Genomic DNA, 144,179 nt, shown 5'->3' on the forward strand with positions numbered 1-144,179 from the left:
CTAATTTTAAAAAAACATATGAGTTATATATGAGGTGTGGGTAGGATAGGGTAGGGTACACTCTAAATCCGTACACTATCCTACCCGCAGGAATACCTGGACCGTACCCTACCCTACCCGCAACAGATCGGATAGCCTACCCTACCAAACGAGTTGGACCAGGTTAGGTACCCGCGAGTAGGGTATGAATTGTCAGCCCTAAATTACAGGTACATTTTCCTATCAACTTAATTATTTAAAAAAATTGTTATATTATTATATGATATCAAAATTTATATAATAAAAAATTTTAATATAAATCTAAAAAAAATTATTATGTAAAATAATGTGTTATAACTATAATTATTTATGTATTTTTTTATTAAGTTAAATTTTGTAGAGAAATAAATTTATGGTAATTATTATCCAATTTATATTGTTATGTTGAATAAAACTAGGAAAGGATGAAGAAATGATAATTAATTGGCCCTAAATCTTAAGGAAGATTGGTTTCCATGAAGAAGATAAAGTAGCCACGTGTTGAGTAGTGAATTTCAAGGGTGGAACAAGAAAATGGAAAAATGTGAGAAATGAGTGAGGTGTAGGAGACATGGCAAACATTTTGTAACTTTGATATTGAAAGTTCGAACCTATACGTATTACATGCAACAAAAATCAACTTAAATGGAGGAACCAAAACGATGCATGTACGGCTAAGTACTAAGGCCTATATATCATGCTAATATCCAATATAAAATTTCCGCTAAAATAAACTCCTCTAGAGTATATTCTCTGTGATAACAAATTTATTTAAAAGTTAGTAGAGGTAGAAATGTAGAATAATTTTGGTATAAAAATAATAGCTAAAATATGTATATATAAAAATGATAGCTAAAATATGTATATATAATATTAAATAATTCGGTCATTTTTTTTTAAATTATTTAATAACATTCCAGATGCCAAAAAAATGATTTAATAACATGCAACTAGTATTTTTATACGAAAGTAATTATAATTATCACGATATGAGTAACCACTATTTTATAATTAAAAAGTGTTAGACTAATTATTTATTAAACCTATTCAATAACTATTGTTCATACTTGGTCCAAATTGATAAAGATCAGATTCAATAAAGATTAAAAAAAAATTCAATTTAAAGAGGAGGTCTCTAATTTATAGTTGATTTTTTTGAAGAGGTCGGACACTGCGAAAAAAATCAGCTCTGGACAAGTAATTATCTTCGCGAATCTCTTCCACTATTTTCATCTTTTCTAAAAGATGAATTTCAACAGACCCTCAAAATAAAGGAAAAGGTTATCCATCAATAAAGATGGCAATATTCCAACAAAGGTAGTTATCAATTCTATTATAAATATACTTACATCTTTCAGATATAATTTACGTTCTTATCTACTAAAAATCTGTGTAAAGTCCTTGTTAACTTAAGTATCAGAATCTCTTGCAGATACCACCTCGCATCTCCTCACGAGGAACGCGGACGGCGACACTTGGTACGAGAACAAGTCGGACGTCTCATAATAAGGAGTCTAAACCTCACACTTAAGCCTAAATCAACGTTCAGATAACTCTTAGAACAATTATCTTTGGATTCAACTAGTTAAAAATGTAGATAAGATTAAACTGCATCATTATACATTAAATCTATATTTTTAATTAATTCAACTTAAAATTGCAGCTGAACAACTTTTAATTGTCTAATAATATATCTCTTCATTATTTTTATTAAGACTACACATAAAAAACTTCAAAATAGCAAGATTTAAAAACTCAACTAGTCAACGACAAAAAAAAAAAAAAACAGATTTTTCTGTTTCTAACGGGTCTTTCTATTTTACTAAGAGGCAATTTTAGGGCTACAGTAAGAAGTATGTTGTATATAAAATCGATTATATTACATGTACATTAAAATTAACTATTAAAATTAATTATCAGTATAAAATATATGTTAAAATACAAATATATATTAGAAATAAATTAAATCACACATATATTTATACACAAATAAATTAGTGACTAATTTTAATAACTGATTTTAGTATATAAATAGTATTTTTGATATAAGGTGATCACCTTTAGTTGGTTATCTAGCTCTCTTAGTTGAACAATAAAATTTATTTCCAACTTATCATTTCAGTACAATGCACTTAATTCTCACCACAAATTTTCTGTCTTTCATATTGCTCTAGCAATCAATTCTAATTTGTATTAATTTTAGCTTATTTAATTTATTAACTCAATAATAAATTTAGGTCACCATGTATATATGTTCCACAATAAAATTCATTATTATTAGTATTGGGGTAACATGACAGCTTTTGCATAAACTAGTGAAAAGAAAAGAGGAAAGGATTGGGTGCTTTAAAATAAGTTATGGAAAGGGTAGAGTCGTACAGAGAGTGGTATCATTCTTCACTTTCATCTTTATTGCAAAAAAGGGACTCAGCTAAGAAGAATAATGCTATGCCACACTACTTAAAAGCAAAGCTACTTCTTATTGTAATAACAACAAAAATATATATCATCACTTCCGGCGGCTAAAAAATTTGGATATGAAAATAGAATGAGTGTTATACCTTAATGCGATAATTTTTTGTGTTTCTTAAAATTATGGGAAGTACACAAATCGGACCCACTAATTTGTGTTTAAAAAATTAAAAAAATTTGGAGTACACAAATCAGACGGTCCGATTTCTGTACCTCTTAAAAATCGGACGGTCCAATTTTTACTCCGTAAATTAAATCATTCCACATTTTAGAAAAATACAACAGTAGATCACAATTTAAAAAAACATCATTGTTAACCTAATATTAAAAATAAAAATGTGTGCTACAGCCCCATGCTTCATTCAGGGGAAGGGGGAAAAAATAAATAGAAAAAATTCATATAGTATTTAATTTCTTCAAGATATAGGCGTATTAAAATCCTGATAAAATTGAACCTTTTTTTCATTTGAAAAAAAAAATGCATATAATTTTAGAATAATTTACGAAATAATGTTCAAACTCTACACTTTTTTTATATTTGAAAAATAATAAAAGAAAGAAAATTATTTTTAAGTTTTGTTACGGAAACTCACATGTGAGAGAAAAACAAGGACGAAAGAATTACAAGGGAAAGTACAGCTTGTGAAATAATGTTTTGAGAACCAAAGCGAATTATCCGGTTCGACCTAGTTAATTGAAAATTGGTTCTTATGGAAGGTAAAATCCTTTTGCAATAAATCGATCAACAAATTTATACGTTGGTTGAATCAATGTGATTTTTTAGTAGTTAACTGATTTAACATAATAAAATAAAAAATTTATTTTTATTTAAAAAATTGTATATTTTATATATAAATATATTATTTTATTATATATCCAATTCAATTCCAATTATATTTTGGTTGAATTTTTAAACTTTTAATTTTATCGATTCAATTTTCAAAATTTTGATATAGACAAAAATAAAAAATAAAAAAGAAAAAAGAAAATAAAATGTTTAGTATTCATTTTACTTTTTTATTTTTGTTCAAACAACTAAATCTCAATATGAATTAGACTCTTTATTGATCTTTTAATACTATACATATTGCTCTACTTAAGGTTTCAAGTATTTGAAGACATATCTAACTCTTACATTACTTTCTAAATTAAGAGTTGACTATTTTGTTATGTTTTGAGATCAAATGATATTTCATATAATTTCTTTAATTTTAATTTGTTAAAAAATAGAATACATCTTCTTCTAGAGTTGAGATGATCTAAAATTATACATAGATATATTTGCTTAAGAAATATAACACTTATTTCTACCTTGATCAATGCTAAGGCCCATGTCCAAATAAACCAAAAGGTCCAATCCAAAGATTGGCCTTTGCTATCCACGACCTCCTCAGAAAAAGTCGTATTCGACAATAGACTCCTTCCCAAAGAAGTCGGATTCGATGGATGACTGACAGATAACACTTATTCAAATAAATAAATGTCTCTAAAATCTCTCAACCAACTTCCAGGAGTCATATATCAATTATTCTAAGATAAAGAGACGGTTATCCACCTTGAAAAGTAGAACTACTCCAACAGTGGTTATTGGATCACCACTATATATGTCCTGACACCCCTCAAATATCTCTAAATTCCAATACTCTAAAAAATCTGCTTAACTCCTTACTAACTTAGACATCGGAATGTCTTTGTAGGTACCACTTCCCATTCTCAAAACACACAACTCGGACGGCAGCTCCGAGACATGTAACAAATCGGAGATCACCTTTCTTTAACACTTGAGCCAATTCTTCAAACCCAATCCACTTGTCTCAGATTACCTACCTAACAACACTAATCTTCCTATAGATAAAATATTTATCTCTCCTCCCAAAGAAGATCCATAAATATAAGTATGATAAACAAAAAGATTCTATATATAATATATGTTCTTACCTTAGAGGAGGTGAATAAAATCTACCCATAAAATAAAACAAAGAAATAAATAGTAGTAAATTGGAGAAGAGGGACCTAGTTGTCGAAAGGAAGGGCAGCAAGGGCTATAAGAGCCAAACAGTTGAAGCTCCCTACATGGTCTTGAGAATTGCACTACCCCCCCAAAACAACCCTATGCATTTGTCCTTTGTCCCCACAACCCCACATGACTCTCCTTATCTCTCTCTCACTTCTTAAATAACTCTATCTCACCACCCTTCACCACCAATAATAAATACCCCCCTCTTCCATTTAACATTCTAACAATATATGCATACCCTCTTCTTCTATCTAGTCTTCTTCATTTCACACTTTTTTGCCACTTTCTCTATTCAATTCTCCTTCACATTTCACCACTACTACAATATAATAATAATAATAATGGCTTTGAGAAAATCTACTAGGCTTCATCAAGCACCACTTCTCAAGCAAATTCTCAAGAGATGCTCAAGTTTAGGGAAGAAGCAAGGCTTTGATAATGATGTTCCAAAGGGTCACTTTGTTGTGTATGTTGGAGAGAATAGAAGCAGGTACATTGTCCCAATTTCAATTCTAAGGTGCCCTAGCTTCCAAACTTTGCTCCATCAAGCTGAAGAAGAGTTTGGTTTTGATCATGAAGGAGGTCTCACTATCCCTTGTCATGAGGATGTTTTTGAGTCTCTTGTTACATCATCCATTTAGGTCATAGATTGTTGTTTTTGTTCTTATTTTGGAAAAAAAAAAACAACAAAGCATGTTAGAGATCTATTCCCTACTTATTTTATATTTTCTCCTCTATTACAAAAATATATGTCATTTTAAAAATTTAATATTTTTATAACTCAATGTATCTTGATATATTTTATATCAAGATATATTGAGTTTTCGTATAATTAAAGTGACAGATATTTTATAATAGAAGAGAAAAATAAAATTCTCTTTTTTTATTTCTTATATTTATATATGTATTAATATATAGGAAGATTTTCAAGTGTACCGTCGTATCGGTATATCAGTGATTTTTAACAGTTGATCTTAATTATATATATTATATATATTTTTTATAATTAAGATCAACGGTTAAAAATCACTGAAATACTGATACGACGACACACTTGAAAATTTTCCTAGAAGAGATCCTTATTTTAGAGTGACTCTAACCTCAAGATGGGAAAAGTTAGGCCCTCAAGGAGTTCTTGTGGGTTTAATTTAGATTGTATATGTACTTAGAAAGGCAACATTTTTTCAGCAGGGGTGATGAAAAGTTTGTCATAATGTACCCTGTTGGATAACTAATTTTAAAGAGTTATTGATTGTGGTCTTTCCCCTAATATATATAAATAATATATGTATTCTTGCAAATTGCAACTCTTCTTTCTCACTTTGCACTTTTGGGTCAACTTTTTTTATTTTACATGGCAAAATACTTATTTTAAAAATTTAAATTTAGGTTTAATTACTCTATTGGTCTTTATAGTTTCGCAAAATTTTCAATTAGGTTCCTATATTTTTTTTTTCTTTTAATTGAGTCCTTGCACCAAAATTTTTTTTAATTGGGTCCCTACACTTTTTTTTTTCCTTTTATTTAGGTCCCTGTACTAATTCTTTTTTTTAGTTAGATCCCTATAAAATTAAACCAATTACTACTAAGAGGGATTTAATTGAAAAAAAATTTGGTGCAGGGACCCAATTAAAAAGAAAAAACTATAGGGACCTAATTAAAAATTTCGCGAAAATATAGGGACCAATAGAGTAATTAAACCTTAAATTTATAATAAAAATATATAAATAATTATATTTCTAACACATTTTTTTATCCAAGAGCTATTTTTAAAATTTTTTGTGAATTTTTTATAGTATTTTTATTTGCTTTAATTTATTGAAATTCCTTTTTTTTTGTTAATAATAATTGAAAAATATTTTATTATAAAAATTTTGATATCATATCACAAAATAATTTGTGCCAAAAATTTAAATGATAAATAGAAACACATAAATAAATACAAATATGGTCTAGATTATGCTTATAGTTAGAGATAACGACATATTTATTATTGATCTCTTCTGTAGTTATGCAGTTATGTTCTAATTTTTTATTCAAAGTCTAAATTAAATGTTATTATACTCAATAATTTTATGCCACTATTATTAGATACATGGTTATTTATGTTATTTTATTTAATTTAATAATTAGAGAAACAAAAATATACTTATGCATTATTTATATTTTCAATTCAAAAAACTAACTTTCGGGGAAAAAAAAAGTGTATGTGTTAAAATATATAACTATTTATTTATTTTTACTTAATTGTTTAAATTTTTAGAATAATTTTTTTTATAACAGGTATGATATTAATAAGCAATATAATTTATTCAATAACATTAGTAACAGATCTAGCTGGACATGCTAAAAAAAAATTAAATTTTTTGGGAAATCAAATAAAAACTAGAAAAAATGACAAATAGGTCCCTAACTTTTTATTCCGCAGACATTTTTGTCTTTGACCATTGAAAAATACTTTTAAATCCCTGACATTCACAAAATTTGGACGGATCAGTCCCTCTGTCCAAATGCTTCCGTTAGGGACTGATCCGTCCAAATGCCTCCATCAGGGACTGATCCGTCCAAATTTTGTGAAGGTCAGGGACTTAAAAGTATTTTTTAATGGTCAGAGACAAAAATGTCTGCGGAACAAAAGGTCAGAGACCTATTTATCCTTTTGTGTCATGATGTGATTTAAGAACATATACAAAAAATAATTTACTTGTGTTAATGTATTATTATATAATTTATTTATCTTAATAATTTCCTTGTATTATATAATTTCTAAGGTGTTCCGTATCTTGTAACTGAACTGAACTAGTTTTGTAGATACATGTGAGGGACAAGTTTCTAAGATTATCTTTATCCATTGAGAACGTGCCACGTAGTCCAAAAAATCCAAATAGCTATGAGGTTTAGTTTACAACATAGACACCCTTATTGCGCTTGTTTTCAGAGTTTTGTCTCTCTTCGAATATTGTGTACCAAGATTGCCCCTTGATTTATGTAACCCTGTTGCAGCGGTTGAAAAACTGTTAAGAGAAATCCACAGAAACGGACATAGAATGTTTGGTCACGGGTGAAGATAATAATCTATACATTATTCTAAACAAGATAGTTATTCAATTACTCATCAAAAAAATTCTTTATCGCTTTATTATTTTATTTCTCCACCGTAGCATGCACCTAATAATAATGCATCAAATGTATAACTTTACCGAATTTTGATTTTGATGAGTTATTTATAGGGTAAAGTATTAAATTAGTCATCTATATTTGGGCGTAATTATATTTTAGTCTTTAAGATTTAAATTGTTCTATTTGAATCTAAAAAAAAATTATTTAGCATCAATTTAGTCCCACAGTGAAGTCAAAGTTAAATAATTAACGGAATATCCTATATAACAACAGTACAAGAACAAAATAATAATCTGGAGAATAAGTATAAATTTCAGATGCACAAAATCAACCGTAAATATATTAATATATTCATTTATTATTTTTTATTTTGGACCATTAATGATTGATTACTAGAATTTGGGATTTTATACAAGAAGGCCGGAAAACGAGAAGAAAAAGTATTATAAAAAGATTTTGATTATATTTTTCTAATACATGAAAATAAAAAAATATGATTTAACTAATAATATTGTTAATGTATGTCCGCGTTATTTATTTCGTTAACTATTTATGTCAAATTAATGATAAAATAATATTAAATACGTGTAAAATTTTTTAAACAAAACAAAATATTAAAGATTAAATTAAAATTATAAAACAATATTTTACCCTTTATTTACTATTGATTTTAGAAAACTAAGAAGAAAGAACGCCTCGTAGAAAATCAATTTATTATATGTTATTGGAGGATTATTAATTGTGGAACATTGGATACAAATTAAAGGACTTATTATGAGGGGTACATTTTCGTCAATTCACGTGTCTCTTTATTTTCACACCTACAATATATAGTTAGATTTAAGCACGGATTTAGTGGACCCTGGATTTCTGCTTCAAAACACACACAAAAAATAAAATATCCATAAAAATGATACAAGCATGAAGAACTTAATTAATGTATATGTTTAATATATATTGCAACCTAGTATATGTTATCTTTGAGGTATACATGTTTATTACCACAACTTAACTATGTTATTTCTTAACCAAAATTGCTCGGAAGAATATATATATATATTTGTTTTGTGTTAAATAAATTCTCATCGTCCTCCAAGATCGATGTGACGTGTGGATGTGGTTCTTGTTCAGGGAGACACATGGGTGTGTTTCAATAATTGGTGAAAATGCACATTTTGAAATATAAATATATGTGTTTCAATAATAAATAATCAAGTTGTTGAATCGGTGGGGTTTTTGGTTGGGGGGGATACATTCGTACATATATATGATATTGCATAGTTTAACAATTATTTGATTTACAAATCAAACTATCCAAATATATAAAGAAGTGAATAAAAAAAGTACCAACTAATTAATCATAATTATTTGCTTCAAACTTGTAATTTTATTTTTCTATTTTCAAATTTTCATATGAAATTTTGTTAAAGCTCAAAATATGTTGTTTTGATTCAGTCATTTTGGGCTTCAATATTCTTTGATCCTTCGGCCCAAGCCCAAATTAAGTTGTGACTATTTGTAAAAATTGAGACTTCTCTCTACAAGTTAGAAATGACTTACCTATACTGTAAGGCTTCCTCTAGTGACAACTATATTAGGGAACAAAAATATTTTTCATATACTAAAATCAGTTACTAAAATAAAATCAGTTATTAATATATTTATGTATAAATATATATGTAATTTTATTTATTTTTAATATGTATTTTATATTAGTGATTGATTTTAATTACTATTTTTAATATATACGTAACATAGTCGATTTAAAAATATATCGAATTTAAATTCACTGTCGTCTCAGTCTTGATTGCGGTAGCCCTCTTCTTTCCTCTCTCTTTTAATCTCTTTCTTTTCTCTATTCTTTTTCTTTTTTTCTTTTTTTGACTATCTATCATCTTTTTTGTTTTATAGTTTGGTCTTATTCTTCGCTAGTTATATTTTGTTATCACGATCATTTTCCGGCCGTCTATATCCTTCTACAATTTTACCGCCTTTTTCCTTCTTTTACTCATCTTTTTCCTCCCTTCCTTTTTCTTTTTCTCAAGTTGATGTTCTTATTTTTTCTGTTTTTTTTTCAGATATTTAAATCTGATCAAAATTTAAATTTAAAATAACTCATTTATAATTGTTCTTTTTTATTTGTAGTTTATTGATAATTGATCCTCTTTTATGGTGTTTTTTATATATTATTACAGATTTAAAATAAAGATATAACGAAAAAAAATTTATATTTATGAAAATATTTTTAGATTTAGAAAGCTTTTAAATTTATTCAAAAAAAAAAAAAAGGTATTTCTTTGTGTTGCAGTATTTTCTGTGTAGGTTTAGAAATTAAAGAGACTATTTTTTGTCTCTATTTCTGTCTTATAAAATTTTCTATAATCAAATATTGTGCCTCATTTTAAACTATAATTCAACATAAAAGTTATCTATTTTATTTTTTAGTTTTAGATCTAACATTTTTTTTCCATTTATAAGTGTTGTTAGGATATTTCCTTAAATGAAAGCCTTTTTTCTATATATATATATAAAAGAGTACGTGAATGTGTTGATATGACAAAACAAAAATGATTTACCTCATCTTCTTGTTTTTAAAAAATTACGTTTTTAAAATATAATGCACATTATTAAAATAATCTCATTACACATACTAAGTAAATAATATTTTAATATTAGTATTTTTAACAATTAATATATATATATATATATTATTTGATTAATTAAAAATAATTTAAAAATATAATTAATTAATAATAATTATATTTTTATATAAGTGTCAGAAATATTTGATGTACGAATATTGTTATTCTTATTCAATTAAAATTATTACATCTATGCAAAGTAATAACCTCTCACTGCCTTATTGCAACTTGCAAGTAGTATTTCATGGATTTTTTTTTTCTTTGTTCCATTTTTTCACACATATAATTCTTATCAAGATGTTCATATAAATATATAGCACGTCTCTTAGCAATAATATGTGTGACTGTGTAATATATTGTCCTTAATGAATACAAGGTAGCGATTACTTTGCTGTTTGTAGCCTCCAAAGGGTGACTTTGTGAGGTGATTGCCAAAACTTGTATTTAAATTTAATATCTCATTTTAGATTCAAGTTGTTGGTTTTATTATTTGACTAAATTTGTAGGCTTAATATATATCTCATTACATTATATATAGTTTTTCAGTACTTATAACGAGTATAATCTGTATTTGCTATAATTCTAAATAAACTTAAAAAAAAAAAAAAAAGTTGCATGATTATCACTTTTGGCTTTTTGATAAATATCAAAGTAATATAATAATAAGTATAGTATCAAAGTAACATAATTAAGTGTTCAAATCTTTTATTTGAATTTAATTAATTAAGGGGATATATGTTGTTGGTTTTAATTAGCTTTAATTTGATGTTGTTCTGAAAAAACTTAAATATAATTAAGATTACATGTTTATTATCAACCACATAATTTTTAGGTTCAGTTTGAATAAACAGTTTAATTAAACTCTTTTTGAAAAGATAACTTAAATAATAAATAACTATATTAAAAGTAACTTATAAATAAATTATTTTGTATTTGAATTTTTAGTTCTAAAAGTGCTTATTTTATAAAAATATGATAAAAAAATAGTAGTATTATAGGAGAAGTCATTTTTTTAACTTCTCTATAAATTCCTAAATAGTTTCTTAAAAGTCGCAATTTAATTTTAAAAATTGTATCAGATATTAATACTATTACTTTTTATAAGTCAAAAATTCAAAAATTCAAAAAAAAAACTTTTAAACCTTTCCAAATATACCATTAATCTAATAGCCAAGTAGCTTCAACTATTGGTAATAGTAGAATTGTAAATTAAACATCTATAATTTTACATAATTACTTGATATATTTATATAAACATCAATGACCCTCTTCACTCCCTATCTTAGAATATATAAATATTATATACTACATAAAAATATACTTTAATTTATTATATATGATCATTCTAATACATTGAATCAGCTGATCATTCATCAGCTAAACCAATGACTAAGATGGCCTAATCAAAATTAATTAAAGGTTAATCCTAAGAAATCTATATAATGACAAACAATATCATGAAATTAAATAGCATTCTTTTTAATTTATTTATTTTTATTGTTTATCTTAGAGACATGATTTCAGGGTTTGTGTTAGATGTTTCCCCAACCCATTCCCATTCAAGAGTAAGACAACCCACAAGAAAAGTAAAATAAAAACTATGTAGGAATGCACTTTTCCTTGTCTTTGTCTTCTCTTAAGGAAATTTAATAGTTTAATTTAGCTTGACACAAATAACAAAAATTAATTAATTGAATATTGAATTATTAAAAAAATAAAATAAAACATAGGGTGACAAGTGTTAGGGGCCACTCTCAACCTGGTTGACATATGTAGAGGCAACCTCACATGCATGAACAATACATCATAACTACTTTAATAACATCATGATGATTAATTATACAAGACCTTACATTCTATTATATTTCTTGATTAGATTAACTAAATAAATAATGATTAACTTATAGGTTCTTCTTCTTTCTCCTTTGGATGATCCATGTCCCTTTAAATTGTTGTGGTTTGTGTTAGACTAATTCTCTAATTTAGTTAGATCTTTCCTTACCTGTCCTTGTCTTTCACAAGTTTTAATTAAAAGATCATATAGTATGATGCCAACTACTCTATGATAGCGTTTGTTTTGAGGTATTGAAACAGAGACTGAGAGATTGAGATTCAATATCATGTTTATTGGTTCAGAGATTGGTACTAAAATTTTTGCCTCTGTTATCAAAATTTCAGTATTTCAGTACTTCTAAAAAGTGAGGACACAGAAGACTAAAATTTTTAGAGATAGAGACTGAAACTTTAATAACATTTTATACCTAAAATACATTTTTTTAAAAAATTAATTCCAATTTTATCTTTTGTACAAATTAAATTAGAATTTTATTCTTGTTTCAATTTTTGTCTCCCACTTTGCACTAAATAGAATACTAAGATTTATTTCAATCTCTATTTCTTAATCTCTGTCTCTCAGTCTTAGTCTTTCCGTCTCTGTCCACCAATCGCTACCTATTAGTTTTATTTACTTTATATAGTGCTTTTAGCTTTAACAAATAGTACACCTGTCAAGAATATATAATCTCTTTCTCACAAATTTAACTATTTTGATTTAAAAATATTATGTATATAGTAAAAATTAACCACTAAATTAATTATTATATATTTGTGTATAAATATATATATATATATATAATTTAATTTATTTTTTATATATTTTTTTATTTAATATATAATCTATACTATTGGCTAATTTTGGCATAATCAACGTTAGGGGTGTTTATGGATCGGATCCGATCCGTATATCCGCGATATTTATCCGAATTCGATCCGAAAATTGCGGATATGGATCCGATCAGCAAGGCTATTGGATCGGATTGATCATATCTGTACACTAATAAGATTGGATTGTGGATTTTGTGTAGGTATCCACATATCCGTGTATCTACAAAAATAAAGAAATAAATAAGTAAATATTCTTTTTATGTTTTATTTTAACTAATAATTATCATATATGTTGTATTATTTTAATTTATTATTTAAGAAAAATATGTTTAATATTATTTTAAGAGTAAACATATTTAAAAAATAGAAAAAATAAATTTTATTGATATTTTTTAATAAAAATAAACTTTTAAAAATATTTTTTATGTTTTGCCGATATATACGATATCCGATCTGATCCGATGATTTTAGTATGGATCGGATCGAAATTTTGGCCATATCAAATCCGATCTGATCCGCGTTCAACCCTAACCAACGTGGTTCTTTGATTTATGATATATCTCTCCATTCATGGAGTTTGTTGAGCTTAAAATGTATAAGAACCAAAAAGCATACATAACCCCACTTTACATTATGATGAAATTTAGCATTAGTTATATAAAATTTAATTTCAAGCAACAAATATTGGACTCCAGATCACTTTGTCAAGGTGATCATTGGAAATCGTTGAACTAATTTTTAGGTTGATTTAGTCTCACTAAATTTAAATGCGGTATTGAATTATGTTTTGTGTTTATTAGTTGTATTATAGGTAATATTGTGAAATTCAGACCCCACTAGTTTTTATTTATATATAGAACTATACTCTTTTACTATTTTTTTAACAGTGATTATGAAACCGAAAGAAAAAATCTATTTAACTATTTAAAATATTTCATAAAAAAGGTTTATATATATTTTTTCACATCACGTGGATTATTTAAATCTAGTTATTAAAAATATTATCCATTAGAACATAGCATCAAATCAGGTTGCTACAATGTCACACTATGCTTATACAAATTATTGTGCTTTATTAATTGCTCCAGTCTTTATCAAGATGTCTAATGATGATTTAGATTTCTTTAGAATTTGGCCTTTCATTTTTTAATGAAAATAAAATAAAATTTATTGTGTATATTCCTTACCAAGTATGTGTTCATTTTTTTAATCTTTAATCTCTTTTTAAGAAAAAGATTTAATTCGAAATGAGTTTAATTTTAATATAGTAAAAATATAAAACATTTTATATATTTGTCTAATTATATCTGTTATTTTAGATGATCAACAACAAAAAATTATTTTTACTGATGCATGATTGAATGTATGTATATTTCATACTGTTACCAAATATATCTTAAATTTTTTTTAACACAGTTAGCTCAACACAAAAAGTGGAGCAGAATGAAGGATAACAAAAAAACAAAACATAAATATAAATAACAAGTTGTAATCCGTAGTCATTTCCGGCATTGCCATCAACAACCAAACGGATCAACTCCACACCATTCCTTGTAACTCAAGAAGGACGGAATCTTTACTCCTTCAACACTTGTCTCAACTCTCTGAAGACTCTGCTATTCCGCTCCAAATATATCTTAAAAGTTACCAAATATATCTTAGAAGTTAAGCAATGTTACAAAAATGCATGCTTGATTTTTCTTCAACAGGGATGCTGCAACCGATCACTACCTTTTGTATTGCAATTGCTATGCATATGTACAAGTCTTCTTGATATTGCTAACTGATAATGATTGTGATTTTAAAATGTGAAAAAATGCTAGGGGATTAAACAATTTGGAGAAATAAAGAGATACAAGTTTAGGCTATAAATCTTAGAACAAGTGTTTTATAACACTAATGTGACTAAAGCTTTCCATGGGAATAAAATGTGTCATTTATGACTTAAAAAGAATTAAGGTATGCATAAATCTGTGAAATATTCAACATATTAAACATCATATCCTGTAATATTCAGAGACTATGTCAATGTTTTGCTAATTCAATTACATAACAGAAAAAAAGGGGGAAATGAACAATGAAAAGAAGAAAAACATATGGTTACCATGTACAACACCACCATTACATACAAGAATCACCCTCACATTCATGACCATCCTCCTCCTCCTCCTCCTTCTTTGTAACTACACAAATCACCAAAAAGACTGCTAAATCATGAAGGAGCAATGCCACACCATGTTTTCCTTCATATATTCTCCCTCGGTCCATCGTTAACCGTCAACCGTCGCTGACGGTTATTAGGGACGGAGGTAGTATATGATGAAACATCATAAGTACTGCAGAATCTTCAAGAGGCTCAATGACCATTTTTTCCTTTTGATGAGAAGAATCTACTAAAACCCCTTGCATGTTTCTCTGGTGTAGTAGTTGAGGAGGCTGAAGAAGAAGATGCTGATTTTGTAGGCCTGTGGTTTGATTGCATAGATTGGAAGTTTGACTCATTATCTGAGGGGCTATATAAAGTATTGGTGTAATGCAAAGGGGACTCAGCACCTTGTCTTTGCACAAAGCCAGAATTAGCAGTGTCCATTTCAGCATGATCTTGAAGATTTGGGCTATGAGGAGCATGACCATTATGCTCTGTGTAGCCTTCAACCTTTTGACTTCTCTCATTGTATGGAGACACCATTGGTGGCTCCATTTGAGGGTGCAAAGACTTCAATTGTTTGCCAAGAAGAAATATGGTTTCTTGACACTCAGCTAGCTTTTCAGCAGCAGCAGCCAACTCTCTCTCCTGGGATAACAGAGAATTTAATCCAAGATTAACATATTGAAAGGAAACCGGATTTCAGTTATCGAGTGATTTTGTCGATAAAACAGATTAGGTTAATTTTGAAGGAGAAGTTAACATGTCTTTTTTGCACTATTTGGCAACATCAAAGTGTCAAATTACACATTTTGAAAGTTTCAGGCGTATAGGCGCATGAAGCAAAAGTTTCTAACTTCTTTGATTAATACTAAAAGTTTCCCAAATTTATGCATTTTTCATAGAATAGGCAAGAAGATGCTAAATAAAGCATGGAAACTTCTTTTGATTGGAATTATAGCCGTACCTGCTTGTTCTTAAGTTCATTATCAGCGGCTGCGCTTTCACTCCTAACAAAGAGAGTAACACAGGAATTAGAAATTAGAAACAACTTGAGAGATTCAATGACAACGAATTCTTGAAAAACATGTGTAGTAATTTAGTGTTGCCAAGCAAAACAATACACCATGTTACTTAGATCAGCTTAAACACAAATGCAATAAGCAGGATGTGCACATGTTCATGATATACTATATGAAAAGGGATGAGTGTCTAACCTTTGTAATTGCTCCTCTAGCTCCTTGGACTTGGCCAAAGCTGCTTCATGACCCTTCTTTTCCTCTCTCAGTTCATTTTCCAGAGTTTCCATCTTTGCACGCAGATGATTTAGTTCGGTTTCAAATTCCTGGGCGCGTGCTTCAAGTGACCTGTATGACTCTGCCATACATTTCAGTTGTGTCTCCGCCAAGCTGTTTGATCTTTGAGCAGAAGTCAGTTGTGACTTAACTTCAGCTAGAAGTTGCTCTGTCTCTTGCAATTGAGATTTTGTGGTTTCAAGACTTTCAACACATTTTGACAGATCTGCTACAGCCTTCTCTTTCTCGGACTTCAGTTCTTCAAATTCCTCAATCGTGATCTTTTGTGCTGCAACATTCGATTCATAACCTGAAATCGGATTTCCGTCATCAGGGACCTCAGGATCAGAACAGGGATTAAGAATATCGGAATGACCATTCTGATATCTCTCTCCTTTCGAATCATTCTGAACTAACTTATTTTCCGGCAAAGCAATCTTATCTATACAATCAGGACTGTTAGTTTCAGCTTCTGTACCCTTGTAACCAAGGATATTGATTCTGAATTCACTTGCTTTAGCTAAAACATAAGACAGATCAAGAACAAACTGTGGCAAGGTTGCTTTATTGCTTGTAACTTTATTAAAGGTGGCGGAGAACTCCTCCAGCTTTCTGCTTATTCCATCTTCATCGGAAGATATCTCATGAACCGTCGTAGCTTCTCTGCCTAGAAGCAAGACAAAATCATGAATCTGAGAGAAGGCAGCCTCTAAATCTGAGCTTATCTGCTCATACTCTGTAGGTTGCTCAGACGAAATGAGTTCTTTTTGGGTACTTGAGCCAGCATCTTCATGATTATCCTGCTTCTCACATGGAGTCTCAGAAGGCTTAACATCCTTAGAGATAACAGCTTCAGGGTCCCGAACTGAAGTGTTGGGTGCATCTTCAAGAACACGTTTAACTTCTTCCAGGATCTTCGCTATATCAGCATCATTTGACATGGACTCAAAAATAGAAAATATTTTTGATTGGACCTCTGCAAACAACAAACCATCAACATTAGACTTTGGATCAGGTTCTGGCAACACTGCATCAGAAGATACTTCATTTGGTGATGGAGTCGAGCCACTCTTATTTTCCGAGGTATCATCTTTACCGGTACTGACTTCTGACACATCATTAGTCATAACTTCAGTCGTCTTATCAATTGAAGGAACTGAAACTGTGGCATCTACGTTAGAGTCATTTGATAACCGAGCCAGCTTCTCCACCTCCAAAAAGTCATCCATTAGCTCCAATTTCTTACAGGCTTCAGATTTGCTAAACTCATCAGTGCTCTTCTCTTTTGGGAATTGTTGGGATAGCTCGGATATTACCGCTGTAGACCAAGATTCAGCACAACTTGCAGCATCATCAATTCCATCTTCAGACATGGAGATCAAACTCGGTGCATAGCTTGCATTGCGCCCGTAAATGTTTTCAGGGGTTATATGGATGGTAGATTTTGGAGATCCTTTTTGTTGATTACTTTGCGCTTCCAATAATTGAAGTTTGCTTAGTGTTTTAGCACACATACTCCTTGAGGCCTGCAATTCACTGTTACGTTTTGCCAAAGCTTCTTTGAGCATCTTTGTCTCTTCTTCCATTGTCAATAAGCGCTCTGTAAGGAATTCGTTATCCTTCTGGAATTTCTGTACATTCTCAAGGGAGAATTCGGGCACAGGAGACATATGAAGACTAGCAGGTTTGACGGGAGACTTCCTTAATCGACTTTCTCCATAATCTCTACCAAGATTCTCAACCTCTAGTTTCATTTGTGCAAGAGCAGCTGGTCCAGGTAACTTCTTCCGCACAAGACCACGTAGTCTTTGGCATTCTGCCTCCAATTTAGTAATTTTTTTAACACCCTCCAGGTGCTGCTTATTAGCAACTTCTGCTGATCTCATACTCATGTTCTTTTCTTCATTGCGAATCTCGAGCTCTTTGGAAATGACATGGATTTCATACTTAAGAGAACTGATTTCTCTTTCGCATGATTCTATGTTGCCCTTAAGATGCTCAATTTCAGCCTCAGCATTAGCTTTTTCTTCACTCAATTGGATTATCATGTTAGAACGCTCCTGCAGGGTTCTTGACAAAGCCGCATTTTCAGCAGCGGACCTCAGGAGTTCTTGTTCAAAGCTGGCTATCTTTGCCTCAAGCTCACCCTTAATCTTGTCAAGTTGCTTGGTTTTTGTGAGAGCGACTTCCTGTATTTTCTGTTCATGTTCTTCCTTCAGGTTTCTTATCTGCCGCATGCACTCCTTAAGAGCACCATCCAATTGTGATGCATGGTCCTCAGCAGTGAGTTTTGAGAGAGTGACAGTTTCCAGATGGTTCTTCAATGCCAAAGCTTCGGCTTCAGCCTTTTCCCAGCCTGCAAAAATTCAATATGGCTTCAATTGCAAGATCCAAAAACTACTTCATATTATGGCATACTTTTTTGAGTTTATCATTTATTCTATGTAATAGAATCATCAAAGGCTCAAAGCCGCATACCTGAAACAGCTTCTTCGGCTACTTTAGCATGCTGTTTTACCAAGCTCTCCTTGGTATTTATCTCCGAGTTCGCCGCCGACAGCTTTTCATTCAAGTCTTTGATCTCATCCTCCAATGTCTGAATTTTTTCTTCACATGTCTTCACTTGATCTTCTAAACCAGTCAGATGCGTGTACGACTCTACCGAGATTTGGACATAGTTTGGCTTCTTGTAACTCTCCTATTAGCACAAGCGAAGGCAACAAAACCAAATGAATGACTTTAATGGCATTGCTAAATCCACAAAAACCAATTTATCAAAGTAAAGGTCCTAGAGAAACACATACAGGATGCTAAGGGATAGAAAAAAATTACAATGATATGAATGAATGCTGAGAATCCAATTACCAAAAACTAAGCAGCCAAATCAATTAAACTCAAAAAAATTCCTCAAGCACAAAATAAACATTCCATTTTTCTGAAGTGCCAATGAATATTATATATATACCTGATTAGCCTCAGATGATGCACTAGCAGAATCCAATGCTGCTGCTGCTTTCTCAAGCACAGCCTTGTCAGATGATTTCTTCTTCCATGGCCACCGCCGGTCCATTGAAAACTACAGACACCCTTTTAGAAACTGAAACACAAAATTCAATTAGAATCAAAATGAGGCCATTCTGTTTCACCTTCACTGCATCACACTACCAAATTCAAATAAAACATGCTATTCACACAAAATTCATCAGTTAGAACAAAAAACAAAGCCATCTTTACTAATCACACAAACAACATTGTAATCCAGAATCAACAACAACAAAACCAACAACCCCACCCTTTGACAAAATGGTAATCACTCACTCTCACAAAGAACATCCAGGTTCCGTTTTCCAACACACAAGTATACAGTAAAATTGTTTTGCACAGTGTTGGATAGTGTCGGTAGTGAAGGCTCACACATACACACACACACACACACGAAATTGATTAGGGAAAAAAAAAAGTGTCAACATAGCACATCAAAATGAAGCCCTTTTTTTTTTTTTAAATGGGTCCCCTGATTGACACAATTTTACTATTTTTGAGAAGATTTGGCATTTCAGAAAAACAGTAAATAGTAAGAAACATAAGCCAAACAACAATTTAACTAGAGTATCTATCAAACCACGATCTCCAAGATCTAACCGCTGCAACTTCCTCCATTGATAAAAATTTCATAACATCATCAATAGAAGAATTGAATTAATAGAAAAAAAAAATCATTTATTTCTTTATTTACATATCACAAGTGATTGGTTGCAATGGAAGTGGACTGTTATTCAGCTTAACTTTACCAATTTAAGAAAGAGTTTAATTTTAATTAATCTTACTGTGAGAGCAATGTTGAAAATTAAAATAATTAATGAAAGTAATGATTTTGCTTTTGTAGACAAGCTTCTGTAGTGGCTCAAATTAGATCCAAATTAATATAATTGAAGGAAAAAATTGTCCCTTTTCATTTTTCAAAAAAGTTCGAGGCTGCATGGAACAAATCCGAGGAAGTTTGCTGGGGAAGTGAATGGTGGTGAAATTGAACAAAATACGGTGTCGTTTTGAGTAATTAAGCACAAAAAAAGCAACATTGGAAGCACTGGTTGAACACGGAGTCACCGACACACAGAAATTAAGTTAGAAAGCAAAAAAATAACAAATAAATGACGGTGAATGGAAACGAATAAGTTAGGGAAGTGGGAACAGAAATGAACACCACAAAAAGTGAGTGACTTTGCAAATGAAACGAAATAAATTAGAAAACTTGAATGAATAATCAGTTAATAAGGGAGAAAAATCTTAAGGGGAGAGAGAGTTGAGAAGAGCATCAATGGAAGAAGAAGAAGAAGAAGAAGAAGAAGAAGACGACGAAGAAGAAGAAGGGTGTTGGAGTGAGAATGCAGGTAATTACCAGAGGAGAATGTTGGTGGTTATGTTGTGAAACAGAGAAGAGTGACAATGGGGTTTGTTATTGCTGTTATTGTAGAGAGAGAGAGAGACAGAGAGAGAAGGAAGAAGAAGAGGAGGAAGAAGAAGAGAGAGAGAGAGAGAGAGGTGGGTAGGCTAAGATATTGGGAATTAGGTGGCCATCTTAGAAAGCTAAAATGGCCTTTTAACCCAAACACCATATCATAATTTTTTTTTTTTTTTTGCTAAAATTTTGGTACTACATTACCAACTGTAAAAGATTTTTCTTGGTCGAGTGATCAGCTCACTTGTCCGCTTAAATAAGTGTCGGAGTTTCAAATTTCGCTTTGTGCATGTAGCAACCGATTAGCCAATGACAGACTCTCAAATGGAGCTCAGATCCGCGACGGACTAGTCCTTGACCTGTTAGGTTGGGGGTATCGTGGGCAACAAAAAAAAAGAGATTTTTCTTTGTTTTTTTTTATTATTTTGTCAATACCAAATTACTTGAGTAGTTTCATATTTGAAAATAAAAAAAAAATGGATGGTTAAACAGCTATAATTTTTAAAATTTAAAGTCTATTTAGTTAACGTTTTTATTTTTAGTATTTTTTAAACTAAAATAACATTTTATTATTTTTATTATTCTTTCTTTTCTATGAATACAAAATTAATAATAAAATACAAACTAAATATACAGAAATTATTTTTAATATAGAAATAAAAATAATACTTTAGTTAAATATTAATATTTGAAGTATATTATAACATTGTGGAAGTACAATAAAGGTGCTCGATACACATTTTGTGTTGACTCTTCACCTGCAAAATTCATTCACATATAATTACACCAAATAATTTTATTTTCAACAAAAATACCAATATTTTTTTCATATAAAAAAATTAGCTCCAAATATGTTGTAAATTTTTGAGAGAATCCTATCCAAAAATCAAATAGTATAAATAGTATAGTCTAAAATATTATGAAGTTTGTACTCTAATTCTCTAAGATGACTAATGAAACTCACTACACACTCATTTTATTGATAGATTTTACAAACTTTTATGCAAAGTAATGTCGAAGACATAAAAATTGTGCTGTAATCACATGTTAGTAGAATTGTTTGATTTTATAATAATAGTTATCTGAAAGACATATATAATTAATTGATATAGTAGCATAAAAAATAAAAAATAAGATATTGTGGATTGAGAAATGGTGCGCAAAGAAAGAAGGAAAGAAAGGAAGCTTGAGTTAGAAGGAGGGCATATCGCGTTTTAGTGAGCTGTATCCGATAATGGAGAAGCAAAGAATAAAAGCCATTATTTTAGTCACTCTTTACTTTAATTTACTTTACACCAATCATAACAACATAAATTATTATTCATTATAATTATAATGGTTTCTTTATCTTATAATATAGTATAATGGGAAGATTAAGCTATGTAAAGTCCTAATTCAGTTACCAATATTATTGATTTTAATATATAATAATGTGAGTGTATGTGAAATGAGATATTAATTAAGGGGATTGTTACCTTATTTTATAAAATTAGAGAATATCAATAACTTTTTATAGTGTTTGTGGTTAAAAAATATATATTATATGTCTTACTAATTAAAATTATTTCTAATTTAAGAATAAATTTTAACTGTTATTGACTAAATTAAAAATATGATATTTGTTATAAATAATAATGTACCATAACAAAATTATTAATTAATTAGGAGGGAGCAGTGACTAGTGTATACAGCTAAATAGAATTTGGTATATTGCTCAAATGAGTTGGCTGCTTCCTAAAGTGCATTACTACTGTTACCACTTAATTGATATGACATCAACGTCATAATAATATTGGAAGATTTTCAAGTGTATCGTCGTATCGATGTATCAATGATTTTTAACCGTTGATCTTAATTATATATATTATATATATATTTTTATAATTAAAATTAACGGTTAAAATTACTGAATCACCGATATTCTTGAGTAGACCTAATAACTTTCCAATAATATTACCCTTTTTAATATCTTTTCAGCCTCCTTTTTGACTTTTTTTTTGGTTAAAATATTGCCTAAAATAAGATTTTTTTTTTATCATTATACATAGTGATTATATTAAAAAATAAAATTCGGAAAAATATTATGCAAATTTTAGATAATTTTTGCTAATTTCAATTAAGTTTCATTATTTGTTATATATTTTTATTTAAATGAACAAAGCTAATAAGTTTCACAATAATTAGACAATTAGACTAGTAATATGAATATCACAGGTTGTTAATCAGATTCAAGAATATACGACAAATGTGATTAGTGATTACTATTCCTATCTTATTGATCATCCATTAGTTTGTTTGCAAAGTAATTATGATATATAGTTGAAAAGTGAGGAAATTAAATTGTTTTGTTAGAAAAGGTGCCTAAATTAATCACATATTTTTAGTTAGAAAATGAGTTCCAACTTCCATGTAAAACAGTGTAACACTTATTGACAATATCTTGTAATTAAAGTTAAGCTTATGCACAAAGAATTTAATTAATCTTGCAGTCAAGTACAATTACCAAAATACCTAGTAGTACACATAATAAATATGAAACACATCAATTAAAAAAATATTTATTACTCTCATAAATGATTTGACCATGTCACCTACCATACTAGTACTAAGTAAATGATCAGTGCATTATTGTTACTTATTCAACTCTTTCATTCAATCTATGTAGTATTAAAAAAATTACGAAATTAACCAATTTGGGTTGGTCGAGTGGTTAGCTCACTCGTCTACTTAAATAATTGTCGGGGGTTCGAATCCCGCATGCGATATTCTCTTAAATGGAATTTAGATCTGCGACGAATTAGTCCTTAACCTGTCAGATTGAAAGATACCGTTAAAAACAAAAAGAAAATTATGAAATTCAAAATAAGTTCTTATTTTTACTGAAAATATTTATTGTATATTGTGATGAAATATATATGCTTATTAGTTTAAAATTTTGTATTAATAATAATAATCTTAATTTGTACCTTTTAAAGCACATGCTAGCTAACTTTATTAGTAATAATTGGAAAACCCTAAATATATATGTATATATGTGTAGTATTAAATCCCTCGTGCTATACATGTGGGCTTGAATTTTTTCCACTCATTACAACTAGGTGGTATTATTTTGAAAGAAATATTTTATTTTCACAATTTAAATTAATAATTATGTATAATATTATGCTATTAAAATTACTTATTTTAAAATTTAAAATAGTATATAAATAATTATATATGTTACAAATTCATTACACAACTCATTGTATAACTTCATGTATGATTTTATAATAGTGTGATAATATTTTTATTTGATTCTTACTTTACAAACTTTCTATGTTATTATTTTAGTGAAATTAATTACTAAAGTATAATATATATTAAAATATAAAATATATATTAAAAAATTATAATTATTAATGAACTAACTGAGTCCATTATCTTATTAGTAATTATAATAAATTGACCTTAATCTTATGATAACGTATATAAGAACAACTGGGTCACAAGTACAAAGTTCAATTAAGCTTCCAGCTATTTTAATTAACTTGGTGTTAGGTAGTATGAACCAATATAATTAATGAATAATGTTATATATACAAAAGTTTTATCTTTGTATCTTTCCTCCATCCAATTTTTTTCTACCCTTTTCCTTGTCTATGTTGTAATATTGAAAATGAGATTATACCAAAACATAGAACTTTTTTGATCCACTGAAATAATGTTGTAACGGTTTTATGTGTGTGTGACAACAAATTTACAAATATTTGCGGCATTTCAAAATAAATAACTTAATCCGTTGTCCAATATATATGGTTACAAATATATAATTTTCCTTTATTGAACTATAGTCTTGTATTATTCATATAGTCTAGCCAAAACTAAATAATTAGAAAGATTTTGTACCATATTTTTTATTTAAAAAAAAAAACAATGTTAAGATTTCAAAATATTGTAATATGAATTTAATTTTAATATACTAATAATGTAAAAAAAAAGAAAAACTTACAATTATCTCATCAAATTTATGTATTTGGATTAAGACACATAAATCTAATTCGCACCTATTTATACAAGAATAGATGTATCATGCACAAATTTATTTTTACTTGATGTTAAAATGATTTTTATTTAAATGAATCGGAATACTTAATCACTCTTTAAATATTTTGGTCATAGAAGATGCTATAATAAACTTTTTAGAATGACTCATTACAAGATCCAATTCGCCAATTTAAAAAAAAAAATCCAATTTTAAATAATAAAAAAATAAGTAATAAAAAAATGCGGACTTAGTGTTTGAGATTAAATCTAATACCATGTTATGACATGATAATGTTTTTTAATTTTCCTAATTAAGAGATGGATTACACAGAGGTTTAGGTTTAGGATTAGGTATAACAAATAAAAACCATACATATAGAAACATATATATAGGAAGACAGAAAATGATGAGTTGTGTATATATAAAATTTATTGTCCCATGCCATTTGTTTTCTACTTAAGCAACATCTTGACTAATATTATTCATCCATTTCAAAATTCCAATCAATATAAATATTATTATTTTAATAAAAACTAATATCGCTTTCTTGAATAAACTATTGGACAAAGACGACATAAGAATGATATTAAAAATAGATCATAGATGGCCCCATATATAACAATAACATATATGGTGAATAGGTTGGAGCAAGAGTAGCTACATGAATGAATGTGAAAGCGATTTGGATGTTTGTGTACACATTTTTTCACCAAAATCTCATACGCATGCTTTATTGCTTCTGCTTTCGTTTCCAATAAAATGCTATTCCCCGTACAAAATCTGCCTCTATATTTACATATTTATTATTATTATCGGTAAAAATTCAGGTGAAGTCGACTTCACATAAAGTTGATACTGAGAGTCATTGAATGAAAATTTAGTCAAATCAGTCAAATCATCTAATAGCTCTCAGGTATTAACTTCACGTGAAGTCGACTTCACTTGAGTTTCCACCTTATTATTATTAGACTTATAATACATATTTCATTTTGTCTTGCTACTATTATTTGGTAAAGGTTTAATTATTCTATTGGTCCCTATAGTTTCATGAAATTTTTAATTAGGTTTCTATATATATATTTTTTAATTGGGTCCTTGTACCAATTTTTTTTTTCAATTAAGTCTCTCTTAGTAGTAATTGGCTTAATTTTATAGGGACCAAACTAAAAAAAAAAATTTATTGGTGCAGAGACCTAAATAAAAGGAAAAAAAAGTGTAGGGACTCAATTAAAAAAAATGGTGCAAGGACTCAATTAAAAGAAAAAAAGTATAGGGACTTAATTGAAAATTTTGCGAAACTATAAGATCAGCAGAGTAATTAAACCTTTGGTAAAATATATAATTGCATGCTCCTATTAATTTTTTACAGAAAATAATAATGACCATGTAGTTTGTTTATTTTTTTTTTTTAGGTTTATATCTTGTGTCCTAAAAATACATGTTAAAATTCTAAATTAAAAAAATTTAAAAATATAAAAATTTTTAATTTTTAATAAATTATATTTATTAGCTATACCTTTTTTTTTTTTTAACTTAAATTCTACTACTAGTTAAGGTGCATGGTAATGGTACGAGACTTTCCATGAATAGGCAGACAATTCACACAGAAAAACTTGCTCTCTTTCTTTGGATTCTAAGTTTGTATGACTTTTTGAATTTTGGACACACTACTTTTGTGACCGTATATTGGGAACTGAAAAGTACGTAACTACGTATAAATTAAAGATGACCTCAAAATATTCATTGCATTTAAGAAAAAGTATTATTTAGTTTGGGTTGTTTCATTTTATTAAAGAATTCATTTCTAATAAATAATCATCTGAATTTGGGCTCATATGTAATAACTAATAATATGGATCTTAAATTTTTAAAATATGTATTTTGATATTTTAAGATTATGAAGCAATGCACTGTTTTTTTGGGGCAAATTTTTCTTTTAAATTATTACGTTTTACTTATAAATCATGCTTCATTTTGATATAATTTACAAATATAAAATATTTTATACTTACTAAATATTTACTTATAATAATAATATATTAAATAGTTTTAATAACATTATACTCTATACATAATAATGATGTTCATACGAAGTATTAAACATAGGGAGCCACTTAGATAAAGATATCAAAAACATCTTTTTTTAAAGATGTTTTTTAAAAATTAAAATTTAACACATATAATGAATTAAATTGCATTATTTTTATTAAAATTAGACTGGACAAATCAGTTTAGCAAAAAAATTAATAAATTAAATTTTAAGCCGGTATAAATTAATATTTTTTATAAAAAATTACTACAATATCTCTATTATAAAATACAACTAAAATATTCATATATATATATATATATATATATTGAAAACTTTAAATTCTAACCCCTATAACGATAGAGAAGAAAATGGCTAGAATTTAGAATTTTTAAAAATAATATATATAATGAGATTATTTTAGTAATTTTATATAATAGGGATATTGTAATCATTTTTTATAAAAAATAATATTAATTTAGACAGATTCAAAATTTGATTCACTATTTTTTGGTCAAGTTAATTTGTCTGACCTAATTTTAACAACAATAACATAATTTAAGTGATTATATGTGTTAAATTTTTAATTATTAAAAAATATCCTTAAAAAAAGACGTTTTCTACGTCTTTATGAGAGCATCCCCTTAAACATATTATCAAAGCTAATAAGTGATACTTAGCTTGGATGTTGATTATTATTTTCCAAATTTAATGGCTCCTAATTACTAGGACTAAGCGTGGAAAATTTTCTCAAATAATAAGTGTCCATTTTTTTTATTTTATATTAATTTGTTTTACAAATTAAATTAACGTCATATTATATTTTTCAGATATACTCTTACATCAATGGATGATAAGAAAGAAATTAATAAATTTAAATAGTTAAAGCAAACCATCATTATTATTGTTAGAGATATATCCATATTTTTTTTTATCAATTTATACTTTTTGGAGAAATAATTTTATGACAAGATATAAAATTCTGTGTCTTAAAGATTTAGAATTCGATTTTTGGTAAATCTCAAAAGAAAAAAAATATAGGATAAAATAAATAAAAAAAGAAAAAAATCTATACAAAAAATTAAGCAAGCTCCAAAAAAAAATTTATTTGAAAGAACGTGTTAAAAATATAATCATGTTATTTCTTTTTACAGCTTAAATTTTTGGGAGGAGTGATTTTATGATGATTATAAAAAAAATATTAGCTGATTATTAGAATTTATTATTTTTTGTCATTAATTAGCCATCAATATTTAAAAATATATATTAGATTAAAATATGTTATTAAATTAATAAACTAAAAAGATTAAATTGATGACTAAAAGTGATGGTAAAAAATAATAAATTTTAATTATTCTCTAGTATTTTTCATAAAAAAATTTATAATTCTAACACATCTTTATTATTTTCTTATTTTTAATAAAAAAATAAAAATAGACACTTATATATAAAAGGTGACGGAGTAATATAAGTAGAGACGTGTGAATTTCAAAAGTGGAAAGAATAGTTTCAAAAGATTCTTCTGCTGCTTGCGATGGCAATGGCTCTGCAAGTCAGCTTCCATAAATGAATTCTTACTTATATTACATGCATTTACTGCAAAATATGCACATGCATGCTCCTATAATTTTAAAATCTTAATATTAATCTAGTAGGGGGAAAAAAAAAAAGAAGAAACAAATACACATAAATATTAATTGTAACTTAAAAACTTAAGTGTGTTCAAAAGTTTCATGAAAATCATCAATATTCAATACAAGTCGTTTAATTAGTTGAAGTAATAACAATTTATCTTAATTAATGGATTTGTGTACAAGCAAGTTTAATTTTATTTATAGAACAACTGATATTTAATTTGGGGTAAAAACTCAGGTGCAGTCGACTTCATGTGAAGTTGATACCTGAGAACTGTTAAATGATTTGACTTATTTGACTAAATTTTCATCAAACGGCTCTTAGGTATTAACTTCATCTAAGTCCTATAATAATTTTTTTTTTATTTTCTGCTTTTAATTAGTATTTTATGCATTCACATAGAAAATATTTTTTTCACTATACCATCATCTGAATTTTGTTGTAGTTAAATTGATATTTATTTGGATTTCGTTTGGTGGAGGATATTTAATATTTATATATTTAGGTTTATTTACATTATATTGATTATGTTTATTTACATTAAAGTGATTATAGCTTTATTAATCATATAAAGTTAATTTCAGAGGAAAACACACTTTTTCATAACAAACAACTAAAGTCAACATACACCTAAGCTCTATTTTTTTTTCCCATGTTTTCTGTTGTGTTTTTTGGGGTCAATTCATCTGAGCTTTCGGATATGACATTTAACAAATAAAAGAAATAAAAAAGATAAAAAAAATTATGAATTAAATAAATTGCTTTAAACATGAAACCCGACCCACCACCCTCCTTTTTTCTGGCCGTTGATTGCCCTAATAACTCTCATTTAACTGTTTCCTCATCCCTCCAGAATTTTGTCACAACATTTTCCATTTTATTTATTTAATTTTAGATTACAATACTATATATATGATATAAAATGATATATGATTACAATACTATATATGTTTGTCGGTGCATATTTAAATGGTAACGTTAGAAAAATAAAAATAAAAAGTCAAAATTTATTTTATTTAATATTTATTAATTGTTATAATATTTAATAAATATTAAATAAAATAAATTTTAATTATTTTTAGTTAATTTTTTTATTAAATATTTTCGATATTTAAATGAAGATTGGAACACGTTATAATATGATTTAATACGGCTATAAATTAGGTTCAGTCAGTTTTATATTTGCATAGAGTTAAATTAAGGAGGTTTTTATTTAATTTTAAATTTTAAAATATAAAAAAGAGAATTTAAAAATGATTTTACAATAAAAGTTGGCTAATTAATATTAGTTAATTGAAAATTAATTTCCTATACTTATTCGTTTCAAAAACATAAAAAATTAAATATTATATCCATAATAAAGTAAATAAAGTAAGAATGCTTCCAAAAAAAAATTTTATTAAAATAAGAAACCAAATTTGAAAGATCGATATTCACAATAGTATATATTTTAAAGTTAGTGTAGAATTCATTTCTAATTATTTGAACATTTTCTTTAAAAAAAAATACGTGGTACCGGTTGTAAAAAAACATAAAAATAAGAAGAGACTCTACAATTTAATTAAATAAACTTCAATTCAATTTTTTCATATGTTTTTTTTTTTTTTTAAACAAAGAAAGCTCAACACACTAAAATAGAGTAGCAAAAAACAGAAAAAACAAAAAGGATCAATCTCTTGTCATCTCTGATGTTGCCATCAACAACCAAAAGAATTAAAATTAGTCCATTCTTTGTAACTCAAAAATGTCCGTCCTTGAATGTCCTCAATACCTACTTTTCTGTTGTTAAAAATTCTGGCATTTTATTCCAACCAAATATTCTAGATCACTGTAAAGAATCCAGTCAGCAACATCTTCTGTTCCTCTCTACTATTATGCATGTCAGTCCAACTCTCGAACTGCCCTCTCATGATTCCTGGGACAGCCCACAATTTATCTAAATATCTTAACCAAGCGCACCATACCTGCCACGTAAAGTCACACGATAGAAACAAATGGTGTACAACTTGCATCTCCTTTTTACACAAGACACAAAGATTGTCATGCTGATGAATAACGCCTAATCTGCTCAACCGTTCTTTAGTATTCACCCTACCAATTAGAACAAACCAACCAAAAAGCTCAATCCTGGGAGGTACAAATCCTCCCCAAATTGAACTAGTGAAACTGTAGCTCGTAATCTCTTTTGAAAGAGTCTCTGATTGCAACACCTACATAAAAGAGTTAGTAGAAAAAATACTTTTATTATCAAATTTTCATACAATATTATCCTCTCTACCAGCTGATAGTTTCACCAGCCTTAATCTCTCATGAAGCTGATGAACCAATTCCAACTCCCATTGGAACAACTCTCTCCTCCACTGAAAATTCCAAGTCCATTCTATTCCATCCCAGAACCCACAGTCCCCTATCGCAGATCCTTGTTGGTTTGAAATAGAGAAGAGCTTTGGAAAAATCAATTTCAGATGGCCACCTTGCAACCAGTTGTCTGCCCAAAATAGAGTTCATTTTCCATTTCCTACTTCCATCGCCAGGCCATTAAACAGTTTTTCTTTCACCTGTTGGTCTGTTATATTCAACTGATAGATGTCTTTCCACGGACCTCCCTTCACTGGTAAAGTCTGACTAGATAGCATAATATTTAGGTTCAGATTATTACAAGAGCAAACCACCTTCTTCCACAACGGGCAATCCTCCTTTAAAAATCGCCACCACCACTTAAACAACAGCGCTGTGTTCTTGAGTACTACATCTTAGACTCCCAAGCCTCTAGCCTTTTTTGGAGCCTGAACCATTACCCACTTTACTAGAGGCATCCCATAGCTACCATCCTCCTTACACCACATAAATCTCCTTTGCAGTGCAATCAACTTGTTAGCGACCACTTTTGGCATCTTGTATAAACTAAGGTAATAGATCGGTAAGCTATTCAACACAGATTTGATGAGAACTAGCTTACCTGTTTTGTTTAGAACTTTTGCTTTCCATAAGCTGAGCTTCTCTTCCACCTTGTCTATGATCGGCTTCCAAGTCTTCACTAACCGCGGATTTGCTCCTAGCGAAATCCCAAGGTATCTAACATGTAAACCAGCTTGCTTACACCCCAGTAGGCCACACACATGCTCCACCCATTCCTGTTCACAATTTACCGGGATCATACTCGACTTATCAAAATTGATGCTCAACCCAGACATCAACTCAAAACAATGCAGCATCCTCTTTTGTTCATGTCTTTGGAGGGTAAAACAAGATAGTATCATCTGCAAATTGGAGATGCGACAATTCAACATGATCCCTCCTTACCCGTAGCGGAGAAATGCGCTCATTCCTTACGACCTCGCCCAACATCTTATGCAATACATCGACCACAAGTACAAACAGAAGAGGAGAGAATAGATCTCCTTATCTTAGTCCCCTCTCCAAATTGTGATAAGAGTGACCAAATTGGGATACAATCACCATTAAATTAATCAATTTATTATTATTTTTCTATTAATTCTACTCTTAGTATTGAGAGAAGTAACTTTTTTTCTATTATTTAAATGTACTTATTCCGTTATTAATAAATAAATAAATGAAATTTAAAACCCGGAGCTGAACCTTGGGGTTGGAACATGATCAGAATGGATCTTAAAATATCAACAACATTATATTGAGAAATTCACCAATTACATCAGAAAAAGTATAAGAAGACAATGAAAATATTAAACAACGTAAATAATGGATATATCAGATGTTTAATTTAATAGGTATTTCGATGATTATGTTGATTATTTTTAATTGGATGGTTATTTTTTTTATTCGATTTACTCATGCATAATTAATAATGGTTAGATGTTCAATTCACTAGGTATGTAGATAATTATCTTAATATTAAAGTTCAGGAAATAATTTGAGAGTGGAGTATTTTTTATTTTATTGGATCAATTCTAAAATCTATTATTCACATTATTTAAAAAAATTATTATCTACCTAACAAAACTGCATACATAATTACATATCATCACTAACTACTTTCGGTTAATATAAATATAAGACCCATATCCTATATCTCATCAACAATAAGGAGGCTTATTGTCACTGATGAATAAATAATAAAGCCAAAAACATACAAAAATTGCTGAAAAGTTGGTTGCTACTCCTTATTTAATTTTATCTAATGCATGTGAATATGTTACTACTACTATATATTAACAAAATAATAATATTTCACTATAAATAAATAATATAAAAATAATTGGTGGTTTAAATAATAAGAGGGAATGAAGGACCAAGATTTGTAGTTATTTGCCGTAGTCATAACTATATGCAGCATTATAAATAAATATATAAGAGACAATGGGTCGATATTTTCGGTTGGTTTGTGACCCAAAATGTGGCATATGAGTCACTTTATGGGACCCCTACCCTACAAAAATTTCATGAAATCCGTAACATAGATAGGTCAAATTTGCACTGCTCCTTAGAATCGGTAATTTCCAATTGAAGCAACACTTAATAGACTTTGTGATGTTACTTGCTACAAAAATAAAAGGGTAAATTTGATGTGATGATCAATTATGAGGCACGGGTGATGCAATGCTTGCAACTTTATATATACAATAATCAATTTCAAAACCTTAGTTACAATTTCGGATTATTACTTTTTTTTTAGAGTTGAGTTTGATTGTTTTAACATTGATATTAGGGGTGGCAAAAATTTTTAGAGGAGGCGGGGATCCCCGCGGAGACTGCCTCGAATGGGGCTCTAATGGTGGAGAATTTTTTCTGTGAGGATGAAGATGGGGAGCGAAATTCTCCCGAGATAGGTGCGGGGATCCCCACTCCATTCCCGATAATTTTTCGAATTTTTGAACTTACTTAATAACCTTTACTTTATTTCTAATATAGGGGTTTTCTTAGTAATTTCACTCATTGAAAAATCTTAAGCATATTATTGTCCAATATTTTATTTTATGGACTATGATTTGTTATGTTATATTTCTGGACTTATAATATTGGATAAGATATGTTTGTGTGTTTGTAATAATATTTTGTAGTTTATTTTTTATTTTTTGATATTTTTTATTATAATTTCCATATAAATGTTAAACATAAGGAGATGGGGAATGAGACTCCACAGAAAACGTGGGAAACGCAAAAAATAGGGATGGAGACAATTATTCCCCCATAGCAGAGAACGGGACGAAGACGAAAATTAATTATAAAATAAATTTGTTTTCGTTACACTTGAAACTCTTACGTTAGTATTAGTAAGAGTTTCAAGTATATCAAGAACACCGGTGTTCCAGTTATTTTAATCGTTGATCTGAATTATAAAAAATATATATAATATATATTAATTGAAATCAACGGTTAAAACAATTGAAACACCAGTGTTTTCCGATGACTTAAAATTTTTCCTATATTATATTATCATCCCATAATGTTTGTCCTTATGAGACTTTTAAGATAATAGAAAATTAAATTAAATGCTTTTTTCTCTCATAATATAATAATGTATAGAAACTAAATAATATAATAATATATAATTTAGATAAGCAGAATAATATTGTTCAAATTAAATAATAATGTGCGCCAATGAGTAATAGCTCAAATAGCATAGTCTCCCCATATTCAATTAAGAGGTTGTGGGTTCGAGTCTCATATCTTTGGTAAAAAAAAAAAAAACAATAATGTGCTGAATTATAAAAGATTAGGAAACATTAGCTGTCAGAAAGGACTTTTGTTAGTCGCATAAGAAGGAACAAAAATGGTGTGATAGTTACACAATTCTATAATAAATAAATAAAACATACTACTCTTTTAGTCTTTTCAATTCACACAATAATATTTTAGATTAATCTATTTCAATTATGCACAAAATAAACTAATAAAGAAGGATATCATGATAACCCAAAAACAATATTCATCAATGAGTCATGAGAATTCTTCTCAGACCATTAAGAAGCATGAAGTATACACACACAAAAAATATAATAATTAAGAAGAGTTTCAAGTGTACCAAGAATATCGGTATTTCAGTTGTTTTAACCATTGATCTAAATTATAAAAAATATATATAATATATATTAATTAAAATCAACAATTAAAATAACTGAAATATTGGTGTTTTCATTACACTTGAAATTTTTCCTAATAATTATTGAACTACATAAAGAAAGTGAAGAAAGAGTGGGGGGGAAATAATGAAAGAGGATCCAATGAGAATAATAAGAAGGACACACACACATTCAGTGGTATTGGATAGCGCTCTTCTATTTTTGGGACCATTCACTAATCACTTCACATCAGAGATTATGGGACACGTGTCCTTTGAAAGCGACGTCGTTTCCTTCTAACCCGTGCTTAATTTATGCCTCAAAACTCAAAATCACACTTCTACTTCATTTCGTCGGCAGAGAGATAATGATTATTAAATAATAAAGTTTTAATTTAGGGCATAGGAACATCACAAATAATGGTCTACTTCTTTTTTTACGGTTATATATAATTGCTGTAAAAACGTTCTCCATATATATATATATATATATATATATATATATATATGAGGAATGCTAGGGCCAGTAATTTTGGTGTTTTGTAACCATCAATTGGTCATCAATAGTGTTTTTAATGGTGTGAGATTATATCTAATAGTAGAAAATCACTCACTTTTGTTTTGATGGTTAAGTACTGACCAGAAAACACAAAAGTTGCTGGCTCTCTAGACTTTTCCTATATATATTGGACTCTTTTTTTTTGTATATAAAAATAAAAGTGGTGATATATTTTAATATTATAATTTTTTGGGTTTTTAAAAAGTGTGAAGATACAAATTGGAGGATTCGATTTCTATAATTCAAATTTTTAAATTTTTTTAACAAAAATCTCTCGGTCCGATTTCTGTTTTCTCACAAATCTTTCAGTCCGATTTTTATATCCTCACAAATCGGACGGTCCGATTTTTGTTTATCTAATTAAACGGTTCCACATTTGAGAATAACATTCCATCAACCCACATTTTAAAAAAACACCGTTGCTACTCCAATATCAAAAACAAAATCTGTATATATTAAGTTTTAAAAATGTTATAAATACACTAAAATTAATCACAAATATATTTATTTATAAATACACGTATAATTTAATTTACTTTTAATATATATTTATATTCCTACATATATTTTATACTAGTGATTATTAATTTTAGTAATTAATTTTAGTATACATATTGTATAGTGGATTAAGTTTATGGTGAGATTGGTGAAATATAAAATAGATGTGTTGTTGGTTATAGTGTAGCCAAAATGAAAGTGACGTTGTGTCTGGCAAATGTGTATGTTATACTGAGTCTGGCATGCAAAGAGGATAATAACGACATACACCAAAGTTTTCACCACTCTTCCTAACTTACAAAACAATCCGTGATACCATCACCATACCAACTACAATATTATAATAATAATATATCTATTTTTATTTATTAATTTAATTTTTTTGAATAAATAATTCTATGTTTAGAGTTTAATCATTATTATTTAAAAAAAAACGAATTTTATGTTAAAATTAAAAAATTATGTAAATCCAAACAAAAGAATAAATAATTTAACCAATCATGTGTATATATTATTTATTAGCTTAAATTTTTAGAATAAATAATTTTAAAATAATAAATTTTAAATTCTAAATCTTATTATTAAATAATGTTTTTCAGGAGAATATGCCTTCCAATGATGAACCACAATGCATGTTTTAAGAAAGTTGAAGTAGTAGTCTCTAGTCTACATCAAGCTTTTTTTTTTTAATGGACCGAAAACTATTCTGGACATCTTTATATATTATAAAAGTTAAGATATTATTAATTCATCAAGATTCCTCAAATTTTTGTCTATAACGAATTTGTTTTCTATATCTTGTTAAAATTAAAGCATTTAATTTTAATATTTTACTGATGATAGATTATAATGTTATCTAATTAAATTCTTATTGACAGTATTTTATTGAAGCTTTCAGGAAATGGCACAAAAAGAGAACAAATATAGATTAAACTATTTTCATGATGACACGTGTGTTGAAAAGGAATAATAAAAGGTGAAAAAAGAAGTCAAAATAAAAATGCGTTGTCTCATTATCAGACAAATCAATTCACTTTATTTAAAATAATATAATGTGTCCCTCTACCTTTCTAAATAATGGAAAAATCCAAATTCTAATTACTAAATGCAGCTGCAAGAATAATCAATCTTCTAATTGTTACACATTTAATTTACCAAAGTTAATTGGATGCATGCACTATAATAATGAATTTGAAGTAGGTATCTAAGAGTTGTTTCCTTGTTGCTTCTTCAAAATGACATGTGTATATTTTGTTGGTAGATCAAGTATTAATAAGGAACCTAGCTAGTAATTACATGGTCCCTAAGGATACGAAATAGATATGAATACAATTTGTCCACTTCTAAAGTAGTAGTTCTTATAAAAAGATATATTATATAATTAAATGTATGTACAAATATTCAGTGTTGTCAGAATCGGATCGAACCGTCCGATCAGACCAAAAATTCGATGAACCGATGACATAATCAATTTGAGATTTTGGGTAAGTTTTTTGGATAAGGAAGCGAACCGAAAAGATTCAGTTTGAATTGGTTAGATTTGGCCAAAATCGGTGAATCGGCAAATTTCATTTAACTTAGACCGGTTCGAACTTTCTTTTATTATTCAAAAGTATGACTCATCCATGTGGGTTTTATCTCATAGTAACTATTTTAGTAGGAGATCTATTTTATTTAATTAATCTAGTTATCATTTTTAACACGTCTAAAAAATGTGCCTATATAGTAAATATAAAAGTTAATACGTGTAATGTTAAGTAGACAAAAAAAAATAGTCAAAATTTGTCATATTTAGCATTAATTAATTGTCGCAACAATTAATGAATGCTAAATAAGATAAGTTATAACTATTTTTGGCTGATTTTTTTTAGTTACCAAACATTTCCAATATGTAAATAATTTCTCTTTGTGATATTACTGGACAACAATTTATATTTATTAATCAATTCGTTATAACAATTTACTAAATATAAAATGGAAAATTATATGATCTTTACACATCTAAATATAATATTTATTATACCCAACTTAATTTAAAGATGAAAAATTAAAGGTATCAAATACCAACTCGGTGCATTTATAATTAAATGTTAAAAAATGTTATATCTCAATTTATTAATTATCTTTATTTGGACTTGCTAGCTCAGCCTTAATATATATAGTGTTTCGCCTTGTAACTATAACTTAATTAGAGTGATTGTGCAAGACAAAGTATTAGTTAATTAGGTCTAACATACTCATAGTTTATTAGTGCTAGAAATTACTTAAAACTTGTAAAATTGTGGTCTAATTAGTTTAAGGTCCTTTTATCATAATTTGAGTCCCAAAGAGAAAAAAGTTGTTTGTTTCTTGTTAATTGTTCTTATCATTACTTTAATGAATTGATAAAGTCTAAAAACACTAAAGGTTAAGCTGAGGCTTGAAATATCACCACCAACATTATATAAAATATGACTTGTGAAGTAAACATGCTAACAACCGGATTAGAATAATTAGTGTATTATTATATCCACTAACCAGAGACAAATCACAATCAAGGACCCTATTATTGTCGCATTCAAAAGTGAAATTAATTTTTTTTTTAATTTTAATAAATCAAATTGGACTATTTCGATTTACTGTCATTAAAACTAAATTTCCGAAAATAAAACACTATTTTTTTTTACATTACTAAATCGAATTAATTTAATTGATTTTACATAAATTCAAACTTTTGAATATAAATTGAATTTGTGTAATTTAATTTTTGTGTATATATAAAAATTAAGTTTAACTAATTCGATTTATATAAATTCAAATAAGATGGGCGTCTAATCGAACTCTAATGAGAATATCTTTATAATTTTAAATTCTAATCATTTTATTAAAAAATAAATGATCCCGATAAATTTATGTATGAAAAAGGGAAAAGATCTATGAAGCACAGATACTTCGATGAGTTATCGTGTCTGCGTATCGGACATATTTTGGACACGACACTCATCGATACTCGTTTTCCACGCGTGTCTGTTGTGTCCAAACCGTATCTTAATAAAAAATAAAAAATTTTTACTGAACACGCTTAGACACACCTAAATACCATTACGTATCAGCGTGTCTAATCTTATTCTTAACATATATTTTTGAAATAAATTTAAATATAGTATATATTATTATTTATTAAAACAAAAAATATTTTAAATACTTAATATAATTAAAATAAGATATTAAAAATAATTAAAAAAAATAATTTATATTTTAGTATCAATAAAATATCAAAATATCATTATAATTTATCTAAAAAATACTTTATATTTTATATGTATGTGTATCTGTATTTTAAAATTTACGTGTCGACGTATTCCGTGTCGTGTCGTGTCCCATATCAGTGTCAGTGTCTGTGCATCACAGGAAAAGATCAATATGATCATGCCCGTAGATTTGTGTTTAGTTTGAAATCAGAGACCCACCGCATTTTTTGTCAAAAAAAATCCCATTATTTCCCACATAATGTTACTTTAGGCACGTACCAAATGTCCCTATTTGTCCTTTACCATCATTAATACCCCTATTAATATTATTGACATGCAAACTTAATACATGGCACTAGCTAGGACTATAGGCCAGGGTTTACATAATTCCAAGACATCACCATCATGTGTCAACACATTACCACGTCCTAATGATAATATAATTAGCATACTTAATCATTAGAATTTTCAATTTGGATGATGCCAAAGATTGTGACACTCACAAAAGCTAAGTCACAATTAGTAAGAAGCTATTAATTATTCCAATTATATATTTTTCATTTACAGCATATAACATATGTAGATCATTCTTGTAACAAGTGTTGGCTTCTTGCTTGGTTTTTGTAATTTTTATTCGTAATCAATAATTACATTTTATTTTCTTGTAATTGTTTCTTTTTGGAAATTAATACCGAAATCGAGTGGAAATTATACTAAGTACTAACGATGATTCTCGTCCTTTCGTTGTGGTTGGGTATAATCATTCCTTTGATAAATTCTCTGTTTCTTATGTGTTTTCACTTTTCACTATCTTCTTTCGGTGAACCAATTTAATTTCAATTTTTTCTTAAATTCTTTTATATAATAGGTAGTGTTAGTAATTGTATGAAATTATTTGTTCTAAATGTTTAAATTAATAGGATAATATATATAAATAATTATATCTTTAATATATTTTTTCGTACACAATTTTTTTTTTTTGGAATTTACGTTAATTTTTTATATAAATTTTTTTCTCTTCTTATTATTGCCACATGACCAAAAAATGAGAATAAGTATTTTTGCTCACGGCGACAATAGCCTTTCAAAACACGGAAAGTTTTCTTCTTATAGAGTTTCTCTTTGCTTTCTAAGTGTTAATTTTAACATTTTTAATACATTATTAAATACATTAAAAGATTTTTTTAAATATTCTTAAAATTAAAACACATTAATACAGGTCATTGGCAGGGACGGATCCAGAAATATTATTATAAAAAGTTAATAATATATATAATATTAAAAAATTATGTAAAAAATTATATAATGTAAAATGTATTATAAAAATATATCGATAGAGAATATATTTTAAAGTGCAAAAAATATGTATGTACTTCTTACTAATAAAGTGGTAAATTTTTCGTATCATAAAATTTATCGATAATAGAATATGTGTCAAATTTTTTAGTAATTTTTTAAATATAATTAAAAGACAATTAGCAAGAAATTCATCTTTTATTTTATTTCTGAGTTATTCTTTATAATATTCATAGCTAAAAAAAAGATCTTTTAGTTGTAACAGTTAAAATAGAGAGAATTAATAATAAATGAATCAAAAAAGACAGTCACAAAAAGAAAAAAAAATCTCTTTTATAAGATTTGAACATTTTTATTCAATTAAAAAATATTAGTAATAATATATTTTTTAAATTTTTTTAATATTATTACTTACTTTTTATATATTAAAAATTATTAATATTTAAGTTAGATTAAATTTTTATTTATGTTAGATTAAATATTAAATTTTTTTAATAAATTAAATTATAGTTAATAACTTATTACTATTATTTTTTTTTTTAAAAAAGTTGAGGACTAGACCTCCACTTGCCTCCATATATCTGTCCTTGGTCATTGGTGAACAAAATGAAGAGATTAAACTGACTATGGTGCAAAAGCTTTGAGAATCATTTTAATCTATTCCCCCTCTCCCCTTCCAACCAAACAATAAATATATTTAGTAACAAAAAAACACATAGATAATTAATTTACATATAATACACTATTAGGTTAAATATATAATAATAATTTTGATTAAAATAGCATTATATATAGTAGTGAAGTAGAGACGGAAGGAATAATAAGATGCTTCCTCATCATGGCGGCTGTTTGTCTATTAGTCTAAGCCTAAAATATGATGCATTGACAAAAAGAAATTTACTAAAAAAACAAGGTAAGAAAAAAATGTGTCATATATATAAACGTAACCAAGTAAAACAAAAGAAATAAATGTGTGTGTAAAATTTTGAAGGAAACAATAGTGTGAGGACTGAGGGTGTTGTGCTCTCATTCAATTAATATTTGGCTTTGTTTGCTTTGTTGTGTGGTGTGGCCACCACCATTCTCTGTCGCTTCCACCAAACTTATCTTCTTCAAGTATTACCCTTTTGTGGACAATGAAATATCCTCTCTATACCTTTCTCTTTTTTCCTTTCTTCAAAACGTTTTTTTGTGACACTATAAAAGTGTTACAAATTTAAAAGAAAGATAGAGAATATATACTATTATTGTAAAATGTAATTAGTTTATTTTTACTTGAAAATTCTAATATCTTTAAGTTCTTAACCTTGAAATAAATTGATAGAGTGAAATAAATTTACCTCAATTTAAGTAGGATTATTCTTTTCTATTGTATTCATCATGCATGATGCATACTTTGAATCTTTCAATCGAATCGGAGAAATATTAATTTATGTATGATGATCCGTAATATTAAATATAAAATTAGGTGGATAGTTTAAGTGCTATCAACTGTTTATATATATATATATATACACAATGCCATGAAACTACTTTTTTTTCTTCCGCAATAGTTTTTTTTTTTTGGGATTTACATGAATTTTTGTTTGAGCTTTCTTTTTTTTTTATTTGAGATAAATTATAATTTCTACTCATAAATATTTAGAATATTGAGAAATTTATAATAAAAAAATAAAAATAATTTTGTATTATTATCCATAAAAGATGTATTTCAGTTGACAAAATTACCCAAAAAAATCTCTATATTTTTAAGTCATATAAGTCTTGATACTAGATCACGAAATCATGTTTTCAAAAAATTCAAACTAATAGAATGAGGTATATAAATTATTTATATTTTTAACATACAAAATAATATAATAGTATAATTTTTATTTTCTTATTCACACACAACAATGTGAAATAATTTAAATTTTAATTTTAATACATTAATAATATTTTTTTATTATTAACTAATCAAATTCTTCTATTTACATAATCATTTAAATAATATTTGAAAAAGTTGATTTATAATAATTAGTAAATACGATATTACATAATTATAATTAAAAATAATTAGTTTTTAATTTTTATCAAATGAAATAATCTAATTTCTAATCTTTTGATCTTATATTCTTCTCTCGCATAAGGCTGACAATACTAATTCTATCTGCGGATATTTAATCTGAATCAATCCAACCAACAATAGATCAGTTTAAAAGTGAAAATAGTTGAGCAGCAAGTAAAATTTGGTGCGGATTTAAACTTAATTCTATCCGACTAACTCGCACCTCTAATATATTAGAGTATGTAGTTAAAAATTATTATACATATATAATAAAGTCGATGAAAATCAAACTCACACCTTTTACCTTTTGTAATTTTAACATAAATTTTATTATGATTTTAATTTTAATATGAACTTAATTTTTATATTTTTTATTTTATTAATATGTTTATAAATTATGAAATAATTAAATATTATATTTAATTAAAAATAATTTGTTGTGAATTGGATAGAATTGAATGTAAAACTTTACCGTGTGAATAGGATTATGGTTGAGAATTTTCAACCTATAAATAAAATATAGAGAAAGTTTAAGGGGTAGTATTTGTTAGAAACAAGAGACTGAGAGAATGATGTGAAAAGTGTATTATTGAGTTGTATCTCAGGTACAATATACAAGGGGTATTTATAGGTGCTAAATAAATCAAAGTAATAAAGACATAGAATCCTACAATTAATGTACAGATATGCTATATAAATATAGACGATGCTAATTGATCTAAATTGATTCTAATGATTCTAATTGATTCTCTAACATCCCCCCTCAAACTCAAGTGGGAGCTAAGGATACCAACTTGAGTTTGGATAACAAAATCCGAAAGCGAGTCGGGTGATGAGCTTTCGTGAAGATATCAGCAGTCTGATCCAGTGTCCCAATAGCAATGAGACGAACAGCATCAATAAGAATTCGTTGCCGAACAAAATGACAATCAATCTCAATGTGTTTGGTGCGTTCATGAAACACATCATTATGGGCAATCTGAATAGCACTGCGGTTATCACAAAAGACATCAGTAGGGGACGACTGAGGAGCACCCAGATCTTCGAGAAGCCAACGAACCGAGATAACCTCAGCAGTGGTGTCAGCAAGGGCACGGTACTCAGCTTCTGTGCTTGAGCGAGCAGTGAACGTTTGCTTCTTAGCACGCCAAGAGATGAGAGCGTCGCCAAGAAACAAACAATAACCAGTAGTAGAACGACGATCAGTGGGATCACCAGCCCAATCAGCATCAGAGTATGCCTGAAGGGTCAAAGAGGAATGGGCAGAAAAATAAAGGCCATGAAAAAGAGTGCCTTGGACATACCGAAGAATGCGAAGAACTGCCGCATAGTGAGTAGTACGGGGAGCAGACAAGAACTGGCTGAGGACATGAACTGGATAGGCTATGTCTGGTCGGGTGACAGTCAAGTAGACGAGACCGCCAACTAACTGACGATAAAGTGTCGGATTATCCAAAACAGTGCCATCCATAGGGGTAAATCGAACATTAGGCTCAAGAGGAGTAGACTCGGTGCGACTATCTGTAATCCCAGCGCAGGCAAGGAGATCTGAAGCATACTTAGCCTGAGAGAGATAAATGCCATCATCTGTGGAGATGACCTCGAGACCAAGAAAATAGCTGAGAGAACCAAGATCCTTCATCTCAAAGGTACGCTGAAGTGAGGTCTTGAGATCAGAGATACCATCAACATCATCTCCAGTAATAATCATGTCATCAACATACAAAAGTAGAAGAACAACTCCACGGTCGCTTTTACGAATGAAAAGCGCATTCTCATGAGGACTAGAAATAAAGCCAAGACTGCATATGGTAGTGCTGAACTTGTCAAACCATTCACGAGGAGCTTGCTTAAGTCCATAAAGTGCCTTGCGAAGGAGACAAACCTTACTGGAAGGACAAGGATATCCTGGAGGTGGTTTCATATAGACTCTCTGTTTCAAATCCCCATTAAGAAATGCATTCTTCACATCCATCTGACTGAGAGACCATCTTTTAACCGCAGCAATGGCAAGGAGAGCTCTAACAGACGTAAGGCGAGCAACAGGAGCAAAAGTCTCTTCATAATCAATACCATACTCTTGCGTACAACCTTGAGCAACCAATCGTGCCTTATAACGGTCAATAGAGCCATCAGAGTGAGTCTTGATCTTGTATACCCATCTACTGCCCACAACTTCCTGATCAGAAGGAGGATCAACCAAATCCCAAGTGTGTGCTTTTTCAAGTGCCTGTATTTCTTCCTGCATTGCTTGTTGCCAATTTGGATTTGTGGAGGCTTCTCTGAATGACTTAGGTTCATGTTGATGAAGAATAGTAGAAAAGCAATGATAATCAAGAAGATGAGGAGGGGGATTCCTTACTCTAGAAGAACGAGTGGGAGGAGGAGGCATGACGCTAGGAGTGGGATCGCCGTCCGGACTGGAATCATCGGGAGATGGAGAAGGTGGAGGATCAGGAGCCTCGAGTGGTGGACTTGGGGTAGACCCTGTAGTATCATCACTAGGAAAGAGATCAACATTTGGGTTAGTAAAAAACGGTGATGGAGTAGAAGGAATGGACTCAAAGGAGGAGAAACTAGAGAACATGTGATGTTCCCAGAAGACAACATGACGAGATATACGAATACGGCGAGAGATAGGATCCCAACAACGATAACCCTTATGTTCAGAAGCATACCCAAGAAAACAACACATGCGAGCCCGAGGTTCAAGCTTATTATGCTCATGAGGTTGAAGAAGGACAAAACAGACACAACCAAAAACACGGAGAGAACTGTAATCGGGAGAAGTACGATAAAGACGCTCAAAGGGAGTAGTGTTACCAAGAACAGAAGAAGGGAGTCTATTGATAGCATGAACAGCAGTGAGGACAGCTTCACCCCAAGCACGCTCAGGACAGGAAGAGGAAATAAGCATCGCACGGACAGAGTCAAGAATATGACGGTGTTTACGCTCAGCTCTGCCATTTTGTTGAGAGGTACCAGGACAAGAAAACTCGGACAAAGTACCCTGTTCAGCGAGAAAATTTAAAAGTTTGGAGTCACGATATTCCATAGCATTATCACGTCTGAAAATTTTAATGACCTTTGAAAACTGAGTTCGAACCATAGTGGCAAAGTTAATATAAATCTGAGGCAACTCACAACGATTAGTCATCAAATAGACCCAAGTAAAACGAGAATAATCATCAATAAAGAGGACAAAATATCGAGCCCCTCCCATAGAAGCGGTGGGAGCGGGTCCCCAAACATCAGAATGAATAAGATCAAAAGGAGAGCATGCAATAGAGGAATTATTATTAAAGGATAAGGCAGGTTGTTTTGCAGTGTGACAAGAAATGCAATCTAAAGACTCATTTTGAACTTGACCTAAAACACCCGTAGATATAAGAGGACTTAATTTGCCTAAGGAGCTATGGGCAAGACGTCGGTGCCACAAGTGAAGAGTAGATGGAGAGGAAGCAGCACAGATATGGGTAGAGGGAACATGAAGGTTCTCGAGCTCAAATAAGCGTCCAACCTTACATCCAGTCCCGATGATCTTTCCCGTCCGCCGATCCTGCACACGACATCCAGAATTTGAAAAAATGACATCAAAACCAAGTTCAACAAGCTGACCGACAGAGATAAGATTAAAATTCAATTTTGGAATAAAATAAGCATCAGAAAGATGAATATTGGACTGTGAAATAACCCCGTGATGTGTTGCATGCAAGAGGAAACCATTAGCAGTGTTAACAGAAGGTGCATTTGTAGTGGGAGACAACGACGAAAAAAGATGACGCAAAGGAGACATATGATTGAAACAACCAGAATCAAAATACCATTTAGAATTACCTGGAGGGGTGGAAAGAGTAGCGGGGGTATTACCAGAGAAAGAGAGAAGTTGCCGAAGAAGGGTTTCAATATCTGATGGAGAGACAGAAGGTGTGTTGAGAGATGTGGAAGAGGTGGACTCAGTAGCAGCAGCAGCAGAGGCAGGCACATGCGAAAAGTGGTTGGGACGAGGTTGATACTTGTTCTGATCTGAGCGTGGTGGTCGAGTAGGACAGGTAGCAATCAAGTGACCCGAGAGCTTACAATAATGGCAGAACAGTTTCGGGCAATTGGAGCCAATGTGGCCTTTTTGTTTGCACTTACGACATTCAATAGAAGGACAGTCGGAGAAGGAATGCCCAGGCCGATTACAATTGCGACAGATTTTTCCCTTTTTGTCGGTGGCAGCAAAGACAGTTTCACTTTTAGAACGAAGCAATCCCAAGCGCGTTTCTTCAGACTTAAGACGAGGAAGAGCATCTTCAAGACTAGGCAAGGGATTCTGATGAAGAAGAGAAGCCCTGACCGGCTCATAGTCATCAGTAAGTGCCATCAGAAATTGGATGAGACGTGTCCGGTTCCGATAATCCTCATATGCCTTAGCATCAGTGGGATCTTTAAGAACAGGCTCACAGGAGGTCAACTGATCCCAAATAATCTCCATCTGAGCAAGAAAATCAAAAACTGCTTGGCCACGTTCTTGCTTAAGGCTATGAAGTTCCTTAAGCAGTTGGTACTGATGAGAGAGATCAGAGATAGTGTAACGTTTCGCCAAATGATCCCATACCTCTTTAGCAGTTTCAAAACGCCCAAATTGTAAGTGAATGCCAGGAGTAGAAGTGTTGCGGAACCAAGTGATAATCTGATGATTTTTACTATCCCAATCTTCCAATTTCTCTGCATAGTCCTTCTCCTTCTCAGCATCCTCCTTGGATTTGGAGGCACCATCTTTGGATACAGTTGGCTTAACAGGACAAGCAATATCACCAGTCACATATCGCCATAATTTTCTCCCTTTAAGAAATCCTCGCATGTCTTCAACCCAATGTGCATAGTTGGAGCCATTAAGAATAACAGGGATAGGCTGAAAGACATCCGGTTTTTCCATAGTAATAGAAGAAATAGCAAAGGAAGAAGAAAACTGCAAATTTGGGGCAGAAAACGAGAAAACAGAGCGCGAAATCGGAAAGAGCTCACCAAAAAACCTTAGGGATGGTCCACTTGGCAGCCACGTCAGCGATGCGTCAGCGCCACGTCAGCAATGCGTCAGCGCCACGTCAGCGGGTGATGACACGTGTCAGCACCGGAGAGGCGGAAGGAGGCACGCTGGCGCACAGGTGGCACGCGGGTCTCAGGGCGGGTCGGGTTGCCCAACCAGCTTACCTTGTGACACGTGGACGCTCCAGGGACGTCCGATCTGCACGAAGATCCAACGGCTGCTGAAGCCTCTGGATGAGAAAGAATGGTGGTCGGCAGCAATGTTCTGACGGCGCGTGGAGGCGCGTGTGGTGGTCGTTGGCGGCGATCTTGGCGGCGTTGGAAAGCTGACGGAGAGAAGAACACGATGATACCGGAGGTGACGAACCAAAGCGTCGGAAACAGCTCGAAAATCGCGAGCAAAGAGGCACGGGTGGAATCTGGAAGGAAGATCAACCTGGTCGTGACGGCGTCTTTCGGCGGCGCGTGGAGGCGCGTCCGGCGGCGGATGGCGACGGTTCTGGTTGCGTTGGAATCACGGCGAGAAGACGAACAAGAGGGTTATGGGGGTGACGAACCAAAGCGTCAAAAAGAGAACGAAAAAGGAGGCCAAAGAACACTGCCGACAAGGAAAAACAAAGGGGCTATGAACTAATATTCATTGAAAAAAAAAGACCTAAGCTCTTGATACCATGTTAGAAACAAGAGACTGAGAGAATGATGTGAAAAGTGTATTATTGAGTTGTATCTCAGGTACAATATACAAGGGGTATTTATAGGTGCTAAATAAATCAAAGTAATAAAGACATAGAATCCTACAATTAATGTACAGATATGCTATATAAATATAGACGATGCTAATTGATCTAAATTGATTCTAATGATTCTAATTGATTCTCTAACAGTATTTTTATTAAAATTTAGCCAGTACTTAACTAACAAAAAAAAGTGAGTAATTTCATATTATTGAATGAAATTTTACGCCATTAAAAATATCAATAATAACTAATTAATGACTACAAATTACAAAATTTATTAATTCCCTAACACTCCTCTAAAATATAATTAAATTTTAAAAATAATTCAAATAAAATAAGGATGAAGTCAAAATCCGATCTCATCCTATATTCATTGCCAGCGTTAGTCCCATGTTATTAGTTATGAGGCTTATATTTGTTTCCAACGAACACTAGGCATGAAATTAAATGTGAAAAGGTGTGTATGTTATAAACTTGGCAAGACACTCATCAGTCATCACTGGCTTAAATTTGGGGCATCTACTCTTAGTTGCACGCACATGCACGCATATTATTATTCATTTGCAAAAATGAAATCTCCCATTCACAAACTATATGCTTTATGTGATTTTCATGTGAAAAGGTGACACACACTTTTCACAATGCTAACACTAATATATAAATTGTAGCCAGGTGAACGTTCTCCACCCACTTCGGTAAAATCAAACGGATTAATTAGGTCATTCTTATCTTCTTCACCTTGGTTTAGAGAGGAACGGTGATGAGTGATTAGATTTTAAATAAATTATTATGCCAAATCTAAATAATAATAAACTTATGAATAATCTATCATAAAGTTAATTTTAAAAATTTAAATTGATAAGATAAAGTACAAATAAATAATTAATTTTATATATCTATTTTTTTATACAACTTTTTTTTTAGAGAAAATGATAAATATGTCCCTGATCTTTTGTTCTGTGGACATTTTCGTCCCTAACCATTGAAAAATGCTTTTAAGACCCTGACCTTCACAAAACTTGGACGGATCAGTCCCTTCGTCCAAATGCCTCCATCAAGGACTGATCCGTTTAAATGCCTCCGTCAGGGACTGATCTGTCTAAGTTTTGTAAAGGTCAGAGACTTAAAAGCATTTTTCAATGGTCAGAAACGAAAATATCCGCGAAACAAAATGTCAGGATCTATTTATTTATTTATTTTATTAGGGTTTTCTCTAACCGCATCCTATTTATGTGAGTATCTATGTTATATAACTTTGTTACTACTTGTAAGTTACCATATATAGCTCTCTATAGTCTATAGTCTATGTATAATGATATATGTGACCTGTCTTTGAGTGAGTGCATGTTGAAATATAGCTTGGTGAAGTAAGTGGGAGTGGGATACAATAATGATGACAAAACAAAGTGTTAGCTAGTTATCATTAATAATTTAATTTGTAGAGTGCCATAAGTTTTTTCATCTTTTGGTGAGGGAATTTTCAACCTTTGCTTTGTTGGTACGAAAGACTTTATAACAATGCTATGGCTCAATGTGGTAATAGGTATTATGGCATACATCATGCTATATACACATAAAATAGACACACAACAAAAATCCCTTTATTATATTACTTAATATATATCATAATTGATGCACTTTAATTTCTTTCTGTATGATGCCAATTGCCAAGTTATGGTTATTTTCTTTTCTTTCTTCTTTTATTATCATTATTTTTTTTAGCCTTTTCCTACCCTTCTTTCTTCGGATTCGATTTGCCTTTGGTACTTGTAGAAGCAACCTCTTTATTGTAAAAATATAAAGAAAACAAAAGCTAGGTACCCATCACTATGAACTTTCTGTTTGAGATGTTGTAAAATTACTTCTTGTAGTCGTAGTACATTTAGTGTATTTTTTTTTTTTTTTGTTGTTGACTTACATTTAGTGTATTTTGTCAAATAAAATTAATTTTTATTATAATTAAAATATTATTTCTTATTTTAATTTAGGTTTAATTACTCTGCTGGTCCCTATAGTTTTGCAAAATTTTCAATTAGGTCCCTATACTTTTTTTTTCTTTTAATTGAGTCCTTGCACCAAATTTTTTTTTAATTTGGTCCCTACACTTTTTTTTTTCTTTTATTTAGCTTCCTGTACCAATTCTTTTTTTTTTTTAATTAGGTCCCTGTAAAATTAAGCCAATTACTACTAAGAAGGACTTAATTGAAAAAAAAAATGGTGTAGGAACCAAATTAAAAAGAAAAAAAAGTATAGGAACCTAATTGAAAATTTTACGAAATTATAAGACCAACAGAGTAATTAAATCTTTAATTTATCAAAATTTAAACTTTTCAAAGGTCAAGATGATAGTTTACTCATGTTATATACAACTCTTTAATATGCATGCTGCATAATATTGTATTGTTTAGACATATATTTAAGGGTAATGTTAGATAATTATTAATTTTTTTTTAAACTAAAAATAGTTAATCTTTTAATTAAAATTATTTTATTTATCTTAAAATTTAAAATTTAAAATATAAATTTTTTATTTTAAATTATAATTTCAAATATTAAAATTGATTAATATTGATTAACTAAAATTGATTCTCTATAGATACTATCTCTGTCTGTACTTATAATGATTTACCGTTTAATTTCCGATTTAGGATCTGAATATATGTTTTTCTTTTCACTTTTGTTATGACAAAATTATATATAAACATAATAAGGCTTTTTGCTTCGTACAAGGACCACACGACTAGCTAGAAAATGACCTGTGCATATATAAGAACCTTTATATAATTGATTCCTTATCTCTTTTTTTTTTTCTTGATTTTTTTCACCGGGGTTATAAATTCATGATAAATTATAGAAAAAATTTCAAGTGTACTGGTATACCGGTGTTTCAATGATTTTTAACCGTTGATTTTAATTATATAAATATATATAATATATATAATTAAGATCAATGATTAAAAATTACTGAAACACCGATATACTGGTATACTTAAAAACTTTCCTAAATTATATAAAGGGTAAACTATACACTGATATCTTTTGGTATTAGATAATATCACATATAATTGATATAATAACTATTGGTATCATTTATTTATTTATTCATTTATAAAAGTATGCATTAATATTTTTTAAAATTTAATAATATAATCATCTAATTTCAATTCAATACAATTAATCTGACAATACATTACAAAACTTAATCCCAACAAACACATTCCTACAAAACTAGTCAGTTTTTTGTGCAGATCCGTACTACACTACTAGCTTCAATTTATGAACCTCTTAATTTAGTTAACTGGTACTCCATGATCAGAGCTTAAAGATAAAGTTAGTGGCATTCATTAATTACTGCAATAATATATAACATCAATTAAAACAAAAAACCAATTATCAAAGTAATATATTCTCACTCCTAAATTTAATAACCCTCATTATATGATGCTCCTTATTAGTTACCTTCTATTCTTAATATTTATTTTTTCCTTGTTTGATGATAAAAAAAAAAACTCATAATTAAGGGCTATTTGAGAATAATATGTAAGCCTACGTTTGTTTCTCAGAACAGGACAGGACAAGACACTAAAAATAAAATATAAGAGACAGAGATACAAAATTTTATGTTTTTATATTTTGTTTGGTGATAAACTAAAACAAATTATGAAAATTCAATTTATTTTTATTTTTTTATTCAAAAAAATTGAGATGAAAAATATAATAATAAAAAAATATAATTATAAAAAATTAACAAAAATAAAAATAAAAATAAAAAATAAATTGTGTACTTTGTTAGTGCCTCCGTGTTCTTTCTGTCAAGATGGACACAAAATACACTAATTCAGTATCTCTAGACATATTATTTCTGTCCATGTCTCTTCTGCCAAACACGATTTTGTATTTCTATATTCCTATCTCAGTGTCCTGTCTCTGTAAACAAATGCAGTCTAATAAAAAAGTGACATAAGTAATCATCAATTAGAGAATAATCCCAAATATTATATCCAATTCCTTCAAAATTCACTCTATAGGTGTTTCAACTTTCAAGGCCTCTTTTATTGTTGTCAATGCAAAATTGTTAGTATTTATAATGATGAAAAATCTTCATCATGACGAAAATTAGAGGAGCTTTTTCTTTACAATCATAGCAAAGCCAAAGAAACGACAAAGGATAAGTGAAGAGTGTATCTAAGATCAATTAACAAACGCACAAGAGAACAAGCATAATTATTGCATATGATCTTTAATGCTTTATTATTACTATTTGAGTTTCGGTTAGGTGTATGCTATTCATTATGATCCCTTAGGCATAACTAGTGCTCTTCATTCATATCTTGATATAAAGTAATTTGAAACTTAACCCTTTTAGTTATTAGATGATACAACATGCAATATTTGTAATCCATTTTGTAAAAGATTATAATTAACTCACTCTCCCCATTTATGTGATCTTACATAATTTCAAGAATAATGATTAATGTTATTTATCCTGAATTTTTATGTGTATAACTAATTATGAAAATGTCTTTTCAAGCGGTTAGAAATATATCTAAATTAAAATAGTATTCCGAATTTCTAATTATTATTTTTAGGCTTTGTAATGGCCTCTTATTTACCCGTTTGTTTTTTGGACCGTGTGTTTAGTTCATTCGCAATAATACAATATAGTACAATTAGGATCACCCAATCTTGGCGAATCTTGGCCCAATAGGACTCTACAAATCTAATGGTCCAATAATTAAGCACTAGTAGTGTGGTCCAATTCCCTTTTTTTTTCTTAAATAATTAACTTCGTAACAAAGTTGGGTTAGTACTTGTTTGGGTGCCATTATTTTGATAAAAATTTTTTTTTTAATATTTTTTTTTTATTTTTTAGCGTGTTTGGAAAATTTCTAGTAATAAAAGTAAAAGCACTAGAAAAATAAAAAAAAGAAAATCTTTTTTGAGAAATTGTAATTTATATCTTTTTTTAAAAGATCTTTTTTCCTTAAAAAAAAGATATTTTTTATGTAATAAATAAACAAAAAAATTTTTTATATTGTTATACCCAAATATAATTGATAGATAAAAAGATATTTTTATATGAGATATCCAAACATAAAATTACTTATACTTTTTCATAAGATCTTTTAAAAAAAAATAACTCAAAAAAAAAGATCTTTTATTAGAAGCTCACCCAAACAAACCTTTAGTCTAGTAGTTAGCTCACTAGTTCGTTGAAGCAAGTGTCGGAAATTCAAATCTTGTCTTGTGCATGTCAGCGACAAACTCTTAAAATGGAGCTCCGAGTTGACTTGGATACCTCATAATTAATGCTTGCTTTGGACCTATAAAAAGAAAAAAAAATTACTACATCCAAAAAAAGTTATTTTAATTAGTAGTAATGTAATAGCAGCATTGCATGGTAACAGTGGTGGTCCATGAACATGAGTGGCTAGTAGCTTTTAGGTTTGTAGTTGAGTAAACGTGGAAAAGAAGAGCCACAAAAAGGTGGCATGTAAAAAAGTGTTGATAATGGTTGGGCTTTCATTGTGGCTTTAGGGTTAAAAAAAGTACAAAAAATGAGCAGTTTTGTGTTCAGTTAAGTGGCTGGTCCTGCGGCTGCAAAATCTTGGACATGACACTGCAAGCGCACGTTTTCAAGCTTCACATGTTATGTTAGTGTTACACTGTTACTCATTCACTCTCTCTCCAAAATATATATCAAAATGTCTTTCTCACATGCGTTATCTACCTTGTGTCCTTGTCTTCTTTGCCCAGTATTTGTATCTTGTTTTTTCTTATTTAATTACATTTTCACAACTATAGTTTTTACTAGTTTTTTTTTTTTTTTTTTGGATAAAACACACAATTAAATCAAATGGAGTTTAAAATTATACAATTAATCCAAATAAAAAAATGTTACATCGATCTCCTATTAGCACGTTTTTATATAAATCGAATGAGTCTCATTCAATTTTCCAACTCTCACACCAATTTGAATCAGGATAACTCGAATTACTAAGAAAAAAATGCAAATCGAAGCTAGCTAACTCGATTTATGCATACATGAAATTTAGCTTAGTAAATCGAATCATATTGATTCGAATTATGCATGCATGCACGTGATACCTACTAATTTGAATCACACCAATTCGAATTACCCATAATTTTGTGCACCTAGTAATTCGAAACAACCTGTTTCGATTTACCCATAGTTCTACTAATTCGAATTGCTTTTATTCGAATTACTACCAATGAGCGCCTATGGTAATTCGACTTTGACTCATTCGAATTACTAATGGTTTCCTATAAATAGAATTCGAATTGAGCTCGTTCAAACTACAATTCAAAAATCCTGCCCCACCAAATTTCAGAAAAATCTCTTCCCTAAAACTCCAACAAAGACTTCAACATTCGGATATTCTGCTGATGGGGGATAACCCAGATCGTCTTTATTGTTTGGATGGGGTTGCCCATATAGCTGGTGTCATCAATGAAGAGGTTAGTGCGTACAATTTTTTACGCAAATAGGATTTAATGTGTTACATTTTTTTTTGTCTCTTATAACGCTAGTTATTATTTACAATTGTTAAATTAGATAGAGTGTTATATTAGTGATTTATTAATTTTTAGAGGTCTGAGGGAGTAAGTTCTAATTTGGATAGTGATTACAAATAAGTAGAAGAGTATGAGTAGTGAAGATAATAGGGGGTAAAACTTGGTTAGAGTAAGAGTAGTGATTGGAGTCTATGTTGTGATTTGGGTTGTTGTTAAAAAAAAGTATGGGTAATGACTTGATGTTTTATTCAAAATTTATGTGACGTCTACACTAAATCAATTATTTTATTAATATTAAACTAGTTTTTATTAGGCCCAGTTTGATGAATATATGATATTATTTTGTATTTGAACGCGTAACATTATTTGGTTGTGAACAAGTTGTATTCTTTGGATTAAGAGATGCATTAGTTGATATTGTTATATAAATATGTTTTGATATGGTCCTAAGAGACAATCTGTTACGTTGTTTATGCAGGCCCACCGATGTATCACCAGCATGAGACGGCAGCAGGGTATGCGCCTGGACGAGAAGATTGTTCCATACTTGCAAATGGCTGGTTTATACCATCTTGCGAGACTGAACGAGATTTGGTTTAGGTTGGATGAGCCATTAGCTAGTGCATTCGTGGAGCGATGGCGTCCGGAGACACACGTGTTTCATATGCCGTTCGGAGAGTGCACGATCACACTGCAGGACGTGGCGTACCAATTAGGGCTGTCGATCGATGGACATTACGTCAGTGGATGCCTGACGGAGTTTGAGCGATACATCGAGGATGGTCACCTAGCTTGGGTGTGGTTCGAGGAGCTGCTGGGTGTTTTGCCTCATGCGAATTGCATCGACAAGTTCACTGTGAGATGCAGTTGGATGCATAACACATTCAGAGAGCTTCCTGATGGCGCCAACGACGCCACTGTTAGGAGGTATGTCTAGGCCTATATCATGATGCTTTTGGAGACTCAGCTATTTGGCGACAAGTCCGGTACTCGCCTTCACATTCGGCGGCTGCCATACGTAGCCAGGCTTGAGGACATGGGTGGGTACTGCTGAACAACCTGAAACTCCAGTACCCTGTGTATTTCTGGCACCAAATCCAACAGGTTCGCCAGAAACCCCTGTTGTCTCATGGCATCCAAGTCCAAATTTGAAAAGTGCGGGGGATACTATTGGGTCCCTGAGCTAAACGCTCCACCACCCACAGCTGGATTACTCCCTGCTATGTCATCACCACTATCATCGACAATGATGTCCGGCTCCAAATCATCATTGTCATCATCACCCAGTAGTACATCGTCTATACCATCAGGTATTCCACCCTGTAATGAAACCGGCGCCGTATCAGTAATACCTACTTCTCCGTCACCACTACAGTATAGATTAGCTGCAACGGACAGGAAGGCAACCACCATTGTCTCAGGTGCAATCACAGGCACGGATGAAGAGGCACAAACAGGCCTCGAACCTCCTGAGCTGGAGACCACATCTACAAGCTTGGCCAACAGCTCAGGGGTCCTAACCTCAGAAAACTGCCGACGACAATGGAACAGAACTTCCAAATCCTCGTTACTCCCTATGACAAACGAATCGTATTTCACATCATCTCGCAAAACTGAAATCGGAATTCGATAGAATAACTTCTCAACCTGTTTCATGCCTTGCAACCCCAATTTTTGGATTATAGAGTTTAGGAACTCAGTGAAGCTCGTTGTATGTTTCAGAAAAAACACTAAAGGGTTCCTTATCAGTAAACTTAATTTCAGAGAATGTTTTTTTCTTAATCGACCCTCTATAATGCATCAACACTCTCAACAGGAATTCACGTTCATATCATATTTATATACGTTGGCCTCACAATAAATCGAATTTTCCTAGTTCGATTTATTACTTCATGGTAATTTGAATCAGTCCCATTCGAATTATATAAGGACAACACAAGGGATAAATCGAAGCAGGTTGTTTCGAATTACTGGGGACGTGAATTGCATGCATAATTCAAATCAATGTGATTCGATTTACTAAGCTATATTTCATGCATGCATGAATCGAGTTAGCTAGCTACGATTTGCATTTTTTCATGGTAATTCGAGTTACCCTGATTCAAATTAGTATGAGAGTTGGCAAATCGAATAAGAGTCATTCGATTTATATAGAAACGCGCTAACTGGAGATCCATGTAACGTTTTTTTATTTGAGTGAATTGTGTAATATTGACTTTGGGTTTGATTTAATTATGCATTTTACCCCCCTTTTTTTGTAATAACATTACTAAAATTTAAATTTTTAAAAATTACGTCGGTTTTATCTTGATATTATAGATTATAACACAAAAAATTTATAGAATCAAACTACTTTTATAAAAATATCATAAGAGACAAAAGTCGTTATCCGCTAATTAATAGGACTAGGATTTTCATACATAAAATAAATAAATAATAAGCATTTTAGTTATTTTTTATGTGAGTAAGTTTAGTTTTTTACTAATAATTAATTTTAACATTTATTATCTGAAATTTGAAAGAATTTAATGTGTATACTTTTACATTTGATTAGGTGTTAAGTCTATTGTACAAATAAAAATTATTAATTCTTATGCTTGTTATTTAAAAATAATATTTTATATATATATATATATATAATTAGATATTTGTATAAAAAATTATGTTAATAGTTATAAAATTAATTTAAAATAAATTATTTTTTAAACAATTGAATCTTGATTCGAACTATTAATCATAACATTAGTATTCTCTCCAAATTATATGAAATAAATATTTGAAAGAAGAAAAGTACTGGAAATATATATTAGAAAGATAAGCGGTGAAAATTTAAAATAAAATAAAAAATATAAAATTTTGTATATAATAATATTTTTTAATTATAAATTTAATGAATTTTATTATTTTTATAATTTATTTGAATTATATTATTTTATTAATTTTATTTTTTATAGAATAAAAAAGTAGAGAGCTAGAGAATGAGGGAGAAAGATAAAGAAAAAGAATGAGAGAGGGAGTGTGTTAAATTTGGAGAAAAATATTTTATTTTAATTGTAATAAAAAATATCTCGTGACATATTTTGGTTTGTTAAATTGGTATTATAAATTAATTATAAGTTATATATAGAGTGAGAAGGGTATAGAGAAATAGAAAAGAAGAGAGAGGTAGATAAGATAATAGAGGAAGAGAGTTTATTAATTTTGAAAAAAAATATTTTATCTTAATTTTTAATAGAGAGTGTCATGTGATACATTTTAGTTATTAAATTAGTAATATAATATAATTATATTTCAATTTTAATTGTAATTAGAAAGTATTATGTTGTATATTTTTATTGTTAAATTTATAATTAGTTATTGATAATGATATATAAAAGAAATAGAATATATAAAAAAATGAAAGAGATAAAAAAAAAGATAATAAAAAGATCTCTTTAATTTAAAAAAAATAATTTTAATTATAATAAAAAAATACCCCATAATACATTTTTACTGTAAAATTAATATTATATAATAGATAATAGATTACACCTTAATTAAGTCAAGCAATAGTTAGAGTTTCATGTATTTGAGATTTTAAGATTTTCTTATCATAAAATAAGGTCTTTCTATTATATGAATTTTGTAAAGTATCTCGTCAATCGTCATATGAAGTAGTAGGTGTAATGTATGTAGAAAGAAAAGAAAGATTTGCATTGGGATCTTTGTTCGTTAATTCACTGTTGGCTCTGGCTGAATAAAACGTCCCCGCTTCTATAAATTCTTTTGTTTCTACCTATATATCTATATATCTCCCTCCATTATTTATTATTACAATATCATTTTTTAGTTAAATTCTAAAATAATCTCTAAAATTAGTTGCACATATTATAATAAGTTTTGAGATTCTAATTATATTAATTAGATAATTAAGATTGATAAAAATATATCATTTAATTTTTTAAATCAGAATGAGTTACTTAATAGATAAGAATTATATCACTAATATAGTATATTTTATCAATTTCAAAACATAATTATTACGTTTAAAATTTCAACAATTATTTTATTATGGGTAATCATTTTTAAATACTATATTTTTTTCGAATAAATTACCATTTGTACCAATAAAAGATACAGATGCTGACAAATGTATCTATATAAAAATAAAACGACAATTATAACCACAGAAGATGGCTTTCGTGTGTCAAGAGTACCCGGACATCAGTTACACAATTGGTCCGTTAGGGTATTCTTGGTACACGAAAGCTATCTTCCGTGGGTACAATTGTCGTTACACAATTGGTCCATTAGGGTATTCTTGGTACACGGAAGCTATCTTCCGTATGTACAATTGTCGTTTTATTCTTATATGAATACATTTATCAGTGTTTGTATCTTTCATGGATACAAATGATAATTTATTCTTTTTTTTTTCAAAAATAGATTTATTTTATTTATTGATTGAAGCAAAATACAATAGGATCTATGTTAGGACATATAGCAAAAGAAAGAGGAAATTTTTAAAGTTCACTAAAACGTGAATACAGCATCAAAACATGAATGAAAGAGAAAATAAATTAGAAAAAGGAAAGTGAATGCAGAACTAGGGATTAAAAAACAACTCATTCACAAGTTTCAAGCATAACTCCACCGTTGCTTCTGAAGGAATCAATTCTTATTCAAAGATCATGTTGTTCCTTGATTTCTAAATTTTCCAATACAACGTTGCTAACAACATCAACTGCGACGACCAACCATGTCGAACTTTGAAATGCTCAGATCTCTCTGACTAGACCGACCAAAAAGAAGGTAAGTTGTTGTTGACAAAATCTATGGTGATGGGGCTTTTATTCCATACCTCTTTTGCTTTCTCACATAAGAGTAGACAATGATTGATCGATTCTGCATCTGATTGGCAGTAGCGACATAATAGGAAAATGGAAGAGAGGCGTTGGTTGAGCAAATTAAGGATAGGGAGCTTCTCGTGAATGCTTCTCCAGAGACAAAATTTTCAATTTTGGTGGAAGAGAGAGAGTCTCCACAATTGACACCAAATTTTTTTTATGTTGAAAATTTTTTGGACAAAACTTTATTGGAGAGTGCTTGAAATGATATGCCACTTGGTAGCCAGAGCTTGCCTCATATTTCCTGCTTCGAATTGTATTCCATTGAAGTCTGTCTTCACCTTCTGAGATTGTGATTGATAGAATTTGCTGACTAATTTCAGGTAAGAAGAGTTGATTAATTAGATTCTGATTCTAACTTCTATTGGATAGCACTAAATCTTTTACCCACATAATGTTATGTCTCTAAATTTCCGTGATAGCTGATTGGGAGGGAGCCAAAGGTCAGTGAAAATTTGGATGTTGTTGCCATTGCCAACCCGCCAAATAAGTTTCTTTTCCAAAACTGAGCGACCTTCTAAAACACTCCGTTATTCCTAAGAAGGTGAGTTACCCGTCTCTGCCTTCATGATGGAACTGTATTTATAGTATTTTCCTTTGTAGACCCTGCCTATAAGAGAATCTAGTTGAATAGCTAGTTCCAACAATGTTTAGCAATCAATGCCAGATTTTGAATCGCTCATATTATAAAGAAGTCATGAATTATTAAATAATAGACATCGATATCACAACACAACATACATAACTGCAAATATATGTATAATTCAAATGAAATTTTCTAAAAATTTTAATTAGTTATTAGTTAATTTTTAAAAATTATTTTTTATTCTAAATCTTAAATATAACTAAAGTTTTAAATCCTCCAAAAAACAAAAATAAAAAAATAATTTAATAATAAAAAAATATAAATATTAGTTAATTAAAAATTAGTTTCTTATTTTTATTCTTTTCTAAAAATACAAATTTCTTAAAAGGAAGTAATGGCCTTATTGCACAGTCCTCTTAGGATACTAATAAGAAAGAAAAGAATATATAAATCTACCTAACACTACACGTGATGAATTATGTAAAATTACTATATTATTTTTATACACGACTAAAGTCAAATTAATTGAGTAACAAACATGTGGATAAAGTATGGAAAAAATTTACATCATTGACTCATTGTGCACAAAATTAAATTCAAATAGGTTTAATTATTCTGTTAGTCTTTATAATTTCGTAAAATTTTTAATTAGGTTTTTATATTTTTTTTAATTGAGTCTTTTCATCAATTTTTTTTAATTGAGTCTCTATACTTTTTTTTTTCTTTTATTTGAATTCCTGCACCAATTTTTTTTATTTGGGTCCCTACATAATTAAGCCGATTACTATTAAAAGGGACCTAATTGAAAAAAATATTGGTATAGAGACCCAATTAAAAAAAAATATAGAAATCTAATTAAAAAGTTTACGAAACTATAAAAAGCAAAAGAGTAATTAAACCATCCAAATAATCCTTTTACATTCATTTTTATTTTTTTATTTTTTGGTAACCTATAGATTGTAAATTAAAGTAACATTATGGATGGCACAATTGTCAATTGTGGGCTTGTGAATGCGACTTATCATGAAAGGGTCAACTGTTTGGGACCAGGATTGGTAACTCATCTTACCCACACAATTCATGTCTGACATTTTTGCGATTCTTTTGTTGGTTTTTGGTCACCGACAATGTACATGATGGTCCTAAAGTAGCAAAATGGGTGTTACTATTACATACAAAATTCTTCTATGATAAGTATAATATATTCAAGATTGTGCCGGATCTATTCTATTCTTAGGCCCAATTTTATATCTGTTCCAACACTTTCATGTGATGGGTGAACATATGTTATAAGTGACCACGTTTTATTTTGTGTAATGTTAATGTTATTTTCTCTCATTTCTCTCTATAGTTTTCACAGTTATTGTTTTGGTCATATAGTTTTCATAGATATTTTTTGGACATGATATATTTTTTCATAGTTAACGGCCAGCTTGGGAGGAATTATTATTTTCATTGAATCTTCAATATGACGATATTTTGGTATCACAACATGGGCCTGCTTTTACTTTTCCAGGGCCAAAAAATATTTAGGCTTTTTAAGAATCCATTAGTTGAGGTAGTGGCCCACATACAGTTGTCACATTGTGGAAGGGGAAGCTGATGGGGTTGGGTCCCTCTTTGTGGGCCTAGACCCATGTCCAAAAAAAAAAAACACTTTCAACAGCAATGCGCTAAGTCACGAGAACACGGGTCGGTTTGGTTTGGGTTTATGATAAAATTAGAACCGAACCGATCAAAATATAATTGGTTTAGTTTGATTCGGATTTGTATTTTTTTGTACATGTACTCGAACCAAACAAAATCGATTAAGAACGGATTGGTTCGGTTCGGGTAATTGGGTATCCAATGACTTTGAAATTAATAAAAGAAAAAATCAAATTTTTATCTTAAAAATTTAACAAGTACAATAAACATGTAACATCAATAGAAATAATTCAAACATGTTAAATACCAAATACACTAAAAACTAAACTCATTAAAATCCAACATATTAATAGTGATAATTTTTGTCTAATAAAAAAGTCATATATATATATATATATATATATATATATATTCTTTTTATTTAATTAATATATGATCGGGTTCGCATGTTAGTTCCGCATCCTCAGAATCGATATCCGAACCAATAACTAACAAAAATCATTGGTTTGGTTTGAATTGAATCCGATTATCTATTGGTTCTAAAATCAATTTAATTAGTTCGGTTCGAATTCGGACGGGTAATTGGGTACCCGCTACCCGTATTCACCCCTACAAGGGAAGGAAAAGAACGGACCTGCCCCTCAACCCAAGAAAAAAAAACGCACAAGTATTAATTAATATTTGGATGAGTGAACCAGTTACTTGACGGGTTCGGTTCTTGCAAACTTGTTCAAGCATGGCAGGCTGTCTCTCCCTCCAACTTCACAGGGTCCCTCCAAATCCCACCTCGGCTTCGCCATCCTCCAACACCAAAACCACCTTCCAATTCTTCAACTTCAAAACAGCACTCCCAGAGAAATCCCACCACCACTACAAGAAGCTGAAACATTTCAAGGACAAAGATGCGTTCCCATCCTCCTTACCCATCCACACCAAAAATCCACGCTCCATCTACAAGGACATCAAACGATTCGCGCGCCAAGACAAACTCAAAGAAGCACTCACCATTCTCGATTACGTTGACCAACAGGGAATCCCTGTCAACGCCACCACTTTCTCCGCTCTCATCGCCGCCTGCATTCGCACCAAGTCCCTGCAACACGCTAGAGAAGTCCACGTCCATATCCGAATCAACGGCTTCGAAAACAACCAGTTTTTGCGAACCAAGCTTGTTCACATGTACACCTCTTGCGCCGCTTTCGAAGAAGCCAAACAAATCTTTAACGATTTACCGTGTACCAGCGTGTACCCATGGAATGCCTTGTTAAGAGGGTCTGTGATTTCGGGTAAAAAGCACGACCTTGATGTGCTTAAAGCTTATACTGAGATGAGGGCTTTGGGTGTTGAGTTGAATGTGTATACTTTCACCACTGTCATCAAGAGTTTTGCCGGTGCGCCTGCGCTTTTCCAGGGGCTCAAGGCTCATGGATTGTTGATCAAGAATGGTTTGGTTGATAGTTCAATTATTAGGACAAGTTTGATTGATTTGTACTTCAAGTGTGGGAGGATCAATCTTGCATGCCGCGTGTTTGACGAAATTCCCAATAGGGATGTTGTGGTTTGGGGCGCAATGGTGGCGGGTTTTGTGCATAATAGGCGGCAGAGGGAGGCATTGGAGTATGTGAGGTGGATGGTGGAGGAAGGAGTGGAGGTGAATTCGGTTGTGGTGATGTCTGTTCTTCCTGCAATAGGGGAAGTTTATGAGCAGCGATTGGGCAAAGAAGTTCATGCTTATGTGGTGAAGACGAAGGAGTACTATAGGCGAGTGCCTATTCAGTCTGCCTTGATTGATATGTATTGCAAGTGTGGGGATATGAATTCGGCTAGGCGAGTTTTTTATAGCTCGGCGGAGAGGAATTTGGTTTGTTGGACGGCTTTAATGTCAGGTTATGCTTGGAATGGTAGGTTGGAGCAGGCACTAAGGTCGACTATCTGGATGCAGCAAGAAGGGTTCAGGCCTGATGTTGTGACAGTCGCAACTGTTCTTCCAGTATGTGCTCAGTTGAGGGCTTTGAAACAGGGGAAGCAGGTTCATGCTTATGCTTTGAAGCATTGGTTTTTGCCTAACGCATCCATAACTAATTCTTTGATGGTAATGTACTCGAAGTGTGGTGTGATTGAATATTCCGAAAGACTATTTGATAGTATGGAGAAAAGGACAGTTATTTCATGGACAGCCATGATTGATTCATATGTAGCAAATGGGTATCATCATGAAGCACTTGATGTGATAAGGTCAATGCAATCCTCAAAGCATAGGCCAGACTCAGTTGCAATAGCAAGGATGCTCAGTGTTTGTGGTGAGCTAAAACTTGTGAAGCAAGGAAAAGAGATTCATGCACAGCTCCTGAAAAAGGATTTTGCAAAGGTCCCTTTTGTTTCTGCAGAACTTATCAATATGTATGGGACTTTTGGAGAGGTTAACAAGGCAAAGTTGGTTTTTCATGCTGTCCCTGTTAAAGGTTCAATGACATGGACTGCTCTTATTAGGGCCTATGGAAATAATGAACTGTATGAAGATGCAATTGCTCTTTTCGATCAGATGACATCGAGAGGTTCTACTCCGACGCATTTCACTTTCGATGCCATGCTATCTATCTTCGACAGAGCTGGATTTGTTGATGATGCTTATAGGATATTCAAGTTAATGACTAGATATAAAATTGAACCATCTAAAGAACATTTTGATATAATGGTTCGACTTCTTACCCATGATGATCAACTGGAGAAAGCTCAAAGACTTATAGAGATGAGTTCTGTTGTATAGAGAAGGCAACATCACAGTTTTTATATGAAAGATTTACATATTGTTAACATTCTTGAATGTAGATTAACTAGAGACATGTACTTTTAGTTCAGAATCCATAAGTTGTAATTTATTTGAAAATTTTATACCATACTCATTGTAATAACTATATTTCAAATTTTTTTGTTTAATTCAAGATATAAATATAATTGCTTATCTAATTTAGTTCATGTATTTAAGTTATATTTTATCTACCGGTATGTTCTGAGTTTAGAGGGGCATTTGGATTGTGAATGGAGTGAGTGACTAAGGAAGCTGCATGATATTTGTCCAAAAATGAAATATCAGGTTAGGCTGCCTGCATTATATCCTTTGGATGCAACCCTTTTTCAAACTCTATGTTAATGCAGGATGGTTATGCACCGAGTTGCCCTTTATTCTTTTTTTTTTTTTACTGTGAAAATAATTCAAAACATTTTCAATAATAAAGCTTTGTTCCAACTGATAGATTACTTCGAATCAAGTTTATGTTAAGAGCTATTAGTATTTGAGGAAGTATTTTCACAATAATAAATTAATAATAATAATAATAATCAGAAAAAAATTATTGTTTAGAACATTTTATTTTATTTTTATGTTGTAAAACCAATTATATATATAAAAAACATGTTACTCATATATGAATTTAAGACTATTATCCTCAAATTACCTTTGTGAAGTGCTTGTATAGTTATATTAATTCTTCCGAATTACTAATTAACAGCATACTTACCAAAAGATTCATCTTTTTCTCACCATTCTTTCACATCATTAAGAATAAAACATATATTGTCTTAAATTGAATATTCTACAAAAATTTATGTGTAGAAGAAGCTTCCATCCCACAAAAAAAAAAAAAAAAAAGGAACTGTTAGTGTATTCTAGAGCAGTGACTTTTGCATACAAAAACTGGTAAGTACAATAAAGTATGATATAACAAGATATTCTTCTACAAAGTCAAAAATGGAGAATTACAACTTCCTCCATGTGTCTCTTCACTGACCTTTTTCTTCCACAGTAATCCTTTTAATCACAAAACACTGACTTATAAGAACCTGTGTTGAAACTGCTGATTGAGTAAATTGCCATATTTGAACTTATACCAATCCAGTGATCCACTTGTTTGATCATGGCTTCTTTGAGTATGCCTTCTGTTTCAGAACAGAGCAGAGATGATAACAACAACAAGAACAATAGCATAAGCAACAAGTTTTTGCTTCCAAGAAACCCTGTAAGTTTATGCATTATTTGCATTCCCTCAAAGTTGAATAATTGAATCTTATTATATATAGCATCAAAAACTGTACCACTAAATATGTTCTGATTAGGTAAGGTAGCAATAGTTGACTTTTTGTTTCACTGACTTCTTCATTTTAGTTTGCAATATCTTGAAACAGCAAAGGCAAGACAACCAAATTCAGGCAAACAAACTGAGGCAAGACACTGCTTGACACTTCCTTTTTATTCTTTTTGTTATTGACATACATGTTTTCTGTGTTTGAATTTGCAGTACCCTACAAATAAGGAGTTATTGAGAACTATTGCATACTTGAGAAATGCTACATTAGTATTTTATGAGGCGAGAGATTGATTATCTTCATCATTTTTGTTCAAAACTTTAAAAGAATGTCAAAACAAAGTTCTTTATATAACTTTTATGACTTCTGTATCTGGATATCTATGCAGCCTGATAGAATGTTGCCTTATAACAAGGCCTATAATCATGATGAGGATGATGATGATGAAGAGGGGGTCACAGAAGATGATGAGGAACACAATTTTCTGCATAATGATGAAAAGAGAAAACAAGAACTTGACAAGTCAATGCAAAAACCTAATAAGAACTCTGGCTACAACTTAACTAGAAAGCAGGTAAAGAAAAGGAATATATGATTATAGTGATTATCTTCCTTTCTCATATCTTCTTTGTCTATGCAATATAACTTGTGTTAAATTTTAGTGCAGTGCCTTTAACTTGAAATACATTGAGTAACATTTTCAGTAGATCTTTCAAAATGAACAGACAAAAAAGGAATGTGATGTATCTTCTTCTTCCACCTCCCATGTGGTGGTAAACCTAAAAGACACAAGCCGGATTTCGGATCGCGGCCAAGGCTTAACCAAAAAGGTTCAACAAACTGATTCTACAAGAAAAACATTCATGCAATTCTGTTCAGCAGAGATAATTTGTCCACCAGAACACCGAGCCGCCTTGGCAGTGAAGTTGCTTGGAGTACAAGAAACAACTCAAAGGTACCACTGAGCTTGTTTCAAGCATCTACAAGGTTCTTACCTGCGACAATATGGACAGGAATGTTCATAGTGAGCTTTGCATACACAGTGATGGTGGCTTGGTCTTTGGGATTTAGAGTGCCTATTATCTCAATGTTATGTCTCTCATTGCTGTATTCTTTGTCTGTGTTGGTGGCTGCAGCATCAGGGTCTAGTGTTATATGTGGCACATTTAGAATTCATGGTACCTTGTTTACATGTTTAAGTGTTCTTGGTTTTGTTATGATTCTTGTTGGTTTGGTTATGCTGGTTCTTTTTTATTCCTGGCTGTATAAAAAAGTAGAAGTAGCTGAGTAACTCTAATGCTATGCATTGCATTATGGTTTCTGATTATTTGTTAATGTACTTTTATTATGGTTTTTGATTATTTGTGTAACTCCGCCTATGTTACACTTGCGGTACATATCCGGTCCCAAGACCGGATAAAGGAGGAGGGTTGTGTTAGGTCTTCGACAACCAACATAAAAATTTAGCCGAATCCCATGACAGTTTTCACCACATTGTAAGGAAGCTGTTCTGTATGCTAGATATAATACAGGGGCCAATTATCAGAAATAGATACCTTTGATTAATTGGGTGACAAAGTACTTAATTTAGACCTTTATTTTGTATGTTGTCATCATGTTCACTTTTTTTTTTCTTTCTAATTTTTGGCTTTAGCTTTTGTTTTTTTCGGCCTGAAATTCTGCATGACAGCCTAGTCCAGTGATATTGATTGTTACATTAATTAGATTAAGCTATTAAAAATAAAAAATTGTACTCAAAACCATTGTGCTATATATGAACTGGAACACCAAACTGAGAAATGCAAATCATAATCATATAATAAGGTCAACGGCTCATATATTCTGTTGGTTTGTTTATCATCTTAATCCTGCATGTATGTATGTCTTCCATTATTAACTATTGATTAGTTGCCAAATATGCAATTATGTTTAACTAATTGCAACAGTTATGTACCTAAAGTAAACATTTCTTTTTAGTTATGTACCTAAAGTTTTTTTTTTTTGTTCTAAAGAATTTTGAAGTTGAGTGAGAAAAGTTGCTACTTTAATAAAATTATCAAGTGGGACAAATTGAGAATAAGGTGAAAAACTTAGCAAGAGACTTTGCTATGCAATTCACGTGGGTTGATGTCATTATAACTCCCACAACTGCTACAATTATTGCAACCCTCCACACATACAAACAACCATACACTACTATTTTAATCAAAAACCAAAACCAATTTGGTTTATTAAACAAGATAAATACTTCAATGATGATGTCTTCACACTTTTAGATAGATTAACATATTTGACTGAACCATATATGATCGCGAAATTTTATACTACTACCACTACGGAAAAATCAATTACTATAGTTTCCGTATCACGTTCGTAGTTGACATCAAAGTTGGCAGCATTATAGCAATTATTATGTAGTAACAAAAAATAACATAACACAACGCAATAATTTCCAAATTTTCAAATATCTCTACAAGTTTCATTTTCAATCAATCATCTTCAATAATAATAGGATACGTACATACACAATATAGTTTACAAAAATTATTACCAGACCCACACACTTTTTCACTTTCACTCGCTTGTCAACTCAGTAACTCCCCTCCGATTCGAACCCGGGGACGACTCGGTGGTCGCCGATAGTAACTAATTCTCTCCCACCCTTGTTTGCCATCTCCACAGCATTCCCCGGAGCATCTTCAATTCCTTTTTTTTTTTAACTTCTTTCAACTAATTTGACGCGAGTTGGGCCGGTCCAATTCAAAGGCCCACAATTCGCCTTTACATAATTGGGCAGGGGAGTTAAAAAATAATATAATAACCTAATTCGCCACCATGCTTAACTCGCTCTTAGCTCAAAGCTCCAAAATTATATTTGAAAAAAAAAAAAAAAAAACTCCCAGACCTTATATAAGTAATTTGGTCATTGGAAAAGTGAAATTGTGACCCCCCTAAAATAAATTTTACTTACAATGTCAATGTTCGAATCCCTGAACTTCGTGTGGTACGGTCTATAATAATAGTAGTACTTTACCAAATTACTACTACTAGCTCCAAATTCCCGTGACCGAAAAAATAGGTAGCAGCCGAAGAAAGAACCAATGAATATCCGGTTCAGAACCCGTGTACCGAACCGGTTCGGTCCGGTCCGGTCCGTTCGGTTTAAAGATCTTACTACCAAATGTTCTTGTCAGTGAAGGCGTGGAGCAGCGGTCGAGATTCCTGCTTCCAGAAATCAAGGTTGTTCCTCATTCCGACGTGGCAGTGTCTCTGAGAGTCATCAAGGTTCAAGAATCGGTTCGAACCGGATCCAGACTCAGAGCGGGAAATGAACCGGATAACATCTTCAAAGAGTGCTTCGTCGCAGGGAATAGCCAAAGGACCGTGGTTGGCGAAGCCGTACTCTTCTTCCGCCTGAACTAGAAGCTTCTGGAACACAGGGTGGTTAAGGTGAGTAGCTCGCACAACGAATCTGGTGCAGTTGATGCCGACGCAGACCGCCACGTGTCCAGCGGGAACATCGGACGGCGGAGAAGAGCTTGAGCGGTTAATAGCAGCTGAGGACATGCGCGCCTTGATGCGCCAGCGACGCAGCATCTGACGAAGCCTCACAATGTGGCGAATCTTGCTGCATTTCGACGACATTTGAATTTGAATTTCAAGTGAATTTGAGTTTGGGAGTTGGGACTGTTAGGTTGTTTCTGTTGTTGTGGTAAGAGAGAAAGAAATTAGAGAAGCGGGGATTTCAAGGCTGTGAGGGTGTTTGGGTTTATATAGGGACGGGGTTTTGAAAGTGGGCTTGCTTTTTGGAGATAATTACGAAAATGCTGTTCTGTGTCTGGTGTTGGTGTAAGTGAAGCATGTTCAAGGGTTGTGATTTGCTCAGCCTTCAAGATAGAGAATTAGAGATCCATGCTGGATAATTCACTTGTGACTTTCCCAGTTTTCCCATCACTTTTTATTTTTATTTTTTATTTGTATTTGAAAAAGTATACGAAATTAAGAGGTGATTAGCCAAAAATAAACAATTTAACTAATTTATAATTATATTTAATTAATTTTATTTATTTTTAATTTATAATATTTGATATTAATTGCTTCTTACCCTAAATTAAAATTCTGAATAATATGTTGAAGAAATAGGAGCGGGAATCACATAACTTCCAACAATCTTGATTCTTAGTATATAAAAAAAATTATAAAACATATAAGAGAACATCCATTTAGTATAAAAAAGAAATACTCTGATACTTAGTAGAAGAAACATCATAATGCTTAACATAAGCACCATCCACATAAAGGTTTTAGATTCATCTAAAACTTCTATGTGGATGGTGCTTATGTTAAGCATTATGATGTTTCTTCTACTAAGTATCAGAGTCCCTTAAGTCCCTTGAACATAACCCACCTTTTTATTTTATTTTTTTCTCCCTATAATTTATCATTTTTTTTAGTTTCCAGTTGCTGTGAAGAGATAAGAAAAACAGAATAATTTCATAAAAGATTCTTAAATAATTTTATCATGATTAAAGTATATATTTCTACTAACTTTATTCAAGATATGAGGCATATTTACCTATTTTTTTAATGTTATTTTGCTAATTTGTTTTGATGAGTTATTACTTAAAAAAATAATAAATGAACGAAAAATTCAATTTGATCAAATAATTGTTTAGAATATTTAGTATATATAGTTAGCGATCAATAACATAGACTGATTTGTTTTTTCTTTTTCCATATCTATTTGTTAGGCGATGCTAGAGAGCTAAATAGGTTAGACATGCATCATTAACCATTTAGATTGAATGTAATATAAAGAGGTTAGTGACCTCTTTCGGGTATGTGGTGATATTATTGTCGATGACTAATTAAGCCAAACTTAATATGATATTAAACCGATTGACCTACCGGATAATTTTTTATTTTCTAGGTTTCTTGATACATATTATTAAATTATATTTTACTTTTTCAAATACTAGGCATTAATATATTCCCTTTTATAATTTTTTAATTTCTTAGTTAGTACTAATATATTAACATAACTATTACCCTTAGACTCTTAATAAACATAATAATATTGAAGGTGAATTGGCGCTATCCGTACTCATGCATCGTTGTGGCTTGAAATTAAAATATAAAAAACTTAAAATTGAATAACTAACGAGGCCATCTTTGTGATAATCAAGCCGAAAATAAAAAACGTATTCATCTTATATTATATCGGTAATACTTAAGAAAAAAAATTTCAACTCAAACAACTCAAATTTATCTTATTTAGCATTTTATCCTTAGTATTACAGATATCATATATATATATATATATATATATATATATATGGACCCAGGCCCAAACGAAAGACCCAATCCAAAGGATTGAGCTTCGCCCTACACCGACCTTCACCCTACGAAGTCGGTCTTTACCACGACTTGCTCTAAAGAAGTCGGGACGAAGATTAGCTGGCAGATAAACACCCATTCAAATGAGTAACTGCCCCTAAAATCTCTCTACCCACTTCCTGGAGCCATATCTCAACCTCCCTAAGATAAAGGGACGGTTATCCACCATAAATAACGGAACTACACCAACGGTGGTTATGGGTTCACCACTATAAATAACTGACACTTCTCAGGTATCTCAGAAGATCCAATACTCTCTAGACCTGTTTTGCTCCCTTCGCTGACTTTGGCATCGGAGTGTCTTTCCAAATACCACCCCCCATTTTCTCATACTGAAGTCGAACGGGGGCCTTGGATCATCAATCCGCTTGGATACTTTCTCATTCTGACGATTGGGCCAGCCAAACTAATCCAACCCAATAATCTCCGGTTATCCATCGTAATAATATATATATATATATAAACATTCAATAATATATTTCTATTTTCATTTAAAAAAGAGGAAGAAAAACACCAAGTCATCGTAGCCCCCTTTTCTTTTGGTTTTATGGCATGCGCATGCATAGTCAACAGTAAAATTTAATAGGCAAGACTTGAACGCAAGGGGAAATTAAATGAGACAAGAAATAAATGATATAAAATTATCACATTCCTTTCAACTCTAGATTGGGTTGTATATATATATCATTCGAAAAATGATATTTATATTACCTTTTATATATTTTTTATAATATAAAAGATAAACATTTTATTTTTTTACTTCTTATCAATTATTTTAATATACTAAAAGTGATATTATATATATATATATATATATAGCCATTTTGTAGCTAGTTCATTAGAGTATATATAATTAGATTACCAATATTTTCCTAGTTGTATTTAATTTGCATTTGAGCTCATTTTCATTCTTTTTTTCACGTGTTGACCCTTAATATTATTTTATGCGTTAAATTGATGAGTAGTGTATATCATGATTATTATCATCTGGTTTGTTCCATCATTTAAATAAATGGAAAAAAAAGGAATACAAGAGACAAAATGACTCTAATTAAATGAGTGGCTCCAAAATATTAGCTGTTGTTCATAATGGCAAAAATTGCTGGATGTAGTTGAACTTTGTCGAAGCAAGAATGTAAGATGGGAGAATGAGTTTAAACAAAAAAAAAAAAAAGAAAATAATAAATAAATTTCTGACTTTTTGTTTTACAGACATTTTCGTCCCTGATTATTGAAAAATACTTTTAAGTAGTTCCTGACTTTCACAAAACTTGAACGGATCAGTCTCTCTGTCTAAATGTCTCCGTCAGGGACTGATTCATCCAAATGCCTCTGTCAGAGACTGATCCATTCAAGTTTTGTGAAGATTAGGTACTTAAAAGTATTTTTCAATGATTAAGAACAAAAATGTCCGCAGGACAAAAAATTAGAAACTTATTTATCCTTTTCGTCGTTGTTGAAATAATGGAAAGGTAGTATCCTAAAACGGTGGGTGACTCTAAAAATCTTTGTGCACCTCAATCTTTTTCGTTACGTTACACCTCTCAGATAAATGACCTATATCTAGTGAAAGGGACTCAACTTATGCATATACATTTACTTATTAAAATGGTTAATAATTTTATAATAATTCCGAGATAAGGAAATCTCAATCAGCTCCACTCCACTTGTTACTAAATTAAGCAATGTGTACTGTCTTATTTACTTCACGGTATGGGGACAACTTATTTGTCAACATGTGATCAAAACTGAAAACAAAAATGTTAAAAAAATAATAATAAATGAGCATCATTTATCTCCGTATAAACATATATTCTATTTAATTATTTTTAATATATATTTTATATTTAACACATATTTAACCAATTTTAAAGGTGATAGCAATTAAACATTTGTTGTTACAATAATTTTATATTAAAATTTATTGTACTTGGTAAAAATTCAGGTATAGTTAATTTCGTGTGAAATTGATAATTAAAATTGTGTTTATTTGTTGAAACATAGACACTAATTAATACACACGGTGGTACACATTTATCGTTTGTTTGTTTGCTGAGACACCAATTTGAATAGATACGTTAATACAGATGCACACAAAATATATATATTTAGTATTCTTCTTTAAAACTGAGACACAAAAACACAATACATAAAACACACAATTTGATATTTTTATCTCTAATTATTTTTAAAATTAACAATACATAATGATAGAGGTTATGAGATCTAGTTGAATTAGTTAGCACTAGTTGAGTTAGTTAGCATAGCACTCAACTGAATTCTGTTACTCTAATACACTGCCAACTGTCCTTACATCTTGCTATATATTACACACTATGGCTTAGTTTGGTAAAGCTTTTACTTTTTAAAAGTAGCTTATAAAAGCTAACTTTTAAAAGATGACTTTTTAAAAGTTGTAGCATTTATGTTTGGTAAATCAAATTAAAAATTGCTTTTAATAATCACAAGCAACAACAATTGCATTTAGTAAAATAGCTTTTAAAATTTAAAAATACTATAATAGACATAAATGCAAGCATTAAATTTGAAAATTAGTTAACATATGAGGTTATATTAGACTTTTAAATTTTGAAAAGCACAAGCCAACTTTAAAAAGCTCTATCTTAGGTGCTTTCAAAAGTACCCCGATCTTTTAAAAGCTACAAGCACAAGCACATGATATTTTTTATTTACCAAACACAAAACGAGGAGCTTGAACTTTTAAAAAGCACAAGCACCTCTTCGAAAAACTTTACCAAACCAAGCATATGTAATGAGCTGAACTAACTAAATTTGAACAACTAATTCAATTACACAAATCTTCTCCAGAAGCTTCCCTTTCTCTCTCTCTACCTTCCAACTTTCTCTCTCTGTTATTCTCTTTTTTCTTGGTTCTTTACTTCTTTCAATTCCCTTCTGCCATATTCTGATACCTTTCATGGTATCAAAGCCTACGATCGCTCTACTTACATGGCTGCTGAACCTTAAAACAGTAACGTCTCAGTCCCTTAGACATCGATACCTCCAAGTTTCATATCGTCCCCAATTTCAATGAAATTGGATGAGGATAACTTCCTGCAATGGAAGGACCAAACTGAATCAACCAGTGAAAGCCATAATTTGCTGCACCACATCACTAGAGAAAGAATTTCAGTGCGATTTTTGTCCTCAGGAGAAACAAATCCCGAATATGCAGTGTGAAAAAGACAAGATTCATTACTGAAGTCATGGTTGCTGGTTTCAATGATCAGACCGTTCACAACTCGAATGGTTGGAAGCGTGTATGCATATGAGGTATGGAAAAGACTCGATGATCATTTTTTTGTCTCAGATTAGAGCAAAAATAATACAATTGAAACACAAATTGAGTAGCATCAGGATAGAAAATTCGGTGAATGAATATGTGTTGGCCCTAAAAAGCACCATAGATGCATTGCCTCTGTTGGTGAACCAATGCGTGAAAGTGATTATGTAAATGCTATACTAAATGGTCTGACAGAAGAGTATGCAAGTGTCATTACATCTGTAGTTGCAAGATCAGTAAGCATATCAGTAGGTGAACTAAAAACATTACTTCTAACTCATGAGAGCATGTTAGAAAGATTCAGAAAATCGAAGTCTTTTGTTTAGACAAATTTAGCCCAGCACACATAAGGATATAACATGATAAGAGACTATAGAGGAGGAGATTACCGAAACAGGGGTGAAATATCAAGAGGTGGCAGATATTCTCACAATGACAATAGAGATAAGAACTACAGAAATAATGCAAGATTTGAGGGTGGTCAGTTTTAGAACAACAATTTTGATAGCAGACAAGGAAGCAATTCAAGTGATAACTCAAGATTTATGAATAATAATGCAAGATCAAGTGAAAGGCCAATCTGCCAAGTGTGTGACAAAATTGGACACAACCAAAATTTGTTAGTACAAGTATGAAAAAAATAGCAACTCAAGGTCCCAGTATGCAGCTCAAAACTCTAACAATAATTCAACACCTCAAGCACTACTAGCCACTCCCTCAACAATTCATGATCAAAACTGGTATCTGGACTCAGGAGTAACACACCACATGACCTCAGATGAGCATAATCTTTCAGAAGGAGAAACCTATGAAGGAACAGATCAAGTGATAATAGGAAATGATTTAGGTTTGCACATCAACCTAATTGAAAAATCTAGCTTTAAATCTGATTTAAGTAGTAGAGAATTTTTGTTACAAAAACTTCTTCATGTTCCCAATATTACCAAAAACTTACTTAGTGCATACCAATTTTGTTGTGACAATGAAGTATTTTTTGAATTTCATGCTGATGTATGCTATGACAAAACCTAGAAAACTAAGGAGATTGTCATTCATGGTAAAGTTGACAAAGGGATGTACAAGTTTGTCAATTTCACTCCACTTCCCAAAGCTACCTATGTCTCCACAATATCCAATATAGATAACTTCTTGTTATGGCACAATAGACTAGGACACCCCTCAAATAATGTTGTTTCAGCAGTTTTAAAGTCTAGTAATGTTCCTGTTAATGTCAATAAGTCAGTATGTCCAACTTACTGCATTGGCAAGTCTCACCAGCTACTTTTTTCAATTTCTCATACTGTGTATACTGAACCACTTCAACTTGTATACTTTGATATATGGGGCCTTGCCCCTATGCCTAACTCGACTAGAAATTTCTATTTTGTCAATTTTATTGATGCCTACTCTGAATTTACTTGGCTCTATCTGCTCAAAACAAGGTCCCAACTTAAGTAAGTTTTTAAAGCTTTTCAAAACATGGTTGAATTGTAATTAAATAAGAAAATTAAGATGCTACAAATGGATAATGCTGCTGAATATGTAAGCTTGTCTAGAGAATTTCAGGGTCAAGGCTTAATTCACAGATTTTTCTGTCTTCATGTGCATCAGCAGAATGGCAATGCAGAGAGAAAACATAGACATGTTGTAGAAAATGGACTGTCTATGCTGGCTGGAGTTGGAATGCCAACTTGTTTTTGGGGAGAAGCATTTGCATCAGCTACTAATCTCATCAACCAGTTACCAACACTAACTCTAGAAGATCAGTCACCAGTTGAGAGGCTCTTCGAAAAAAGGCCTGATGATTACACTAGACTTTGAGTATTTGGCTACTTGTGCTTTTCTCACTTAAGGCCCTACAACAAGTACAAGTTGAAATTTAGATCCTCCCCTTGTGTCTTCATTGGATACAGTTCACTCCACAAAGGTTATAGGTGCTTAACCTCTAATGGTAAGACTATAATTACAAGAAATGTGTTCGATGAAAAAAATTTTCCTTTTAAAGATGGCAAGTTTCTCCATGAAGACTTAAATCCTCCACCACCCACACTGCAGCAGTTTCCAACAATTCTAATTGTTCTTCCTCATAGGACTTCACCAGCTCTCTCCAGACATAACCCTCCCCCGTCTCCTACACCTCCCAATTTTGCTGCAACACCCTCTGCCTCTCAGCCATCTTCAGGAGTCCAATCTCCAATCCTGCCAACTACCAACTCAGTGCCCCCTTCTCAATCCAATTCTCCCTCCCAGTCAGTGGCACCCTCAAGCATTCCAACACCAATTCCAATTTTTGATATAGAAATTGTCCTCCCAGCAGCACCTATTATACCTGCTACGTCCTCCTCTGACAACACACACTCAATGAATACAAGAAGCAATAGGGGTTGCCTAAAACCAAGGGTGTTTCATGCCTCGGTAGAACCTAGAATAGTAAAAGATGCAATAGCTCAACCGAAATGGAAAGAACCAATGGATCTGGAATACAATGCGCTCATAAAGAATCAAACCTGGAAGCTTGTACCACTTCCCAAAGGCAGAGAAGTAATTGGAAGTAAGTGGGTATATCGAGTGAAGTACAATGCTAATGGGACATTGCAAAAGTATTAGCGAAATTAGTGGCTCAGGGATTCTCCCAAAGACCAGGCTTTGATTTCACTGAAACATACAATCCAGTTGTGAAGCCTACATCCATTCGGGTAGTTTTGACCGCAGCACTAGCATACGATTAAAGCATTAAACAGTTGGATGTCAATAATACCTTTCTCCATGGAGATTTAGGTGAAAAGGTATACATGAAGCAACCTTAGGGATATTCTGTGGGTGATGGCAGCTTGGTTTGCAAACTAACAAAGGCCTTAAATGGGTTAAAGCAGGCTCCTCGTGCCTGGTATTATAAACTGTCCACTGTTCTAGGACACCTTGGATTTACAGCAACCAAATCAGATGTATATGTGTTCACCAGGTTCTCTGAAGAAGGCTGCATTTTTGTCTTGGTGTATGTAGACGACATAATTATCACAGAAAGCTCTGGCTCAACCATAGCTCAATTAATTCAACAGCTAAATGCCAAATTTACCTTGAAAAACATGGGAGAACTTCACTACTTTCTGGGTATTCAGGTCACAAACACTAAGGAAGGAGGCCTGATTCTATAACATGAAAAATATATTGGAGACCTTCTTACTAAAGCTGGCATGACTGGGTGCAAACTCTGCACCACACCACTACCCTCCTCTGTTAGGCTATCTGCATTTAGTGGGCCTGCCTTCACTAATCCATGACTTTACAGATCCGTTGTTGGGAGTTTACAATATCTCACTGTCACTAGGCCTGAGCTATCATAATGTGTCAGCAAGGTTTCTCAATTTTTGCAGCATCCTTTGGAAGAGCATTAGAGATTAGTGAAACGTGTGTTAAGATATATTAGTGGGACATCCACTTATGGCCTGCAGCTACATAAAACTAAGGACATGGAAGTCACAGCCTACAGTGACTCAGACTGGGAAGGAGATCCAGATGATCACAAGTCAACTAGAGCCTTCTGTGTGTTCTTGGGTAAAAACTTGATCTTCTAGTGCTCCAAGAAACAATAAGTGGTTGCAAGGTCAAGCACTGAAGCAGAGTATCGAGTAATGGCATACTTGGTAGCTGAACTAATCTGGATCAAGAACTTATTGTATGAGCTAAAAATTCCACTGGCAGCGGCTCCAATGATGTACTGTGATAACCTCAGTGCTTTTTTTTTTTTGGTAGCTAACCCAATTTTACACTCAAAGTCCAAGCACTCTGAGACAGACTTGCACTTTGTCAGGGATTATGTCACTAACAAAACAATCCAGGTGAGCCATGTTTCATGATCAATACCAAAGTTGCGAGAACCGGACCGGTCAATAAACCGGTGAGGTCATTGGTTCGACCGGGGTTCAACCAGAATTCAACCGGTTTAATTAAATATTAAATAAAATTATTAAAAAGCCTAAAAATAATTTTAAATATATAAATTCAATAATTTCTAACTTAATAAAATTTAAAATTTCACATAATAAATTATCCATAACTTAAATATTAAAGATTCACAAACAACTTCAAGCATAGTTTGTTGATACATAACAACCAGTTTACCATATGCAGGACTTTGAAATACACTAATTCAGATATATAGAAGCACATTGACACTATTTTTGACTCATGCTTCACAAGAAGACTGTTAGTCTACCATAAGGCTTTTCACCTTCAACCCTAGAAGGTTGAATGTGACATGAAAAGTTGAAAACTGAACAGAAGCATACAATAAAGAGAGACAGGGTTCCAACAATTCTGTGCTTCACTCAGAAGCAAGCATTTAAGGGCTAGCCAAGCCAAATACTTCTACTTATCATGAACTGAATCGACCTGTTATCCCAGCTCAACAATGAATTATCGACAAATAGTAAAATACTATGTTGCTAGATCAAACCCAGGTTGTAATATTTCCTTGAACCTATATGACTCTAGAGATGATACATAAAACATGAAAGACAAGCAAAACAGCTTCAAGTTCATTCCCAATGTTTCCAAAATAAAAATTTTACATCAAGCCAGAAATTCATAACAAAATATTTCCACATAATACCCTTTCAGAATGGAACAAGTGCTGCAAGTTGCAAAACACATCACAAACATTTCAATTGAACAGTGATTGTAGATGAAACAAACATTATCTTTGACACCAACAATGCGATTGAAGACGATAGCTCGGTGCCCTCTCTCAACATTGTACAAGCTGTTTGTAGCTCCATACACAGCAAGACCACCAAAGATGCTAACTTTGAGCAGAGCAGAAAGTCCTCCACCAGGAACATTTGGAACCTTCATGTTATTCTTATTCATATTGATCTACCCTAACACACAAACACCAATTAGCTAAGAAATTAACCAATAAACAGAACTACATCAATAAAAAAGGGTCATATACTAACAAAAAAAAGAAGCAGAATCAGATGGAGAAAACACACAAGTATGTAACGGGCATAAAAGCAAAACGAAATTATGAGAATGAGGAGACGAGCTCGGCGACGAAAGAGGACGCGGTGGTGGTTGCGGTGCCTTTGCCGTCGCTGCTCGATGGCGGGATGCGGTGGGCGATGGCGATGCGCTGCTCGATTGGTGGCGACAGCGGTGGGCTGCGAAGAGAGACGAGCTCAGCGACAAAAGAGGACGCGGTGGTGGTTGCGGTGCCTTTGCCGTCTCTGCTTGATGGCGGGATGCGGTGGCGATGGTGACGAGCTGCTCGATTGGTGGCGATGGCGGTGGGCTGCGAACAGAGGAGAGATTGTTGCTGTGGGTGCTGGGGTGATTCTAATTAGGGTTCAGCTTGTTTACACGTTCGTTTAGCCTTTCTTTTCTTCTTTTTTTTTATAGAGGCAAAACGACGCCGTATCGGGGTTATATTTTCAAACCAAAAACCCGCTAAAAAATTGGACGATTCTGTCGGTTCACCAATTAACCGCCGGTTTGACCAATTTTTTTACCAATTTTTTGCTAAGCGGTTTCTGACTTTACCCGGACTGGCTAGGTGACCGGTTTCTGGTTAATCCGGTTGAACCAGCCGGTCCGGTTCGATTTTTAGAACCATAATCAATACAGGTAGTTGATGTCCTAACTAAGGCTCTGCCCAATAGGAACTTCCTGGAATTTCGAAGTAAACTAAACATAGCTGATATAAAGTTGTTTCTCAGCAAGAGTGATGACAGATTCAACAGGGCAGGCAATGAGAGGAATATAGAAAATTTGAAAAGTATAGAGCATGAAAATGTGTGTAAAGAGATAGAAACTAAAGAAAGGGAGAAGGTCAAAAAGCAGGGGTCATAATAGAGGTTATGAGATCTAGTTGAATTAGTTAGCACTAGTTGAGTTAGTTAGTATAGCACTCAGCTAAATTCTATTACTCTAATATACTGCCAACTGTCTTTACATCTTGCTATATATTACACACTATGTAATGAGCTGAACTAACTAAGTTTGAGCAACTAATTCAGTTACACAAATCTTTTTCAAAAACTTTTTTTTTTCTCTCTCTACCTTCCAACTTTTCCTCTCTGTTCTTCTTTTTTTCTTGATTCTTTACTTCTTTTAATTATTTTTTGCTACATTCTGATATCTTTCACATAAGACACAGAGAATAAATTTGACATTTAGTTTATACATATGTGTCTTGTACATCATTATTAAATATATTATAAAATTTGTGTATATTATATTTATATATTTTTATATATTTATGTATGTGTTTATGTGTCTCAAATACACTAATTAAACACAACTTAAGAATTATTAAATAATAATTTAATTAAAATTATAAAATTATTTAACGATTTTAAACTATCAACTTGACGTGAAGTTAACTGAACTCAAATTTCCAACTTAATGTATAATAGGAAGCATATGCGGCAGCGTAGTTCGTGCGGTAGGCTGCTTCTTTTAGCACACGAAGTGAATGTCTTATGATACATTCATTCATACCTTCTTAGAAACCAAACCGCAAACTTAATTAAAAACAACACGAAACCCCACCACATGCAAACACATTAAGCTGCCAAAACTATATATTAATTAAAAGATGCCTTTTTCTTCATCCCTCTATTAATTTCCTTTTTTTTTAAGAAAAAACGAATAATCAAATAATGGTATGCACACCAAAAAAATAATGGTATGCATAATATCGCCTCATTTTTAGTAATTTAATTTCAAGTAAAGGTTATACATAAAAAACAAAATATCAGTTCCAAACACAAAATAGTTAATAGAAGTAAAGAAACATACAAGTTAATTATTATTACTATTACTATAATATAATATTATTGGTAACTAACAACAAAAGAAACCTTATTTTGAATATGAACTTCTAATATATAACCTCCAAATCTGACCATACCCCCATGTGAGGGGTTACCCCATCTCAACCTTTTTTTATGATTTCTCCAAAGAAGCTGCCAAAATCACCCTTCTAATTCCCCTGCCACCAATATTTAGCATCTTACCCAATCAGATTATTTCTACTTAATTTCTTTCCTATTTCATGATAATTTTGTTTATTGATTAATGTTACTTACAAATACATACGATGTAGACATACATTTGTCAACAATATAACAATCAAGACAAATCGTTTTCGATATTATGAAAGAAATATATATTTTTCCAAGGCTGCAAAACTTTCTTTTTTTATTTCCCTTAATATATTGAATAAGTTTACTTATGATGTTTACTTTATAAATTTTTTTTTATATATAATACTTTTGCAAAGTTGATTTTGATATTGATATATATAGAACATACTTTAAATTTATTTAATTATTTAATATGTTTATGAACTTAATTTTAGTAATATAAATTATCTTATACTATGTATGAAGTAAACATTTAACTTTATGCATTAAAATTACTATCGAAAAAAATATATTCCCATCATCATACAAAAATAACTTTATACAAATGACTATTCAAGTAAGGAATAATATAGAAAATTAATTAGTTTTATTGATGTTGTAATATAATTATTATTATCTGCATGTACATAAATAAAACTTATTAACTAATAATCTTATCATTTATAATTTTAATATTTTAAAATATATTCATATTATATACTTATATTGACAGTTAAATAATTTTAACAATATCATCACCAACCATTATTTGATGATTATTTAAAAATATTTGAGGTAAATACTGAATCGGTACCCGAAAGATTTTGACGTGGATAAAATGGTATCTGACTTTTGTTATTAACAAAATAGTCCCTAAAAGATTTTAAAATTTGACAAGCGTCTCTTCGAACTCGCCGGAACAAATATCCGGCAAGCACAATACTGACGTGACCACCATGTTTTGGTAACTTAGCAAACTACCTCCAAAGCCCCTTCCCAAACGCACACTCCCTCCCCTTCCCTCTCCCTCTCCGTCGCAGCCCCATCCTCAATGCACACTTCTCCCCCCATTGCAGCTCTCGCCCCATCACAACCCCTTCCCCAACGCACACTCCCCCCTTCCTCCCTCAACACCATCATTCACAGCAACAACCTTAACATCAACAGCAACAACAACCTCCACCACTCTCCCTCTCCAACGCACACTACTCCTCCCTCCCTCAACCCCACCACTCGCAGCAACAACAACTTCAATATCAACAGCAACAACAATCTCCACCACTCCCCCTTCCCCAATGCACACTCTCCTCTCCCTCCCTCAACACCACCACTCATAGCAACAACAACCTCAACATCAACAAAATTGTCCCAAATCATGAATTGTCCCAAATTTTTCGGTTAATTTACTATTAAAAAGGATTAATAACAATAAAACTCAGAGAAAATAAACAAATACATATACAATAATCAAAATAAATTAAAATAAAATAAAGCTTAATACAGACACCACCAAAACAAGAAACAGATTTAGACAAGGCCAGAAGAAGAACACCAGAGACAGAAGAGACACGAAATGACGGAGCCAAGATGGAACACAGACAGAGGAGGCAGGGTAGCAACTGGGGGCGAGCAGCAAGCAGATACAAGCAGGGAAGGCAACAGCAGTGAAGGCGCACAGATGACACAATATCGACGAAGGAGACAGACGACGCTGGCGGACACAGAAGACTCGATGACGAGATGGCGACAGTGCGGTATCGGTGACACTGTAAGACTGAGAAGGTTGAGCTCCACTACCGTTTTGGGGGAGAGTGAGTTGAGAGTGTGAGACAGTGTGTTAGGAAGGGAATTAGAGTTCAAAGGGTTAAAGAAAAGGAATTAGGGTTCAGAAGGGGAGATTTTGGATTGAAGAGGGGGGAAGTGCGTTGGGGAGAGGGGATTAGGGTTAGGTTGGGGGAGGGAAGGATTAGGGTTGGGGAGGGGGAGAATGCATTCAGGAAGGGGAAGGGGGGAGTGCGTTGGGGAGGGAGAAGGGGAAGTGCGTTGGAGGGGAAAGATTAGGATGGGGGAGGGTTTTTGCCATATCATCAAAACGTAGTGGCCATGTCAGCATTGTACTTGTCGGAGATATGTTTCGGTGAACTCGTGGGTACGCTTGTCAAATTTTAAAATCTTTCAAGGACTATTTTGTCAATAACAAAAGTCAGGTACCATTTTGTCAACGCCAAAATCTTTCAGGTACCAATTTGGTATTTACCTCAAAATATTTTATATAATCAATTTACAAAAGTAAATTTTAGATTTTTTCTTATTTTATTAGTTTATATATATTTTATCTATAAAACGTTATACTTTTTTATTTTACACAAAACCCTATATATAATAGTATATATCAAGGTTTAAAAATCAGACCAAATCGTCCAATTCGAATAAGTTTATTGGAAACTGATATTCTAGTCGGTCCGATTAATGTCCAAAACTGTCTTGTAAAAAATTAATAAAAAATAGTCGAACTAACAATTAATCAGTGAACCAAATGAACTAGATCGATTCTTTTGAAGGGTTTGTTTGCTATTCCACATCAAAACAGTGACATTTTGATTCAAAAAAAAAAACCTCAAACAGGTAGAACCGCAGAAGGCTAGAAGCATAACATAACCCCTCTTCTCTCTCTCTCTCTCTCCCAAAATCCAATCCAATCCTAATTTGTGTAATCCTATCAGAGTAAACAACAAAGCCACGCCCCTTTCACAAAAAAACTCACAACGCCACCAAACTAGCATCATCATCCTGTCAGCATCGCTCAGTTTCATTCGCTTCTGGCTCTCGTCGGTACGTCTCAGATATGTCGCGAACTTGTCCCTCCCTGTAGCTTGCGTTTGTTCTTTTCTCACCGGCAATGCGTCGTGGTTCTCTTTTATGCATCACTGATGTTCTCTCTCTCTCTTTTTTTCTCTCTCTCTGAATTTGCTCCATGTCACTGCTGATAAGCCTCCAATCCTCCACTGCTTCTTCAGTTTTTTTTTTATGAACTAATTGTTGTTTTTTTTATTAATGGTTTTGATTATTGGTTGTTGTTAACAATGATAGATTATTGTTAACGGATCGTGGTGGTTTCTGATATGTGATTATGATTATAATTTGTGATGAGTGGAGTTTTTTGTTTTGTAGAAAATTTGTTTGTTATTGTTTTTGTTGGTGGTACCTGATGTGTTTGTCAATTATATACCTCTTGATTTTTTGTTGGTCATAAATTTTGATATTTAAATATATTTGTGAATTTTTAATAATAAATTATAGACAAATTATTATAAAATTGTAAAATTTTAAATTTTATTAATTTAATAATAATTATATTTAAATATTTAAATTTTATATTAATTAAACGAATTCAATCATTGTTCAACTCTGATTAGGCCATTAAATTATTAAATTAATTATTTTATCAGTTCATTAATCAGTTCGATTCTCGTAACCTTACTATATATCAAGATTTTTCTAAAATAGAGTATATATATAATATAAAAAGAAATTTTAACCGTTCGTTAATTTTAGTTATAAAATATATATAACATATATAATTAAAATTAATTATTAAAATTTAATAAAATACCGAGATACTAATATACTTAAAAGTTTTCTAAGATTTAGGGTCACACATCACTTGTCCTAGTGTATATGCACTAGTGAAGCTTGGTGCAAACTCCAAGGAAATTCATAATTCATTCATTCAATTCGCATAATTCGTGTTGACCATGGAACGACGACCAACCCCACCTGCTAGCAACTTCAAGGATCAATGGGTCATGGGCATTATTTATGTGCCTTGTTCAATGTTTTCAATGAAATCTCCAGTTCCCATTAACCAAATGAGATTTGTACCATCTCAATTATATGTTAGGACATTCGTTTAGTTTGTTGTCTTGTTTATGTATGTGTTCGCTAGCTTCCATGGAAATTTGTTTCGTTGGTTTTGTGCTTAGACAAAAAATCGCAACGAAAGATATGAAGAATATTTGCTTGATTTAAACAATGGTATTTCTGAAAATAATGAAACAACCGAGTGCTATTTGAAAACAATTTTTATACTACATTTGGTTATAAATGTAATGATATCACTTTTTTTTAAAATTTAAATTAATAAAAAATATATACATAATTATATTTGCCATAACAGAGTAGATATTTTGTATAGTATATTAAAATAATTAATAGTTTTTATTAGATATAAAATTTTTATAAAATAAAACTTATATGTGTGTATCTGTGTGTGTGTTTTTTTTTCACATAAATATGCATTTTTAGAATTCATATAAAATATATATTTTATTTAATCATCTTTTATTAATTAATTTATATTTAATAACATTCACCCATATATAATCTCTTTATTTGTTTCAAAATAATTGTTAGTTTGATTTCTTTTAATACATTAAAAAATCCAATGTACTTAGATGTTAAATATATTTTTTTTAGTTGATAAAAAATTCAAAACAACAGTTATTTTAAAATGGAAATAGTTATATATATATATGTATATATATAAGTTTTTTTTTATTGATGATTGTAAAAAATAAACAAATTTAAAAAAAAAATTGTTTGAGAAAGAATATTAAAAATATAATTATTTATATTATTTTTTTATCAGTTTAAATTTTAAGATGGGTAGTTTTATGATAAAGATTAATATATCTTTTTCTTGAATAATAAGCCAAGTTAGTAACCATGAGAGTGAAACAATAAACCAAGATTAAATAAGAAAAATAAAGCTTGCTACACAACTTAAACAAAAAAAAAAAAAAACGAAGGAAAAAGTGTAGTTGGTACAATTATTTTATGTTCAATATGGTTTTTGTTTATTGGAAGAGCGTCCCGGTTCGGTTGCACTAAAAATAGTGTCACGGAAACTTACGGTCCCGTTCTACTTTTTGGTACGGTCAGCTTTGAAAGAAAAACAGGGTTTCTGAAATTAATTCATGCAAAATAAATTGAAAAAAATAAATTATTATTTGTACCCATAAAAAATATATATGCTAACAAATGCACTCATATAAGAATAAAACGACAATTATAACCACGGAAGATAATTTTTATGTACTAAGAGTATCCGGACGTTGGTTACACAATTGGTCCGTTAGGATATTCTTGGCACACAGAAACTATCTTCCGTGAGTACAATTATTATTTTATTCTTATATGGATACATTTATTAGCGTTTGTATCTTTTATGGATACAAATGATAATTTATTCATCGAAAAAAATACCGTTCAAATGTTATAAATATAATTATTCATATTTTTTTTTTAAATATTACTCAAAATTGAACTTGACAAAATATATTTTAAGTTTAGGTTGAATTTATATGAGAGTGAGTGTGATCTCTACCTTTATATTATTTCCTAACTTGAGTATTAAAGTATTTATTTTTTGAACTTCGGACCATCATTACAAAACTCTTGTCGAATTGTAACACAAATACTTAAATAATAATCCTAATTTTATTTTAAAATTATACTTATTTCTCTATCTTTAAATTTTTAATGTAACTCTAGTTCAATTTTTTTTTTCAAACCCTTATCTATCTTATTACATATTAGATTAGATCGGGTAGAGTTGGTATCTATAAATTAATGAAACTTTTTGTGACAGTTTGACACTGCTACTATATATAAGCAGAGGCAAATTGCATTGCAAATTGCTATTGACTCACATACTCCATGCATCTTAGCTTTATCAACTTTCCTCCTCACTTATTTTTATTTTTATGGGAACAATTAATGCACAGAAAGGGATAATAGAAGATACATTGCACCATGCCTAGAGGCACACTAAACCATGTGCTAACTATATTACGTAAATCAATCTACCAACAAAAGACAAAAGATTAATGTCCTCTTAAAAAAAATGCTTCCAACAAATAACACCTGACACATCCATATGTCTACTTGCTATTAGCTACATGCTTGTGTACCAAGTCTCAATCTTTTTGTTCATAATATATATAGATTTGGAAGAATTTTAAGTGTATCTGAAATACTGGTGTTTCAGTTATTTTAATTGTTAATCTAAATTATAAAAAAATATATATAATATATATTAATTAAAATTAACGGTTAAAATAATTGAAACATCGGTATTTTTGGTACATTTAAAATTTTTTCTGTAGGTTTAGTTTCTAATATTGATTCTCCGTATTATGATTTAAGTAACCTATTTTCTAATTGTCGATATAATATGATATAGTTTTCTAGAGAAATGCAAATAAAATTGTATATTACAAATTTCGTGCATATATATTACCTAACACCATTTTTTCTAATATAGTTGTGGTGAGTCATCATCATTTTGTAAAAAACTTTTGTATATATATTGATTAATGCACAGATAATATAATAAAAAATCCCATCACAATTTTTTTCAATACTATCTCTATTTTATTTTCTTGTTAATAATGATTATAGCAACTTTCGTGACGGAGAAATTTGTAGCAAATAACTAATAAGTAATAAGTAAAAGACTAAAAGGGAATATTTTTGATGAATTGGTCCTCCAAAATTTAGGTTGTGTTTCATTTTATACTTTTATTTTCAGTATTTATTTTTAATTTTGTGAAGAAAAAAATAGGCATATAAAAAAATAAGCTAAGATTTTATTATTTTTATGAAAATTTTTAAAACAAAAAATACTAACAACAAAAAATATAATGCAAACCATATGTAAATATTATAATCTCTCAATTAGAATGAATTTTCTTCCTTAATACAATTTTATTAAGAACATTAATTGCTAATAGGCGCCTTAAGTACGTAGCTGACACATGCTAATCTCCTTAAGTTTATATGCTAATATACTATATATTATCATAGTACCCAGCATTCCAAATTCCTTAGCTAGCTGCCATGCACAAATTAATTTTATATATAATTATAGTTGAAAACTCAAGTGCAGTCGACTTCACATGAAGTTGATAACAAAGAGTCGTTAGATAATTTGACTGATTTGACTAAATTTACATTTAACGACTCTCAACTATCAACTTCATGTGAACTCAACTCCATCGGAATTTCCACCATAATTATATACAGTAGTGCATTACGTTCCTTTTATACATTATTATGATTAATGATTAATATTTATGCTTTGTATTTAGTCATCATACACTTTTGATGCGTGCCATACAATACCCAGAGTCCTTGAGAGACCGCCACGTTTCTGATTCTTTTTTTTTTTTTTTTTTAATTTTGCCGCTAATATAATCATCATAATCATCATCATAGGCTATATCAATTTCTACAATATACATAATGCCCATGTTCTTCTTTTTTTATTTTAGAAAAAAAATTAATTGATGATTACTTTAATTCACACATGCGCTGGCACTGCAGGTGTTCATTGGAATTGAATTTCACTCTTGAGAGATTTGAATGAACGGTTCGTTGGTTGGATGCATGCATTCAATTTGTATAGGCATGTGTTGTAGTACCTACGAATTTAATTAAAATAAAAACAAATACAAACTTAGGGATAAGCTTTCACATTATTATTATGATTGGATACTGCCCAATCTTTTGTCAGAAAATAAGCTACAGCACCCACGCTGATATGGACATGACTATCCTTTTTAAAAATTCAAATTGATGAAAAAATATAAATAATTATATATCTAATATTTTTTTTAAATTTATTTATTTTTTTATAAATATTTTTTTATTTATTTTATACTATTTTTTTTCTTTTGGTGTCGCTAAAAATCGAACTTTAATTTTTTGAACACAAACTCTCATATCGTATTATAATACTATTTTTTAAAAAAATTTAAATTAATAGAAAGAGCTAATATAAATAGATATATCTCTAATAGTATATATATAAAAAGTAAAAATTCAATAATTTAAATGAATAGATAAAAACAACAATATATATTGAGATTTGATTCTTTCATTATCTTTAATATTGATATGATTTCTGGTAGTCACTGGTAAGAAAACAAAATGGATGGTATGAATAAATCAAATTATAATAATTAATTAGTACAGGTCCATCATGTTATTAATAAGATCAGTGATGCCTAACTCTCTCTCTCTTGACCTGTCTATATGTTAGGGTTCGAGGGATTTGTGGGAATATGATGCACCAAAATGGAAATCGGTTGTAGTAGAGTAGCCTCATAGATATTGTTTAACATATATATGAGCAACCACAAATTAAAGCCAACTATATATGCAAATATATGACTCATATGAATATATATAAATATTTATTTATTCGTAATTCCATATATACCTCAACTTAAGAGTATATTATTTATATAGCTATTATTTAAACGAGAAAAGTTTAGGCTCGTTTTGATTTGGAGTAAAATTTGTTGGAGAGGAATAAATAATAATAATAATAATAATAATAATAATAATAATAATAATAATAATAATAATAATAATAATAATAATAATAATAATAATAATTTGGATGCGATTACATCTTGATTCATAATCTTAGACAATTAATGAATAAATTTCACCACTAAAATCTTTTGCACTAACGATGAATTTTTTCGACGAATTTTATGAGTTAGTAACAGAATTAATGATGATAATATCTAACAATAAAAATGGCGTCACTAATAGTTGGCGGCGAAATTTTATATCCGTCACTAATTTGTGACTAAATTTAGCGCTAGATTTTTTACACGATCCATTGCTAAGCTGAATAAAAAAACCGTGCCAATTTTTTTATTATGATAATGATGAATTTAATTCGTCGATAATTACATTCAATTTTCGTTTTAATTTTGCATCCGTCGCTAATAATTAAAAATCATCACGTTTTCTCCCTGTGTTTTTTACTATAGACTCCACAAAATCCAAATATAAAATTTGATTATACAATAATTTTAACATAATTCCCAATTTGATATTGTTGTCTATAACTTCAATTCATCAAAAATATATATAACCTGTAATTATCTAAAATAAAGTGAAATCTAACATAATCATCATAACGAACCACATTAATTAATATTAAATTAGTCTTATAATCTCGAAACAGTATACTAGCTAAGAGAGAATAATGTATAAAATATCCACAATGCTAGGAAACAAGAATTACCAGCCAAATGTTTTTGGGTGAATCCAAAATTTCTAGGTGAATGGTGTTTATGCTAGGCATTAGGATGTTTCTTTTTTTTGTAAATTGGATGGTTCTGAACCTATTTTTTTATTTATCATGTTTTAGGCATTTGAAGAGGGAAGAAGAATGAAGAGACGGAAGCTAATTGAATCAGTTTTCGTGATTCACATTGCAATGATACTGAACGTATCTCTTCCTAATTTGAATATGGTAAAACATTTAATAACTAATATTTTAAATCATAAAAAAATAAAACTAATTACTATATTTATAATTAATTAAGTTGTTTCATTCTTAACTAATTTAAAGTTGGTTCTATATATTTTTCCATAAAATATATATGAGCCAAATTAACTGAGAACTAATAAAAGTCATCCTCATGATCATAAAAATTGACTAATTAACTAATGAAACTAATAAAAGCCTTGAACACCTATGGTATTTTAGGTCCGGACTAATTTTAGAAGGAAAAAAAATAATTCAATCCAATTACTTACATTCAGATAGTTAAGTAGTACAGTAAATGTAATAAGATGTCTATATACACACAATTTAGAAAAGAGAAATGCTATTTGAGTATTTGTACATCAAAATCAGCCACTAAAATTAATCACCAATGTATATATAAATACATGTGTGATTTAATTTATTTTTATTCTATATTTATATTTTATATATTTTATATTGGTGACTAACTTTAATGACTGATTTTGATTTACACTTAGCATAACCTTTTACAAAAACATTCCCATTAACTTAATTAGACTAGCTGGCTATTATAGTAATCCAGTGCTGCTGGCATTTAATTTGCATCTTGTAGATATTGACACATACATATTATTTTTTCTTCAATATTCTCGCTCACGGATTTTGACTTTTAAAAATCAGAATTTAATTCAAATATGGACACATCTACCATATTAGTTAGTGAATAAAAAAAGCCCACAGCTTACATAACCAATTCAAATTCAGGAAGTCATGTGGTCAACACAAAACAGATAATTTGTTTTTTTTTTTTTTTTTTTTTTTGCTATGTTGTAGTAATTCCAAAATTTTATTTAGGAATAAATACCTTGATTATTTAGGAATGACTGGTAAATATTATTACACCATGCATCATAAAAAATTATATATAGTATAATATGGAGTAAAATATATCTATTTTTTAATTTCTAACATGTTTTTTTTTTCTTTCCATTAATTTGTCCAAAGTTAATTATAATAATTTTTTTTTGTGAAAACTCAGGTGCAGTTGACTTTACGTGAAGTTGATATCTGATTCTTCCCATTAATTTGTCCAAAGTTAATTATAATCAATTTTTTTTTTGTGAAAACTCAGGTGCAGTTGACTTCACGTGAAGTTGATATCTGAGAGCCGTTAAATGATTTGACTAAATTTTCATCTAACGATTCTCAGATATCAACTTCACGTGAAATCGACTACACCTAAGTTTTTACTTTTTTTTTTTTTAATCTTGATCCGCATATCGCGGCCCTATCAATTGTCAAAAGACCACAAAATTGCAGCCGAAAATGAATTAAAATAATAAAATAAGTGAATAAATATTGAATGGAAATGGTACTAATTAAAGTACTGCTATAGAGATTGCAAACACGAGTTCACACTTACTTGCATTTCTATATACAATTTTAATAAAACAATGAACATACATATACATATTTAAAAATATTATCAATGATTGGTACAGCTTATTTATACATACATTTGAAGTTGGCCTCTGTGACCAACTCATCATTTGTCACATTTTTTCTGCTATAGTTACGTGTTCAAAAATTGAACTGCTACTATATATTACAATTATGGGGGATTGTATAGGAAAAATTTTAAGTATATCGAGGAACACTGATGTTCCAGTTGTTTTAACAGTTGATTTTAAATAATATATATATTATATATTTTTTATAATTTAGATAAACAATTAAAATACTAGAATACCGGTGTTCTCAATACACTTGAAATTCTTGGATTGTATATATTTTAGGTCAACTATACTACTATATGAAGAACAGAGATGGCAGAGCCAACTGTTCAAAATTTAATACCTAAATGAGAAAGGAACATGTAATAACAAATTATTATTCTTGTTACACGTTGAGTAATGATTTAATTTAACGTCAAAACTTAATTTTAAATTAATTTTTTTAAAAAAAATTTATAAACTATTTAGAAGTTGTGCTTTTAAGAAATATGAGATTTATAATATATTTTAAAAAATAATTGTCTAAAGCGTAAATATTTATAGCATGAATTCTAAGAGATGTGAGATTTATAATACATCCTTAAAAATGATCATTTAAAACTTAGACATTTACACGTAGGTAATCCAACGATAATGGATTGAATAGAGGCTAATACTATGAGAAAGTATTGGGAACTAATATTAATTGTATACAATGTATATAATGAATTAAATAAAAAAATAAAAATAAAATTAGTATTTAAATTCATTCACACTATATCTAGTTATTTCTAATCTCACCGTAATTTTTAATACACGTTTAAAACTCACCGTCATTTTCTCCGGCCATACCGAGGATGCCGCATCCTTCTACCGACACCGTCCTCACCTCCGCCAGTTAGTTTGATGTGCTTTATCCTCCGACGTTCAGCCTAACGTTGTTTTCATGCCTCTCTTCCAAATTGGCTTCGCTTTTTCTCATTCCTTTAAGTTTCTTCTCACCGATGATACCACCATATTTTTCTTCTTATTTGGATCAAAGCATGGTTAGCTTCTTTCATGATTTGAGTCCTATACTTCACAACTGTGCCGTTTTTGTCATGACTAGTCCTTCAAAATTATGTTTCACCACAATAATAATTTTTTCTGTTTATTTATCTTCTTCTTCTATTTTAATGGTTAATTTAAGATGGTCATTTTAATAAGTATGCGGATGATTATTTTATTTTTATGTTGATGATTATTTTGATTGGACTGAGTGAGTTTAATTAACCTAAAAACTAGCTCTAGAATAATAAGAGTTGTCTCATACTTAAAAATTATCTAAAAAGTATATTCTTGACAAATATAAAATTTGTAATAATAAAACTTATTAATAACTTCTTTTCCTCTTTTCGGTTGGACGGTTGTGAGAGCAGTGTGCAACTCCATTTTGTATCTTTTCTATCTTTTATTTACTTTGAGTTAACCATCAACTCAATCACATTAAAATTAAACTAAATGAAGATGAATGTACCAAAAACATAAAAATAAAAAATGTACGTACATGAACGTGCAAGAAAGTTGAACCTCTAATAGTTTTTGTGGTGAGGAATATGTTCTAAAAAGAAACAATTTACGGTTGTGACTTAGCTTTATGGGAAATAAAAAAGCCACACCTTACCTCTGAAAACTTTTTTCTTTCTTGTGTTTTTATGTCGTCATCACCAAATATATATATATATATATATATATATATATATATATATATATATATATATATATATATATATATATTTCGTTGCATTTAAATATTCTTCATCTTTTACCGGTTCTAACCCTATAAAGATGGTTTTGCCATAATCAATGATTGGAAAGTAAAAGGACTAGTTAGTGCATGCATGTTATCTTCTTTTTATCTGTTCTCTTTTATTCTCAGATCAAAAGACGAAACATGCAACAGTTTTCACCATTACGTAGTGTTCAACAACACCAAAATAAATTATTGTTTTTTTATTATTTTTAATAATGTAAATTTGTTTACGTAAATTTTAACCGACTCTATCTACTCTCTTAATTAAAGAGTAAATTATTATTTATGACATGTTTAATTATTATTAGATGAAATAAATTAGTTTATATTAATATTAACTCTTAATTTTTAGTGTCTGTTCGAACTTTTTATCTTATGTTATAATGGTGTCTGATCATATAATTATTAAACATCATGAATTTTTAAAATTAGAAACGCTAAGTGGCTGCTAGGGTTGACTGGTGCCCTGTTAGGATTTTTGTGCTCCTTTGGAGTGGCTCTTCAAAATTTTTCAACTGTGCAGTGATCAGACTACACAATTGATTATGGAGGCAGGAACGAGAACTGCCAGAGGAGGAAATTCAGGTAGCGATGGAGAGAGCGACAATGAGGTACTAATCGAGGAAGAGGACATCAGGAAAGGAAAAGAAGCATGCGCTAAAAGCCTCATAGGCCGTGTGTTTGCGAACAAAAAGTTCTCTGTGGGAACTACGGAGAACGCCTTCAGATCCATATGGAGTAGACCAGAAGGATTCAGAGTCTCGGATAGAGGAGGTAACAAATTTCAATTTTTCTTTGACAATGACAAGGATTTGATACGGATTGAAAAAGGTTCTCCATGACTCTTTAAAGATTATATCCTTCATGTAAGGAGATGAAACGACTCTGATCGAAGGGAGGAGAGTGAGATGCAAGGCTTACCGGTATGGGCTCAATTTTGGGGCTTGCCAGAATGCTATAAAACTATAGAAGTTGGAAGAAAATTTACTGAGAAAATTGGTGCGGTTATAGAGGTTGGCTTCTACGAAATGAAGGGTGGAGAATCCAGGATACTCAAAGCAAGGGTGGAAATGGATGCATTCAAAAAACTCAAAGATCACGTCTGTGTGATTGGCCCTGAACAACAGGCTGTTGAAATCGGTGTGCGGTATGAAAAGTTTGGGAGATTCTGCACCTATTGCGCACGGATAGGGCACGAGTCAAAGGGGTGTGAATTACTCGCTACGGATTCAGCAATGAACTCAGTGCGGCAAGACAAAATTGGAGATTGGATAAAAGCTGACCAGATGGGTAGGAGGATTGAAATTGAATGCAATGGTTATAACGCGCCTGGTTCTAACTTGAATGACCAAGGGGACAGACCAAAGAAAAAACCTATGCCTAGCTGGTTACTTAATAGCCTCTCAGGTCTCTCTATGAAAGAAACGGTAGGAGCAACTCGGTGATGGAGAATTCGGGAGCGAATTTGGTAGACATAACCTCAGCAAGTACCAAGGAAACACAAGAGGGAGTGCAAGGCCTTATGGCTGTAGAAGAGGTTCAAAATGTCGATCAATCTGATTCACAAAGAAAGGAGCGATTCAAGCTCAAGCAGATGGCACGAAGAAAAATAGAGGTTTCTCACATCAAAGGTGGGGTGAAGAGAAAATTCAATGAGAAAGAAAATATAGAACCGCACAAAAGGATTTGCTTGGAAGAGATCCAAAACACTCGCGAGGAGGTGGAGGGCACCGGCCGTCAAACGGTGCCCCAAGAGCCATGAGAGTTCTAACGTGAAATTGTCGGAGTTTGGGGAGACCCCTGACATTCCATAATCTTAAAGGGATTTGTAGATCCCACTCCCCCAAGGTTGGTTTCATCTATGAAACAAAAAACCAACCTTGTTGTGTGGAGAACAAGTTAAGGGCATGTGGTTTTGGCGGTTGGTTTCTGGGCAATCCTAATGGCACAGCAGGTGGCCTAGCTTTGGCATGGAAAGAAGGCACTGAGGTGATAGTAACGAACTCGAGTGATTTTTTTATTGCTGCAAAAATCAAGGATGTTACTAAACAGGAGGAATGGGGACTAATTGGTGTTCACTTTAGTAGCATAGAACAGATCCGGCATAAGCAATTTGAACAAATCAAACCTGTCCTACAACAATTTCAAGGCAAAACCATCATTCTTGGTGACTTTAATGCTATAAAGAATACCCAAGAAAAGGAAGGTGGATGTTTGACTTCGGAACCTTCGATGACAGCTTTCAACTCTTTTATAGATGACAACAGTTTTCTGGATCTTGGAATGGTTGGAAGACCGTTCACCTGGTCAAATAGAAGGAGAGGACAAGAGCTTATTCAAGAGAGGCTTGACAGGGTACTGGCAACATTGGAGTGGTGTGAGTCTTACCCTACAGCTACAGTTTTCAGACTACAAGAGGATAGCTCCGATCATGCCCCTTTATTGTTGGACTCTAATCCTCCTATGGAAAAAACAAAATGCAGATTTAAGTTCCAGGAGAAATGGTGTTGGAATGCTGAGGTAAGGGGAATAGTTGAGGAGATGTGGAAAGTGGAAGTTGAGGGTTCCCCTATGTTTATTCTTGCCCAAAAATTAAAGAAATGCAGACATTCACTCGTGCGATGGCAACAAACTTCTCAGTCAAATTCCCTGCAACAAATCCGGGAGCTCAAGGACCGATTGGAAGAGCTGAGATCCTCTGGAATTCAAGGGGGTGAGCAGGTTCTGGAGATTGAAAAGCAGCTTGAGGTGGCCTACCTAAATGAGGAAAGCTACTGGAAAGATAAGTCAAGAATAAAGTGGCCAAAAACAGGGGACCGCAACACCAAGTTCTTCCACCAATTTGCTCGAGTCAGTTGCCGCAGTAATAAGATATGGAGTTTAGTTGGTGAAAATGGGGTGGTGGCAACTACAAACGAGGGTATTGCGAAAGTAGTAAAGGACTACTTCAAAAGTATCTTCTCTGCCTCTGCTATTCAGGATCTGAGACAGGAATTTGAAGAGTTTGTACCGAAGGTAACCCCAAGTATAAATCGAAAACTTCTGCGGCCAGTCTCTATGGAGGAGGTTAAAAGAGCAGCATTTAGTGTGCATCCTCAGAGCGCCCCAGGAGATGATGGATTTACAGCTAAGTTCTTTCATACATTCTGGAGCATTGTGGGTAGAGATGTTTTCTCGGCTATGAAGAGCTTTTTTTCAGGAGGCAGATTACTAAGAAGCTTCAACCATACCCATATCTGTCTTATTCCTAAGGTCCCCGGTGCCAAAGATATGTCACAGGTGAGACCCATTAGCCTATCTACAGTAGTATACAAGATTATCTCGAAAATCCTTGTCCATAGACTGCAACACTTTATGAATCTCTTAGTTAGTCCGAACCAGAGTGCCTTCCTGAAAGGTAGACTGATTTCGGACAATGTTCTTATTGCACATGAAGTTATGCACTACCTAAAAATAAATAGATTTGGGAATGTATTTGAGATGGCCATAAAACTGGATATGAGCAAAGCGTACGATCGAGTAGAGTGGCCTTTTCTTTGGTTTATGATGGATCGTCTAGGGTTTGATGCAAGATGAATTGGGTGGATTAAAGAGGTTGTTACGATTGTTTCTTACTCTGTTGTTGTGGAAGGACAACCATTTGGCTATTTCAGGCCAAGTAGAGGTATCCGGCAAGGTGACCCTCTCTCCCCATATCTTTTTCTCTTCTGTGCGGAAGGACTCTCCTTCTTGCTACACAAAGCAGAGCAAAACAGGAGTTTACAAGGGATCCAAATCACTAGAAGGTGCCCGTCTGTCAACTACCTCCTCTTTGCAGACGACTCTATCCTCTTTTGTAAAGCGTCTTCTAATTGTTATGATAATATTTTGGATTTACTGGGTGATTATGAAAGCTTTAGTGGACAAACATTCAACCTAAATAAGTCGGCTATATTCTTCAGTAAAAACACTCCACAGAATACCAGAAGCCTATTGGCTGGGAATCTAAATATCCAACATATTGGGACCCAAGATAAGTACCTGGGCCTGCCGTCTGCAATCCAGAGATCAAAAAAGGTAACATTTGGGGCTATTAAAGACAGAGTTCGAAAAAGAGTTGAAGGCTGGAAACGCAAGCTACTCTTAGCTAGAGGGAGACATGTCCTAATTAAGGCGGTGGGAGAAGTTGTTCCTATCTATACACTGTCATGCTTCAAACTGCCTGACTCGTTAATTTAGGAAATTCACGGCATTTTAGCTCGCTTTTGGTGGGGTCAGAAGGGAGAGGAATGGAGGATTAGCTGGGTCAGCTGGGACATGATGACTAGGCCGAAATTGGAGGGAGGCTTGGGATTTAAGAATCTAAAGGCACAAAACCTGGCACTTCTAGGCAAACAATGCTGGAGAATAGCAACACAGCCTAATTCAATATTGGCTAGAATCCTAAAAGGCAAGTATTTTCGATATACAGATATTATGAGAGCGGAGGTAGGGAACTTACCATCCTGGGACTGGCGAAGCATCCTGGAAGGGCGAAAAGTCACCGAGAAAGGCTTAATCTGGCAAATAGGTCCTACTTCTGAGGTGAACATCTTCTCTGATCCATGGATTCCGCCTCAGCAACAATTTACCCCTCCCGTTAGGTTAAACTCCTTTGCCACAAATCAACCAGTCTCACGGGTCAGCCACCTGATGCACGAAAATAATGAGTGGAATCAACAACTCATTTCCTCAATTTTTCCACCAGCCATCACCCAGCAAATTTTAGCAATAAAAATTAGGGAATAGAAGGATAAGCTTACTTGGTTGTTCCATAAATCAGGTAGATATGAAGTCTCGTCTGGTTACAGAATAGCCTTTACGTTCAACCACGAACCAACTGAGTTGCATCCACACCTCCAGCAAAGATAAGGGATTTGGCGTGACCTCTGGAAGACTAAAGCTCCACCAAAGATCCTCCTTTTTCTCTGGCGTGCTCAGCATGAAAGGCTTCCGACTATGGAACTGCTTCACCGAAGGACCCCCTCAAATTTGGCTACCTGCCCGCGGTGCCACGCAGCCACGGAAACTATCATACATTGCCTATTCTCTTGTGAGAAAGCTAAAAAAGTGTGAAACAGGAGCCCTTATCGTGGTATTACTGCTGGTGAAGAAGAAAATATGTTCTTCAAGTGTTGGGAGGCGAAGAAGAAGTACTTAATTCTTAACTCAACTGAAGAGCAAGACCTAGCTTCATTAGGGATTTACTGCTGGTGTATTTGGCGGTCTCGCAATGACCACGTATTCGGACAGGTTGCCAAGACTCTCCAAGAAGTGGATGGCCTCGCGAGAAGGATGATTAGCTAGGTCTCAACAGCTGCCAACGAACTCCAATTCTGAGTGGGTCTTCTTTTATCTTATCTCTCTGTATTGCAATTTTAAGTTAATGCTCTATGTGCCTGAGTGTTAGAGAGGCTATTGCCTCTCTTTTCTTTTGTCTTTACTAAGTCACATTTGGACAGTTATTTCCTTTTTTGCTAAAAGGAATAAAGTAGCTAATTTCTTTAGAAAAAAAAACATCATGAATTTTAATTTTTTATTAGAATATTTATTGCTAAATAATTTGATGATTCTGACAAAGATTATATGAAATATATATAATTTTAAAAATTCAATTGAAAAACACATAATAAAAAGATCTCATATCTAACTTAAAACTTAAAATATTAAATTTATGGTCTCTCATTTTATAATTTTTTTTTTTATTTTTGTGATGTGAGACAATTGTCTCGGCTAAAAAATTTAGATATGAAGGTAAAATGTGTGATATACCTTAGCATTGTAATTTTATGTGTTTTTTAAAACTGTAGGATGTACACAAATCGGACTGTGTTTAATATATAAATAAGACCCTCCGATTTGTGTTTAAAAATTTCTAAAAAATTTAAAGTACACAAATCGAAGAGTCCGATATGTGTACCAAAAAATCGGACGGTCTGATTTTTATACCACTTAAAAATCGATCGGTCCAATTTTAATTTTTGACATCACAACTACATATAACACTCATACACTCCATAACTACATTCTATACCATTCTTCTTTCCATAACTAAATTCAAAAGTAAAATTGTCTCTCACATTTATTACTTAACTTATTAACAAGTTAAGTATGTATTATATATGTCACAGTATTATTTTTTAAAAATTTAAAATAATAAAAAAATCACATAAATAATTATATCTCTTGTTAATACTCTAATATTTAAAATAATAAGTACCTTTTTCTCACATCATGAAATGATATATGATGTCAATGCATGCGTGGCCAAACCCTACCAAATCCTCCAGTTGTAAATTCTTCCCTTTAGTTTAAATTTAGGCCCCAAGAAACAAAATAAAGCTTCTATGATGTCTCTTCTATATAGCAGCTTTTCTGAGTCATAATATAACATGGACGGTGTTATTATCCGATAAGAATCTTTACTTGTATACTAATCACTAATCACTAATCACTTCCTCAAATTACATAAACTACAAATTAAAGGCCAAAGATTCTTCCTATTACACTTAGTCATCTTGGGAACCCCGCTAACCAATTTGATTGGCTGGCAAAGTTGCTCATACACATTATATATTATTGTTGTTACTACCTTTTTATTTTTTATGGATATTTTATTTTTATATACTAATATATATAGATAATATAATATAGTTTCTTGGTTATTATTTTCTTTTTCTTATTATCTAACTGCAAACTTTTTGGGAGGTGATGACTGCATATAGCAATAGCACCAGCATCCCACCAAACAAATTAATCCAAAACAAAATTTCCGTACCAAAAAGTAATGCCTTTTAGTTATGGCTTTAATTAATTAAGTATAAGTATATGCATTAATTATTATTACCTGAATTTCTTACTATTCATGACTCCAATTTAAATCAAATGCCAGCCTAGTATTGTCCTCCATTTTCTCATCATTACACTCTGTTTAATAGCCACTTTAATTTCTTTTAATACTTCACCACTTTAAGCAAGCTTTTTTTTTTTTTTTTAATCCATGAACATACTTTAACCACATTGTATATCTCTACATGCTGTTAGCAAATGCTTTTTACACAGACAAATTTAGTGTGGCTAGATTGATATCTTTTGAGTGAAATCAAGAGATTCACCCTTTTAAATAATGTTTTATTGAAGAGAAATTAAAAACCCAAGTCTTCTTTTTGACAATGTATGTAGTATACCATTTAGCAGCAGTTATAACCGTCGCTAAATAATTTGCCACCATTATTTTTATCATTGGAAATTTGAGCGTCACTAAAGACTTTTAGCAATGTTTTATGACAAAGGTTGAAATGAGCATGGCAAAATAGCTTTGTGGTCTTGCGACAATTTCTTTTATTTTTATGAACTATATATTCATGGTAAGTAAATTATGGTGGAAATTCAGGTGCAGTCAACTTCACATGAAATTGATATTTGAGAGCCGTTAGATGATTTGACTGATTTAACAAATTTTTCATCTAACTGCTCTAAGATATCAACTTCACGTGAAGTCGACTTCACCTGAATTTTCACCGTAAATTATTCGTTAATAGTTTTTATTTTCCTATATATAGTAGGTAAATAACCATTCAAAGTGATATTTTATTTTTGTATATTTAATAAGAATTAGTACGTTGCTCTAGCTAGCTGTCTATGCACACAATCTACTTTTGCAAGCGTTCTAGCTCTCTTTCTAAATCCACATAATTAACTATTTAATGAAGTATAAAATGATAATTACGGAATATCTCTTTTGACATGAATTATATAATATTTTAATTAAGAATTAATTATTAGGCATGGTTGACAAATGACAAGCTAACAAATATTATGAGATGCGAAGAGAGGAGACTTGAATAGCATTAGAAGAGCGATTTTATGTGCGATGAACAAATTTTGGTGGGTGGGGGCATCATCCTAATTAACTCAATTCCTTAATAATCATATCCATTAACAACACTTTAAATTCTATTTTTTTTAGTGCATCAAATGATTGAAAATGATTGGCATGCACTAACTACCACATCAATGAACCATTCAAATTCACTTAGAAAATAAATTGTTGTTTACATTGTGTACCGACATAAGTTACTTAATCAGTTACCTCCAATATAGAACTTCAATATCAGACATATGATCATCAATGTGTTTCTTTTAATCAACTTGGGTTGGTCGAGTTGTTAGCTCACTCGTCCACTTAAGCAAGTGTTAGGAGTTCGAATTCCGTCTTGTGCATATGCAGCAATTCATTAGCCAACGACATACTCTTAAATAGAGTTACGGATTAGTTCTTAGCCTGTCGAGTTAAAAAATACCGTAGACAAAAAAAAATCAATGTGTTTCTTTTTCATCAACTTAATTTTTTGGACAAATAATTTTATAACATAGTATTTATTTTGAAAGTAAGATTAAAATTACTTCTCGTAAACTGTAATAATATTTGAATTTCTATCACCTAAAAATCTAGAATTTAAGGCTTGTTATGTTTCAAAAAAAAAATTATTAGTACAAGACAAATAAAAAAATATATACAAAATTCACTCACACCTACAAACATGATGGAGACTTACAAGGACGTAGGATAGAAAACTTGGGAATGAACCTACAATGATAGTCCATCATATTATTTGATCACGTTAAAAGTATTTATTCTTCTAATAACATATTATTCTAACAATCAACTTGGGTTGGTCGAGTGATCAGCTCACTTGTCCACTTAAACAAGTGTTGGGAATTTAAATCCCGAACATTTAAAAATATTTTATTTTTAGCTTATTTCATCTTATTGGTAGTTGAGAATAATGAGGTTCTTACTATCGTTGGATTTAATTTTGATGACACAATTCTGCTTTCAATTCATTAAAAATACAAAATTAAATATTTTTTTAAGCGTTTAATGTGTTAGTTTAATTTATTAATATCATGGAAACCTTGTAATTTTATATTTTTTTAATAAAAGTTTTTTATTCGTACATAATTTTAACGGGCACTTTTAGCAAAACCTCAAAAAACATATAGAAATTGAACAAGAAAAACGACAAGTGAACCCAACAAGAAAAAGGAAAAACAAGTAGAATAATTGATATAGAGGATCTTTTGTGGGTTAATTTCACATGCATGCAGAAAGGGCCAAAAATAATAATACATGTAGAGATGAAGATAGTAGCTAGTAGATTGTACCAAATATCACAATGTGTAGTGTGGGAAATTAATGGTGGATATATGCTAATGGTGCTTTTCGTAGTACATAGCATTTGTAGAGAGTACTACAAAATACAAATCATGTTCCATGCCGGATTATAAGGGAGTAAGTTTTGTCCTTTCTTTAATTTCTTTTTCTATTATTAATTTAACTTAATTTTTAATTAATAATTACAACTTATTTGAAGGCCTCACATGGGGGTTGGATGCTACTGATGATGATCAAGAGAATAATTCACCAAACCCAAACAAGACACACCATCTTCTTTCTAACTCTTTATCGTCAAATATAAATTAATGCAAATATTAACATATAAAATATATATAGTAATAATCATATGAAAAGCAATTCAATTTCAATTCAATTCATATAAAAAATACTTAGTAAAATAAATAGTGCTTTATATTAAGATTTAATTATTTTATTGATCTCTACAGTTTTATCAAATTTATAATTTTATATGTTCTGATATTTTTTTTTCTTTCGATTGAGTTCTTACATTGCTTTGAGTTTTGTAATTAGGTAATTTCTAGTATAAAAAATGGAGTTAATTGAATATTTTTTTGTATGAAGATATTCACAATTAAAAACTTAATTAGATATTTAATGACGTATTTTTTTAGAAAAATATTCTGTTAATTTTAATATTTTTGACAAAAAAATCTAATTACTAAATTTAAAATAGTGTAGGAATTAATTAAAAAAATAAAATTATAGAAATTTAATTATAAATTTAATAAAATTATATAGATACAGAACAATTAAACCTTATATTAAAAGAGAAAATAAATAACATTTGTAAAGGTGGCAATGAATCTATGGTGCATTTGCCACAAAAAGATGGCAAGATAACTTTATAAATCCCATTAAAACATGATAGTGCATTTGCCATAGGTCATAGAGTCATAGATTATGAATATATGGTGTTGCTTTTCTCTTTTTCTTTCTTTCTCTTTTTATTTTTTACTATTTTTATTTTATTTTATTATTCATTTATTTATTTTTGTGGGGAGAGATGGAGCGCAAGACATCATTCTTTATTTTGGACTATGTTTTTTGTTTATGAAGGATGATTATTTAATGGGCCTTTCAATGAGAAGGCCCAAACTAAAAACACTAATAGCATTTTCAAAGAACTGCGCCCAAGGCCTGAATTCGTCGCTCCTTTCTTATTGGGCCTCATTTCAGTAGACTGGGCCTTGCAAAACACAGTTCGGCATGGCCCAAATTATGTTAGGCTTCTCTGGGAAAATTAGCACATATTCAAGTATAATAGCTGAAGCTATAACTATTAGGCAAGCCCTTATTATTATTGATAATTTGGATTTGGAAAAAACATTAATTGAATCAGACAATTTAAAACTAATCCAAACCATAAAATCAAATACTTCCATTGGAGAAACTGAAGTAATATTACAGGATATTAGAGAGCTAATAAAAAGATTATCAAATTGTGGTCTAACTTGGACACCCAGAGAAAAAAACCAGCTTGCTCACACAGTTACTAAAATGGCAGCATCAGATTGCCTTCGTCAGAACTGGAGTATGCAACCACCACTGGAGATGCGGCGTATTATCAACATGGAAGCTCAACGTTGACAACAACTCTTGGAAAAGAAAAATAAATAAATAAGTTAGGAACACAATAATTCAGAAACGGCGGGAGTGAAATTTCAACGGCAGTAACAATTTGAATTGAGATAAGACATGTAATCAAATTGATATAACAAACTTTATTTTGAAGAAGTGTAAAATGCAGGTCGATTACAAGAGAAAAGAGAGCAGGCTCGGTGCAGGGAACGAATTTCAAGGCAAATAGGCTGCGAATTGGAAAACACAGCATCATCAAAATTACAAATTCAGAGGAGATGAAGCGGAAGCTTCCATGTTTGTGCATCCTCAGCGTCGAAACTTCATTCGGAGCGTAGGCAGTAGAGGAGACCCAACTGAAAGTCTCAATCACAATTACATATCAATATAGGTTTTGGAGAGAGCAACAGTGGAGCAACGACTTCAACATACTAATTGCCTAATTAGAAGAGTATACCTGCGGTGGTAAATTAGAGCGTTGAGCAGGGAAAGGATAGGAAGAAGATCTTATACTTTTTTTTTTTTTTGGACTCGGAAAGATCATATACTTCAAAATTGGGCTGGGGTTTGGTTGGGTAAGTTGGGCCTTAATGGCCGATGTCCAAAAAAAAAGAACCCCCTCTTGTGTGCCCAAAAAAAAAGAACCCTCCTCTTGTGTTTTTCCCAACCCAAGAAAAATCCCTAAATAAAAAAACATGATTTGGCATGAGAGAGAAAAAACAGAATGCTTTCTTATTTCAATAAAGGGGTATTGATTAGGGAAATAAAACGTACTTCTTTCTATTCCCAAAAAAAAAAAAAAAAGTTGTACTTCTTTCTTAGTGATAATATTTCATGAAGAATAATGATCAGAACTCCTAACTTATCTTTTAATTATTCTTTTAAATTTTTAAATAAAGAAGGTTTTGAATTTTTTTTACTCTTTTATGTTTTTAAAAAATAACATAAATTTGAATTTTTACCTAAATAAGTATTAGAAGGATAATTAAGAGGATAAATTAGGATTTTCAATCATTCATGTCTATACAATTTTTATTGATAGGCCGGAAAAACGAAATATATGAACGAAAACACTAAGTTATGAATTAAAACAAGGATTTTTTGCTGATGAATGAGACATGAAACATTAATTAAACTTATTTATTATAGAGTTTTTCTAGTTTTTTTAGTTTCTGAATATAAATTTTATACATTTAACAATAAGGGTATTTAAGTAAGGGCCATGTAATAAAATTGTGAAAGAATGAGAAAAAAAAATATTTTTATTGTATTTGATATAAAAAACAATGTATACTAAATTGATTATAAATTTTAAAATAATTAAAATAACTATTAAATAATTCTGTTAGAAAAAAATATGCATAACAAACTTAAAAAAAAAAGATAAGTATAACAAATTTTATTTATAGAAAAAAAAAAAGATGACATAGGAAGAATGGTTTAATATCATGGATCAAAAAGCAAGTTATACATTTTCTCAAAACTTTGTGGTAATAATATTATTTTATTTTCACCTTTAGATACATGAGTCATGACTTTAAATTAATAATTGCGAAATGTGTAAAATTTCAAGAAAAATAATTATTGTGTTATTGTAATTCTTAATAATTTGTTCTCTTATAAATTGTTAGAAACAAGAGACTAAATTAGAAAAAAAATTTGTGTATTATTGAATGTATCCAAGTTATCTAAAAAGATACAATATAAAAGGGTATTTATATGTACTAAGAGAATTGTAATAATAAAAACGTAATATTCTATAATAAATATTTAAATATACTAAATAATTATAATTAATTCTAATTTATCCTAATTATATTCTAACATAAATATTTATTATTTAGTATTTACAAATATTTTTCTCTGAAAAAGGAGTGTAAGGAGTAATATAATTAGGAGGATCATCTCCTTAAGTTATCTCTCAAGAGTCAAGAGATATAGGAAATTATTTTGCTCTTATTAATATTTTGGGAAAATAATTAATGCAACGACGAATTTTTTCATACAAGTCTTAATTAATTTGCGTATTCATGGGCTTCATATGCATACAAACATTATTTACACAACATACAATACATACACTTTTTTTCAGTTACCTTTTTTGACTTTGTCTTTAGTCTCATTAAAAAAAGTTTTCTTAAATAATTCACAATTTTTTTTTCCCTTACACCGAAAGGAGAAAAGCGATGTAAATGGTTTGAAATTGTAATAATCTAATAATATAAGAATTGAAATCAAACAATCATAATAAGATAGTGATTGAGTTGAACCAATGGGGTTGGTGTTAAGTGTGTGTAGCTAGCTTGCATGCATGCTTAATTTTTCAACTTTTTTCATAAAAGTTGAAGCAAGTGATTATGACTAATATCTTTTTTCAATTATCGCATTCACATATTATTTAAATAATTGATTAATCACACTAATTAATAACTATAGGGGCAATGCATTTGCATGCCTTGCCTACTCCTGTGTTAACCCCTAACAACCCACATCATCATCATCAATTTCATATTATCATAATAGAGATATTAGTGTTCATTATTTTAAAGATCACAATTATTATCATTAATTTGCATCACATTATTAATGTACAAATGTTTAAGTTTACACAAACATTTAATAATATTGTATTATATTAATGCATGTCAACAAAGTAGTTGATTCACCATTATTAGAGATATAATTATTTATATTACCTTTATCTTTTAGTTTAAATTTTTTGAGATGAGTGATTTCATGACATGGTATTAGAATTTTATATTTAAAATGTCTAGAGTTCGAATTTTAGTAAATTCCAAAAATAAAAAAAAACTAACATAAGTCAAATAAAAAAAATATCTATGTAAAAATAAAAACAAACTCAAAAAGAGACACTTGTTTAAGGTGAAAATTTAAGTGCAGTCAGCTTCACATGAAGTTGATAACTGAGAGCCGTTAGATAAAAATTTAGTCAAATCAATCAAATCATCTCACGACTCTTAGTTATCAACTTCACGTGAAGTCGACCGTACCTGAGTTTCCACCTTGTCTAAAAGAGTGTTAAACACATGTTATCTTCTCCTAATTGTAAAAAAAAAAAAAAAAGAGCACAATTAACCTTTAAATTTCACCCAATGTAACCTTTCATAATTGATATAAACTAATCCCTTTCCCCATCATAATATATAATTTTTGTAAAGTTTCCTAGTTGCATGTAACAAAGAAATATATAGTTTTCTTTGAAATTTTTCTCCCTTCATTTTTGGAAAAAGTAAAATGAAAGAATTATGATGAGAAATTAAGAAAAGGAATGTAGTGAGGGTAAGGAATGAATGGAGGAGTGAGAAAAGAGAAAAAAAAGAGTGGGCAAAGGTTTCCCTTTTTGCTTTTCTTTTCAGTGGAAAGCCCTCTAAAAGGGGCAATTGAGTCCAAACAAGGCCCACTCTTATTCAGAGAAAGAGACCAAAGAGAAACAAAATGAGACCCACAAATAAAGAGGGATAGAGACATCACTACTCATGGATTTTGGATTATATTCATTGCTTCCTACTATATTATTCTGTGAATTTCAATGAAAATATATCACATACACTATCAATATTCACTTTTTAATTTTATTATGGAGGTTAGAATGGGTAGGGCTCCATTATGGAAATTAGGTGTGCTTTACCTGCATGTGGTGTCAGCAGGTAAGAAATCAGACGGTGCGAGTGGGGCGAGGCTTATCGGACAGTTCGACTTGTTAATTACAACACGGACCATGTGAGTTGTTGAGGGAAAATAAAAAAAATTTTCATTCATGCAGAATTCGGAGGGTTGATAAGTTTCATGTAAATTTCAGATATTCCCTCCATGCAAAACGGACCCTCCGATTTGCTTACAAAAAATTTTCAACAATGAAATCGGAAGGTCCGATTTCTTAACACCAAATCTGAGCAAAAGCTGTCCCACAAATTGGTCTACCACCTCTAACATCTATAACTATGCACAACACATTCACAGCATCCATAACAAAAAAAATCAGCCATCAATATTTGAATTATTCAAATAGTTTCACACTTATTTAAAGTAGTAAAATTTGATGAGTGGTAAAAATATACAATGATCCTTGATATGTAATTATAAGTTAAATTTTTTTTTTTTGCATATATTTTATCTTGTAAATATACAATGAAGATGTTCAGAAACTAAAATCATAAAGACAGTAAGTTGTTTTAGTTTATATCTCTATTTTTTTTTTTAGATTTTGAATAAACAAAAACTTGAATATATAAATTTTATCATAAGATAGTAATATTTATTTATTTATATATTTTTTCTTCTATTAATAAATAATTGTGTATTCTTTATTTGAATACTAAGATATGAATTTCTGATAAAAAGAATTGTGACAAGGGCAAAAGTAGAAAGTTACTCTGTATGTAACATTGATAAAATAATGGAGGTGTGATAATAAGATAGTAGTTATGATTATTATAGGAGTTTAGATTAGATTAATATTATGAGGTTGGAATGTGTAAGAGGAATTAGGGTATATAGTAGAAGACAAAATGAAGATAGGTGTGATGAAAAGGTTGAGAAAGGGATTGTCCCCTTTTATCCCAACACAAATCACTGCTCTTCTTACATTACATTACATACTCACTCATTCATGCTCTTTCCTTCACACCACGCTTCTCTTCTTCCCTTCTTAGGTTCCATCACTCTCACTTTTTCTTTGGACTTTGTGCCCTCTCACAAGTGGACCCCACACTCTTGCCATTTCCCAACACTGCTACTATTACTTCTATTATGTATGTTCTCACCATATACACCACCATTGTTCTTCTTCTTCTATACTTGTATTAACCCTACATTCCATATCTCTTTCTCATTCTTATGTTTCTGACCAACATGTACTTCACATTAATTATTATTGCATCCAAATTCATACCATGCTCTCTCTCTTCCCAAAATGGACTCATTATTTATATATACTAAGGTGAATACAGGTCAGATTGATTTAGATTTAAGGTAAAATTAGAATCGAACTAATTGAATTATAATTGGTTTGATTTGATTTGAATTTATATTTTTTTGTGTATATACCCAAACCAAATCAAACTGATTAAAAACAGATTGTTTCGGTTTGAGTAATTAGGTATCCGATAAAACAGAAATTCATAAAAAAAAACGAACTTTTTATCTTAAAAGTTCTGTAAGTATAATAAACATGTAAAATCAATAGAAATAATCCAAATATATTAAACACTAAATATATTAAAAATTAAACACATTAAAATCTAAACATATTAAACACTAAAGACATTAAAATCCAAATATATTAAACATCAAACACATTAAATTTTTTATATTTTAAAAGGCATACATATATTTTAATTTTTTTATTTAATTAATACATGGTCGGGTCTACGAATTGGTTCGGGTTCCACATCCCTAAAACTGTTATCCGAACCAATTACTAGAGAGAGTCATTAGTTTGGTTCGGGTCGAACCTGATTATCTGTTGGTTCTTCTAAAACCAATTTTATTTGTTCGATTCGGGTTCGGACGGGTAATCGAATATCCGCTACCCGTGCTCATCTCTGATATATACCACTAGTATTTCCATTTTTTATTAAATTTTGTTAAAAATAATTTAATATATTGGATTAAACTATTTAATGTGTATTATGCATCAAGATTTTATTTGAACATATTTTTATTATCTGAGTATTCAATATGTAATATAATTTATTTTATTTTAAACTAATAATAACTTTAACTACTTATTATGTTATATTTTCAATCCACTAGAAGAGGTAAACGAACATGATCATTCATATAGTGCTATATAGCTTGACAAAAAACAAATTACAAAGACAGCAAAACATTTATATCTCTAATATTTTAAATGCATTATTATCTAACTTTTTTATCTCTATCTTTATTTATATTTAGTATAATTACTCGGAATTATTCAGTCTTAATGGAATGTATATACTCCTTATTAAGTCATATAGAATCATGAACAATATAAGCAAATTTTGCTAGGCTATGAGCCATTATCTTATTTAATTTCCTTCTAGTGTTGTATGGTAGAGGTTGCATAAATATGCAAGTAAATATCTAACTAGTTAAGCATTTGACTCGGTGGAAATAAATTAAAGTCGCATGATGGAGGTTTCCTTTAATCACATTAATAAGTTCCAAGCAATAATTTGATTCAAATTTCAATATACTCAGCCACTCTTGTCTCAATTATTCAAACCACTCTTCAATTTGTGCAAATAATATAGACAACTATATATTTTTTGAATTAAATGAAGTGAAATAATATGTATGATATGTATTTGAAAATAATGGCAATTTACATAAATAAAATGAACGAAAGGAAGTGTTACGCAAATACGATATTCTGAAAAACCAGACGCAAATGCAATAAATCTAATTATATGTAATCTGTGACACCCTAATACGGAACCTGAATACACGTAATCCGCTACATCCTATAAACATGAACATGAACGCAAAAGCGACAAATTTTAGCTTCACGTGAACGTGTGTTCAGAAGTGAAAGAATCACTTCTCTTTTCCCCAACGCCTTTGCCAAACACACACATAGACATTTTCCAAGCAGCCACGTTGTGAAGAAATCGCTGTAGGGTATCGCAGTTTATATAATAAGCCAACTCCTTTATAATCTGCTACAGGGTTTCGCAGAATACGCTTTGGCCCATCTGTTTATAAACCACTACAGGGTGTAGCGATTTATGTGTTTCAGCTTCTCAACTAATCCGCGACAGGGTGTAGCGAATTACATGTATTCAGGTTCCGCGTTAGGGTGTCACGGATTACATATAATTGGGTTTGTTGCATTTTCATCTGATTTTTTAAAATGTTGTATTTGCGTAATACTTTCTCTTATTCATTTTATTTATGTAAATTGCCCTGATAATAAATTGTGGTAGCTTAGTGTAGGATAGCATTAAATTTTTTAGGGTTTATAAAATTTTCTTATGAAAACTTGATAAAAAATTTCTATTAAGTAAATGCAAATATAAATACATTTGAAATTTATGCAAGAATAAACTTTGCTATGCATGAACATAGTAGTTACAGTTGAAAGTCTTCAAGCTAAGATGAATTATTGTTGACTGATTATATCTTTGAAACAACTAAAAGACAAAAGAATATATCACATCTTGTAATTGGTGTGTAAGTTGGTTATTGCCAAAAATAAAGGAATGAGATGATGATGATTACACCTTAGCTATGAATATTTCCTTCTTTAAAAAAAAGAGAAAAAAGAATTAACACTTGATTCTGAAGTTTGACCTATCTTTTTGTTGCTCCAACAAATTATTAGTCATGATTGGGACGCATGACATCTTCAACAATCTCAATCATCACAAACCTGAAATTGGAAGGGAAAAGAAAAAAAAAAGGTAAACTAAGTTACTAACAAATGCGTATATATTTGGCTTTGGTTTTGGTTTGTGAAGTTTAATTTGTTGATGTAATCCAAATTTTATTGTCCTTAATTTGCTCCTTTTTTTATTATTATTATTTTTTTCACTACTCCAAGTGTTGTGCATGTTAAGGGTATTTTTCTTACCTTTATTTCAAAGGCTTACACTTTAATTGTTACCTTATAACCTAATTAATTAGACGGCGTAACTAAACCAACTTAAAAACATGATTATCTCTAAGAAAACCAATTTGTGCGCATGACAACATTATTAACACTAATTAAACAGCTTCAAAGACTATCATGATGAAACCTTTTACCAAAAAAAATCATCCATCTGGGCTCCGGTTCTGATACCATCTGTAGCACATTGATCTGGGTTCCGGCTCTATTACCATCTGTAATAGCCCAGACCACCCGCTAGTACGATATTGTCCACTTTGACACACAAGGCCTCACAGTTTTGTTTTTGACGATAATAATGATAACCGAAACCCCGCACACTCACTCGTCAAAACGCGTCATGATAGGAAGAGGTATCCACGCTTTTATAAGGCATGCTTCGTTCTCCTCTCCAATCGACGTGGGACCTTACACAAAGCCTAACAAATTATAGTTTGTTTCTACTCTAAAAGAACTTTTTTTAATAGTAATAATACGTGATCAATAAAATTTATTATTATTTTTATTTTAAATAATAAATTTTAAATTTTAAATTTTAATAGTATAAAAATAAAATATTCGTCGAAGATTAATATTGATAAAAAATATATATATTATATTTCTCTTCTTTTAATATATATTTTTTCCCATTACTTCTAGGTTCGTGCCCTTTGTTGTTCTTAATTAATTATAAACTCTATATTCTAAGGTAGCATTAAAATAATAATAGGGATCAAAACATTATCTTGTGTTTAATTAGGGTGGTGAAAGTTGGTGTTGCTCCAACATCATTGGTTAATGCGGTGGAGAATTGGGTGTGGTCACTAATTATCTTCATGGCCCCTCATTCTATCAAACTATAGATTAGATTAGATTTGGTCTTGACTTTAGCTGGTCACACATATAATTAACTCAAAAGTTGTTTAATTTGTGTGGGATCGTGCTACATACAAATTTTTATCTTATTTCATAGATCCTCTCTCATAGGCAACTATACAATAATTAATTATAAATAAATAAGGACATGTAGCTACCATTTAAAAATTATATATGATAATTAAATTTAAGCAGGTTATGATTTCTTTAATTTGGTTTGACCTTTTGAAACAAGCTGTCCATTTTTCATATAAAAACTGAAAATTTTGCTCCTTACAATTTCATCCATTATTAGTTAGCAAGAAAAACTAATTTCTAGGGGTGAGCGCGGGTAGCGGGTACCCGATTACCTATCCGAATCCGAACTGAACCAATTAAATTGGTTCTGAAATCAATGGATAATCGAGTTCAATTGAACCAAACCGATGGTCTTTGTTAGTGATTGGTTCGGGTATCGGTTCTGAGGGTGTGAAACCCGAACCAACCCGCAAATTCGATCATATATTAATTAAATAAAAAAATAAAAAAATATATGACTTTTTCATTAGACAAAGATTATTCACTATTAATATGTTTGGATTTTAATGAGTTTAGTTTTTAATGTATTTGGTGTTTAACATGTTTGGATTATTTTTATTGATGTCACATGTTTATTGTACTTGTTGAATTTTTAAGATAAAAATTTGATTTTTTTTTTTTATGAATTTCAAAGTCATTGGGTACCCAATTACCCGAACCGAACCAATCCATTCTTAATCGGTTTGGTTTGGTTCGGGTACATGTACAAAAAAAACACAAATTTGAACCAATTATATTTTGATTGGTTCGGTTCTAATTTTACCATGAATCCCAACCAAATCGACCCGTACTCACCCCAGTAATTTCAGTGGTAAATTTTAGTGATATTAGCATTATTTATTACTATTTCTTATTTAATTTACTTTTTTGACAATTATATAATTTTATTATTATATATTATAATGATAAATTATAAGATTTTTAGACCGTTAAAAAACTATTTATTGACAATTGTTATAATTGTTATTAAAATTTTTTAATGACAAAGTATAAGATGAAAAATGTTTAATCGTTAGTAATTGTATTAATGATATTTTACTGCTGCTAAAGATAAATAAATTGTCACTAAAAGTATATATTTTTGTAATGAATAAGTATATATATACTTAGAGAATCTTCTATCTAATTAACAAGAAAACATACGTATGCTCTATAGTTATAAAAGTAACAATAAAGGTGTATAATAGTTACTACATACATCGCCTTGAAAACTTCATGGAGGAACATAATTTGATGTTTATTTTTACTTATTGTAGTCACATTAATCACGTTTAGTTTTTTACTATGTACAAATAGCATAAGAATCTCTTTAATAAAAGTGTATAATTTAGAAATATTAACTTGTGTTTTCCTTTGAAAATTAGAGAAAGATGTATGATATATAGTTTCTATGTATATGGTGGAAAACACGTGATAGTAAATATCCCTTTCTTTTTCTTTTATCTAATTGTAGCAAAGCAATTTGGAATCTAACTCAAAGGATTAATTGTAATTTACTTTATTTTAATTAGTACTACCTTTGCAGAGTGTTTACTAAAGTTAGAAATATGCCTTAGCATTGGACTGGGATGGAGTTTTATTTCCCCAAACTTAACTTTTTTTTTTTCAATTTAAATGTAAAGTTAAAATAAGGGAATATTTTTGGTGGGGAAAGTATTTTTCGGACCTTGATGGACCAGATAAAAAGATATCATTTCAATGGCTAAGATGGTTCCCGTACACCAATTGTTAGAAATTCTATATTTCACCTAAAGTTTAATAAATTTATAGATTGGTTCAACATAATTTGGTTCGATTTGAGTTATAAAATTCGGTTTATTTTTTTTTTTAGACTAAATAAGTTACTTTTTTTGTTTCGGTTCAACGCTGTCACTTTTTTTTAAGGTCTACCCTGGATGAAAAGTGTAAGCTTGGTGTGTCACAAAATAGTAGAAGCTGAGTTACAGGGAGATGGATTGGGTTCGTCATGGTGTGCTGTTTTTTGGACTAAATAAGTTACTTTTTTTATTCCGGTTCAATGCTGTTACTCTTTTTTGAAAGTCCGCCATGGATGAAAAGTACAAGTTTGGTGTGTCACACGGTAATAGATGCTGAGTTGCAGGGAGATGGATCGGGTTGGTCATGGTGTGCTGTTCTTTGGTTTGGGCCTCTTTTAGTCCTAATCCTGACAAAGAAAACAACGTGAATTTCAGCAGCGAAGAGAGCTTCTTGGAAGACAATGATTCAACGGCGGCGGCGATGGAAGGTCACCAATGTCAGGGGAAAGCAGGGAGGACCGTGTCCACGTAATGGTGTTGGAGGAACACGGTTGGGTGTGTGTGGGGATTTATGATGGATTCAACGGCTCAGATGCGTCTGATTACTTGCTTTCGAATCTGTACAACGCAGTGCACAAAGAGCTCAAGGGTTTGCTATAGGATGATGGGGTTGATAGAAATTTCAATTTGGGGGTTAAAGATTCAATTTTGACAACTGAAAATGATGATAGCGATGATTGTGCTAGCGGTGTTGATCAACAGAATAATAATATAAATGATGAAAATGGATCATCTTGTGCTACAAGTAGTGCTGGGATTCTAATTTTGATGATCATGGTTTGAAGAGAAAAAAGCGTGGTGGGAATGGAAGTGGAAGTGGAAGGAGTTCTAAGAATAAGTACAGAGGCATTGCAAAGAAATGGGAGGAGAATAAGATGAGGTGGAAGTGCGAGTGGGACAGGAAAAGAGTGAAACTTGATCGGAGATTGAAGGAGCAGCTAACTGGATCCAATGGATCCATGATGGTGAACCATTCGGATGTGTTGGAAGCTCTGTCTCGAGCTCTTAGCAAGACAGAGGAGGTTTTCTTGGACGTGGCGGATAAGATGGTGAAGGAGAATTCTGAGTTTGCTCTAATGGGGTCTTGTGTTCTTGTGATGTTAATGAAAGATGAAGATGTTTATGTGATGAATGTTGGAGATAGAGCCTGACTACTGGAGATCCTAATTAATATTCATCCCCAACCGTTATTTTTACTTATTTGTGAACCGATCCCAATATTTTTTATTAATTTATTTCATTACCTAGTTCATCAAGGACCAGAAAATACTTTTCTACCAAAGAAAGCTCTTTAAAACATATATGTAGTATTTATAAAATTAAAATTGCCAAGTAAATTTAAAAGTGTTGCTAATTCTATTTTCAAGAATATTATTCGTACACTAAAATTAGTCATTATTTATTTGTGTATAAATATATGTATAATTTAATTTATTTTTAATATGTATTTTATATTTTAATGTGTATTCAGTATTCTATACCATTGACTAATTTTAATAACCAACTTTGGTATATACCTAACATAATTGTTTTATTTTAATATGAGTTAAACTAAAAAATTTTTTAACTAATATCAGGCAACTTTTTAATTATAAATTTTAAATTCTATATCTTATATTCTAATTCTAAAGTCTAAATACTAAATTTTCTAAAAATAAAGGTTAAAAATAATTTTATAATAAAGAGAAAAAATTCTTTAGTTTTGTTTTCAATTCAAAATTTTTTGCTTCCAGTATCTTTAAGTATAATTCTAAAGAATACTTATTATTAACAAAACCTAAAAAATATAAGTACATATATTTCCAGAGAGAGTAACTAGGAGCACATATATATGTGTAGTGGTTTAATTTAATTAAAAACATTAATTTCAACCAAAATCAGAATATATATATATATATATGAGAACATGCATTTACTCAATAAGCTTTCCAATTGTCCCAAAAAAAGGTAGGGAATATTGCTATCAGATCCTAGATATATTAGTATATTACATGTAACTAGCAATAGTAGAATCTAACTCACAAGTAACTTTTGGTTTATATAGGGTACTTGAAAATAGGATAAAGATGAAAATCTTCATGCATTTGGACAAATATTTTTACTACTTTTTTTTATCACACAATAAGTTTAATTTTGGATAAAAAATGGACCAAAAGCAGGGGCTAGATATAAATACATATAGGAAAAGATTTTTATGCACAATCCTATCATTTCTAATGTAACAAAAGATTGGCGTATACGATTGGCATGCTCTCAAATCTTGATGAAGCAAACTGAAATATTAATATAATATCAATAGAAATAAATTCTTTATGCACAAGTTATCCTGATTATTACTATACTTAGGACATAGGTTAGTAAGTATAAGGTCATTTTCATGAAACCCTAAAAGGGTATGTTTGGTCTTCAATTTATGCACTAAATTTGTGGAATTGTGTCATTAAGTATTTGAATCTCACTTCATATCTATCCTGAAACAAAGAAAAATGATGAAAGCAAAAGTATTCTGGTGTGGGTGTGTTATATTTTTTATTTCTTATTTAAATATTCATGCCTCTTTTTTAAGTTCTTTACTTATATCATCTATTAAATAATTAGTTTTTAATCTATGTCATGTATTTAATGCATACAAAGCCTTTAAAAATAACATTTAATTTATTTTTTTATTCAATTTTTTTTACTAGTAATATCTTTTCAAAATGCTCTTACATAATATACTTGTTAACGAGACTCATTAATTTATAGTATGTTACTCATAATTAAGTCATAACTAGTCATGTAAGGGGTATATTAGTTATATGAGAAAAACTCTGCGTACAAGCGATTAGGGCTTGTAAGTATTACAAGTCAATTAAACTCTAATTTCCGAAATTCGCTGCAAGTGCTACATTCCTTACACGCGCTACATCCCTTCTTCTTCTCCTTCTTTTTCGATCGTTCTTTTCTCTCCCTTTCTCACTGGTTTGTTCTTCGTCGTTGACGTTAGTTCCTCCACATACTGTTACGGCACGTTTTCATTGCACCTTCTTCTTCTTCTTGCTGCACGTTCTTCTTCCTCTTCCTCTTCTTCTTCCTCTTCCTCTTCTTCTTCTTCTTTTCTTCTTCTTCTTCTTCTTCTTCATTGCACATTCTTTTCTTTTTCTTCTTCTTCTTCTTCTTCTTCTGCACGTTCTTCTTCTTTCTTTTTCTTCTTCTTGCTGCACCTTCTTCTTCTTCTTCTTCTTTTTTCGTTATTCTCGATTTCTATTGTTTTTTGACATCAAGCTCTGAAATCGTTTTTGAAGAAGAAGAAGTAGCAGAAGATGAGGAGGAGAAAGAGAAAGAGTTCTGAATTATGCATGATTTTGGGTGTATTTCTTAAATCCTTTGGGTGTATTTTCTGTAATCTTTTGGGTGTATTTCTATAATCGTTTGGGTGAATTCCTGTAACCGTTTGGGTGTATTTCTGTAATCTCTTGGGTGTATTTTATGTAATCGTTTGGGTGTATTTCTGTAATACTTGCCATTTTTTCTGAAATGAAAAATACACCCATAGATATCAGTAAGATACACCCATAGATATGAGTCAGATACACCCATAGATATCAGTCAGATATCACTCAAATATACCCAAATGATTACAGAAATACACCCAAAGAATTACAGAAAATACACTCAAACGGTTACAAGAATTCACGCAAACGATTATAGGAATACACCCAAAGGATTTAAGAAAATACACCCAAAGGATTTAAGAAAATTCAGAACTCTTTCTCTTTCTCCTCCTCATCTTCTGCTGCTTCTTCTTCTTCAAAAACGATTTTACCATGAAAAATCGAAAAAAAGAGAAAACAGAGAAAAAAGACGTAAATGAAGAAGAAGAAGAAGAAGAGGAAACCGAGGAAGAAGAACGTGCAGAAACGAAAGAAAAGGAGAAGAAGAAGAGTAAGAGGAAGAAGAATGTGCAGCAAGAAGAATTTCAGAAACCATGAAAATCGAAAAAAAAACGAAGAGGAAGAGGAAGAGGAAGAGGAAGAAGAAGAAGACGAAGACGAAGAAGAAGAAGAAGAGAAGAAGAAGAAGAAGAAGACGAAGAGGAACCGTTTGAGTGGGGCGCATGTAGTTACACTCCATTCAAAATGAGTTAATGCGCGTGTTAATGAAATTTGGGCTGATAACTTGTAAAACTTGTACGGCCTTTTTACTTGTATGTGTAGCAGACCCCTATATATATATATGCCAACACAATTCTTAAAGTGGAGATTTTATATGGTATGTACTGTATATTTAAATATCTAATATTACAGGTGAGTTCACCTTAAATCATAGTACTTTCATTGTACTATAATAAACGATCAAGCATTAAATAATTTAAGTGAATTATATATGAATCTTAGCAAATTGATTAATCTTGCTTGTAGTTCATAATTGTAAAAATTAACTTAAATTAGTCTAGTAATTAATTTATTTATCTGTTTAAATAAGTGTTAGAAATTCGAATCTTATTTTATTAGGGCGTAACATATTTTTAAATGAAATTCAATTGAACAGTTTACTTAAAGCTTAGATTTAATAAAACCACTTACAATGCGTGAGAATTAAGAGTTTACTTTTTTTTTTCCCCTAATAATTTAAGAAAACAAATATAATAGTGTATTGTAATAAAAGCAGTTTTGCTAATATTAGTATTTAGTTTGAAATGGTGTGAAAGGTGAAAAATAGAAAAAGGTGGGTCAAAAAGGGGAGGAATGTGGAAAACGGCGCCGTGAGTGAATAGACATAAAAGTGCCACGTGTCGCATATGAGTGAAGGCCCCACTCCCACTAGCTTTGTCGTGAACCACACGCGTGATTCACAGTCAAACATCACAACTACGTAAACCCACCCCCATTCTCTCTCTCTCTCTCTCTCTCTCTCTCTCTCTCTCTCTCTCATATTTTCTAATTCAATTATATAATTCATGTCTTGTCTAAATCTATTCAGTTTTGAATTTACCAAAACTTGCTACGAGGCAAATATATTCTTCTTAAATATTTAAAAATTAAGTAAAATATATGTTCGATTTTATATATAATAATAATATCTTCTCGTGCAAAAATTGTATAGAGATATTGAATTTTAAAATTTATAATTTTAATAAGTTGTAATATTATATCATGAAATTATACTTTTTAAAAATATAAACGGTTAAGTAGAATTATATGATGGATTTTATATTAATAAACCGTGGTGATACTAATTTTATGAAATAGATATACTAATTTTAAAGTAGTTTTTGAGATTTGCATTATGTATTGATTTAGTTTTTAAAATTTTAATTTATTATTATTATCTCTAAGATTGATATCAAAATACCATAATCTTTTTACCCTTTTTAATCATGATTTATTAAAGGAAAAAAATTTAAAAGCGACCCTGATAATTATCTCAAAAGACAACGAGATTCTTAATAAAAAAAAATTTAACCCAATCTCTGAAATTATTCGAAAGGACAATGAGGTGTCTGTGCTAAAAAAAAATGAATGTTATTTTTTTTGGTACAGAAACTAATCCAATCCTAAAAAAAAAGGATCAGAGGCCAGATTAAATTTTTTTTTCTTAAAAATTTCGTTTTCTTTTTAAAGTAATTATTAAACATCGGATGAAGTATTCACTCTTTATTAAAAAAAGTGAGATAAATAGCATTCCATTACCATGCTAGACATGGTGGAATGATGTCTATTATTTTTTGTGTTCAATAAAAATATATATGATATCGTTTTAATATATATTAAAATTATGTTGTATTTGTTTTTATTGAGCATAAAAAATAAATGACGTTATTTTATTAGTATCTAGTACAATATTAGAGTGTCGATTTATTATCTTATTTGTTAAATCACCACTGATGAATAAAAAAACACTATAATGCATAGAGATTAATTTTTCAAAAAAATAATACTATAATTGAAATCTGAAAAATTAAATTAGTATATAATGTGAATCTCAAAATGGAGAATATTTGAGATAATCATTCCATATATATATAATTTTTTATTGAAGGACAATATAAAAATTACAAAAATGTATAGAACAAAATAATTTTTTTCACAAAACAAACAATACTACTTCCAGAAAACATTCACCTTTTTGTTAATAAAATATGCATAAATTATAAATAAGTTGTTATAAAATTAATTTTTATTAATATTTAACAGATTTTTTAATAAAAAAATGTACATTGTCTCAGAATATTATAATATCCTCTTTTAATTTGATAAACAGTTGCGTTATCTTTTATTAAAAATAGACAAAAAGTTCTTCACTCTCAATATTACAACTTAATAACCTTGGTTATTAGTACATAATTTTCTGTAAATTCAATAATGTTGTTGTAAAAAGGTCTATAACTTTGGACCAAGACAATAATCATGAAATACCTTAAAAGGCACGAAGAAATAGAGTAGTAAATATAATTATAATCAATTATGAGGATGATGTAATGCTAATGGGGGTATCCCAAAGAAAATGCTAATGGGGGCAGGTGAAATTAACAGCAATAGCAAAGCAAATTTGGAACATCTTCAAAATTGATGTGACAAATTGGCGATACATTAATAAATCATCTTAGTTTGTTTTCTAGTATGTATGCCAAAATTAATGCTTGCTAGGTACATGCATGTTTTTATTTTTTACTTTAAAAAAAATGTATCTAAGTGGCACAATCAGATGTGACTACATGATGAAAAAAGAAATGAGTTACAATTGTAACCCAAAAAGAAGTACAAATGTGCTTATTATCGATAAACGAGTTTTATTTCATGTAATTCATTGGACTTATAAGTTTTGAGTGAAATTATTTGAGATTAAGTACAATATATGTATACACACAAAATTAATACTAGCCAACAAATATTCTGCAATCAAACACTTGATTTTATTAGCAAAATTCACACTATAATTCACTTAAGTTCGATTTGATAAAAAAAAATTCTCTTAATGTCACATATTACAATATAATTAATTGACGTATCAGATCAGTGATACATGGCACATTATATATTATTTGATAGGCCATATATTTATTTAGAGTCAAATTAATTCCTAAAAATATATACTAAATTATTTTTATCTCAAAATTTTAAAAATTGATCAAATTAACTCTTATATAAATCTCTTATTTTTTGACATAATATTAATTTTTAAATATTATTTAATACTACTAATTTTAATACAATTTTTAGATATTAATAAAAAAAATTATTTTATCAACTGTATTTTTAAAATATTATATTTTTAAATTTTAATTTTTTATTTAAATAATCTTATCAAACTATTATTAATTATATACTTAAAAATATAATTTATTTATATAAAAAATTCATTACAAAAAAACTAAAACTTAAAAATGTAAAATCTAAAAATACATATAAAAAAATAATTTTGTAATAATTTAATTATTTTATTTAAAAAAATTATTTATTAAGGTATAAAAAATAAAATTAAATTAATAGAATTAAAAATTTAATATTGTAAACAAAAAAAAAATTTATATAAAGATTAATTTGACTAATTTTTAAATTTTAATGATAAAAATGATTTATATATGTATTTTTAAGAATTAATTTGACTCTAAATAAATTTATGATATATCAGATAATATGTGACACATTAGACATGCCATGTGGCATGTGTTCCTGACTTGACACATTAATTAATTATTTTGTGATATATGTCATTAATCTACTACATCATTATATCACATAATACTTAATATGATAAGTCATTATCTAATTAATGACAGGAATAATTTCACTTATATTTTATTTTTTTAGGGACTAATATGATTAATTTAATTGTTTTTAAAAACAAAATTAAAAAACAAATGATCATTCCCAAATAAATTTGACTATTAAATAAATAAATAAATAAAGATTCTTTGGGGGAGTATGAAGGCAATGACTTGTGGCAGGGTTCATCTGCTTCCTTTTTCAGAAAATTTAAAGAGTGTTTTTAAATATTACTTTCCCAACTAAGCTAAGCTCTCTGCATATCATAGTCTGTAGGTGTACTGTGCTTTCGTGTTTCTTTGGTTCGCTCTTTTTCTTTACATTATTTCTTATTTTCATTTATTACAAATACCAACAATAATCATAATCATAATCATATTATTACATACATTTACTATCTGCATAAATAAATATTACACTTTTTTAATGTATTTATACTTCTAAATTATATTTAAGTATATCTAAAAAATGACATTTAATTTTAAACTAAGGTAGAATATTATTATAATATATATTTTGCATTTATGTGAATGTTTATTTTGTCATCAACCTTTGATTTTAACACAACTCCTTACTTTAGTAGTTCAGCTTTGAACATTATTGACTTCAGTTAGTTTCTTAATTTTAGATGATTAAGTATTTGTTTGGGCGCCATTATTTTGATAAAAAAAGATTTTTTTTAATAAAAAAAAGATTTTTTTTATTTTTTAGCGTGTTTGGCAAATTTCTAGTAGTAAAAGTAAAAGCACTAGAAAAATAAAAAAATATCTTTTTTGAGAAGCAGTAATTTACATATTTTTTAAAAGATATTTTTTCTTTAAAAAAAGATGTTTTTCATATAATAAATAAACAAAAAAGTACTTTTATATTGTTATACCCAAAGTCCCAAACATAATTGATAAATAAAAAAAATCTTTTTACATGAGATACCCAAACATAAAATTACTTTTACTTTTTCATAAGATCTTTTAAAATAAGATAATTCAAAAACAGATTTTTTTCTTAGAAACTCACCCAAACAAGCCCTAAATAACTCAGTTCGATTATAAAGGAAGCTTAAGATTTTGTTTGAATAATATCTTTAAAATTGAAATAAAAAAGAAAATATTTAATTATAAATATAATAACAAAAACATAAATTTCCTATTCTAAAATTAACAAAATTGATGTATTTTTTAAATACTATTTCTAAAAACTAAAAGAATATGTATATTTATATCTAAAAAGTAATATAAAAATGGCCTTAGCTTCTAAAGCTGCAAAGTGCAGAATATACACAACACAAAGGACATAGCAGGAGGCATGCATTAATATATGGTACCTCTTTGAACCAATAATTAAAATAGAGAAGACAAAAGAGTAATTTTTAATAAAGAGTAAAAATCTGACTTAATGACATTAATATTTTGTATCGTAAAATTGCACATTTTTATTTTAATATTGGGTTAATAATGGTATTTTTTAAATTGTGATTTATTGTGGTATTTTAAAAAAATGTGGGATGATTTAATTTATGGAGTACAAATCAGACCGTCCGATTTTTAAGAGGTACAGAAATTAAACCGTCCGATTTCTGTATTCGGACTGTCCGATTTGTGTACCCCAAATTTTTTAAAATTTTTAAACACAAATCGAAGAGTCCGATTTATGTACCTCCCCTAATTTTAAAAAATACCAAAAATTATCACATTAAGGTATAACACTACTCCTACTTCCATATCCAAATTTTTTAGCCAGTAAAATTGAAGTAGAGAATATGAATTAAAAAAATATAAAAGTTTTGGTTGGGTCAAATGTCTCTACAGGAATAGTCCACGTATCATAGTGTTTGAGTTTTGGTATGAGTGCTTGAGAATTGAGTAGTAACTAATAAGAAGAAAGAAAAAAGCAAAAACCATGGACCATGGTTGCTGCAGCAGTATCAGCATCAGTGGTGTGTTGTTGTGAATTGTGATTGTGATTGTGATGGGTGGTTTCATTGAAAGGTTAATTTCTTTTTCAAGCATAGAAAACAAAATGAAAATGAAAAAAGAATAATAATTATAATATTAGCAGCAAAAAAGTAAGAGTCTTTCTCTCATTTCATGCTGCTTTGATACGCGTGCTTGTGTTGCAAATTGATGATGGCTTTTAACTCATTCTTACTTTGATCCCAGCCCCCTATGCTACTTCTACTACATGCCACCCTTTTCTTCTTTATGAGAAGAGAAAAAACAAAGATCTGCACTTTTTGCAGGTTCTTTGTTCTCTTTTGGATTCTTCTTTGTTTCCTCCGACAACTTATAAGGATCATGAGATTCTCATTCTCATTCTCATGTTAACAACGACATCATTAATACTAATACTATTATATGGTCCCAGCTCAAACACCCCCTATTATGTTTTCTATGCACCACTTGTGTTTGTGAAAATGGGGTAGTGAAAATCATCCTCTTTTGAAGCTTGTGTTTTGGGGGGTTGTTTGGTTTGGTGGGGATGAAGCTTATGTGAAGTTTTTTTTTTTTTGAGGTTGTTTATGAAGGAGTAGAAAAAGAGGTTCCTTTTTTGGGTGGTTTATGTTTAAAAACGTAGAGAGTGGTGCAGCATTAATGGCTTCCTTAGAAGAAAAGGTTAAAACTTGTGGTGTTGGTGTTGTTGGGGGTCAAACTCTAGTTGCTGAGATGAAGCTCCTCAAGGAAATGCAAGAGCACTCTGGTTTGTAATCTTTGTTTTATCTTTCCACTTAATCTTTCCCCTGTTAATTAATAATGGATGGTTAATTATATGGTTTCATCATTCATCAAGCTAAATATTTCACCCTTAACCTTTTTCGCCTTCTTTTTATGATGATGGTAATTTCAGGGGTGAGAAAGACTTTGAATTCAGAACTGTGGCATGCTTGTGCTGGCCCTCTTGTCTCTTTGCCTCAAGTGGGAAGTCTTGTTTATTACTTTCCCCAGGGACATAGTGAGCAGGTACATCTCTTCATCTGATAAAATTTTCAGTGCTAATTCTAATGCTAAATCTTCATTAGTGCTTCAATCAATCTGAATGAAGCACTAAGGATGCTGGCATAGTAGTAGAGGCACAATATCTTCATTAGTCTCCTTTTCTCATATTAGGGAGGGGGAGTCCCTTTTGGGATAAAAATATTAATGATGCAGAAGAATTGCTAGTTGTTACTAGTGTCACAAGCTTCTTTTGTGAATTTAACCATTCAAGATTCTGTTATTATCTTAGGAGCTTTTCAATTCTGATTGGTAGAGCATAGTTTTGTTGACTTAAGCCATGTGTGTGTGGTGTGGACCCTTTTGTGTTGTGAATCTAAAACAGGTGGCAGCTTCCACCAGAAGAACAGCAACATCTCAGATTCCAAACTATCCAAACCTTCCATCTCAGTTGCTCTGCCAAGTTCAAAATGTCACACTTCATGTGAGTCTGCTTCTTCTGGGGCTAGTTTGATTCTCCAAATTCTTTCTTTATTCTTTGTATTAGTCTTGAGTTCCACATTTTTCAACTTCAAAATCATCACAACTTCCCCAAATGCTTACCTTTTCTTGGTTTTTCTGTGTTATTTTATAGGCAGACAAAGATACAGATGAAATCTATGCTCAAATGAGTCTCCAGCCCTTGAATTCGGTAAGCTTGAATATTAGTATATTACTACCTCTATTCAAAAGAAAGATGTGTCACTTTCAAAATTTAGTATATTGATAAATCAATGTATTTTAATGTATATCATATCTAGATACATTTTGTTATGAATGTACCAAATTTTCAAAGTGACTTGTATTTGGAACAAAGAGAGTACTTCAGAAAGCTTCAGTTCTTACTTCTTACCCATTCAAATGTTAAAAGTTTTTTGTGATATTGGTCATTCTCCTTAGCTTATGTTTGTATGTTTCAGGAGAAAGATGTGTTTCCTATATCTGATTTTGGCCTAAAGCACAGCAAGCATCCAACTGAGTTTTTCTGCAAAACTTTGACTGCAAGTGACACCAGCACACACGGCGGTTTCTCAGTTCCACGGAGGGCGGCAGAAAAGCTCTTTCCTCCACTGGTATGGCTATAAACTCAGTTGGAAATCCTCTTTGTTTTTGCTTGAGATGTTGTATCAATCTGATTTTATTTTATTTTTTCTTAATTTTTCACTTTCATTTCAGGACTACACAATTCAGCCTCCAACACAAGAACTAGTTGTCCGTGATTTGCATGACAATACTTGGACATTTCGACATATATACCGGGGTGGGGTTTCTTTTAGTGTTCAACTCTGTCTTTCGCTTTGGTAGAAAAATCACTATTTTCATTTTTCTTTCCCTAAAACCTGAGCATAAAACACCAAAAATTAAAACAGAATTTAATCAGGTATTTTTGTCAAATGCATATTTGTGTATTATTTTGAGAGTGCTCCTGACTTGCAATTTTTACACTTGTGTCTGTAGGTCAGCCCAAGAGACACCTTTTAACAACAGGATGGAGTTTATTTGTCGGATCAAAAAGGCTTAGAGCAGGGGATTCTGTTCTATTTATCAGGTAATTTGGAAATTATGTAACTAGGATTCTTCCTTGGCAAGTTAATCTTTTTATCAGTTATGATTACTAAAACCATGTTTATACATTTTCAAGGGATGAGAAATCGCAACTGCGAGTTGGTGTTAGGCGTGTTAATCGCCAACAAACAACATTGCCATCATCAGTTCTTTCTGCTGATAGCATGCACATTGGTGTGCTTGCTGCTGCAGCTCACGCGGCTTCTAACCGAATTCCTTTCACTATTTTCTATAATCCAAGGTATGTTTGATATTTTTGACACGTTCATTGCATACAAAACTTGTGAGGGTAATTTTTTTAAGTGTCTGAAATGTTTGCTTTCTACTTATTGGTAGGGCATGCCCTTCAGAATTTGTTATTCCACTTGCTAAGTACCGAAAATCTGTATATGGGACACAACTCTCAGTTGGCATGAGATTTGGTATGATGTTTGAGACAGAAGAATCCGGTAAGCGCAGGTAATTTTCCGATCCTTGGATTAAGCTGTACTATAATATGGCTGCTGGACCATTCAGCTGTGATGTGAAAAATCCTTAACAAGCAAGAAAAGTTGACATATGCTTCATCATCCTGCAGGTATATGGGTACAATAGTTGGTATCAGTGACTTGGATCCTTTGAGATGGCCTGGTTCTAAGTGGCGAAATATTCAGGTAGTTAATAAAAAGTTTAATGTGAAGTTCGATCATTCATAATATGTTGTTGTTTAGTCCAACTATTTTTCTATGAGCAGGTGGAGTGGGATGAACCAGGATGTGGTGACAAGCAGAATAGAGTTAGTGTATGGGAAATTGAGACTCCTGAAAGCCTTTTTATATTTCCTTCTTTAACTTCGAGTCTAAAACGGCCATTACAGTCTGGATTTTTGGGTAAGTTACTTGATCTGTGTTCCCTCAAATATCGATGAGCTTTCCTGTGTCTGATAAGTTAATGTTGATTGGTGCAGAAAACGACTGGGGAGCTTTGATACGAAGACCATATATAAGAGTTCCTGAAAACGGTGCAACGGAGCTGGCGAATTCAATGCCAAATATCTACTCTGAACACCTGATGAAAATGCTTTTGAAGCCACAACTTATTAACAATAATGGAGCCATGGCCATGCAACAAGAATCTGTTGCTATGAGAGGTACTCTACAAGATGCAAAGACCACACAGGCACCAGAGAACCATAAAGTTAATCTTGCTAGTACAGAGAACCTGCCACTGAAAAATTTGTATTCTCAATCTGTTCCTGACCAAGCTAATGTCGTGAACTTACATTCTCAAGCGAAAAATGATAACCATATGTCTTCTGGAACAGTTATTGATAAGCCGAAGCTCGAACCTGAGGTATTAAATGATCAAATGTATGAGATTCCATCTGCAGGAACAGGAACCAACATTGAAAAAGTGGCCTCAAATCCTGCTAACTCTCAAAGTGTTGCGAACCAATTGGCATTCCTTAATCAAAACCAGAGTCAGTCACTTGCGCAATCCGGTTCATGGCCTATACAACCTCAGTTAGAATCATCGGTATCCCATCCTCAACTTGTTGACATGCCTCAAGGTGATTCTGCAATTGCAAACAGCATGCTTCCTCAGCTAGACATTGATGAATGGATGGTGTATTCTTCTAACCAAACTTTTGCTAACCAAAACCGATCAACTGGGCCGGTATCAGATTTTCAAGAGCATTCTGCCGCACTTCAACCTCAAGTAGTGAATCCTCCCATGCCAATGAACCAAGAAGTGTGGGATCAATATGTCAAGAATTTTAAGCTTTTGTCTCAAGTAGACCAGCTGACATCTGTCTGTCAGCCGGGGATGTACAGCCTCAACGGTATATCGAGTTCAAACAATTTGAGGGATCTTTCAGCAGAGAGCAATAATCAAAGTGAAATTTGTGTCGATGTTAGTAATAGTGTAAATACAACCATGGTTGATCCTTCAACTTCAAGCACCATTTTGGATGAGTATTGCACTCTGAAGGAGAGGGATTTCCAGAATCCACAAGATTGCATCGTCGGCAACTTAAGTTCTAGCCAGGATGTCCAGTCTCAGATAACCTCTGCAAGTCTAACTGAGTCACATGCCTTTCCTCTGCAAGACAACTCAGGTGGTACATCTTCAAGTCATGTTGATTTTGATGAAAGCAGCTTTCTGCAGAATAACTCATGGCAACCAGTTGCTGCGCCCGTGCGAACCTACACTAAGGTTTGCTGTTGAAACCTCTTTCCAAATTCACAGTCATGCTAAGATATCTTACAAATGAATGACATTTATGCTATTAGCATTTTTCCTAATAAAAAATCAATTGTATCAACTGCATCTAATCATCATGGTTTTGTTGATTCAATGCTGACAGGTGCAAAAGGCAGGATCTGTAGGAAGATCAATTGATGTCACAACTTTCAAGAACTACGAAGAGCTGATCCGCGCGATTGAATGCATGTTTGGACTAGATGGTCTGCTGAATGACACCAAAGGTTCCGGCTGGAAACTGGTGTATGTGGATTATGAGAGTGATGTTCTTCTTGTTGGGGATGATCCTTGGGAGTAAGTTTCTGCATTCTCTTGTAATGTGGATTTATGAAAATATATTTATATGATCAAATAGCATATCATCTGATAATTTCCTTCATTTAAATTTTCTGCAGGGAATTTGTCGGCTGCGTTCGATGCATCAGAATCTTATCGCCTTCAGAAGTTCAACAGATGAGTGAAGAGGGAATGAAGCTTCTCAACAGTGGAGCCTTGCAAGGGATCAATGTTTGAATATTAGGTAGTGGCCTATATATAATATCACTTAAGCCATTCTTTGCAATTTCATTGCAACACTGGCATCAAAGTGTTTTTTCTAATTCAAGAAAATATCTCAAAAGTAAAGTTATTTGTTGTAGAATTCCTATGTATCAACCTTGTAATGACACAAAGGTTCTATGTAATGTATGAACTAAGTGACACTTTTGGCAAAGAATGGAGTATTAGGTGTATGGAAAAAACTTGAAGACAAGGTTGGTCTGAGTTTTAAGAAAGGTCACAGGCTAGAATGTTCCAATGAGCCAAAGATTACATACTTAATGTCATGTTGGGTGAGACATTCTTGCAAGCAAGTGGAAATATTATGCTTTATTTGCTTATAGCATATGACTTGCAACTTGTCAAATATTAGATCTGTTTCAAAATCAATTTAGACAAGTTATCCGTTAGAATGTCAATGTATAAAGACATAATTGTCGAAATATATTGATATTTTAATGTATTACTTTGTCTAAATTGATAGATACTTTAAAATTAAAGAAGTGATTAGCTATTTTTGCTCTCTTCTTGAATTAGTAACATTTTTGCATTGAATTTCCATCTTGTTAACTTGATATGTGAAAACTTAAGATGCAACATGGAAATTTGTGCATTAGCTCTTGAATTTTAATATTATTCTGGTTGCTTAGTTTTTTCCCCACTTCTTTTGTTTCCCAAACTAAATATAACACCATTCGAAGCAATCCAGCAGGCAGTAGTTAAGCAACTTGTGTTCCCATGAATCATGGTAATAAATAAATGGTCAAATAGTCATCATTAGTTACATTGGTCAGATCAATTTTGAGTTCAACTGGGTGCATTTTTCAATTTAATCTTGGTTTTTGGCGCTCCAGTTAATATTTTTTGACTCCCTAGTTTGGTGTCAATAATGTATTCAGAAATTGGTCTGTGATCTTGAAGTATTGTTTACTTCATTCATGGAAGTTACTTCAGCTTCACCTATCATTACTTTATATATTTATTGTTTCAATCATTGTTCCAGACCTGTACTTCGAAGATGGTCTTCGGTCGAGGCAAGTCCTATCTTCTCACCACTCTATCATGGCCGGACGACCTCCGGCCAGAAACCTGCAAAAAGCACACTGTCGCTCAAATACGAGATCATACACTTGGTGATCTGGTGTGTTTGGAAAATATAACTTCCTTTTTTAGTTCCTTTTATTCTTAGTTGTTGCCATATCTTAAGGTAGTTATTACTTGCAGCCGCTTTTGGTCGTTGCTGTTTAGGCATTCTACAACTGTCAAGGGGTCGATAATGCGATATTCGATTCGAATTGAATAGTATTTTGATGTTTAAGGCAACTGAGTTGTAATCTCTTTAATTTCAAGAAAATGGTGATAGAAGCAGCCATAGGTTAAACATTATAGGGACACTATTATTATGGTGGATTGGTGGCTATGTAAAACAGCAACTGTTTGTTTCTGCCATTGAATAATGAGAAGTTTACTCAGGAAGCACACACTGACATAACATAATTCATCTCAATTACTATGTTTCATGAGAGCACAGAACGGTTCTCGAGTTATTAAAAGAAATAAATAGATAGCTTCAACTTTAAGTTACTCATAATAATTAGAGACATATTGCATAGTTTAAGATATTAAAAGCAAATCCATGCCCTTCATTATTGACCAACAGATGATCAAAAATATATGCAGCAAGATACACACTACAACTTGCTAACAAATAAATTAGGTGACATCCAAGAGAAATAATGAAATTGGAAAAGATTTGGTGCATAACTTTTCTTTTTTATAATTTTTTTTTGTTATGTTTAAGATTAAAATCTGAAACCATTTATAAAGAGAGGAAAAAAATGACTATGCAGAGTAATGTAATATTTATTACTTTTACAAATGTTTTATTAATAAAATAGTGGATTACTAGGTAATTTGCTTGTATTAGATATGGTAGATGTACTCCCAAAAAAAAAGGTGCTATAAATTTGCTTTAACATTTGCATCTGTTGACCATGTTTCATGGGTCATAATCGTGTTGTGCAAATTTTCTACTAGTTTGTAATGTTACTTCATAGTTAGGGTTGTAACTTGTAAATGAATTCAATTCAACATGAAATTTGTGATTGGTAGTAAAATATTTATTCTCTTCTTGACACCTAAATATAACCTCCTATAAATGTGGTGGATATTCTGGAAAAAATTAGTCACTAAATCAGTCACTATATATTTGTATTGTTTCACACATTTTTAATATGTATTTTATATTTTAATATATATTTTATCCGAATGATTGATTTTTGTGTATATATAACATGAAGGATGAAAAAATTAATTGTTGGAAAAATATCCAGAAGGGAATGGATGATGATTGATGAATCACATTCTTAGAAGGCAATTGGAAATGGACTACTTCTTTTAGATGCAAAAACATTCATAGCCATGTCAATTCAATTGCATTTCAACAAAAGGAACTGTAACTGAAAAATAGTAGACTTTAGTTGACTTTGTAATTTTGATACAATTCACTTTTCATTGCTAATACTTTATAGAATCATGAATAACTCTAAAACAACTAGTATCCAAATACAGAAGAATAAGATTATATGAAAAGACCAGAACTAAATCCAAATATTTATTCTATTCCCACTTCAAATGGGATTTTGATGACTCTTTAGAAGCAATTCATTCACACAAAATTATGTGTGAAAAAGAGATAGCAGAACCAAGATTCAAGAGTATTCTTCCTTTCATCTATGTCCTAATCAAACAACTAGCATCCAAATCCTATTACCAGAAAGCCGCCGATTGAACCAAACTAACTCCGGCGCAGAGCATTATGCTCTAACCGGTTTCTGAAGCACAGCAGACAACACAACTTCAGATTTTCCTGATCCACTACTATCAACCTTTTCTCCTACAACCCATTTCAATTTCTTGTAACCAAACTTCTCAATCAACCTTGTCAAAGCTTGTTTCTTCTCTTCATTGGCACAATAGAAGTTGTCAATCCATAACAAACCACCAGCCCTTAAAACTCTATCAATATCAAACATCAAAAACTCCAACTTCTCTATCTTCCCTCCAACACCAACAACATCAATTGCACTTGAAGCATGAATCAGATCAAACACATTGTCATAGAAAGGGAACCTATGATCTAAGCTCAAGTAAAGAGGGAAAAGCCCTCTTGCAGCAATGAACTCACTGAATGGTGCATCAACATTGAGAGTGCTAGTGATCACAGTAACATTCCTCTCAGCCATTCTAGCTGCAAATGTTCCAGAACCACCACCAATATCAAAACCAATTCTAACACCTCCATTACTACTTCCCAAATCCAAAACATCATCAACAAGAAAATCATTCTTACTCTTAACCTTCACAAACCTTTGATTCTCATTACCATTCTTAACCAAATCAAAGCAATCAATGCATTCTTTACTCAACTTTTTCCCTTTCAAACACTCAAAACTCTTGCAATTAAGTCCACTCCAATTAACACTCTTGTTACCACTACTACCAACAACAAAAGGGTTCCAAAGAGAATTGGGAAAAGGGTTAAGTCCTACCTTTGAAACTGTCTTTGAAAAGCACCTTCTTCTTGGTAATGGCTCACACCCTTTCACAATCAGCTTCTGTGCAACACTCCAATCATCATTGCAAGGAGCATTGATCTTGTAGCTCATGTACTGTGACAACAAGTCTGAATTTTCTCACACAAATGGCCAACAGAAGGAACCATCTCAGTGATCCCAGTTCTTGAATCTTTGCCTAGAGGTAGCTGGTGATGCTGCAGGAACATTTTCAACTCATTTGCAATGTTGGGTCTTGAAAGATCAATGCTTTCATAGCCAAGGAGCTCCTTTTCCATCTGGGCAAGTTTCTTCTGAGACAGATTAATCTCTCTCAGTATAATGGAAACTTGTTCTGAGATTATGGATATGTTCTTGTTGTTGTGAAGAATCTGAGTGTGTTTTGGTGAAGAAGTGAAAGCATAAAGAGCAAAAAGATTTGTGGTTATGACGGAGAAGATCATAACTATGTTCACAGCTGAAGAACAGAGTGTTGCTTTTCTGAATCTGGCAGTTCCATCACCAATTTTCAGAGAAACAGAACCCATTTTTTCCTTGTTCGTTTCTTACAGGTGAGAAATCACTGACACCGATGAGTGTGGAGAGTACCAAGTGAAGGTGTGATTCTAAGAGAGTAAGATCCAAAAATGGAACCTATGTCGGTTGGGCATGTTACTAGTTACAAGTACTACTATGTTTTTTTCTTTGTTACTGTTCTGACCGTGTAATAATGTCTGAGATAAGAGAGATCTATAATCAACTTGCCATTTTTATTTTAATAAATATGTATATATAAAGAATCAAACATTTTCAATTTCAGTAGGTAGCATTAGTGGAATCCAATTGTTTTTATTGAAAAAGGTACAGTTGTAACCAAGAAAAAGAGTGATTGTAGTTGTGTGGTTTAGTTTTTAGAATCTTGTTAATTTGTGCTTTAAATATACATTTTAAGAGTACCATAAAAATAAATATTTTATTAAAATTTGTTTATTTTTTTACATTTTCAATTCATATATATATATATATATATATTGTTATTATACCTTCATATCACTATACTACATTGCAAAATGCTTTGGGGAGTGTTATGCGATACAACAGATGAACCAATGCAAGCATGGGACAAGTCAAAACTCAAAAACCTTATTGTCAACCACAATAATAATTAGTGAATGCCTCGGTAAAGAAAATCATATTAACAATTATTAGTAACAGTAACATATATTTCTGTCACATAAAGTTGCTTAGTGATACAATAATAGCAATAAATTGAATTTAAACGTAATGCGGTGCAGCCAAGTTCTTGCAGGATTCAACTTCAACTTTCTGCTTTAAACATGAATTTACCCAAACATAATTTACAGCTTAGACTTTGATTTAGGAACCCATAAAATTTACAACTTAGTAAATATGCCTATATACATCATTTACAGTTAATACAAATTAAGGGTCAAAATTTACACCTGCATCATCATATCAGGACTGAGGGCAAGTTTGCGTCTAAACAGAAATGTAGTGTAAACACTACGCAATACATTGCATTAAGAGGAAGAAGATGAATTGCATATCAAGCACGGCGTTTACTCAAACGCCATGAATTTGGCTCCTGATATCTGTCATAGAGTGGTTCAATCCGCTCTTGACGCTTTCGCTTGCTCATCTTTGTAGGATCTGATACTTTGAAGAATCTTGGGGCCAATTCAACAAGCCATTTAGGATCTATCACTATGACCTCACGCATATATTCCTTAGTAGTCATAACAAGTTCATGGTAGATGACCCAACTAGGTTGTCTCTGGAACAAAGATGAACTTGGATGGATATATACAGGCTGGTTCTCAACAAGGGTTCTGTAGCCTTCCTGGGGATCCTTCCTTGCTGCATGGAAAAAGAATCCTGCAGTGATCGCCTTTCTGATCTTGGTAAAGTTTTTTCCAGCACTTACAACATCCAATTTATACCTGCATATCAGAGATGATGATTCAGATTTCAGAATCTAATTCAATCTGGCCAGCAAAATTATATGCAGAGGACCAATGACAAGATTTATGCTACAATTCACAGCAGAATATGTTAACAAGAAGCCCAATTTCGAAACATTTGGTGTCCTCTAAACATTTCACTATATTACAAAACAGTATATCTGCAGAAACATTGAGAACCTTGGTACAAAATTACAATTAAAAAGAAAACAAACAAACAAGCAAACAAGTAAACAAAGCAGCTAAAATATTTAGTAGCAGTAAATAGATATCTTACTTATCCATGATGGTGAGAAGCTGTTTCCTGACATCCTGTGCTCTCCTCAATGATCGAGATTGAACAAAGTTCTCAAAACACCATGGTCCCGAAAAATTCTTGGCTTTCCAAGCCTCATAAACAGCAAGCAGTGTGAGATGGTCACCTTCAGGCTGGAAAAACTTTGCCCTCTTCTGATCTGCTTGGGCTTGCTTTTCCCTAGGCCTGTAAAAAATATTGCCAGTCTGAATCATGGAAATTATCGTCAATATCTCATCACTACATCCAAGGTCCACACTGGCAAGTAACATCTTAGACAATGGTGGATCCAAGGGAAATTCTGCCATTTTCCTCCCCAATTTGGTTAAAGGCCCTCTTCATCCAATGCTCCAAGACTATAGAGCTGTTCCATGGCTGAAATAATAGCTTGGGATGATGGTGGATCCATAAAATCAAAGGACAGAAGATCATTTATTCCCATAGCTTTCATGTTGAGAGTAGTCATTGCAAGATTTATCCTTTGAATCTCAGGAATCGTGGTGGGAGGCATCTCATTCCTATATGCGCTCTCAGTATATAGGCGATAGCATTTTCCAGGTCCAGTACGCCCTGCACGTCCTGCTCTTTGTTTGGCTGAAGCTTGTGATATCGGAGTTATCACCAATGAATCAAGTCCTTGTTTTGGGTTATAAACATTTTGCTTTGCAAACCCAGGATCAATAACGTAAAATATCCCATCAATAGTCAAAGAAGCCTCAGCAATGTTAGTTGCCACAACCACTTTCCTTTTCCCGGGAGGAGCAGGGTCAAATATCCTAGACTGCATTTCACTAGGAAGGGCACTATAAACAGGTAATATTATCAGTTCTGGAACATTCTTACCTAATCCCTTCATTCTTTCGTAGAGAGATTGACAAGCAAAATCAATCTCCTCTTGGCCAGTCAAGAAGAGAAGAATGTCTCCTTCAGGTTCAGTCAAGTGGATCTGTAGGACAGTGATTAAAGCTGCATCTAAGTAATCACTTTCTGGCTGCTTACTATAAAGAATCTCCACAGGGAAAGTTCTCCCGGGTATTGTAAAGATGTTACAGTTAAAGAAATATCCTGAGAACTTCTCTGCATCCAGAGTGGCAGATGTGACAATCAATCGCAACTCAGGTCTACACTGCACTAGCTGCTTAAGCAGTCCAAAAAGAACATCAGTATTAATGGTCCTTTCATGGGCTTCATCAAGCATTATGACAGAATACCGTGACAGATTCTCATCAGCCAGTATTTCCCTAAGAAGCATACCTTCGGTCATGTACTTGATTACAGTATCTGGTCCCGTAGAATCTTCAAACCGAATGGCATAACCAACTTCTTCTCCCAATCGACATCCAAACTCTTCTGCCACTCTCTTTGCAACTGACGTTGCAGCCACCCTACGAGGTTGAGTGCATCCAATTTTACCTCTTGTGGTGTAACCTGCTTCAGCAAGATACTGTGTGATCTGAGTAGTTTTGCCTGAGCCTGTTTCACCAATTACCACCAACACCTGATTATCATGGACAGCCTGAATCAATTCTTTTTTTAACTTGTAAATTGGGAGACTCTGCCTCTGTTCTTGAATAGAAAGCTTTGACCTTTGCCCAAAAGTAATGGTCTTCCCATAAGCATCCTTCTTCCATTCTGGCATATCATAGGCTGACAAACCAACACCCCTAAGCTCCTGAGCAAGATGCCTTTCACCAGACTCTGGCATAGGGTCTTCCCAAGGACGATTGAGATCCTTTGGAATAGAATCAAGCATGGTGCGCTGCTGCTGTTCTCGTACTTCTCTACGCTCCTTTATAAGTGCAGACTGGAGGGCAGCAGCACGACCAAGAGAACCCTCTGGATTTTTGAAAATCTTGACAGGAGATGTATCCATTTTATGCCTGCTCTGCCCTTGCAAAAATGCGGTTCATCCTCATTCACTCAATCTCAAGCTCCTCCTCAGCACCTTCCTCCTCGTACATCAGCCCATCCTCCTCCTCGTCATAAGTTGGGTACTCTGAAACACTCAAAACACCTGAAGCAATCAACTGCTTTGCCTCCCATCTCTCAGGAGAGCTCATCCTCTTCAAAGGCCTCCGTGATTTACCCATATCATCCTCCTCCACAATCCCGATACCTGACAGACCCGTCCTTGCAACTGCCCCATCCTTTAAATCCTGAATCCGAAATGTGTCCTCATCACTTTTCTTCAACGGAAGATCTTTGCCAGTATGCTGATCAACATCCCTCATTGACAGACTCAACTTGTGACCAGAAACAGATATTACCTTCACATAAACCTCCTGATCCCGCTTCACCACATCCTTCGCATTACTAATCCTCTTAGTTGCAATCTGCGAAACATGCACCAGTCCTTCCTTCCCTCTATCGTCATCCAACTGAACAAAGCAACCCGTATCCATCACCCTTGAAACCCTCCCTTTATAAATCTTATACAACTCAACTTCACCACCCCCACCATGTATCGGTTCCCTCCAACCTTTCCTCTCAACACCACAGCCACCACCATCATCTTCTTTGCCATAACCATCATTTTCATCTTCATACCCATTTAACCTCCACCTCTCATATCTATCCTTATCATTATCCTACCACTATCACTATTAATCTCTCTATCCCTTCCCCTTCTCCTAGAATCCTTCTTTCATCATCATAATCTCTATCTCTATCTCTATCTCTATCTCTATCCATATCTATATCTATATTTCTATTCCTATCTCTATCACTATACCTTTCATCTCTATCATATTTATCATACCTGTCCCTTCTGCCAATTCTTTCCCTTCTACCTCTGTCTGTTTCTCTGTCCCATCTTCACCGTTTATCTCTCTGTCTCTGTCACACCTTGTTCTCTTTGGCTTCAGCTTAATCTCCTTCTGCAGCTCCTTAACCCTGTCCCTATCATCCGCAATAGCCAGTGCCTGAACTTCCCTTGAACACCACCGTCCAGCTTCGAACCCTTACTGTCGCTGTTGCCGGAACCCTTCTTCGGAGGGAGAATAGCGTGGATTATCTTGAGAAGTGTCCGGACAAAATAATCGGGCAATTCGGCACCGTTCTCCTTCAGTTTCGCATCGAATTCTTCGAAGTTCTCGGAAGATCGACCCAACTCGGTGATGAACTCAGCAAGTACCTTATCAGCGTTTCCGGTGTGAGACTCCATTTCTGTGCAAACCTTCGAAACGAGAGACAAGTACTCGAGCTTCTTCAACAAATCCTGTGAACTCTCCACCGCCATGCTTTGATTAAGAACCGAAGCTCGAACGATGAATTCGGAGTTAGCGTAGATTCGTGGTGTTATGTAAATGAAAATTTGGGGTAAAAGCGAGCATCTTTCAGATCAGAGGAACCGTAATTGGGATCAAACAAAAGAAGAAAGAAACAAAAACCCTAACAGAAATTGTGTAAGGTATTAACCCAGAAACTTTTAAATTTTAATACGAAGATGACGGTTAAACATTATCCTAATCTTAAGGTGGTTATTCTTTTAAGCTAATTGTTATTATAATTTTTTTTAAAGTCAACGTCTTAGAAAGATTTTTAAATAATTGCCTTCAGTTTATATATATTTATTTTAGTTGACAGATTCGTTGAGAGATTAATTAATATTTATTATTAATTAGAATAATAAAATATTGATAATATTATTCATATACTAATATTTTTATATTCGTGTGACTATCAAAATTAATTATTTTTTTATTATTTTTTTAGTTATTAAATTAAAAAATATACATATAATAAACTTATAAATATTATTCTAAATATATAACAAATTAAAATATAAAAACAACAAAAAATATATAATAAAGATAATTTTATTTATTAAATCATAAGAAATAATATTATTTAATTATTAATCTATGATACTTACATCAAGGTGATGTAAGAACCATAAACTCTTAAGGTACTAAACTACCAAACATAAAAAAATCCTAATTAAAATTTATTTCTTCTTTGCATAATAGTTGAATGGGCTAGCACAAACAGCTTCAACTGCAAATCTATTTGTTCAACCTTGCAACCAGTGGATCCCAAAATTCTCTCAGAAACATGAACAGAACACTTAGATTTGCCAAGACATTTCTCCTTCAAGTGTTGCAAAGTATTAGAAGCTTCACATTGAGATTTAGTAAATGATCCACATTGACCTTGTGGTTGACCGAAGCTTACAAATTTAAATTCGGAGATGACTTGATTTTCATGGCAGCTAAGTTCCAAAGTGTTGCCTTCATAAGCATTCGCACAGATATTTCCAATTGTCACCGTCGCAAATTTTATGTTAAATGGGTGTCCTCCCATCTCTTCAAACAAAACTAACTCATTCTCGTCTTCCTCGTTAAGGAATGATCTTGGAATATGATACCTACAAATTAAATTAATTAAACAATCTTGCATGGTCAAAATAAAAAATATTAAAAAATTAAATTAATTAAAAATAATTAATTACCATTGTTGAGTAGGCTTTCCACAACCGGTAGCACATTTGCTAGAAGTATATGCACCACGGAAATCACAAGTTGTAGAACAACCATTATCATCAGCAAGATAAGTTGGCCAATACCTACCAATGTTGTTGCCATTAACCCAAGCTTGACCCTTTCCTAAACCACTCAAATCCACCGCTACTGGATCATTTCCAATTGGACTATTGAATTTTGTCTGAAATAAAATGTATCATTAGTTAAATAATAAGATATAAAAGAAATTAACAAGTAATTAAGTGTGTAAATAATGATTACCTTGTACCAAGTGAAAATCCTATCTGTTGGGAGACCTGTTTTGAGCCAACCAAGACTGTTCTTCTCATAATGTTTGGCATTTTCACCATGCAATCCAATTTTGTAGTTCCACACATTGTTTGTGATGTTCTTCACCACCTCATCACCACTTTCATCATGTGTTACCAAGTGAATTGGACCACCAACACCCACTTCCACATTGTCAAAGTATGCACCATAGTTCTATACACATAAAGAGATTAATTAATTAATTAATTATTGTTAATATAAGAATAACATTATTATTAAGTATTAAGTCTATTATTTTCAACCAAAACCGCTAAAAAATGAACAATTCTTTTAGTTTATCGATTAACTGTTGTTCGACAATTTTTTATTGGTTTTTTATTAAGCATTTTTGACTTATCGAACCAACTAGTGATTATTTTTGTTAATCTAATTGACGATGGTCCGGTTCGATTTTCAAAACATGATATTAACAATGTAATTAACTTACTGGTAAGCCAACTGTGGCACTAAGGAGAGAAATCTCATTGGTCCCAGCCTTCAATGTGACATTGGTTTCAAAAGAGAATTGGTATTGTCCATTTTTAGCATATTGGGAACCTGATAATGTGAGACATTCACAGATTAATTAATTAAAGAATGATTAGTGTGACAATAATAACAATAATTAAATAATTAATTAATGAAAATTACCTGCATGTTTTCCATTAACAAATGCATGAAGTACGTGACCATTGGTATTGATTCTGACTGAACATCCTTCTTAGTCCACATATTATCATCAACATTAACACTGAGGAATAAAAGATTTGTTAAACAAAATCATTAACACTAAGTATAGCAAATTAGCAACCATATATATATATAATAAAGAGAAAATATTATTAATTACCTGGTAATGTACCACAAGTAATCAGAGGTACATTTGTGACAAGCTTTTGATCCAAAAGTTGAGGAGCACTTAGGGCAACATTACAAGAATTTTTCCATTTTTCATTTGTTCAAAAGGTTCATGTCTCCATTGCCATTTCAAATTATAAGATTCATCATCATTGTCTGCAGCTTCATTCTCCTTCATCACCATTACGGATGTTTGAACATTGACTGAACATATTTATAATAACTAATTAAAAAATAGTTCTTTTAATTGTTAATCAAATAGAGTGAATCCCCTCACCCTGACAATTACTCGAAAGGATAACGAGATCAAGAAAAAACACCAATCCGATATCTGATCTTTTTTTTGGGCAAAAAAAATAACATTAACTTTATTGTCAGGGTCGATTGGATCTTTTTTTGTCAGGATCTTATTGTTTTTTGAGGTAATTGTCAGGAGCTATTTGAGTTTTTCTCAAAATAATAATGATAATGATATTAATTAATATTACCTTGGCAGTGCTATAAGCTTCATTAGAGCAATCTGGAAGAATAGACACAGACCAAGCTGGAACATTATATTGATTGTTCTGGAAATTAATTGAAGCATCATATGAATTATTTGCATTGCAAGGAAGCAAGCTGATTTTCCACCATGGCTATAAATTGTGGCCTGTCATAATCAAATCAAAATTAATTAATTAATGTAACTTTAAAAAAAATATTATCTAACAAAAATAATAAAAATTAAAACTTACCGTGACCATGTTACCATATTCAACATCCTCCTGTGACCATTAACAAGAACATCCTCAATTGATTTCAGAACCTCATGAAGTTTCTTAAGATGTCCCCACTTAGGTTGATTCAAATTACCTAAAGAAACAAATATAAAAAAAAATAACCTCTTTTGATCAAGTTTGCACTACATGATACTTGAACCCAAGACCTCTTGATTAAAAAAGAAGCATATGCCACTTGAGCTAAAGTTTATTGCAATAATTTTTTATATGCTTACCATATTCATCCAAAGGAGCATCATAGTCATATGAAGTAGTGATATATGGGCCTCCTGAAGTTCTTCCAAAATTGGTACCTCCATGGTACTGTAAACAATAAATACATGATAAATTGATTAAATTAAAGCATTAATCAAGATTAAAAAAAACAATTAATAATAATAATTACCATATAGTAGTTTTGGTATGTTCCACCATATTGGAAAAACCTTCCACAGCAAAAGCAACATCCTCTGCAGTTCTATGTGGAATTTGTCCTCCCCAGTTCTTAAACCTAATAATTTAATTTCCCAAATTAATTGACCTAACACAAAATTATGAACGAAAATACCAAATAAAAAAAAATAAATCAAGAAATTATTGTTACCAGCCAGTCCAATTCTCAGTCCACATCTTAGGCTTGTTTTGGCTATTAGGATAAAATTGGTCACAGTAAAAACCGTTGCAAGAGTTAAGCTGTGTATTAGGGCACAAAAAAAAAAACAATGAACTAATTAGCAACAATTATAAAAATTTTAAAACAACATAATAATAAAATAAATTGTTATATTTAAACGATAAAAATGAAAATTTATGTAATTTACCATTGGATCTGGAGCATTATCTTGTTGGCACATAACCCATGGAATACCAACTTGATAAGATTGAGCCAAGTTTGCACACCAATTAACATATTTTTTTCCATCATCACCATAAGAACTCATAATATTTCCATACTCATTTTCGATCTGTTAATTAGCACATAATAAAAAACAAAAATTATTATTTTTATTATTATGTGAATCATAAGAACTAAAATTAAATAAATTAATAAAAATTAAGAAAGGGAAAAAAAACCTGAGCAAGAATAATAGGTCCTCCTTGTGATGCAAAAAGCTTCTCTGGTTCATCATGTCCACAATCAAGGTTGTGAAGTTTTTCATCTCATGCTGCAAAAATAATTAAACAAAAATTAGATTATAGAAGTCAAATTTATACTTCATTAAATAAAATAAATTATAATATGAGGCACCTCGAATTGAGCATTGTTCGTCCTAAATTCAATGCCAGGAATGTTGTGCAACCACACTGGGAATCCACTGATGAGAGATTTTAAAAAAAAAATTAAAAAGAAAATCGATCATATATTCAAAATAATAAATATATTATGCTTAATTGTGTAAAATTAATATATAAATAATTTTACCCATAATTCCATTCTGCACAAACATATGGACCAATACGAAGCATGGCTTTAAGACCTTCATTTTGGACTGTTTTAATAACCTCACTAAATCCAGATTCCCAGTAAAGTCATACTACAAAACAAAATAGAATATATTTAGCATTAAGAAAATATAATTTCAAAACCAAAATATTTAAAAAAATATTTTATTTCGAAAAATTATAAAATATAATACTGACGATAATGAGGTTCATGAGGTTCAAAAACATAGGTTCAAAACATCAAGTCCACCTTCTTGGCTTTCTTGATCAGTGATGGCACACAAAAATAAAACATTTAAATAAAATAAAATTATATACATAAATATAAAAAAAACAAAAAAAAAAAAAA

General features: G+C 31.3%; 11 protein-coding genes, 1 long non-coding RNA gene and 1 pseudogene across 17 annotated transcripts in view; 7 read left to right on the top strand and 6 right to left on the bottom strand.

Moving 5' to 3' along the window:
- The first annotated feature begins 4,627 nt into the window (after positions 1-4,627).
- On the top strand, positions 4,628-5,802 carry LOC112759192 (protein SMALL AUXIN UP-REGULATED RNA 12). Its single transcript, XM_025808009.3, has one exon. The coding sequence runs from the start codon at positions 4,738-4,740 to the stop codon at positions 5,146-5,148; it is 411 nt and encodes a 136-aa protein (XP_025663794.1). The 5' UTR covers positions 4,628-4,737; the 3' UTR covers positions 5,149-5,802.
- A 9,119-nt stretch (positions 5,803-14,921) lies between these two features.
- On the bottom strand, positions 14,922-20,963 carry LOC112754311 (filament-like plant protein 4). 2 transcript variants are annotated; one of them, XM_025801925.3, is made up of 6 exons: positions 20,774-20,963; positions 19,340-19,471; positions 18,853-19,072; positions 16,297-18,730; positions 16,047-16,089; positions 14,922-15,727 (listed from the first exon to the last, which is right to left on the bottom strand). In XM_025801925.3, exons 2-6 carry the CDS (start codon positions 19,442-19,444, stop codon positions 15,290-15,292), a joined length of 3,240 nt encoding a protein of 1,079 aa, XP_025657710.1. In that variant the 5' UTR covers positions 19,445-19,471; positions 20,774-20,963; the 3' UTR covers positions 14,922-15,289. The 2 variants fall into 2 exon arrangements, with proteins under 2 accessions (XP_025657710.1, XP_025657711.1); XM_025801926.3 differs by having other exon boundaries at positions 19,693-20,946.
- Positions 20,964-54,370: 33,407 nt separating this feature from the next.
- Positions 54,371-55,436, top strand: LOC112754449 (protein MAIN-LIKE 2-like). The gene is made up of 3 exons (XM_025802107.1): positions 54,371-54,442; positions 54,978-55,154; positions 55,197-55,436. The coding sequence occupies exons 1-3, from the start codon at positions 54,371-54,373 to the stop codon at positions 55,434-55,436; spliced, it is 489 nt and encodes a 162-aa protein (XP_025657892.1).
- Positions 55,437-62,324: 6,888 nt separating this feature from the next.
- On the top strand, positions 62,325-64,585 carry LOC112759060 (pentatricopeptide repeat-containing protein At1g71460, chloroplastic-like). The gene has a single exon (XM_025807886.3). The coding sequence runs from the start codon at positions 62,355-62,357 to the stop codon at positions 64,383-64,385; it is 2,031 nt and encodes a 676-aa protein (XP_025663671.1). The 5' UTR covers positions 62,325-62,354; the 3' UTR covers positions 64,386-64,585.
- A 708-nt stretch (positions 64,586-65,293) lies between these two features.
- LOC112754164 (uncharacterized) lies at positions 65,294-67,279 on the top strand. Of its 5 annotated transcripts, none has more exons than XM_072219625.1 (4): positions 65,294-65,634; positions 65,914-65,982; positions 66,090-66,275; positions 66,364-67,279. In XM_072219625.1, exons 1-4 carry the CDS (start codon positions 65,533-65,535, stop codon positions 66,394-66,396), a joined length of 390 nt encoding a protein of 129 aa, XP_072075726.1. In that variant the 5' UTR covers positions 65,294-65,532; the 3' UTR covers positions 66,397-67,279. The 5 variants fall into 5 exon arrangements, 3 of the variants coding, with proteins under 3 accessions (XP_072075726.1, XP_072075725.1, XP_072075724.1); XR_011873714.1 differs by having other exon boundaries at positions 65,299-65,634; positions 65,781-65,982; positions 66,409-67,279; XM_072219624.1 differs by having other exon boundaries at positions 65,300-65,634; positions 66,427-67,279.
- Positions 67,280-68,150: 871 nt separating this feature from the next.
- LOC112758221 (indole-3-acetic acid-induced protein ARG7) lies at positions 68,151-69,577 on the bottom strand. Its single transcript, XM_025806831.3, has one exon. It carries the CDS (start codon positions 69,344-69,346, stop codon positions 68,876-68,878), a length of 471 nt encoding a protein of 156 aa, XP_025662616.1. The 5' UTR covers positions 69,347-69,577; the 3' UTR covers positions 68,151-68,875.
- Positions 69,578-95,373: 25,796 nt separating this feature from the next.
- On the top strand, positions 95,374-99,254 carry LOC140179802 (uncharacterized). The gene is made up of 4 exons (XM_072219571.1): positions 95,374-95,673; positions 95,778-97,208; positions 98,148-98,551; positions 99,029-99,254. Exons 1-4 carry the CDS (start codon positions 95,374-95,376, stop codon positions 99,252-99,254), a joined length of 2,361 nt encoding a protein of 786 aa, XP_072075672.1.
- Positions 99,255-104,507: 5,253 nt separating this feature from the next.
- LOC112758338 (uncharacterized) lies at positions 104,508-105,212 on the bottom strand. Its single transcript, XR_003179571.2, has 2 exons — positions 104,906-105,212; positions 104,508-104,744 (listed from the first exon to the last, which is right to left on the bottom strand). It is a non-coding gene; the product is annotated as an uncharacterized lncRNA (long non-coding RNA).
- A 19,448-nt stretch (positions 105,213-124,660) lies between these two features.
- Positions 124,661-130,496, top strand: LOC112754316 (auxin response factor 5). The gene is made up of 14 exons (XM_025801929.3): positions 124,661-125,531; positions 125,679-125,791; positions 126,150-126,248; positions 126,399-126,455; positions 126,724-126,876; positions 126,980-127,064; positions 127,262-127,352; positions 127,446-127,610; positions 127,706-127,828; positions 127,947-128,022; positions 128,103-128,238; positions 128,316-129,565; positions 129,717-129,907; positions 130,009-130,496. Exons 1-14 carry the CDS (start codon positions 125,393-125,395, stop codon positions 130,124-130,126), a joined length of 2,796 nt encoding a protein of 931 aa, XP_025657714.1. The 5' UTR covers positions 124,661-125,392; the 3' UTR covers positions 130,127-130,496.
- A 2,108-nt stretch (positions 130,497-132,604) lies between these two features.
- Positions 132,605-134,443, bottom strand: LOC112754318 (probable methyltransferase At1g29790; annotated as a pseudogene).
- A 603-nt stretch (positions 134,444-135,046) lies between these two features.
- LOC112754319 (probable pre-mRNA-splicing factor ATP-dependent RNA helicase DEAH5) lies at positions 135,047-138,564 on the bottom strand. Its single transcript, XM_029293562.2, is given in 4 exon segments — positions 135,047-135,665; positions 135,964-136,312; positions 136,315-137,885; positions 137,887-138,564. Coding segments are annotated over 4 exon segments (2,811 nt in total). The 5' UTR covers positions 138,384-138,564; the 3' UTR covers positions 135,047-135,271.
- A 277-nt stretch (positions 138,565-138,841) lies between these two features.
- On the bottom strand, positions 138,842-143,328 carry LOC140179803 (beta-galactosidase-like). Its single transcript, XM_072219572.1, has 12 exons — positions 143,209-143,328; positions 142,992-143,080; positions 142,820-142,898; positions 142,624-142,711; positions 142,378-142,481; positions 142,118-142,278; positions 141,423-141,522; positions 141,220-141,267; positions 140,724-140,945; positions 140,432-140,643; positions 139,970-140,347; positions 138,842-139,313 (listed from the first exon to the last, which is right to left on the bottom strand). The coding sequence occupies exons 1-12, from the start codon at positions 143,326-143,328 to the stop codon at positions 138,842-138,844; spliced, it is 2,073 nt and encodes a 690-aa protein (XP_072075673.1).
- Positions 143,329-143,852: 524 nt separating this feature from the next.
- Positions 143,853-144,179, top strand: part of LOC112754458 (auxin response factor 5) — a 3,425-nt gene continuing 3,098 nt past the window's right edge. Inside the window, exon 1 of the mRNA XM_025802115.2 lies at positions 143,853-143,879. Within this exon, the coding sequence (XP_025657900.1) occupies positions 143,853-143,879 (27 nt within the window). The remainder of the gene's footprint in view (positions 143,880-144,179) is intronic.

This window comes from Arachis hypogaea, chromosome 16 (assembly GCF_003086295.3).
Source record: "Arachis hypogaea cultivar Tifrunner chromosome 16, arahy.Tifrunner.gnm2.J5K5, whole genome shotgun sequence".
Taxonomy (NCBI): Eukaryota; Viridiplantae; Streptophyta; class Magnoliopsida; order Fabales; family Fabaceae; genus Arachis; species Arachis hypogaea.

Excerpts from the sequence above, each read along its gene's own strand:
- LOC112759192 (XM_025808009.3), top strand. The coding sequence starts at position 4,738 with ATGCATACCCTCTTCTTCTATCTAGTCTTCTTCATTTCACACTTTTTT.
- LOC112754311 (XM_025801925.3), bottom strand. The coding sequence starts at position 19,444 with ATGGACCGGCGGTGGCCATGGAAGAAGAAATCATCTGACAAGGCTGTG. Across the intron at positions 19,073-19,339 it reads CATCATCTGAGGCTAATCAG|GAGAGTTACAAGAAGCCAAA; the intron begins GTATATATATAA and ends TTGTGCTAATAG. Across the intron at positions 16,090-16,296 it reads CTAGAGGAGCAATTACAAAG|GAGTGAAAGCGCAGCCGCTG; the intron begins GTTAGACACTCA and ends TCTCTTTGTTAG.
- LOC112754449 (XM_025802107.1), top strand. The coding sequence starts at position 54,371 with ATGGGGGATAACCCAGATCGTCTTTATTGTTTGGATGGGGTTGCCCAT. Across the intron at positions 54,443-54,977 it reads CTGGTGTCATCAATGAAGAG|GCCCACCGATGTATCACCAG; the intron begins GTTAGTGCGTAC and ends TTGTTTATGCAG. Across the intron at positions 55,155-55,196 it reads GATGGCGTCCGGAGACACAC|GACGTGGCGTACCAATTAGG; the intron begins GTGTTTCATATG and ends ATCACACTGCAG.
- LOC112759060 (XM_025807886.3), top strand. The coding sequence starts at position 62,355 with ATGGCAGGCTGTCTCTCCCTCCAACTTCACAGGGTCCCTCCAAATCCC.
- LOC112754164 (XM_072219623.1), top strand. The coding sequence starts at position 65,533 with ATGGCTTCTTTGAGTATGCCTTCTGTTTCAGAACAGAGCAGAGATGAT. Across the intron at positions 65,635-65,913 it reads TTTTGCTTCCAAGAAACCCT|TACCCTACAAATAAGGAGTT; the intron begins GTAAGTTTATGC and ends TTGAATTTGCAG. Across the intron at positions 66,276-66,408 it reads ACAACTTAACTAGAAAGCAG|ATCTTTCAAAATGAACAGAC; the intron begins GTAAAGAAAAGG and ends CATTTTCAGTAG.
- LOC112758221 (XM_025806831.3), bottom strand. The coding sequence starts at position 69,346 with ATGTCGTCGAAATGCAGCAAGATTCGCCACATTGTGAGGCTTCGTCAG.
- LOC140179802 (XM_072219571.1), top strand. The coding sequence starts at position 95,374 with ATGGAGAATTCGGGAGCGAATTTGGTAGACATAACCTCAGCAAGTACC. Across the intron at positions 95,674-95,777 it reads AGGGCACCGGCCGTCAAACG|GTTGGTTTCATCTATGAAAC; the intron begins GTGCCCCAAGAG and ends CACTCCCCCAAG. Across the intron at positions 98,552-99,028 it reads CAATTTACCCCTCCCGTTAG|GAGCCCTTATCGTGGTATTA; the intron begins GTTAAACTCCTT and ends AGTGTGAAACAG.
- LOC112754316 (XM_025801929.3), top strand. The coding sequence starts at position 125,393 with ATGTTTAAAAACGTAGAGAGTGGTGCAGCATTAATGGCTTCCTTAGAA. Across the intron at positions 126,877-126,979 it reads AAAAGCTCTTTCCTCCACTG|GACTACACAATTCAGCCTCC; the intron begins GTATGGCTATAA and ends CTTTCATTTCAG. Across the intron at positions 128,023-128,102 it reads CTAAGTGGCGAAATATTCAG|GTGGAGTGGGATGAACCAGG; the intron begins GTAGTTAATAAA and ends TTCTATGAGCAG.
- LOC140179803 (XM_072219572.1), bottom strand. The coding sequence starts at position 143,328 with ATGAGTTCTTATGGTGATGATGGAAAAAAATATGTTAATTGGTGTGCA. Across the intron at positions 140,644-140,723 it reads GGATTTTCACTTGGTACAAG|ACAAAATTCAATAGTCCAAT; the intron begins GTAATCATTATT and ends ATTTTATTTCAG. Across the intron at positions 140,348-140,431 it reads GGAAAGCCTACTCAACAATG|GTATCATATTCCAAGATCAT; the intron begins GTAATTAATTAT and ends TTTAATTTGTAG.